At 43.2% G+C, this 144,179-nt stretch overlaps 3 protein-coding genes and 1 long non-coding RNA gene across 12 annotated transcripts; 3 read left to right on the top strand and 1 right to left on the bottom strand.

The window, feature by feature from the left end:
• The first annotated feature begins 10,333 nt into the window (after positions 1–10,333).
• On the top strand, positions 10,334–35,293 carry LOC120407820 (transmembrane emp24 domain-containing protein 7). 5 transcript variants are annotated; one of them, XM_039543979.1, is made up of 5 exons: positions 10,334–10,534; positions 10,711–10,965; positions 14,705–14,950; positions 17,522–17,695; positions 35,176–35,293. In XM_039543979.1, exons 2-5 carry the CDS (start codon positions 10,771–10,773, stop codon positions 35,194–35,196), a joined length of 636 nt encoding a protein of 211 aa, XP_039399913.1. In that variant the 5' UTR covers positions 10,334–10,534; positions 10,711–10,770; the 3' UTR covers positions 35,197–35,293. The 5 variants fall into 5 exon arrangements, with proteins under 5 accessions (XP_039399913.1, XP_039399912.1, XP_039399908.1 ...); XM_039543978.1 differs by lacking the exon at positions 35,176–35,293 and adding an exon at positions 25,376–25,508; XM_039543974.1 differs by lacking the exon at positions 35,176–35,293 and adding an exon at positions 23,429–23,567.
• TICAM2 (toll like receptor adaptor molecule 2) lies at positions 35,212–36,598 on the top strand. Its single transcript, XM_039543980.1, has one exon. It carries the CDS (start codon positions 35,235–35,237, stop codon positions 35,886–35,888), a length of 654 nt encoding a protein of 217 aa, XP_039399914.1. The 5' UTR covers positions 35,212–35,234; the 3' UTR covers positions 35,889–36,598.
• Positions 36,599–59,917: 23,319 nt separating this feature from the next.
• On the top strand, positions 59,918–88,580 carry FEM1C (fem-1 homolog C). Of its 2 annotated transcripts, none has more exons than XM_039544569.1 (3): positions 59,918–60,151; positions 61,029–61,677; positions 82,533–88,580. In XM_039544569.1, exons 2-3 carry the CDS (start codon positions 61,134–61,136, stop codon positions 83,840–83,842), a joined length of 1,854 nt encoding a protein of 617 aa, XP_039400503.1. In that variant the 5' UTR covers positions 59,918–60,151; positions 61,029–61,133; the 3' UTR covers positions 83,843–88,580. The 2 variants fall into 2 exon arrangements, with proteins under 2 accessions (XP_039400503.1, XP_039400504.1); XM_039544570.1 differs by having other exon boundaries at positions 59,918–60,211.
• On the bottom strand, positions 71,852–138,624 carry LOC120408057. 4 transcript variants are annotated; one of them, XR_005600393.1, is made up of 7 exons: positions 138,509–138,624; positions 110,578–110,781; positions 104,665–104,811; positions 89,356–89,469; positions 78,901–79,017; positions 72,382–72,493; positions 71,852–71,950 (listed from the first exon to the last, which is right to left on the bottom strand). It is a non-coding gene; the product is annotated as an uncharacterized LOC120408057 (long non-coding RNA). The 4 variants fall into 4 exon arrangements; XR_005600396.1 differs by lacking the exons at positions 78,901–79,017; positions 89,356–89,469; XR_005600395.1 differs by lacking the exons at positions 71,852–71,950; positions 78,901–79,017 and having other exon boundaries at positions 72,301–72,493.
• Between the last annotated feature and the right edge of the window lie 5,555 nt (positions 138,625–144,179).

The raw sequence follows: 144,179 nt of genomic DNA, 5'->3' as shown, positions 1-144,179 counted from the left end.
CACACCTCAACTGCTAGAACAGGGCCTCATCCTCCCTGATTGATCTAACCTCGTTATCTCTAGCTTGCTTCTTGCTTGCTTATATTTACCTGCCCCTGGAAATTTCCACTCTTGCATCCAACGAAGTGGGCATTCACCCACGAAAGCTCATGCTGCAAAACGTCTGTTAGTCTATAAGGTGCCACAGGATTCTTTGCTGCTTTTACAGAACCAGACTAACATGGCTACCTCTCTGATACTATTCAAGATCACTGGTATCGTAGTAGTCTACTCCCATCTACTATTTACTCTGATTCTGGGTAATAACATAGGCAATCTTATTATTTTACTTAACACATATTGTATTAGTGTCCAAAGACCCAAACAGGATCAGGGCCCCACTGTACTAAGCACTGTGCAAACACATACCACTGTTTGGCACAACCACAATTTCTTTAAGATCCCTTTTGATTTTAATGTGGAGTCTGAAATTGGTCAGGGCTCTAACATAGCTAGCATATTTCTCACCTTATTGTACCTGCTCTTATAATTCTGTGGTCTTTCCCACTCCCATGCTTTTAAGCACCAAAGGATCACGGTCACATGAGAGTCTTCCGGGTCAGGAGTTTTGTGGGACTAGGGTTTTCAATCAGCTAACACCACTGTTAAGCTTTTGTGACTCTATTTGAAGTTTTTATATTTTATTTTCTCCATGATACTGGTGTGCACTATCTCCATCCATTTATTAGAATTAGTCACCAGCTATCATCCAAGTTCAGAGTAACTTTCATCAGACCCTACCTTAGCCTGCTAGGGGTGTTTGCTTCAGCAACTGATCTGATTCTTTTTAAAAGCTTGCCTTTCCCATCAACATACCCTTTGAAGTCCTCTCATTCAAGGGTTGGAAGGAAAAAAAGTGTCTACCATTTCGAGAGGAAGGGGACAACTGAAGGGGTCCATACATTGTCCTCTAATTGATACCATACAGTTCCTAAAATGCACATGTGTGAATATATATCACACTCTCCAAAGCAGTAAGATAATTTCACATGACACTGCTCCATACATATCTGTCCCAACTCTCCTCAGTGATTAGTCTCTGTCCACCTGATGATGACTTCACAGCTGGAAGAGAGTGTCCCAGTCCAGGTAGAGAGACTTCTGGTTGCAGAGCTCATGCTAGCTAAAAATAGCTGTGTGGATGTTGCAGCATTAATGGAGCACTAACCATCTTAGCTCAAGTCCATCCTACTCCTTGGGTCTGAGTTTGGGTGACTAGCCCAATTCTCTATCGGTACAGCAATGTCCACACAGCTATTGTTAGTGTGCAAACGAAAGCCCTGCTAGCACAAGTTTATCTACCTGGACTGGGAAACACTCCCTGCTGCAATGTAGCCATATCCTTAGTGTCCAGATCTAAACTCAGAGAATATACGTGCTTGTTTGAGATCCAGAGCTCAAGTGAAGTCCTGATTTCATGTGTTTACCTCAGAAGGGAGGTGAGTAAGGCGGGGCATGACAAATGAGTACAAAATCATGAGCCACATAGAAGTTCCCAATTTACCTTCTCTATTCACCCTTTTCATAATACAGTAACAAGGAGACATCAAATGGAAATGAAAGATAGCAAATTCAAAGCAATAAATTAAAGTATTCTTTCGCAGTGCACAATTAGCATATAGAATTCATAGCCATAGGATAACGTTGAGGACAAGAACTAAGCAGAGTTCAAAAAAGATTGGACATTCATAGGGATAGTAAAAAGATCCAGTGTTATCATAGGAAATATTGAAAAAATAAATAAGAGTTCTGTAAGGAAGATAAACCCTCAAGCTTCAGGGAATAACCTAAGCTCACACCACTAGGGGTTAGGAGGAAACATTCTTTGTGTACAGTTTATCATATAACTGCCTAATGCAGAGTACCTTCCACTGCTTTCTGGAGCAGCTGGTGCTGGCCACTATCAGTGACAGGATGCTAGATTAGACAGACTACTGGTCTGATCCAATATGGCATTTCCTATAAACCAGTTACCTGGAAAGGAAACGTGTACTGAAAATCACATTTATCTTCTTAGAGATGTCCTCATTCCAGGTTCTGCACCCAGGTGAATCCCTCCTACACCATGGGACAGGTAGTCCTGCATCATCTCCACACAATCCCTTAGAAGCCTGAAAGCTAAGGGTCTCATTCTGGGAGCTTTAGGAAGTAGATCTATGTTTCCTAAGATTAGGAATGTGGGTGTTCTCTGTATCGTTTTTAATATTGTAATATTACACTACCGTTCAATGGAAAAAACACATCTGAGCATAAAAAGAGTTTATGTAGTTTGAACATAAAGGGGGAAAGGAACTCAAAAACTGTTCTAATTAAATAGCTCCCCCTAGTGTGTTTAAGAAATTATGGTAGGTAGCAAAAAAAGCAACAACAACAACAGTAACAAAACCTAATCAGCAGTGGGTTCCTACATATATGTCTGCACATGTGCTCAGTTGGAGATATGTGAATTTGGCAGGGTTGCAGTGGATTTAATACACCTGCAATGAACCCTGCAACTTAGTTTGTGCCACCGGGACTGGAAGACAACCAAACTCTGCAGATTCCCTTTGCCTCAACCAATGAGCACTAGAACCTTCACTTCTTATTTTAAATGTTATCAGGAGTGGGAGGCTATCCTGGCCTTTGTTGGGGCCCGGTGGAAGCAGTGCAGTTTGTTGGCTTCCTAGAGGTGAATAACTCATTCCAGGGTCACTGAACTTTAGAAAAGAATGAGACTTGAGGTTAGTAAATGCATTGAACCTTAAACAGAGGTGGTTTTAAAGTTTGGTAGTTTTTCCTCTACACTATGACTTAGCACAAATCACAATGGTAATAAATACAAGAGTGTTTTACAGGTGCCAGGGATGCTCAGGGTCAGTTCTTCAAGTATGAGGGGCAATGTGCTATTGACAGCCCTTTTAATTTTACAAAACCTTACCAAAGTGAAAGAAAGAAAGACATTATTTATATCAAGGTCTGATTATTAATTTCAAATCTGCTAGCCAAGATTTTGATGGGTATTGTGATAGAGCCAGGCCAGTTGTGAACAGCAGAGTAGTAGAAGGGAGATATACTGGCCACTGGATAAGCAGTTTTCTGTTTCCTGAGTGACCAGAGCAGGGGCTGCTCCAGGCTAATGAGAACACCTGACTCCAATTAACCTGCTAAGAGTCACGTGAGGCTGTTAAGCACCTGACTCTAATTAAAGCCTCTCTGATGCTATAAAAGGGCTCACTCCAGTCAGGCCAAAGAGAGCCAGGGAGCCAGAGGAGAGGAAGTGTGTGCGAGGAACTGGGAGCAAGAGGCATGCAAGAAGCTGAGAGTGAGTAGGTATACTGCTGGAGGACTGAGAAGTACAAGGGCTATCAGACGTCAGGAGGAAGGTCTGGTGGTGAGGACAAGGAAGGTGTTGGGAGGAGGCCATGGGGAAGTAGCCCAGGGAGTTGTAGCTGTTGCGCAACTGTACCAGGAGGCACTCTAGACAGCTGCAGTCCATAGGGCCCTGGGCTGGAACCTGGAGTAGAGGGTGGGCCCGGGTTGCCTCCAAACCTCCCAACTCCTGATCAAACACAGGAGGAATTGACCTGGACTGTGGATTCTACCAGAGGGGAAGGTCTCTGGGCTGTTTCCTGACCCATAGGGTAAATCTGTGAGGCAAGCAAATCCACCAATAAGCGCAGGACCCACCAAGGTAGAGGAGGAACTTTGTCACAGTATAGAAATGGTAACTGTACTTTGACATGCTTGTCAGAGTGGCAGTAGTCAACTCAAGCATGAAACTGTACATCTTGGTAGATTTCATGTATGCAAAGAATAGGCTTGATCATCTTAGCTGCACTCGTACAACTGCATTGGCAGGGAAACTGAATGATTTATCAGATTTTTTCTGCCGCCAAGTTCTATAAGCCTATGAAATCTTCAATGGCATATTTGCATGAGTAAGGACTGCAGGATCAAACTTACTGATGTCTTTCCATTTTAACACCCAAACAAAAGGAAACCTTGCTTCAGTCCTAAGCTCTCATTCTGATCTCACTGACTCTGGTTAAACTGGGACCAACTCCACGCAAGTCAAAGGAATTGTTATTGGTATAAAACTGTATCTAAAATCAAACCCAAGTCCATAGTCTCTAGGTATCATCAAAGTTTGCTTCTGCTAATTGTTTCAAAGCAACAGATTTGAAGCTTGACTCAGCTACTACATAGACTGAGAGCAAGATAAAAAGGAACATGTACACCTGATTTTCTTCTTCCTTCTAGCTTTCTTCAGTTTTTCTCTCCACTTTCCATTCCTTCAACTTTATATGTCCGACCCCTCAGGGAATGAACTGCCTGTGCTGCCAAAGTTTGTCAGAATTCCTAGACAGAACATGTTCTAATAATAGAATCATAGAATATTAGGGTTGGAAGAGACCTCAGGAGGTCATCTAGTCCAATCCCCTGCTCAAAGCTGGAACAACACCAACTAAATTATCCCAGCCAAGGCTTTGTCAAGCCGGGCCTTAAAAACCTCTAAGGACAGAGATTCCACGACCTCCCTAGGTAACCCATTCCAGTGCTTCACTAACCTTCTAGTGAAATAGTATTTCCTAATATCCAATCTAGACCTCCCTCACTGCAACTTGAGACCATTGCTTCTTGTTCTGTCATCTACCACCACTGAGAACAGACGAGCTCCATCCTCTTTGGAACCCCCCTTCAGGTAGTTGAAGGCTGCTATCAAATCTCCCCTCACTCTTCTGCAGACTAAATAACCCCAGTTTCCTCAGCCTCTCCTCGTAAGTCATGTGCCCCAGCCCCCTAGCCATTTTTGTTGCCCTCTGCTGGACTCTCTCCAATTTATCCACATCCCTTTTGTAGCAGGGGGGTCCAAAACTGGACACAATACTCCAGGTGTGGCCTCACCAGTGCCGAATAAAGGGGATAATCACTTCCCTCAATCTGCTGGCAATGCTTCTACTAATACAGCCCAATATGCCATTGGCCTTCTTGGCAACAAGAGCACACTTCTTACTCATATCCAGCTTCTCATCCACTGTAATCCCCAGGTCCTTTTCTGCAGAACAGCTGCTTAGCCAGTCAGTCCCCAGCCTGTAGTGGTGCATGGGATTCTTCCTTCCTAAGTGCAGGACTCTGCACTTATCCTTGTTGAACTTGTCAGATTTCTTTTGGCCCAATCCTCCAATTTGTCTTGGTTACTCTGGACCCTATCCCTAACCTCCAGTGTATCTACCTCTCCCCCCAGTTTAGTGTCATCTGTGAACTTGCTGAGGGTGCAATCCATCCCATCATCCAGATCATTAATAAATGTTGAACAAAACCGGCCTCAGGACTGACCCCTGGGGCACTCTGCCTGATACCAACTGCCAACTAGACATCGAGCCTTTGATCACTACCCATTGAGCCCAACAATCTAGCCAGCTTTCTATCCACCTTATAGACCATTTATCCAAATCATACTTTTTTTAACTTGCTGGAAAGAATACTGTGGGAGACCATATCAAAAGCTTTGCTAGTCAAGATATATCACATCCACCACTTTCTCAATATCCACAGAGCCAGTTATCTCATCATAGAAGGCAATTAGGTTAGTCAGGCATGACTTGCCCTTGGTGAATCCATGTTGATTGTTCCTGATCAACTTCCTCTCCTCCAAATGCTTCAGAATCAATTCCTTGAGGACCTGCTCCATGATTTTGCTGGGGACTGAAGTGAGGCTATAGTTCCACGGGTTCTATTTCTTCCCTTTTAAAAATATGGGCACTATATTTGCCTTTTTCCAATTGTCCGGGACCTCCCCCAATCACCACGAATTTTCAAAGAGAATGGCCAATGGCTCTGCAATCACATCAGCAACTCCCTCAGCACCCTTGGATGCATTAGATCTGGACCCATGGATTTGTGCACATCCAGCTTTTCTAAATAATCCTTAACCTATTCTTTCACCACTGAGGGCTGCTCACCTCCTCCCCATACTGTGTTGCCCAGTGCAGCAGTCTGGGAGCTGACCTTGTCTGTGAAGACCGAGGCAAAAAAGCATTGAGTATTTCAGTTTTTTTCACATCATCTATCACTATGTTACCTCCGCCATTCAGTACACTTTCAGCACTTTCCCTGGCCTCGTTGTTGCTAACATACCTGTAGAAATCCTTCTTGTTACCCTTCACATCCCTTGCTATCTGTAGCTCCAATTGTGCCTTGGCCTTCCTGATTACACCCCTGCATGCTCGAGCAATATTTTTAAACTCCTCCCTAGTCATCTGTCCAAATCCATTTATCACTGTGCAAGAGAGGTTTGCTGTTTTGCGAAGGTAGTTTAATCCTCTTTGCAGCCCCTCACAATGTCACATATACATGTGCAAAAGTTGATGTCAAGCTAATATAACAGTACAATAGAGTCTTTTTCTACTCATTGACCGAGAGCCATATTCTTACTTCCAATGCAAGATGCACATCTCTGTTTAACTTGAAAATCAAGCACACTAACATACTTGTTGAAGTATGCAGCTGTGGTTGATGGGGCTTGGAAGTTAGAATCTGCCGTGAGAATGTTTCATGACATAAGAGAAAGAAACACACACACACACACAAACACCAAGCTGAAGAATCGAGCCTGTCATTTTCTGGGGCAGGGGTGGCCAACCTGAGCCTGAGAAGGAGCCAGAATTTACCAATGTACATTGCCAAAGAGCCACAGTAATATGTCAGCAGCCCCTCAGCAGCTCTGTGCCCCCCGCTGCCAGTGCCTCCCGCCCACTGGCAGTCCCACCAATCAGCGCTTCCCCCTCTTTCCCCGCACTTCCCGATCAGCTGTTTTGTGGCGTACAGGAGGCTGGGGGGGCGGGAGAGGGAGGAGCGAGGACATAGCAGGCTCAGGGAGAGGGTGGAGTGGGGGCAGGGCCTGTGACAGAGCCAGAGGTTGAGCAGTGAGCACGCCCCGGCACATTGGGAAGTTGGTGCCTATAGCTCCAGCCCTGGAGTCGGTGCCTATACAAGGAGCTGCATATTAACTTCTGAAGAGCCACATGTGGCTCCGGAGCCACAGGTTGGCCACCCCTATTCTGGGAGATAGGTTGACTGCCTGGTAAAAAATGCAAAGGCCTCACAGTATTCTGCCTCTGCAGTATACTGACCTTGGTTTTGAGAATATCACTCACTATTTGCAAAGTAAGCTACACTACAAGAGAAGCATGTACAATGTTATTTTTTGTTAAATACACAGTGGTTACAGATGACATGGAGGTAGAGCAAAAGGAGACAGAACAAATCTGATAATAGTTGCTGTTGCATTAAACTAGAGGGTATGTGCTCTGTACTTATTTTTCATTATCCTCCTCTGTGAGTATTATCAGTGACTAAGTGGATCATTAAAGGGGAAAGTATCACAAGGAAAACGACAGTGAAACAATGCATGGAAAAGCATGTGTAATGTTTTTTTAACAGGAGAAGTGTCAGAACTGTTGAGCTTCCAAGAAAGCTGGGTTATAAAGCCCTGCCTGCTAGGAGCTTGGGAGGATAGGAATAGTTTTTTGAGATGAAACCTGAAGCATTTATTCTTGTCTCCTTTACAGAAGGTGGGACTGCTGTTCTTAAGTCAGGTTGGGATATCGGATATATTTTTCCTTGATTGGAATAAGAAAGGGAGCCTTTCAATCTGGGTGGCATAGGAAGGGAAAAGAAAGAGACAACGGGGAAAGAGAGGACAGAGTAGGATGTATAGGCCACGAGAACAGTATTTTTATTTATTTATCTGTAAGCATGTCTGAGGACAGCAACTGCGCAGCAAGAGAATATACACTGGGGAGAGAACACTACAGATCTTGGAAGCACTTAACAAAAATCAGCAAAGAGACAATAACTTGCAAAATGCTTTATTATATAAAAAAGGAAAACAATATTTTAATATCTCCTGAGTACGAATGACTTCCATCCAGCTCCATTTTCCTGCAGTCCCAGCACTCTATAATCAGCAAAGGGACAACCCCAGCAATAGTACAGTTTAGCATTTTGAGATATTTATTTACTTTCTTTTCTAGGGAGTCAGTGTTTATATAAGTAACCTATGTCTGGTTTCGTAGCACTGAAGCTAAGCTGGGTAGTATTAGCAGTACGTCCCTCCACTGGGTTCTGAGGGGTCTGTAAGCAGTGTCTTTTTTATATTATCAGTAAACATAGCATGTGGTTGCAACAGAACAGTCAGCTTACGAAGGTTTGTGCCTGCAGAATTTGCAATACACTTGCTTCAGCCTTAACAGATTGAGTTCCATGGCAGAGAAAAATCTAAATACATTTAACATTTACTTTATATGGGATTGAGTGTAAAAATGGAATGGCAAATCTTCAGTGGGAATAAGGAGAGATGGATAAAATTAATAATGTTTTGGGTTTCTATGTCTCTGAATAAAAGGAAAGACTTCAGGATAGGAATTTAGAAAAAACAATGAAGTAGAAAATCATCATCATCTCTCTCTCTCTCCATATATAACAAATAGGAACAAGGTAATACCCCTCTAGCAGGACTCAGTGTTCTATTATTAAGCGACAAAGAGTCCTGTGGCACTTTATAAACTGACAGATGTATTGGAGCATAAGCTTTTGTGGGTGCATGCTGCATCTCACGAAGTGGGTATTCACCCACGAAAGCTCATGCTCCAATACATCTGTTAGTCAGACACGTTGGGCAGGCCATGTTGTAAGGATGCCAGACTACCGCATCCCCAAACAGCTCTTCTATGGTGAGCTGTCTCAAGGAAAGCGATCGCACGGGGGACAAAACAAGCAATACAAAGACATGCTGAAAGCCTCTCTTAAGTCCCTGGATATCGACATCACCTCCTGGGAAACCTTGGTACAAGATCGATCGACATGGCGTACGCTGATCCACCAAGGCTGCCAGACATCTGAAGCCAGAAGGATAACCATAGCACAAGAGAAGCGAGCGCTTCGTAAAGCTAGAGCTGCAAATGCTGTAACAGTGGTGTCCATGCATGTCTGCCCGACATGTGGCAGAACATTCCGTGCCCGTATTGGCCTTGCCAGCCATCTGCGGACGCACTGTGGACAGCTTACAACCTGCTAGATGTCAAGGTCTTCTTCGAAAAACGATGGACGAACATCATCATCATAGTCTACAAGGTGCCACAGGACTCTTCGTCGCTTTGTACAGATCCAGACTAACACGGCTACCCCTCTGATACTGTTCTATTAGTGTAAAGTCTGACAGAACTCAACCAGATCAGCAGTGTGTATATAGCTAGACTAGGCCTTGCATATATGTGTAGATTTTGTAAATTAACCATGATTATTTAGGACCCAAATGTGCCTATGTGGTTTCTTCATATTATTTTTGTTGTGCAAAGAACAGAAGACCCAACTGTGACGGGTTGGATACCTTGGGAAGCCACCTGATGTGCTGAGATACCTGTTCTGCCAGCATGGCCCCCTTTAACTTGTCTTGCTGAGCCAGGCTCTTAAAACCTCCTCTAATATAGACACAGGCAGAGCCACACACAGCTGGAGATCAGCTCTGGGAAGACTCAGACTTGCTCCAGCACTCAGATGTCCACTTCTCTTGGAGCGCAGACCCACAATACATTATGAAACTCACCCCCTCCCTCAGTGTGGGGAGAGGTGTGCACACTTCTTGCCCCCCCCCCACTTAGAAATTACAGAAACTGGGTTTAATCATAAACAAAACACATTTTATTAACGATAAAAGGCAGCTTTTAAGTGGTAAAAGGGGCGTCTTCTTTTATCTCTTAGCTTCTTTCACCTTCTGGTCTTATTACCCATCACTGTGTCACCTGACACTAAAGTGACAGGGGGCCAATTTGAATGACAGATGCTGCCAGCCGCAGAACGAGATAGCTGGACGCGAACGAGCTCATAGTGGAGAATGTAAAGTCCTGATTAGTGAACAGTTGGCATTTACACCGTGCAACTGCAACGCGACCTGCTGTGACTGGGATGAAAGCAAAACAAGCTGCAGGCGGGGTTGGGGCACAGGCTGAATTGCGGGAGGAAGAGGGACCAGCGTTTCAGGCGACAGCTCAGCACATTATCACCAGAGCTGCTGCCAGCAGCACCCCCGCGGGGCCAGACACCTCGCTGCAGCTGCGGGCTGTCCCGCCCCCTCACCTTTCCCCCCGCCCCATTGTCCTTCGCCGCCCCGCCCGCTGTCCTCTCCGGCCCCATTGTCCTTCGCCGCCCCGCCCGCTGTCCTCTCCGGCCCCATTGTCCTTCGCCGCCCCGCCCGCTGTCCTCTCCTGCCCCATTGTCCTCTTCTGCCCCGCCCATTGTCCTCTCCTGCCCCATTGTCCTCTCCTGCCCCGCCCATTGTCCTTCGCCGCCCCGCCCTCTTCTCCGCAAACACCACGTCGACAAAACCAGGGGAAGCACTTCCGGTTCGGGGGCGCGCGACCTGCGTAGCTACTTCCGGGTTCCCAGTTCGTTCGCTCCTCTCGCCACGCTGCACAGACACCGGCTGCCGCCGACTACTACATCCGGGCCTCTCGCAGTGAGTCCCCCGCCCTGCGCCCCCCGCCCCGGGGCGCTGTCTAGCTCGCGGGCCCCTGGTCACGGTGCCGGGCTGGGCGCTAGGCCTGCTCGGTGCGGCCTCCGCGGCTCCCCTTCCTCGCCCAGCGAGAGCCGCTCCCGGACCTGCTCCGACTCATTCTCCCCTTTGCCCCTTAGCTGCTGCTGCCGCCGCCGCCGCTGTCGGGTGCTGAGACCCCTCCGCGCTCCACCGGGGAGATGCTGCTGCGGGGCTTGCTGGGCCCTGGTGCCGCGGCCTGGTCCGCGATCTCGGGGTTGCGGGGGCTGGTGCTGCTGCTGTGCCTGGGGGGCGCCGTGCGGGCCTCCGAGATCACGTTCGAGCTGCCCGACAACGCCAAGCAGTGCTTCTACGAGGAGATCGCGCAGGGCACCAAGTGCACCCTGGAGTTCCAGGTAATCACCCGCCCGCCCGGGCCGCGCCCCAGCAGCGCCAAGCGGTGCTTCGAGGGGGGAGATACGCAGCTCCCGCCTCATCCATCACCCCTCCCATCCATCGTCAAGACAGAGCTACCCCCAGCTTGATAATAGTGTTTCCCTGAGCAGATTGCACAGGGGATCAGGTGCCCCCTGGAGTTTTGGGTATTTGTTCTGTTTCCTCTAGCCAGTTAGAGATGCTTAAAACAGCCACCCCAATACACTGTAACCTAGCCAACATTGTTCATAATTCTAGCTCAGCAATAAGTAATGCTCTTATAAAGTGATCTTGTAGGGCACCAAGTACACCTTACTATTCCAGATAACACCGTCCTTAAACCAGCTTAATATATACCCGTTTGCCCACACAACCAGCCAACTAGTATCCCATTTCCCTATAAAGACAGCTGTTCTACTGAGTTAACCCATAGCACCCTTCACCACACACCTGTTGGGCTCGTCTTCACTTTCCCTGACTTCCCTTTCACTGTGTGCAGCTGGTTGATATTTCTAACTCCTGAAATAAACAAGGCTGTCCCTGAATTTCATTGTGATTCTGAGTTCAAACCCTAAATCTTACTTCACTATTAGGTTTTGAATGATTAAGTATTAATCAGTTGTGATTCTAGAATATTATTGACTAATAACATGTATGCAAGGCTGTGCAATTGTTATGTGGGAGGCAAAGATGTAGAAGTGCTATGTTCTTGATCTACAGTAAAATCATGAGTTAGTTGTAAGCTTCTTGGAAAACTTCCCAAAATTGATCCATTGTATGTATTTATGTGTACCTCACCTATGTGTATCTGAAACTCACATTAGCCTTGTAAAATGGGCACTTTGCCAAAATGTTGTTGCTATAACAAGATATTCCTTGATCTTTTTAGGGATTATACTACTTGGAGCTTTATTCATTTAATTGTTGAGACTGTTTGCCAGCCTAATAAAAGTGAATCACTGATAACTGTACAACATTTCACTTGTGAAAGGCACTTAACTTTCTTGTTTTATCTTGTGTTTTGAGACTTGTTGGGGAAGGTAAATTGTGGAATTAGATTGCTACACTTAATATACTTGACACTGGAAGAATTATGTCTTTATTGGTAACGTGTATTTCACCATACACATCCAACCTGACAAAATACTTCTGTTGATAATAGAAATTTACACATAGGCAAAGTAAGAAAAATGCTGCTTGAGAACTTGAGTCCCACCTCAATGTGTATAAAACATGTAATAAGTGCTTTATACAGCACTTATTTACAGCTCTGAGAAAACAGCCAGCTCTGATGTTCACAAAGTTGAAGCTAAACAAAATTATGTATAATTTATAAAGCTTTAACTTTTTTTTTTAATCTCATGGTCTACTGTCATCCACATAATTTTCCAAAACTCTGAAAGTTTAAATCAGTAAAAATAGAAAAAAATGCTTAAAAATAAACATTGATATTATCCATCAAAATTATATATAAAAAGGTGAATTCTGCCAAGCCTAAATAGAATACATCATAAATAATTATGAATTAATGCAGTTGCTTTTCAGTGTTTAACATGTGCCCATGCTATTTGGAGGAATTGTACATTGGTGAATTCTGCCCCAAATGTCTTTGAGCTTGTTCTGCATCCATAGAAAAGTCACTCTGGTGGTTTTCTATTTCTATCCGTTTTGTCTTTCAAATCTAGCATTAAAACAAGTTCTAATCATCTGATACTTAACCAAATTAGTTGTAGCTCTTTGGTAGTAATTGTAGTTAAAGATTGCTGATCTAACATGCAATTTCTGAGGCTGCTTGTATCTAAAGAAACTAAAAGATTTCTTTGAATACTGACACTGAAATATTTCTGTCATCTGTGTTTTGTTCAGAAGAATTTTCCACAAAAACTGGGCTTCTTCTTTCCGCTATCTGAGCTATTTTAATTTGTATGAGTAGAAGTCTGTCCTTAAACATTTATCTTTAATTTGTTTAAATGTAATATCTTTGGGACAAACCTTTCAAACTTATGCACCCATTAGTATCTGAATTATGAAGTTGGAGATAAGACCTGTTGGGGCTAATCTGTCTGCTTGAGGGAGGCAACAGTATTCCTAAGTCTGCATTAAAATCCCCTAAAATCCCCTAAATGCAACTGCAACAAAGTTTTTTCTATAAAAGGTTTGATTTCAGCACATCATCTGACTTATTTCCACTGAAATTTAGAAACTAGGTTTACTATGAAGACTGTCTATAAAACCTATAAAGAATTCTTAAATGCATAGTGTCTGTATCATAAGGATACAGTTTTTTTTATTTAAACCTAGTACAACGGAGTCGCATCTTAGGTTAGGTTCTAAAGTCAGCATGTAAGGCGAAAATCGTGTTTAGTCAAAATTACTCTTGTAAATCCCTTAATCGCCCATAAAGTACAGTACTGTATACTCAGAGGTGAAAGTAAGTCAGTACGGCGCCCTGGGCCCTTTAAATCGCCACCAGAGCCCTGGGGTAGCAGCGGCAGGGCTCCAGTGGTGATTTAAAGGGCCCGGGGCTGTGGGAGCCCCGGGCCTTTTAAATCTTCACCAGAGCCCTGCATCTGCTACCCCGGTGCTCTGGCAGCGGGACTTGGGAGGCAATTTCAAGGGCCTGGGGCTCCAGCCGCTGCAGGGAGCCCTGGGCCCTTTAAATCACCAGCTCAGGGAAGCCGGTCCAGTGTACCGGCTTACTTTCACCTCTGGCAGCATCTTTAAACACTAGAATCTCACTCAGTGTGGCAAGATGCTCACACTATGAGAGGCATGCAGGAACTGAGACGGACTGAGAGAACAGCAGATTCACGTCTCTCATCTCCACGCTCACTCTGGGGCATACGCTCATTGACTGGAATGGTAGGCGGAGTTGTTGGGTTGTTGTTTTTTTTTGCTGAGCCCGTATAGTTGAATTTGCATAAGTTAAATGCGTATATGATGCAACTCCACTGTATGCTTTTCTCTCATTTCCAAAACTATGCTGATAAAGGTTTGTGTGTAATAAATTTTTTAAAAAAGGGGGAGGGGGGGCATATCCAGTCCCCATTCTTGTGCCACTCTGCAGCACAAAGCAGGAAGAAAGCTGGCTTAACATGTCTGTGTGCAACACCCTTCCAGTCATGTCAGAAGCAGGTGTAGGCTGGGACATTGTTACATTCTGGCAATTCCAACCTGCTGGAACAGCTCCAGTCTGTTTAATACTGTATTGGTTTTTCTGGACTTGAAAAGTGGGCCTAAAATACAGTAAATCTTACTGTTCTAACACAGTATTACTTTTATTTTATTGTCGTCTTGTCAGGTTCTTCTACTGTACCTATCATTAAAGTATCTGAGAAACTTAAATAAAATAACTTAATTGAAACGAAACTTTCTTTCATGTATTTGTATACATTAATATGTTTGAAAAAACTTATCAATCTTCTACAACTGAATGGATGTACAGTATTTTATTCTGAGTTATTCTTGTTTTGTTAGTGTGTAAAATCCAAGTTCATTGCTGTAGGCCAAGATAAATTGATACTCTTGAATTGAACAACTTCACTGGTGAACTCTGGTTTATTACAGCTCTCTGTATCTTCTCTATTCTTGGTTTAGTGAATTAGTTAAATTAAATAAAATACATCGGATCAAATGACTTGTAGAGGTGCTTAGATAACTGTAATACTAAGACTAACTTTCTACTCTGTTAAAGTGCCAATAATCTTTCACACTCCACAGGTGATCACTGGAGGGCATTATGATGTTGATTGTCGGCTGGAAGATCCTGATGGCATTGTGTTGTACAAAGAGATGAAAAAACAATATGATAGCTTTACCTTCACTGCATCTAGGAATGGAACATACAAATTCTGCTTCAGCAATGAATTTTCTACTTTCACGCACAAAACTGTGTACTTCGACTTCCAGGTTGGAGAAGATCCACCTCTGTTTCCTAGTGAGAACAGAGTCACTGCACTTACCCAGGTAAAGGGCTGATTTAAAGTGACTTGATAGCCAAACAAAAAATGGAGCAGATGACGCTTGGATTTTCAAAGGAGCCTAAGGGGGTTAGGTACCTACATCGCATTGAAAGTCAATAAAACTGGGCATCTAACTTCCTCAGACTTCTTTGAGTTAACTAGGGAGCTCTGTTAAATCAGAGACTTAGTTGTTAGCAATGAACTTTTGTCTACGTAAAGTTTGGATGTAAAACTGAGCTTGTGCAAACTGGAGTAGCAGTCATTAATCATGGAAGTAGAACTAAGATTTAGGGATTTACCTCCCAGTTAGCAAAGAGCAAAGTCATTCACAACAGGACATTGTTTAAGGAAATTATTAGGATGAGAAGATGTTGGAGGAATACTACGTTGCCGGGTCAGGGAGGAATTCAACAGCAGACATAGTTTCTAGACATTGTTCTGGAAGGAAGTGGCAGGTAGGCAAGGAAGCCTCTTCCACTATTTTTGTGCCTCTTTCTTATAGGCTGTGGGTCAAAGTAGAGTTTAATTGGACCTTACTGTCATACTAAATTTTGTACAATCTACTGTTTTGGCAACAGTGGTACGTGCATCTGTCTGTAGCCACAAGAGGTCCCAGTCTTGGCATTTGTGGAGACGAATGGGATTGCTGGAAAGAAATGTAGTGTGGATGAATAAAATGCACTTGAAAGGTTACAGAGTAAATATATTTAAATTCCCAGTATTTTAGTAATGGCAACTCATCTTTTTATACCATCATGGTAAAATATTGAGATTTTATACTAAAAGCTAATCTGCTTTCCCTCGACGATACTAACTGTGTAACTAAAAATAGTTACTAATAGTTACTAATACGATAAGACTAATAGTTCTCTGAATTGTTTATATCACAGAGAGGTATATTTTCTTAAGGAAGCTGCATTTCAGTGCTGTGACTTCACTCCTGTCTGAAAGTTGAAGTGTTGGTGCTTTGAACTTTTTGAACAGTTTGTTTCTAAATTCTACCTTTCTGTAGAAACATCAAGTAGTGTAAAAAAATAAAAATAAAAGGGCTTTTACATTTCATGCCTCTTTTTAAGGAAAGTAAAACTGAATAAGATAATTAGGAAATGCTCAATTTAATATTTAGATTAGAAATCTGTCCAGTAAGTCAAAATTATGAGAAGCAAAGAAAACTAGCAAAATAAATTGAAAATAAAACATGTTTCACGTCTAGTTGGTTAATGTTATAGATGTTTAGGTTTTTTTTATTTATGTATAGTAGGGCAAGAAAACTGCTTTCCCACAAAAAAGGTTTCAGCTATGTGAAGTTTTATTCTTAAACCTTAGGTCTTATTTTTGTTTTTTACATGTCTTTCTGTTAGCCTCACTTCGTTTTTCCTAAACAGAAACCCATTTAAATGTGTTCAGTACATTACCCACAGATACCTTGTGTGCTGCCAGTCGGCAGCAAACTCACTCCAAAACTGCTATTTAGGTGAGTTTGCTCACCATTTCAGCACTTTGGAACCAAGGATATAAACACCATCCCCTAGCTATCTTTCTGCTGGCCTGAGTGGACCCAAAGATCTCTCTCTTCCAGTGCATTTCACAATCTTTGCTGTTGTCAAATGAATGTAGGAACTTGAAGACTCCTGAGTTCAATTCCAGGTTTTGTAGGGGAGCTTGCTCTAATAATTAGAGCTGTCTGTCTCTCTGTCCCCCTTCTGCTCCTATCTACCCTGCCTCTTTCTGGTTCTTGTCCTCTACCCTATCTCTCTATTTTTCCCTACTCTCTGGATCCTGCAACTCCCTCTCTTCCTGACCCATCTAATGCAGCTATTCTCTCTTTCTCTCCTCATCCCTGTGCATTCCAGTGTGGTTGCTTCCTCAGTGTTGCCTGAGCACCAGCAGTGGGAGTATTGAGAACACTTGGTTCTTGTCCTGCTCCGTAGTGTCCCTTTGCTGCCGGAAGGAGCAACTACAGGGGACGTCCAGTTCAGTGCAGGCAGACTCTTCAGAGAATTTAGGGAACTGAGCATGTATAAATTGTGACTTTTCTAAGTGCACAGCCAACTTAGACAGATTTTCACAGGAATGGTAAAAGACATATCCCTGACACCCAGATGGCCCCTGTCATATATTAAGTCCCTGCTTCAAAGGCTCGAGGGTTTCTCAACAAATCATTGAAATATATATATTTTTTAAATATGGGCAAAACAATGTATGTTTCCCTAATCTTGTTCTCTGAAGTGGCTGACCATTTTAGCTGAAACAAAACAAAAAACCTGAGGCAGACACTTGTCATAGAACATTTCAGCCCAAACAGTTAGTTTGGCCAAGTTCTAAGTAACTGAAAATAGGGCCATATAATGGGAAATGTGAGGCAACTTTAATGATATATTATGTGGTTGAGAGGGAAAATATTTAGTATATTGGTTAATGTGGGTTAGATGTGACAGAGCTTAAAAGCATATTAGTTGAGAGAATAAACATACTCGCATCTAAAATTACAGAAGTCCTGGCCATATATGCTCAGATACAGCACAAAGAATTCTTCCAATGCTTTTCTAATTCAGAAATATTTTTTTTTGTCTAGATGGAGTCTGCTTGTGTTTCAATTCATGAAGCTTTGAAGTCTGTTATCGATTATCAGACTCATTTCCGCTTGAGAGAAGCACAAGGTCGCAGCAGAGCAGAGGATCTAAACACCAGAGTAGCCTATTGGTCAATAGGGGAAGCCATCATTCTTCTAGTAGTTAGTATTGGGCAGGTATTTCTCCTCAAAAGCTTCTTCTCTGATAAAAGAACCACCACAACCCGTGTTGGATCATAACCAGTAGTGAAATGATGCTTCAGATCCACTGTACACTGTTCATCTGTAAACTTACTGTTTTCCAATTAATTGTAGATACAAAAGAACTAAAGATGGGCAACAGTTTTAATACCTTTTTACCCCTTCCCATTCATTAAAAATTACAAAAAGTGGTCAAAGTGAACGGGACAGCTTTTTATTTGAAATATTTGGAAAAGTTGAGAACTTACTATTTTTTTATGTTTTTGTTAAGCATCCAGCAGTGATCTGTTTTTCCTTTATTTGTATTCATTGATTAATCTGTGGTATGCTTTGAAAAAAACCCAAATAGTTGAGATGGAAGACAGTACATGTGAAAAATTGATATTTTAGCTTTTCAGGCTGAAGGTGTTGGATTAAAACCAAAAGCAAATGTGATGAACTGTAGTCACAAAGCATTGAACTGCATTGTTTTGATTTGCTCTGAAAAATCCAATTCATACATCTTTCTTTGCTATAAAACTTGCAAGTTAACACTACATCATGGCACAAATACTGTTCTTCTATAGAATGGTAAGTCTCCACTTTTCACACTTAAGTTTTATTTTTAAACAAGTTTGTTTAAAAAAAGACATTCTTCCTATATTAAAATATAATGAATTTGTTTTACAATTTTTTTTTATTGAACAAATTGTAAACTGAGACTACTCAGGAAACCAATTTTCTATACTCTATAAAAATCAAAATTTCCAAGGCTTGCTTTTTTTTTTTTTTTTTTTTTATGCAATAAAATAGGGAGAATCCTGTAACTTTGTCACTGAAGTTGTGTAGTCTCTGTAGTCATGTATGCTGCTGTGGCTCTTCAAAATTAGGACAACAGTGGTAAACTGGCTTGTTAGGTAGCCCAGCACTGATACGGGACATGGTTGTATGACATCTGTGTGAGGCACATACAAAGCTTTCTAGTAAATCATTATCAAGTCCAATTTGTTATTTATACTGCATTGTATCTCCAAGGTTGTGATGCATTGGTACATTGTTGCCTTGTGCATCTAACTGCCACTTCTGGTTTGCTAGTGGTCATGCAATGTTTTAAAAGTTTCAGGGTGTCTTTTGGTAGGTTTGCAGTCTACATTGTTATCATTGCTCATGTCTTTAATAGATGCTGTATTGTGTACTCTGAAAAGTCTTGTTTTATTAGAACGTGGAAGTTGGCAAACATACATAAATTGTTTGAACTAAGGTATTCAAAATAAGATTAAAAGCTAGTACAGATGAGTTGAGAATTGGTAAGATTACCGTAGTCCTTCCCAAGTGCACAGGAGAAACAACAACTAACCTAAAGACACAAGAAAATGTAGAGTTTTTCACTGATTTTCCTCTTAATTCAAAAGAGGTTGTTAACTTAAATTGTTAAGCTAGCATGCAGTAAAAGGACTGTAATTCTGATTTGTTGCCAGTGTTGATCAGATATTTTCAACTCTGGAGAAACTAAAAAGTTTGTATATATATATATATATATATAAGAGTCATACTTGGGCACATGGCAAAAAATTCAGGGCCATCAACTTAAAACAATTTAAATTTCAGTGGTTGTAATAAAAGGAGGTTCTAGATTTATTCTTACTGTGAATAAATCAATTACCTGTAGTCTGGGACATCCAAGAAAAATTTGAGAATTCCTATTTTAGCGGTCACTGAGGTTGGTAGGTGATAAACAGGATCTTAGTTTAAGGAATCTAGTTGATATTCTCAGACCTTGTTTTTAATTTTTTTAAAGCACCTACAACTTCCTTTATTTGGAGGGGTAAAAACAATGCCAGTGCTGGTTACAACTTTGCAAAAATAAACTAGTGCACAGACTCTTTTTTTCCTGACTGCCACAAGCCTGTGCCTGCATGTGATACTCTTCCCTGATTGTGCTTGGCTGCTTTATTCTTGTGTGGCAACAAGCTGATCTTCTGCAGGATACTTACAAACTTAATTACATGCCATAATAAAGCAAATGGGTTCAGTTAAGGCAAGTGTTGCATGTTTGCCATTATAACCATTTGATGAAAATGTGATCTAATTTTGGCAGTGTCCCACTGTAATCTTCTGAAGCTTGAACTATCACTTGTAAGTAGATCAGTTAATGAGTAGCTTTAATTGCAATGAAAACATTTGTTTTAAAGATGTGAATTTTTTTTACATTAGTTGCTTCATGTTACTGTCAAAATTGCTAAATGGTGTAGGCCAAATATTGGTTTATATCCTCGCAGATTCTCTCTCTCCCCCTCTCTCTTTCTTTTGTCTTTTTATTTTTTCCCGTTTGAATGTGTAAAGTGGAACTGTTTAGCTCAGTATACCTTCCACTGCAGAGGTCTTGTGGAATTGACTGTTAAATTGAAGTTGGGTATTCAAACCAATCCTCCTGTATCTTAAAAATAGCCTTTATTTTTCTGTTCTAAAAACATGGCACAAAACCACACGTTTAAACATAGCTGTATATATTTTTTAGAATAAGTGACTGAATAAAATTAATAGGCTATAATAGACACATGCTAACAAATCAACAGTGGGTAAAAAAAACATTTTAAGGTGTGTGACAATTAAAGCTTCATCCTTTTTATATTAAGGACATGGTTCAAATAAGAGGTGTATGGTACACAGCTAAATCACCCAGTGTTTGATAAAATACAATTTTATTATGTACTGCAAAAGACACCAGTTTTTTACTATTCTTTGGATGTTTATGTTTACGGAACCTCTTCTTTTTTGTGTGGCCTGAAATGTCAATTCCTGTTTTAGTTTGAAAACATTTGTTAGTTTGAATAAGACAAAAGGCAGACCCTGTGAATATTGTATGGGAAAATAAAAATTAATATATGAACATGGTCTGAATGGATTTTTATTTTGAGACTGGATGGGAAAGAAAGAAAGAAAAAAGTGAGATTGAGCCAGCTAACCTATATTTTAGAATAAGTATTTTTAAAGTATTTATCCATTCATTAATTTATTAGATGCCACTTGATTGCTCATTATCCACATTTCTTTAAATTTGAGATTGGATTACTGCAAGGCACTCCATATGAGGCTATACTTTAAGGCCATTTAGAGACTTGAGTTAGTGCAATATGGTTGCTTTCTTGTTAAGTAATGCATCATGAGTGCACTGCACCAGGGCTTTGTAACCTGCACCTATTGGATTGAGTGGAGTTTAAGGTGTAATTTTGGTTTACAAAGAGACTGCCCTTTTTGTGATACTGCTACAAGTATGAGGTTTAGAGAATAGTATAGTTATCTAAATGTAATTAAATATATAACTAGATAATCTGTAGATATCAAATGGAATCTAGGGGTTATAGTGGGTCACAAATTGAATGAGATAACAATGTGATGCTGTTACGAAACGTGTTAAAACTTCCCAGAATGACAGGAGTCTTATATAAGGAAATGGGAGGTAATTTTTAGAAAATGACCCACGAAGAAAGTCTAGAGAAGGGAAGGCTGAGAGGGAACAACAGTCTTTAAAATATATAACAGGTTGTTATAAAGAGGATGGCAATCAGTTATTCATCTTCACCAAGGGTAGGACAAGAAGTAAAGGACTTAGTTTGCAGAAAGGGGGAAATTTAGGTTACATATATATATATTTTTAAATTAACTATAAGGATAGTTAAGCACTGGAACAGGTTACCTAGGGAGGTTGTGAGTCACCATCATTGGTGGTTTTTAAGAACCAGATAGACAAACATCTGTCAGGAATGGTCTAGGTCAGTGGTTCTCAAACTTTCATACTGGTAACCCCTTTCACATAGCAAGCCTCTGAGTGCGACCCCCCCCCCTTATAAATTAAAAACACTTTAAAATATATTTAACACCTATTATAAATGCTGGAGGCAAAGCAGGGTTTGGGGTGGAGGCTGACAGCTTGTGACCACCCATGTAATAACCTTGTGACCCCCCTGAGGGGTCCTGACCCCCAGTTTGAGAACCCCTGGTCTAGGTACACACAATCCTGTCTCAGTGGAGCCATGGGGAAAGAAAGGACTAACTAGGTGACTCTCTAGGTCCCTACCAGCCCTACATATCTGAGTCTAAGGCTTTGTCTACCCTGGAACCTGAATGACACAAATTTTGTCGTTCAGGAGTGTGAAAAAAACACCTCTGAATAACACGTTTTGCTGACAAAGCGCCGGTGTGAACAGAGCTCTTCTGCTGACAAAACTGCTGCTCATTGGGAGTGAAAGGTTGTTTTTTTTGTTGGTGGGAGAGCTCTCTCCTGCTTACAAACAGCGGCTATACCGTGCGCCTTTTAGTGGCATGGCTGTAGCGGCACAGCTGTGTCGCTAAAAGTTGCGTAGGGTAGACATAGCCTAAAGCTGTAGGGTAAGAATTCTTACAAATTTGCTTTTCTTATACAGTACATGGAGTTCTGGTTATTATACTAGACTGCTGCTGAGAAGAGTAACGGCAAGGATAAATATTTAGTAAATGAAACAAATCAAAAATACTTTGAAAACTATTCTATTCAGCATTTTATGTTACCAGTCCCCTTGGTACGTGGGCACCTTCCAGAATTGTGTTTAAAAATAAATAATTTATGCCCTTCCATTTCTTCCTCTTCCCCATCTATATAGTATTCTTTATTAGTTTTTATACTATGCTCATTACCACCATATCCCTTTAGGAGTTTGTTACATATTTTTGTCCCGCAAGTAATTAGTTGAAATGCTTTTAGGGAAAAGCAAGATTCAAGAGGTGGTTTGTGGTCCTCCTTTGTTCATGGAATGAATTCCACAGACTCAACCCAGCTGTCAAGAAAGTTGTTTCCTGTATACCTAAGTGTTGGCTTTGAGATAGGACCAATGGAATCATCTAAGGAGACGGGTTGGTGGTAGGGTGAGGTAGCCCTTTGGTCCCTGTCTGTCTGAGGTTGTTGAAGAACCGAGACATTAAACTTAACCTGATGTTGAATAAGGGAGTCATTACAATAGTAGCATATATGAGTAGTATATCTTTGGTGTTGTATGGTGCTGAAAGTGTGAAGCTGCTCTTTTCCTGCACCAGTCTTTTCAGAACCAGTGCTTCAGTCCAAGGCGCTGCAGTAATTCCATCTGGAGGGGGTATCTGTGATCAGTCAGGTGGTTGTTGGAAAGGATGGGCTGAAATCTAACTAACTGATGCTATGACTCAGTCAGAAATCTAAGACAGACTGCCTGGATAATTTGGAGAGAGCAGGGTAGTAGCCATCTCTTCACTATTTCATTATGCCTACCAGTTAACTAGCTTTTTTAACTAGCAGTTTGCTTAGAAATGGGGGATTTGACACTAGGTGATAGCTAGCAAATTCCAGTGTAACCAGTGAAGCGTTGGCTAGGATTGGCCAGTTCAGAGTGCTCAGTAACAAGGAATGCTGAATTCCTTTTCTGAAGGTGGGGTTCACTTAGAGAAGGAGGTCCTATTCATTCTTGACTCCCTGAATTTCGCCTGCCATTTTGGTGCCCATTCCTTGGTAACTCTTTACAGTCAGCTTTGGACTTACAAATTATTCAAGATAGTTATCATCTGCAAACACTGCCACCTCACTGTTTATTCCTTTTTCTAGATCATTTATGAAGATGTTGAACAGCACTGATCCCAGTACAGATCCTTGGGGGACAATTTACCTCTCTCCATTCTGAAAACTGACCATTTATTCCTATCCTTTGTTTCTTATCTTTTAACCAGTTACTGATCCAGGAGACCTTCCTTCTTATCCCACAATTTCTTACTTGCTTAAGAGCCTTGGTGAGGGATCTTGTCAAAGGCTTTCTGGAAGTCCAAGTTCACTACCAAAGGTCCATCTAGCCCAGTATCTTGTCTTCCAACAGTGGCCAATGCCAGATGCCTCAGAAGGAATGAAAAGAACAGGTAATCATCAAGTGATCCATCCCCTGTCTCCCATTCCCAGCTTCTGGCAAACAGAGACTAGGGATACCATCCCTGCCCATCCTGGCTGATAGCCATTGATGGACCTTTCCTCCATGAACTTATCTGGTTCTTTACTGAACCCTGTTATAGTCTTGGCCTTCACATGATCACACTGTATCAATTTGATCACCCTTGTCCATATAGTTATTGACCCCCTCAGAGAATTCTAATAGATTGGTGAGGCATGATTTCCCTTTACAAAACCCATGTTGACTCTTCCCCAACAAATCGTGTTCATCTATGGGTCTGGTAATTCTGTTCTTGATGATAGTTTCAACAAATTTGCCTGATACTAGTTAGGTGACATTGTAAACAAGAAGTGGGCAGCATTATCTCCTGCAAATGTAAACAAACTTTTGTCTGAGCGATTGGCTGAACAAGAAGTAGGACTGAGTGGTCCTGTAGGCTCTAAAGTTTTACACTGTTTTATTTTTGGATGCAGTTATTTTTTGTAGATAATTCTACATTTGTAAGTTCAACTTTCATGCTAAAGAGATTGCAGTACAGTACTTGTACTAAGTGTATTGAAAATTACTATTTTTACAGTGCAAATATTTATAATAAAAATTGTATTCTGTGTTGTAATTGAAATCAATCAATTTGAAAATGTGGAATACATCAACAATATTTATATAAATGGTATTCTAGTATTGTTTAACAGCATGATTAATCACGATTAATTTTATCGCTTGACAGCCCTAATTTAATTACATTATGGTTGCTATTACTGAGTGGTTCAGCAATAATTCACCTCTTGAACCAGATCCTGTGTTCCACTTTGGACTAAATCAAGAACTGCCTCTCTCCTAAAGGATTCCAGGACTAGCTGCTGTAGCTGAGACTAGGCCATGTAATTCACACTTGGAGGGAGGCCTCATTTCTTGGAGGATAGAATTAGGGAGGCAAACAGATTAGGCTGAAAACAGAACATTTGTGCTAAATAAGGAAAGTAAATGTCAGTAGGCTAAAAAGACCAAATGTCTGAGCCAGCTAAGATAAAAGGGAGAGCATCCAGTTTACTATTTACTCGCAATGGACAAATTTAAGTTAGGAATGTAGATAAGAGGTAAAGAGTGAATTGAGCATGGAAAGAGCATGCTGCCCAGGGATTAGTTCCTACAAAGTAACCATGCCAATCCAAAAATATGATGCAATATGTAGTAAATGTAATGTGTAAATACATATAATGGAAGAGGTTTGCTGTGTAACTTTGGATGTGTGGTATGTCCCATACCCACCCCCTATGCTTGAGTCTGCTCAAGTGTAGCTTTGCTGTCTGCCAAATAAAAGAACCTGAGTGACTAAATGTGCAGTCTGAGTTTTTTGGATCCCAGAACTGAACAAGGTGTTCTAGATAAGCTGAATGGAAAACATCTCAGAGGGAATCCCAACAGTTGCTCCAAGAAGCATATTCATGGTGTCGAGAAATTTTCTCTCTGCATCCTGTCCAGAGGTGGCTTGTTCCCAGAAAATATGGGAATAGTTGAAACCCCCCCATTATTATTATTGGGTTTTCTATTTTTTTGTAGCCTCTAATTTCCCTGAGCATTTCATAGTCTGTTGTCATCCAGGGCAGGTGGTCAGTAGTATGTTCCTACTTTTATTATTATTCAAGCATGGCATTTCTACCCATGGAGATGCCATGGTACTGTTTGATTCATTTAGGATTTTTACTTACTTGTTTTATGCTTTTTTTCCACATAGAGTGCCACTCCTCCACCAGTATAACACTATGGGCCACAGAGCTTGGGTAGAGGAACTGCCTAACAATGAATATGGAGAGGCAGGCACCCAAGAATACAATCCACAAAGCTAACATGCTAAAAGGAGAGCTGCCTACATTTGCCCATGGGAGGTGCTGATGATACAGCTGTGTCCTAAGTCCTGCCACTCTCTGAGATAAGTGCCTTGATCTGCTAGAGATCCATCAACTTGGGGAGAAGGTATTTGGAGAGGCCTGGTACCCACTGGGTGAGTACTCTAACCACTAGACTCTAGAATAATTCTTTGCCCCATTAATATTTAACTTGATCTGAGAGAGGCTACATCCCCATTCAAATGCCTTTTCATTGGGCAAAGGGGGTCTTGAACTAGGGGGCTCCTATAGTCTGGGCAAGTACTCTAGCCACAAGGCTAACTGGGATAGTCATCTCCTCCCATGAGTCCTGGCTGTGCTGTGTAAAATTTAGGTGAAGAGTCCAATCTGGTAATATGCTCAGAGGTGGCCTATGGAATTGGGCCTTCCCATATGATTTATGGGGCCGAATGCTTCTTTCTCAGTTTGTGAATTGCTCTGGGGTTTAGCTGGAGATAGGCATCTGAACGGCTTAAGTGAGGCAGCAGTATGCAGTCCTCAGGCAAGAGACAGGTACCCAGCCACCTCAGGTGAGGCTGCAAAGTGCATGCTCAGAGGCAAAACCATAGGGGCTGAGTGACTTTAGGAGCCCACAGGACGGTGCAGCAGCCGAGCAGGAGTTTTGTGGGTCAGTGGTGCCTGAAAATGGAACAACGCCTAAGTAGCTTTTTGGAGCCTACTGTATAACCACTGCCACTCAGCCCAGCAGTTCATTTAGCCCAGTGCGCTCTCATTCGGTTATAGGGGTGGCCAGGGCTGGATGCTACAGAAGAAGGTGAAAACCCCTGCAATGGGAATTGATGCAATAACATGCTCTACGACGAAAGCTTCTGAATGCCTCCAAAGGTTGGCTAATGCCTTGAAGGAGGAAGCGCAAAGGGGGGTGAGGCGATATCTGTTACTGGCTCGGCTAGGGTTGGTGAAAGAGACACACCGAGATCTTCTGCGGGTTTGTCGCTTTTCCAAACTGGGCGGGGGGGGGGCACTTTTTAATCTCTCGCGTTACCAGGGGATGTTCTTGTGCGCGCCTATGTTCTAGCCGCTTTTCAATGCGCCGTTTATGAAACACAGAGAACGGAGGCGGGGGCCTGGCTCCCATGGTGCCCGCCACGTGGCGCCCGCACCGGGTTATGCGGCCCTCGGGGCTCAGCCAGCCCGGGCTGAGGCGGGCGGCTGCTCCCGGCAGCGCTCGGCGTGACGGGGCGGGGTCCTGCCAGTCACACGCGGCTGTTGTTTCCCGGAGCTGATGGGGAAAGAGGTAGCCGAGCCGAGCCCCGCCCCGGCCCCTCGCCAGCCACCGCGTCCGCCTGCGGGGAAGGACGAGCGGCCTCAGCCCGGTAAGTGACTCCGGCGGGGCGACCCAGACTCTACCCGCGGCGCTTCCTTTCCCGGGGGGAGACCCGCCGAGAGCCTGGGCCCGGCCGCTTCCCCTGAGCTACAGCCCCACGCGCCGCCCCGGCCAGACCCTGCGCGGCTCCCTCCCTGTCCCGGCCCCGGCCCCGGCCCCCGCCGCTTCCCCCGGCCCCGCCCGCACCGGCTGCCCTGCGGCTCCCTCCTTCCCTCGGCTCTCTGCGCTCAGACGCGAGCCGGCCCCTAGAGCCCCAGCCCAGCGAGACCGGTCTCAGCCCAGCCTTCTCCCGCGCCGCGGACAGCCCCGCTGCCCCCTCACTACTATGGAGGCAAAGCACAAGAGGCTTCACTAACTTGCTCTGTTTCGCGCCCAGAAACAGATCTGTCTGGGGGGAGGAATCCTGGCACAGATCGGCCCCGAGGCTCTGCCAATTCTGCCAGTATAATCCCGGGCGGGGGCTGCCGTTCTGCTGGAAGCAGGGGGCAGGGGCGAGGAGAAGAGAGTAGCCGGCTGGCTAAGGGGTGCACTGATGGAAAAACAACGCTCAACTGCCCTCCCCGGGACGGCAATTTAAAGGTGTTTTCTCCAGCTCAATCGTTGAGGATGGCAGGTGGCAGAAGCACTGCCTGCCCTCACTCTTGGTGACTGCTCCCCGGGGGGAACAGAGGTGTAAAATACATCTCCCTGTACTAGCTTGGTGGGGGAATCTAGGTCGAAAAGTATTAAAACATTTATTAACACCTGAGATCAAACGCGAGTCCAGGTGCAATGGGCATAAGCAGTGCTGCAAATAAGCCGGTATGGTCAGGAAAATAAGACATCTATACCAGCAGGCCATACCGGAATGACACATTCGGTATCTGCTGAGCACCGCAGGGCCCTCCCGGGAATCTCAGCGGCGAAAGGAGCAGAACGCGCTGGGCAGCCTCACACAGACAGTGCCTCCGGCGCAGCTGGACCATCCCCAGCCCTGTCCCCTCCCGCAGGCTGTACAGACCCCAGACAGGAGATGTAGCTGTGTGGAGGGGCTGGGGGGCGGTACAGCTGCACCGGAGGCGCTGCTGGCGTGGGGCCGCTGGCCAGCCTCACCTTCTGTTCCTTTCGCTGATGTGGTTCCCGGGAGATCCCTGCGGCCAGGGCCGGCTCTAGGAAGTGCGGGGCCCAATTCAAACAGTTTCAATGGGGCCCCGGCAGGGATGACTTTAAAAAAAAAACACGTGGGGCTTGTGCTCACCGGGCGGTGCTCTGAGTCTTCGGCGGCACTTCGGCGGTGGGTCCTTCACTCGCTCCAGGTCTTCGGCGGCACTGAAGAACCCGCCAACGAAGACCTGGAGCGAGCGAAGGACCCGCCGCCGAAGACCTGAAGCACCGCCAGGTGAGTAAAAGTTAAAAAGGCACCTCTAGCCAGGGAAGGGATTCTCACTGGGTGCAGCGCCCTCTTAGGCGCAGGGCCCGATTCGGGGGAATTGGTGGAATTGACCTAAAGCCAGCCCTGCCTGCGGCTCAGCAGACACAGATTTATATCTGCGGATATGTGACAGTCAGGAAAGGTGACTTGTGGTAGGGGCACAAAGGGTCATGTGACCCTTCCCAGGTTTAAGTGCCCCCACCAGCCCGGGAGGGAGAGGAAGGGACGGGGCCGTTTCTCTTCCAGCCACACTGCCTGGGAGAGCCCTGCACTCTCCCAGGCAGCTGCTGTGCTGCACCGGGCAGCATTCGGGAGTGGCTGTGGGGCCTGGCTGCCGGGAAGAGCAGCCGAACACCTGCGGGAGCTGGCACAGATCCCCTGGGGTGGCTCTAGGCATTTTGCCGCCCCAAGCACAGCAGGCAGGTTGCCTTTGGTGGGTTGCCTGCCCGCCTGCGGGAGGTCCGCTGAAGCCACGGGACCAGCGGACCCTCCGCAGGCAGGCCGCCAAAGGTACCCTGCCCGCCGCCCTCGCAGAGACCGGCAGAACGCCCCCAGCGGCTTGCCGCCCCAAGCACGCGTTTGGCATGCTGGTGCCTGGAGCCGCCCCTGCAGATCCCACTCCCCAAGTTAATGTGGGATGGGGAGAGTGCAGGGGTCCCAGGCTGGGGCGGGGCAGGGAGGAGTCATGTGGGGAGGTCACGTGCCCCCCCCTTTAGCTGGTGCCCCCCTTTATGTCCCTCCTATGAGTCGCCATACCGGTAAGAGTTAAAATCTGCGTGTACCACTGTGTCTAAGAGGTGTAATGCCCTTGGTCAAAGCTGAAGAATATTGCAAATTTAAATTTATGGCAGCTTGCTGGTGTGGCCATGCAGGTGTCTGCTTAGGTTCTGCAAATTATGCTTAAAATTAAATATTAAGACATTCATATAAAATTTTGTTTAAAAACATGATTGAATCTCCATTTTGACAACATAAGAACTTACTAGTTTTTATTAGTGCTTGTTTGAAAACTTAAAGGGACACTGTCAACTTAAAATGTAGTCAGTTCCAAAAATGAGTTAAAAGTAGTTTCAAGCAGTACAGACATCCCTGAGTCCCTTGCTTGTTTTGGAAGGTTTACAATTAAAATTTTGTATTTAAATTTTTTCCTTTCCTATTTTGATGTGAGAGAGATTCACAGAAACAAAAGACAGAAATTGACTATAGAGGGAAAACATTGGGACCCAGGGGTTACTTTGAGCATTTGACAGTCTTTTGTAATTTAACTAAAGTATTTTTTCTCTCCCAAAAATCTATCAGTTATAGCTCTTTTGGTGTTACTTGTAACAATAGTAGGTACAGTTTTTCAAATCGAAGTGTGATTTTTAAGTTTACTCTGAGGAATGTAACGACCGTGAAAGCAGAGGTAGCACCATTCTGTAGAATCAAGCTAGAAGCTAGAGCATAGTCTCCTTATCTCCAGTCTACAACATTAAAAACCTCTCCTCTGGGAAAGGAGGGACTTGGGAGTGAGAGAGGAATTCTTGGGGAGAAAACATCTAGAAACAGCTTTCTCAGGAAGGAGCTCAGAGTAGAGTAAGGCTTGGAAGGATTAGATTTTTGTTGGTAGATGTCAGTAAACACTGATTTCACCATACACTCAAAAACTGATGAAAATACATTTTTATTTATAACTGAAATTTACAGATAGGCAAAATCAGGAAAATACTCCATGAGAACTTGATTAGATTAAAAAATCCAGTGATTTAGACTTTTAAATTAGGATTGTCACAAATGGATTAGTGAATGAATTCAAACAGGTATGACATAAAAATGGGTATGATTTACTTTGTATTATTTGACATGATGCTGACAGTTTGTGTTATAACAGTTTGTAAAGCTTTAACTATTTGAATCTCACTGTCTACTGTCATTAACTAAATATCTGATCCCTGTAATTTCCTTAAACTGTGAAAAGTTAAATAAACATTTAAAAATGCTTAAAAATAAACATTAATATTATCTATTGACATTATGAAAATATTCTGTCAAGTCTAGCTATAGTTAATTTTTATTGAAACAAAAGGAAACCCTGAAAGGGAGTTTGTTCTGGCCACTCAACCCAGTGCGTGAGAGTTGTGGTGAGAGTGGAATGATTCTTTTAATCTATTAAAATAATTAACAAATTATTAATCAGCATTAAAAACTAAATATTGATATCTGGTGAAATTCAGAGAAGATACGCACAAATCCTTCTGAGCCTAGATATATTATGTAATATGTAACTTGGTTTTTTCCGCTTCCAAATAATGACCACAAATAAAACTGTTTAGAAAGTAGTAATGGGATGAATTGTCCTAACCGCTTACTGAAAGAAAATTATAAGCATGCAACACTTTATGTTCGGGGCTTAGATACCACAATAAGCATGTTAAAAAGATTTCATACAGCAAAGACAAATTTCATTTTACACTGAGATGGTTGCTCCATGTTGCCTGTTGTTAAGACATGTAATGCATAGTGAGCCTAGGAACCTGAGATTTGCAAAATCTTGGTTTACTGTGAGTTTTGTGACCAACCAACAGCACTATTGAGTCAGGCTCAAACCCAGCATTTTCTAAACTCCACTTGCAAACTGGGCTGTGGAAAATTCAGGACTCCATTGTCAATGGAAATAAAACAATACTCCAGTATATTTAAACCTGATTTCCATTCAGAAGGGCAGATGCAAACACAGTTGATTCACATCCCTTTAAGGACTTTACAATTTCAAATGGTTGAAATAACCTCCGTCCCTGCAACATATAAATATTCATTAGATAAAATGGTATTTGGGAGGCAGCTCTGGTGGATATTGAAGCTCAGTAACGTTGTTCCCTAGATTCTGCAGGGCTGCATTCTGTCACGCCTCCTGGGCAATGTATATATTTGGTTTCTGTAGGAACTAATAAGCAGGGCCGGCTCCAGGCACCAGCTTATCAAGCAGGTGCTTGGGGCGACCACTCCGGAGAGGGGCGGCAGGTCCAGGTATTCGGCGGCAATTCGGCGGAGGGTCCCTCACTCCCGGTCGGAGTGAAGGACCTCCCGCTGAATTGCCGCAGATCGCGATCGCGGGTTTTTTTGTTTGTTTTTTTTGCGTGTGCGCTGCTTGGGGCAGCAAAACCCCTGGAGCCGGCCCTGCTAATAAGATTGTTTGGCTGCTGGATGATATGGAATAGGTAGTTTTTCTCCATTAATGAGTTTATTAGCTCTAAGAAGTTCACAATAGAGTGCTTTGGGATCCCCATTTGCTGTTGCATTCTATGGGGGCATTGGTATTCCAAAGACTTATTTTTATCTACATCTGGAAAAGAATTTGTGACTGCAAAATTTCTGATGTAAACCTTGCCTTTGTGAGAGAGAATGATGATGTACTCTCATTCAATCTAGGGCTCCCCCTTAATATGATGCAGAAGCTACAACTAGTGCAGATTATGGTTGCTTGCCTTCTTGATGGTAGCAGTAGCAAGGAGAATATTACGCTACTCCTCTGAATAATGTATTGGTTTCCTAGTTATTTCTAGACACAATTCAAGGTGTTGGCATTAGTATATCTATTGTTTAGGTAAAGTTTTTATGAAGCATCTAGCACTATCCTGTTTAAGTGATGCACAAAATATAAAGAGTGCAAATCAAATAATGAAAAGGAGTTTTTTCTGCAAGGTCCTTCAGCTTGTATTTTTGTTTGTAGGATTTTATGTATTTACTTGTAAGAGCATGAATTATGGGGGAAGACTTTATCAAAGTGGCGTATTTTACATTTTCATCTGAACACCATCAGGTTTGGGTTCCAGTAATTTAGGAATTATTTCTTCCTTCCTCTATGCTCCTTTCCTTGCAACCCTCCTCACGCCCCCAAAAAATAACTAAACCAATCACACATCCCATCCCAATGATGCATACATAGCCACCTTTGGGCATGGATATCTGTTACTGAAAAAAGTATGACAGTGTGGTGTAAACCTAAAATGCTTCTCCATTCTGAGGTTAAAAAGATAAAATGTTATTCTGGCAAAAGTTAAATTACAGAAATTGGGGCCAAACTGGCACTGTGTGCTTACTTTAAAAGTTTTAATTTTATGACAAAAATCATTTGGGAGAATAATAAATTGCATAGATACATTCTCCGTGAAGAAATGCTCATTATTGGGCTCTGCCAACAAAAATATGTATTCACCAAGGAGTGACTACTAATAATCTGATCATGTTATGAGAATCTGGACAAAATCATCCTCTCGTCAAGGGATACTGCTGGCGGAGACTCAGCCCTACCTCTTCCCACTCTTGCTCTCAAAGCTCAGTGGAGCACTGCCCTGTGCAGAATTCCAGGAGAGTAGTTTCCTTCTGGTCAAGGGAAGGAGAAAATACCCAGAGCTGTGGCCTCACATCATCTGGACCTGATTCTGTTAATACCAACGTAAATCAAGAGAAAGTCCACTGAGATCAGTGGAATTATACCACTGTAAAAACAGAATCAGGCCCTCTGTGTCTTAGGAGACGATCTGCTGGAGCTCATACTCCTCTGCTCATTGAAATGGAATGGATCATTTTGGCCATGTATTCTACAAAACATCTTGACATACATTTAATATAAAGGATGATGTATATGCTGATGCTCTGTTGTAAGTATGTGTCACAAGGTGGTGCTGTTCCAGCTAAAATAAAATCTGTTCCAATATTGCAAAGAAAAGAAACCGAATATAAGCACTTAAAAAAAAATAATACAGCAGGTATGGGCAATGCACGATCAAACTGCTTTTAATTTAGGTACTTCCATGGTGGATCGGCCAAAATACTGGTTTAACTTTTTTTCTTATACTGTATTTGTTTGCAAAATTTGTACAATTTTCAAGCAACTTTTCAAAACAACTGCTTTACTCAGCACTGAGCAATGTTAACAAGGCTGTATGTGTGCTGTAGAGGACAAATAAATTGTTAAGGCAACAAAAGCTGGGTTAAAACTTCTAGGGCACGTTAATAAACAGGAATAAATATCCTTTGAAATGACAGTTTAAGAACATTTTTCATTAATTTGAAGTCAGTGGGGCTATTCACATGGGTAAAAGTTTATAGGATTGGAGCCACATGGTCCTTGGTGAAATGATCCATTTCACAATATTATTTTCTAAAAAGCAAACATAAGATGACAATATAGCTAATCTATTTAATTTAAGGTAGTGTTGTATTATTGCAGAAATGTGTGTGCTTTATGATGCTTTTGTCAATACAGGCATTCACTTATCAAAATAAATAGGGAAGTATTTTAATCAATAGATACACAAACTAGTAGTCCACCTTGGATTAATTTAATTTCATTAAAATCCCAGAAAAGGTATCAAGGTTTTTAGATACTAATCTACATGTAAAGAGAAAAGTTTCAGAACTATTTAATAATTGCCATATACTCCTTAATTTTCATTAGTGCTATACTATTACAGATAATAATCACTTTACATGCACAGATTTCTTGATCCCCTTCAGTGTCATTCTGCTAGGGCTCTGTCAAAGCAGTCACTGTATCGTTCGTAGAACATCATGACTTGTGTCACTAAAGTAATATGGATGTCCCTTTATTGGAGCACACAGAAATTGAATCACACTTCTTATGTTCCAAATGAATAGCTAACGCTTTGTACAACACTTTAACTAAAAATGTTCTGCATAGTAGTATCTGTTTTTTTTATTATTTATTCATATGCGTCAATGATGAAAACTTAATCTTTTTTAGAAGTACAAAAAGGTTACCAGTTCCCCTTTGCTTTCATTGTGCCAGTTCATAGATGTTAGAAATGGGGAAGATCTACTAAATTAAATAGTAAAATGCTAGCCCAATACAGGATTGATCCCAAACAATTCATAGTGCTTTATCTAATTCAGTTTTAAAGTGAGACTAGCAAAGAGTCCACAACCACTTCCTTGCAGAGACTATTTCATAAATTATTAGTTTTCACAACCTGAAGGGTTTTTTTTTCTGATATCCAGCCTAAATTGTTTTGTTCTTAATTTCATTTAATCACTGGGCATCATACCTCTTTTACCCATTCTAAACAATTCCACTCCCTCCTTGTTTTTTACACTCATCATATGTTTATAAATTGTGTTATGATGTCGTCTCCTTCATTTATTGTCTCACCAGTCTATGCATACTTGCATCTTTCCTCCTAAGTCACTTCTTCTAGTTCTTTAAACATTTTTATAGCTCTTCTACAAGGCCATTTGTATAATATAATTATGTGGCTATGTGGGTCTAATTCAATTTCCATTGAAATCTATTGGAAGCTTTTCTATGACTTCTGTGGGAAGGGAATCAGACCCTAAATCTCCATTTGCGTTGCATGAATCTACAGAAATAGAACTTTGTGGGAATATTTTTGGAATTTCAATAAAATTGAAGGTTATCAAATGGCTTTATAATCAACTAACCATTGTCACATATAATTCCTGGTTTTCTGCAGAATTCAGTGCATTTATGGGGGGACCCTTGTTGCATAATTTAGATCTAATGTACTGTATAATGCATGGGCTCTTGCATGAATTTACTCCAATTTGCTGACATCTTTAAGGTGAACACAGTATTCAAGATGTAATCTTAGCTGAGGTGTATATAGTATAGTTGTACAGTTAACTCCCTGTTCCATGACATGCTCCTACTGTAGCCTAAAATCACTTTTTTCTTTGCTGAAATATCGTATGGCTCGCTCATGTAATTTATTGTCCACTTTTGCCACCAGGTCCCTTTCAGCATTTTTGCTGTCTTTCATTAAGATGTATAATAGCCCAATTCAGACTGTTCAGGTTATTTCTAGATTGCTATGAATGCCTTTTTTTGGGTTGTCATAAGATTCAACAACTTTTTACTTTTTGTTTTTTAGAATGAAATGAGTAGATGTTAACCACGTGAACACATCTTCTGACATGTACATTTATCATAATGGGAAACACTAACTCCAAAAGAAATCCTCCCCCTCTACCAAACAACACAGAAAAGGGTACCAATGTGATTGCAGGCCAGAGAGACTTCAAGCAAAAACATGAATTGTGTGGCCTGTCTCTTGACATAGAAGGGATCTCTACAAAAGTTTCAGAAATTCACAGCAGTGATGAGGATCCTGAGGATGTGTTTTACAAGTTTGTGATTCTGCATGCTCAGAATGATGCAGCTGAAGCCAGCCGACTCCAGCATCTGCTACAAAATAATTTTTGTATTAAACCTGGAATAATCTTTGCTGAAATGCCTAGTGGTAGACATTTCTTACAAAACTTAAATGATGCTGTGAATAGGTCAGCATGGACTATTATTCTCTTGACAGAACATTTCTTGAGTGAGGCTTGGTGTGAGTTCCAGTCTTATGCCTCCCTGATGAACGCTCTTAACAAACAGCATAAATATAACTCTGTTATACCACTGAGGCCACTGAATAATCCACTTCCAAGGGAGAAGACTCCTTGTGTCCTGCAAGCCATTAATGCACTGGAAGAAGATAGTCCTGGCTTTGCTAAACAAGTGGAGAAGATTTTCCAGGAGTCAAAATACAGGCAACAGCAAGCAATATGGAAAAAAGAAAGAACAAATGAGACACACTAGAGCTATTGGAATGATGAAAGACATGCATAAAGACAGTTAAATCGATTAATTAAATTGAAGAAGGTAAATCAGTTGTCCTACTCATCTCAAGTAAGAGAGAGAAACCTTCTTTTGAGAAACTAACCCACAGAAAAGATGGTGGTAAGAGTTTCCCATAAAGGCATTATTGTTATTACTTAACATCTGTATGTTTTCACCAGTATTATCAAGATGTGGCGAATCATCACCTTGACCTCTTTATTTATTATATGCCACTTTCCCCTACTCATTTCGGTTTGTCTGGCTTCTCTTTATGTTCTGCTCTACAGTGCAGATACCGTGTCTTCCTTAAAGTTTGTACAGCTCCTCACATGTTGTAACTGCTACTGGAAACAAATAATAAATAGGGTAGTACTAATAGTGGCTGCTACTCCAACAGAAGCTATACAGGATAACATCCTGTAAGGAAGACTATTATATTAATAACAATCTTTATATCAGAAATATAAATATGTTAGAAATACTTACCAGTGTTACAAAACCAAGGAAATACATTCAGTACCCTACAAAATATATGCTGCTATTTTAGGAAATAAGACTCTCAAAATATTTGTGCTTTACTTTTGTCATGTTTGCAATTGTTAAAAAGCATATATTTTCTAATGATGCATCTTGACCAAATGGGTAGGTGCATTTTAAAAATTAAAATAAACACACTCAATTTCTTTTGACTAACCTTGTTTTTTGTTCAAGTCTTAAAGAAAAAACTGGCAAAGTGATGCATAGAGAGATGGAACTTGGGAGACTGTGTGAAGATCTTAGAGATAAGATGTACCTAAAGAATTGCTCTCTGTAGCTCAAAAGTTTTTCTGTTGATGAAAGAGACATTAGCTAAAAGATATTACGTCACCCACCTGGTCTCTCTAAGGCCTGGTCTACACTAGGACTTTAATTCGAATTTAGCAGCGTTAATTCGATTTAACCGTGCAACCGTCCACACCAGGATGCTAATTAGTTCGACCTAGAGGGCTCTTTAGTTCGAATTCGGTACTCCACCCCGACGAGGGGAGTAGCGCTAAATTCGACATGGCTATGTCGAATTAGGCTAGGTGTGGATGCAAATCGAACTTAGTAGCTCCGGGAGCTATCCCAAAGTGCACCACTGTGTTGACGCTCTGGACAGCAGTCCGAGCTCAGATGTTCTGATCAGCCATACAGGAAAAGCCCCGGGAAAATTTGAATTCCTTTTCCTGTCTGTAAAAGCAACAAAGAATCCTGTGGCACCTGATAGACTAACAGACGTTTTGCAGCATGAGCTTTCGTGGGTGAATACCCACTTCTTCGGATGCAAGTGATGCAAGTCTTGCATCCGAAGAAGTGGGTATTCACCCATGAAAGCTCATGCTGCAAAACGTCTGTTAATCTATAGGTGCCACAGGATTCTTTGTTGCTTTTACAGATCCAGACTAACACGGCTACCCCTCTAATACTTTTCCTGTCTGGCCAGTTTGAATCTCAATTCCTGGTTGGACATCATGGCGAGCTCAGCAGCACTGGCAGTGATGCAGAGCTCTCCAGCAGAGGAGTCCATGCAATCTCAGAGTAGAAAGAGGGCCCCAGCATGGACTGACCGGGAAGTCTTGGATCTGATCGCTGTGTGGGGCGATGAGTCTATGCTTTCAGAGCTGCGCTCCAAAAAACGGAATGCAAAGACCTACGAGAAGGTCTCCAAAGCCATGGCACTCAGAGGATACAGCCGGGATGCAACGCAGTGCCGCGTGAAAATCAAGGACCTGAGACAAGGCTACCAAAAAATCAAAGCGGCAAATGGACGCTCCGGAGCCCAGCCCCAGACATGCCGCTTCTACGAGGCACTGCATGCCATTCTCGGTGGGTCTGCCACCACTGCCCCACCAGTGACCGTGGACTCTGAGGATGGGATAGTGTCGACGGGCAGTTCCTCGGCGATGTTCACGGATGGGGAAGATGAGGAAGGGTTTGTGGAGGACGAGGCAGGCGACAGCGCTTACAATACTGCTTTCCCCGACAGCCAGGATCTCTTCATCACCCTCACAGAGATCCCCTACCAACCCTCCCCGGCCGTTAACCCGGACTCTGAATCAGGGGAAGGATCAGTCGGTAAGTGCTATAAACATGTAAACATTTATTTTTTAAAAAACAGGAATAAAAACTATATGAAAAGAAGGTCAATGCATATAGGGATCGAACAGAAATCCTCTTGGGACAGTTCCACGAAGCTCTCGTAGAGGTACTCGAAAAGCCTCTGCAGGAGGTTCCTGGGGAGAGGTGCCTTATTGGGTGCTCCGTGGAAGCACACTCTTCCGCGCCAGGCCATCCTGAGGTATAGTGGGAGCATTGCCTCGACCAGCATGGCAGCATAGGGCCCTGGTCTGTGCAGGGATTCACGCAGCATGCGCTCTCTGTTTCTCCTGGTGACCCGCCTCAGGGTGATCTCGCTCGGCGACTGCTGCATCTAATTAGGGGAATTACTTTAATGTTACTATTGTGAATGCTTGACTTTTCCTTTGCATAACAATGACCGTCGTTTAACAGCCACGTGTTGGAGGCTGCAGAGGAAAAGCATACAGGGATCTTTCCCAGGGACAGCCGCGAGGGGCTGGAACAGGGTCAGACTTTATGCTTTCCAGATTGCCTGCAGCAGGAGGGCACTGCTATCCATTAACTGTTAAGCAGCCTAAAGTTTACGGCTTACCAGGCCTGGCTGCTACACGGATTCTGCTGTCCTGCTCCACTTGTCCGATCTCCAGTGCAAGACCCCAGGCAATGAAAGCGAATGCCGAAAATTCGAACTTGTACTGAGAGCACATGAGATTAGGTGCTCTGTATGGTCTTGTTCACAGAAACTGAGTAGACTGTGTTCACTGTTCGCAAACATGTATCTTTGCAAGGAAATCACTTCCTTTTTCCCATCACACAGCTGCGGCTCTTTCCCGAACTGCCCCGGCATCCCCCTCACAGAGGCTGGTGCAGATTAGGCGGCGAAAGAAAAAGACTTGGGACGAGATGTTCGCTGAACTGATGGCCTGCTCCAGAGCCGAGGCGGCCCAGCAGAGCCAGTGGAGGGAGACCCTCTCTCAGCAGCAGCGCTCACACAGCAAACGGGAGGACAGGTGGCGGCAGGAAGACCAGCAGGCGACTCAAACGCTGCTTGGACTAATGAGGGAGCAAACGGACACGTTCCGGCGCCTTGTGGATGTTCTACAGGACCGCAGGCAGGAGCAGAGACCCCCCCTCAACTGTATCTGCAACCGCCCTCCCCCGCCACAAAGTCCTGTCCCCCCTTCACCCAAAATCACAAGAAGGAGGGGTGCTAGGGGCCGTGAAAACTGTCACTCCACCCCAGCAGAGCGCTCATGTACCAAACAGCTCTCATTCCCTAAAGTATGAGAATTGCTTCCCTTTCTGGCTCACCCGATCCCAAATCCCAGTTTCATCCCCCAACTGTGTAGTTGAGTATTAAAAATAGTTTGCTGTTCATTACTGTTTCCGTCATGTTTCTTTGCAGAAGACTTTGTGTGAAGGGGGGGGAGGGGTTTGTTAATTGCATAGGACAGCCACCATTACCAGGGTACAGACATGGGGGCAGGATCAACAGCAGGTCACACACAGAGTGCAGTCACTAGGCACCCGGGTCACTCTGCGAGGTGTCTGCTGCCCCAGGTCAGTCTGGGAGGTGTATGTTGCCCCAGGGTCCGAGCGCCTGGCATCCACAAATGGCAAGGCAGGCTGCCCTTACCATGCCCTTCCACCCTAGCCATGAACCTCTCCGATGCCCTGAGCCCCAGCCAGAGCCATCATCCCCCCACACCTACTCACCCTTCCCACACACCCTCACCCCTTCCTGCAAACCCACCCCTTCCTGCACACCCTCCTGTAACCGTCCTCCCCCCAGAGACCGCTGTAGGAGCAGGAGCCTGTCAGTCCTCGAGTGTAGAAGCGGTCTGTACATCACTGCACACCGTACCCACCACAGTCTGCGTCCCTGTTTGAACCCTTGAACACAAATTCGTTAGTAAAGAAAACTTTGTTAATTAAAAATGTTCCAATAACTTTATTTTTAAACGTCTGTTGGAAGGGGGGAAACCTGGTGAACGGGGTATGTAACCGCTGAAAAAAGTCAATAGTAACTGAAACAGGGGCAGGTTCAGCTTCTCTGTAAAGAGACTGGACAGTCATAGGTTACCCTGCTCTCTGAGGAACCTAGCTTTCAAAGCCTCCCGGATGCACAGCGCTTCCTGCTGGGCTCTTCTAATCGCACGGGTGTCTGGCTGAGCGTAATCAGCAGCCAGGCGATTTGCCTCAACCTCCCATCCCGCCATAAAGGTCTCCCCCTTGCTCTCACAGAGATTGTGGAGCACACAGCAAGCTGCAATAACAATGGGGATATTGGTTTCGCTGAGATCCGAGCGAGTCAGTAAGCTCCTCCATCTCCCCTTGAGACGTCCGAAAGCACACTCCACCACCATTCTGCACTTGCTCAGCCGGTAGTTGAAGAGCTCCTTGTCACTGTCCAGGGCGCCTGTATAGGGCTTCATGAGCCAGGGCATTAGCGGGTAGGCTGGGTCCCCGAGGATCACTGTAGGCATCTCCACATCCCCAACAGTTATTTTGTGGTCCGGGAAGAAACTACCTTCCTGCAGGCGTCTAAACAGACCAGAGTTCCTGAAAACACGCGCGTCATGAACCTTGCCCGGCCACCCGTAGATGTTGGTAAACGTCCCTATGGTCCACCAGTGCTTGCAGCACCATTGAAAAGTAGCCCTTTCGGTTAATATACTGGCTGGCCTGGTGGGCCGGTCCCAGGATAGGGATGTGAGTGCCATCTATAGCCCCACCGCAGTTTGGGAATCCCATCGCGGCGAAGCCATCTATGACAACCTGGACGTTTCCCAGGGTCACTACCTTTGAGAGCAGTAGGTCAACGATTGCGTGGGCTACTTGCATCACAGCAACCCCCATGGTAGATTTGCCCACGCCAACGTGGTTCGCTACTGACCGGTAGCTGTCTGGCGTGGCAAGTTTCCAGAGGGCTATGGCCACTCGCTTCTGCACAGTCAGGGCTGCTCGCATCCGGGTGTCCTGGCGCTTCAGGGCAGGGGCCAGCAAGTCACACAGTTCAAGGAAAGTGCCCTTACGCATCCTGAAGTTTCGCAGCCACTGTGATTCATCCCAGACCTGCAGCACTATGCGGTCCCACCAGTCCGTGCTTGTTTCCCGGGCCCAGAATCGCCGTTCCAGAGCATGAACGTGACCCATTGCCACCATGATCTCCGCGGCGTGGGATCCCGTGTTTTGTGAGAGGTCTGTGCCACTCTGACACTTCATGTCCTCACCGCGCTGCCAGAGCCTCCTCGCCCGATTTCTCAGCAGCTGACTGTGGAAGAGGTGGACGATAAGGTGCGAGGAGTTGATAACGGCCATAAGTGCAGCGATGATCGCAGCGGGCTCCATGCTCGCAGTGCTGTGGCGTCCGCGCTGTCACTGACCAGAAAAGTGCAGTAACAGATTTCCCGCCGGCGCTTTCAGGGAGAGAGGGCGGGAGTGACGGTTGAATGACGACAGTTACCCAAAACCACCCTCGACACATTTTTCCCCCAGCAGGCATTGGGGGCTCTACCCAGCATTCCAATGGGAAGCAGGGACTGCGGGAACTGTGGGATAGCTGCCCAGAATGCACCGCTTCCAATGTCGACGCTTGCCCCGTTAGTGTGGACTCACAAAGTCGAATTAGTGTCCTTAGTGTGGATACACAAATTCGAATTCATAAGGTCGAATCCACAAATTCAACCTAAGTTAAATCGAACTACTCTTGTACTGTAGACATACCCTTATAGATAAGAATCATGCATTCATGTTGGAAAAGAAGAAAGGGAGAAATTTTAGAAGTTAAATCATTTTGAGTTATTTAAGTTTAAAACACTTCCAGTATCCCAGTTCTTAGGCATATTTTCCCAGATTTATTAAAATAGATTTACACTAGTATGTGTTTTTCCTTTACATGATAGGATTAATGCCCATGATTCAATTGTTTAAGTCAGATTTAAGTGCACTTGTGTAATGTTGATAGGGAGTGAAGGAAGTATTAATCCAGTAGTAAAGTCTTTGCTGTTTCTAATGATAGGGGAAGAATGACATTTGGGTATTTTAATATTTTTTAATACCCATTTCTGTGTCAGTTTCATTCTCTGAAATCACTTGTTCTGTGCAAGTGGTGACTGTGAACTTCTGATCAAAATCACTTGTCCCTTGCTGAGGAGAAAAAACAGTAGGATTTGATTCTTGGCACAATATCTGTCCAATAGCGGTTGGATGTTAGGAGATCCTGTGTTCTAATCGTGGCTGTGCCACTCGCTGACTTGCTGCGTGACTTCAGAGAAGCAATTTCTCCTGCTGCCTCAGTTTCCTTCTCTGTAAAATGAGACTAATACTTTCTGACAAAGGTGTTATGAGAATTAGTTACGTCTGTACAGTGCTTTGAACATTATATATATAAAAAATATAAAAAAATGCTATGCACCATCAGGCCACATCGGCCTATCGTGTGATAAAACCAAAGAGAGGTGAAATTGGGGAGGAGCTCTCCATATGCACTCCCTCACGTCGCTCCCTTGCAACATCATCTTGCTGAGAAGGGGATTTGCCCCTATGGGGAGAAGGAAGTATATGCACTCTAAACCCATCAGATCCCCATAGGGCCCTCTGTCTCTACACCGCCTGTAGCTCTGGTGGCCCCATTAGCTACTTTCATGCTTCCCTGATCTTTGCCACAGACAGACCAAGTGCACCTATATTAAAGCAGCCTTTGGGTTGCTCTAAAATACAGCTAATACAGTAACCTTCAGGGGATGTTATGGCAGCTACGACTCACCAAGACAATGGGAAGCTCTGGCCCATGCATCCTACACCAACCAACTAGCAGGCTGTGATGTAGGAGCTGCTACAGTGTTTTTTTAGCGCACTAGCTTTGTGCTGCTTTGCACCAATAGAGTTATGCAAGGTCCCCCTAGTAAAGCTGAGGATCTGGGCCTATTTATTCATTATGTGATATTTATGATGTCAGGGACTCCGACAACAGGGTGAAACTTCTTATTGGCTATGAATCTCTCGTCATTTATATTGTGTACCAAAACAAATACCTGCTGGGAGACCCCCGCTGACTGACCAGGTACTAAAGCTGTATGGAGGCTGATAGTCAGCTTTGCTGAACACTTCGAAATGACTAAATATCAATTGTCTAAGGTTGAAATGTGGTCAGTCAGGCCTCTCTGAGGTCTCCAGAAGAAGTCTTGCTCCAGTCCCCTTGGGATTTTCCTAGCCGCTGAAGAACTCCTGAAATTCCTTAGTGACCTAGGACAGTGTCCAACGCAGACAATGTTGACTACAACTGCTCAGCAACAACTAGAGCAGCTGGCAGCATCAGATAGACAGCTGAGTGGAGAGTGTGTAAAGACTGGGTTTAGGATTATAAAACAAAACTGGGATCAGCATGAACAGAACCCTGTTCTGTTGCCTTACAGTGCAGGGTACAAGTCTTATCTACTTTCCTTAAAGGATTGGATGGATCAAGGGAGGAGGATTTTAATTGTGAAGGGTTGGTAGAGCTCTTCTGTGTACACTGATCCATTTGATTTAATTACTGTCTGGTTTTTATTAAGGTTTTTTAATTTTTTACTTTTCAATAGAAAAATTACAATAGACAAATAATTTTGGGTTTTTTTCTTTTCTAAAATTAAAGTTACCATCTGTAATGTACAGCATACCATTAAAATATATATATGCAACAACCTTAATATTAAACTGTGAAATCAAATGATTTAATGCTTTGCAATTTATGGGAGGAAACACACACAAGGCAGGAAGGAAAGTATGAAAGCGGGGAAAAGAAGGTGCAGGAAGGGGAAGGAGGTCTGGACTGGCCCCTGCGCCTTGGAGTTCCTTAGTCAAATGTTTCTAAATGGAGCTCAGATTTCTTTAAACTCAGGTAGTTGGTCCCTGTGGAGAAAGTAATCCTTTGGCTGCTAGGTCAAAGAAGTCAGAACATTATTGTGCCATGATTTATTTTCATCTGTAAAATCATTCGCTTTGTGGCTGCTCTCAGAAACCATGAACATTATGCTGGAGAGAGGCCCAAATTCAAGGGTAAATAGTGTAACGTAGTTCTGGGCTGATGTTTGATTGCTAAAGTCCAAAATTATTTTAATTCTAGTGTCAACTTCTTTCTGCATGTTTAACCAGAAGACATTCCCACAACACGTGGTACTGTCTTGTGTTTTTAAAAGAATGTAAAGAAAACTAGATAGTGACCCTAAATAAAAATGATCCTCTCGCTACCTCTGCAAGCTTCCATGGGACAACTTGTACCCTGCCATTCCATGCCCTACCAAATTTGTGGAGACTCCTAAATCCTGCAGTTCCTCTGTAGCCCAAAGGGAGCGTGTAGCTGATCACAATCTGCCATCTTACCAGGTTCTACTCAGGCCTTGTCTACACTACACAGTTTTGTCGACAAAAGTCAGCTTTCATCGACAAAACAGTGGAGATGTACGCACTGAAATGCTCATCTGACCATGTAACTCCCCACTATGACGACAAAATAAAACCACCTTGACGAGAAGCACAGATCTTTTTGCAATGTAGTTTGAGCGACGCAGCAATAGTGTAGACACTATGCTTGTTTATGTCACCCTAATTGGCCTTCAGAAGGTGTCCCACAATGCCCATCATGACCTCTCTGGTCAGCAGCTTGAACTCTGCTGCCCTGCATGCACCTCTCCCCCGTTTAAAGGCCCATGAATTTTTGAAATTCCTCTTTCCATTTGCTCGGCATGGACTGTTCACACAACATCTTCCCAGCTGATCCTGCTGGCTTTCCACAACAGACGCACTCCCTCATGGAGTACACCAGAGCTGTTGGATCTGCTGGGTCTGTGGGAAGAGGAGGCTGTGCAGTTGCAGCTTTGCTCAAGCCATAGGAACTTTGATATCTACGGGCAGATTGCTTGTGGCATGTAGGAGAAGAGACATGAGAGGGACACGCAGCAGTGCCATGCTAAGATCAAGGAGCTGAGGTGGGCGTACCAGAAGGCAAGGGTCATCAACCATTCTTCTGGTGCAGTACTAAAGATATGCTGCTTCTATGAGGAGCTGCACACCATCCTGGGCAGTGACCTCACTGCCACCATCAGAAGCCCCATGGATACTTCAGGGGACTGGAGGCAACAACCAGTGGAGTCAACCCTGAGGACAAAATGGTAGACGAAGTGGAGGAGGAAGTGGGACCTGCGACAGGGTCGTCTCGTGGCGTGGCAAGCCAGTGCCTTTTTTTGACTCTGGAGGGGTCTAGCCAATCCCAGCATTCCAGGCAAGCTCTGGTAAGCATGCATTTTGCTTTGATATTGCACAGTGATACAAGATTGAGGTCTCATTTACTTTGTTATATGGTAGAAGAGGGATAAAGGATAGAAATTAATAGAGCCTATGCAGCGGGGGCTTGGCAGAAAAGTTTGTTAATGTACACAGGAATGTCCTGGGAGTCCTCCATAGAGATCTCTAGGAAACTCCCATGTAGGTACTCTGTAATCCTCTGCTAAAGGTTGCTTTGCAAAGCTGCCTTGTTTCTCTCCCTGATGTAGGAAACTTTGCCACGCCAACTGGAAATGATTTCTGCAGGGACCAAAGCGACACAGAGGTGAGCAGCATATGGACCTGGTCTGAAGCCACATGCATGCAGGAGATGCACCCTTGCATCCGGGGTTACCGTCAAGAGTGAGATACCTGGTTTGATAACCCCAGCCTGTGGAAAAGGGTGCAGATATTCAGAATACTCTCCCTAGGTGCGTGTAGTGAGCCTCTTTGCCAACCACTCAGACTCTTTGTCCCTTCTTGCCCATTCCTGCTTCCCAATCCTCCCCTCACCCTACTTTATTTGGGACTCTTGCTGATCTGTGTGCTAGCCAAGGGACAATGAGAAAGAGGTGTATGTGACTTTGATGATTCATGGCTTTGAGTGTATTCAATACTGTCTCTGTTCATTCTTTCTTTGGCTTCTGCAAATGTGCCCTTGAGGACCAATTCCTATATACTGGCAGAGTGCCTCCGTCAGACAAGGCGGCAAACCAGGAGGAGTGAGGATGATATGTTTAGAGAAGTGCTGCAGTCAACAGATCCAGCACATAGTGAAACAAGAGTGTGGAGGGAGACAGTTAATGAAAAACTCAGGCTGGATAGCCTGGAAAGGAGACTAGGCAGGAGCAGATGGTAAAGCTACTCAGATGCTCAAATCCCTCATAGTGCTGCAGTCTGAGCACATCCATGCATGACTCCCCCTGCAGCCAATACATAACGTTGTTCCATGCCCTCCTCAAACTCACCCAACACCTTCCTCGCATGTTCCCATTCTGTCACTGTATCCCTTGCACTCCACCCCTAGAGACTGGTTTCATGATGAAAACTGGAGTTACACACAGCTGTGAGATCCTTAACGGAGAGACTGTTCGTCATTGCCATGTCCCCTGTTTTGCCAAAAAAAAAAAAAAAGTGTTTTATCCTTTAAATAAAAATGTATCTTTATTTGTTTAATGCACACAGTAGTTGCTGATAAAATTCAAGCACAGTGGCTATAGGCAGGAACATTTGCTTACTACAATTAAAGCTCAGGAAGCAAGCAAGCATTACAGGGTTCATTCAAGGTGGCAAGTAAATATTGCCTGGCTGAATGCATCACATAAAGACACCCTACTGGGAATCATTGTCAAAATGCTCCTTCAAAGCCTCCCTGATTCAAATAGCCTAACGCTGAGCCCCTCTAATTGCCCTGGTATCTGGCTGTTCTGAAGCAGCAGCCAGCCACTCCACCACTGCGGAAACTTTTCCCCTTTGCTTCACAAATGTTATGCAGACGCACTCCACCAACACAAGGAGCGTTGTGTGGACATGCACAACCGATGTTATTAACACCACATATGATCGTCGAAGTAACTTAAGTTGACTTAACTCTGTAGTGTAGACAAGGTCTTAGGCTTTGTCTACACTGCCAACTGAACGACAAAACTTTTGTCATTCAAAGGTGCTTTAAAAAGCCCCCCAGAAAGACAAAAGTTTTGCCGCAGCAAGTGGCAATGCAAATGGCTTATTGTCAGCAGGAGCACTCTCCTGTTGACAACTCTAACCCCGCTCGTAGGGGGTGGAAGTAACAGCGTTTACACTGCCTGACTTTTAGCGACACAGCCATGTCACTAAAAGCTGTGTAGTGTAGCTAAAGTCTCTGTGTGGTATCCAGCTGATGACTGCCTGACAATTAAGTAATGTAGTTGTAGCCGTATCAGTCCCTGGATATTAGACAGACAAGGTGGGTGAAGTAATGCCTTTTATTGGACCAACTTCTGTTGGTGAGAGAATGTCTTTTGATTGCAGAGGTGGTAACGGGCCACTCGACCTTGAATGGTCCCTTAAAATATGTACTAACTACTTATGCAAAACAATCGGTTCCACCTTGCATTTAGTTGTGATGCTGGAGACCTTTTCCAGACCTGAAGAAGAGCTCTGTGTGGCTCAAAAGCTTTTCTCTCACTAACAGAAGTTGGTCCAATAGAAGATAATACTTCACCCACCTTGTCCCTGACAATTAAGTGAATGTCTGGCTGGGAGTTAGTGTTACTGACTTCAGCAAAATCAAATTTCTGTTGTCTGTCGTAAGCTGAAATTCTGTCATGATTCCTGTTCAGCGCCACTTTCGGTCAGACACGTTCTAATGCCAGCACAATGCTATAAGATGCTCAGATACCCTAGTGCTGTGTGTGGTATTAAAAAGGTACATAGAGATTTTTATGGCAGGGAGATGAAAGTAGTATCTGTATGAAGACAAGCCCAACAAAGACTCACATTATCCAAGTATAATTATATTGTATGTATAATTATATATTTTGATTGACTATACTACAGATTATAAGTGATGCATTTTAATTTTCCTAAAGGCCGAACAAAGTACTAAGGCTATAATTAACATGACTAAGCTACTTAGCTGGTTGTTTCTTTTTAAAAAATGTACCCATTACAAAACTTCTGGGAGCATGTAGAAAATACCTATCAACCAAACAAACAAATGGCATAACCTGAACTGTCCTCATTACTATCTCACCCCAGCCCCCATCCATCACTAAGACAAAAGGCAGAGTAAATACATACGCCTTCCATTGTTCCCTGAATATCAACAGACTCTAGCTCTGTGGGACCAAGAAAGGAAACAAATTCCAGAGCCAAGGGCTCTCCACTGAGAATGCATTTCAGCACTGCCACTAGTCCCTAAGAACTCAACTCAGCCTGTTAGGAGCACCTCATCTGACATAGATTGTCAGGATGATACATAAGGAAAGAGGCAATCTCTGAATAGCCAACAGTCAAAGGATTTATAGACATAAAATGAGAGCCCATGTAATCTATGGCGCTAATAAGCTCCCTACAGGTAGCACTACAAAGCAAGCAAACAGCTGCAGTCTGCTGTAACTAAAGCTTCTGAGGGGTCTTTGTGAGTTCATTATAGTAATCCAATTTGGAGAGCACAGAGTAGGCATTCACATACTACATCACCTACATAACCTAGATAAAGGGAGAAGTTGACTAAATAACTAGTGCAAGGCCTAAATAAGAGTAAAAGTTGTAACTCCTTAGTCAAATGCAGCTAGCAAAAGGAATTTATGGACACCACTGCCACCCAAGAATGCTAGAGAAGATAGAAATCCAGGAGGATTTCCCAGATTACAACTCTCTTTGACAAAGGATAGGCACAGTTCCTCAATAGGCAGTTAAGTCAGAATGAGAATAACATCAGTGTCTCTGATGATTGCTACTGCTGGAGAAGAAACTGGGCCAACCTGCCTCAGGCACCCAGATAAGTGAGACAGAGGGGAGGGATAGAAACTGGGAGAGAGAGGAATGGTACAAACAGGATGTTGCAAGTCCTCTCTATAGTCATTCCTTCACTCATTCCAGATGGCCTGTTGGGCTTTTTACGAACTGATGCCAGCACAACTTCCTCTTTGGGTAGAAGATCCAACTCTCATTCTCCCTGCTCTATAGCAGTATATTCGGCCTCAGAGGACCAACCAGAACATCAGTATTTGGATCACATGACACCTACAAACACGGGTTGCTGATGCTTCTCAAGCCAGAATGCAGCTATGCTTCTGAACATGGCTACCCTATCTACCCCTACTCTGTTTCTCTAGGGCAGGGGTTCTCAATTTTTTTGCTGGGACCTCCTCTGAAAATATTTCAGGCTGTGATGACCCCCACCCCTCAAAAATTCCGTGCCATGCTACCCTTACTTCTATGCAGCTGCTGGTGCTGCTTTCTGAGCTCTCCGGCCACCCAGCTCTGAAGGCAGCACCACCATCAGCAGCAGTGCAAAAGTAAGGTTGGCAATACCATACCATCTCACCACCCACCCACCCACCACAATAGTCTTGCAACCCCCTTCTGGGTCAGAACCCCCATTTTGAGAAACGCTGCTTTAGAGACAGGTTTAAGTCAACACACAGAGCAGATTAACAGGCAAGTTTTTATTAATAATTTAACAGGAAGCTACTCCCAGACAGGTCCATGGGCTAACTGGTCACATGCTCACCTACAGCTAGCTACTCCCAGATGACTCAAAACAGGAAATATGAGCAGAAAACTAAACAGTAAACAGAAATGAGCCAAAACAGCCCATTGCATGTGAGCTCTGAACACACTGCATTTCCATATATAATACTACCCACCTTGGAGCACGCACACAACCGACTGCTGTGAATTTTGATTTTTCGCTAGGAATATGAGAGACACTAGTAAGTATGACAGTTTGAGAGGTCATGACTAGTATAAATTACTCAGCACATGTACTTTTGCAAACTTCCAATGACAGTTCCAGCTGCAGATGTCTAATATATAAAGACACTTATAGAAATCTGCATCTGAAGCCAAGGACTGAAATACTGTCACAATGTTCTCAGTCAGCTATTAGCGTCTACAGGAACTGCAGTGTTTCAATCCAGATCGTTGCCTAGCAGTTGTATTCTGTTTTCTTTGCTCACTGTGTTCATACTATTTGGTTCTTATGCTAAACGGAACATTTCTTTGATATTGCCCTCCTCCCCCAGCTTTTTTTTTTTCTTCTACTGATGTTTATTTCAGGAAAATTAAACTAAAACAGAATAACTCTGCATGGGTGCTAGCTTTCAACCACAATGTACCTTATGGAGCCTTTAAAGCTCTTTACCAGTTTACTGTGCTCCCTAAATAATCAGCTATGTAATTACTTTCTGCAATGCCCAGGGGGTTAGGTGTGTATACTCACATGCATCACGACTAGTCTGGTAGATTCTATTGTAAGTGAAATGTCTGTTCTGTATTTAGAAAGCAGGAGGTATTGGGTGTGGTTCTTTACCCACTATGAAAATCTTATATTTAACATGAAGATTTAATGCCTAGAGCTTTGTATATCTATATTTACATTATGGGGTATATCCCTTCACTGTGCTGGGGAGCAAGGAGAGGAGAAGGTATAGGAGGGTGTTGCATATGAAGTAAGGGGTGGGAGACAGAGGGAATCTGACCTGATGTACAAGACTGCTCAGACAGCTTTACTTCTGTAATGCACCAAGGACCATGCCGCAGTCAGTAGGAGAGCCTTTTGAAGGTAAAAGGGTGTGGCTAGGATGCATACACAGCAGAAAATTAGTCAAACAAGCAGTGGTGCTGGAACAATTTATATAGTGAGGTGCCAAAAGCCATTGAACCAAACTGTATATAATGGAAACCACTTCAAGCCAGGGGGTACAGCAGCACCCTAGTTCCTGTACCTATGCAAACAACTTCCGTGGTTCCTCATTAGAGAAGCAGCAACACACGCCGAACAAGCCAGTTTGGTAGTCCATAAACATTCCTGCCTTACTATTCCTGCCTCTTGTGCTTGATGTGGCAAGCAACACGAAAATATCGTGCTGTGCTGCTGTCTGCCTCCAATAAGGGCACTATTTTATTTTTAAAAATTACTTTTTCAATATTAAAAGTTTGCTGCATTCAAACTGCAAGTTGAGCTGCTAGACATATACTACAGTTGAGATTTTCATAGCAATCTAGGGCAGCATTTCCCAAAGAATGGGACTGCAAAGGAGTAGTTGAGGGGGCACTGAAAATGTATAAATTAAGATTAATAGGCCTTTTACATCACATGTTTAGGGTTACTAGGTGAGGGGACGTGGAGAATTGCTTTAATTTTATCATAGTGGGGGGCTCAGCTTTCAAAACACTGACAAGTCCTGGTCTAGAGAAGCCATTAATTTTACTGGCAGATACGTGTCTAAATTCCTTGCTTTGAAAATCTCATCTTGAATAATTACTCCTGAAAAAAAATACTGATCTTATGCAGTTTGACTACAGACCATCAGAATAGTAAGCAGAAATGTAGATTAATTAGACAATTTCAACACTCTGGAGTTTCCCTTTCAGAGTATCAATGTACCTGCCCTATTTGTACCTTCAGCCCTGGTCTACAGTACGAGTTTAGGTCGAATTTAGCAGCATTAGATCAATTTAATCCTGCACCCGTCCACACAACGAAGCCATTTTTATCGACTTAAAGGGCTCTTAAAATTGATTTCTATACTCCTCCCCGACGAGGAGATTAGCGCTGAAATCGACCCTGCTGGCTCAAATTTGGGGTAGTGTGGATGCAATTCGACGGCATTGGCCTCCGGGAGCTATCCCAGAGTGCTCCATTGTGACCGCTCTGGACAGCACTCTCAACTCAGGTGCACTGGCCAGGTAGACAGGAAAAGCCCCGCGAACTTTTGAATTTCATTTCCTGTTTGGCCAGTGTGACGAACTGATCAGCACAGGTGACCATGGAGTTCCAGAATCACAAAAGAGCTCCAGCATGGACCGAATGGGAGGTACTGGATCTGATCGCTGTATGGGGAGACCAATCCGTGCTATCTGAACTCCGTTCCAAAAGACGAAATGCCGGAATATTTGAAAAAATCTCCAAGGGCTTGAAGGACAGAGGTTATAACAGGGACCTGCATCAGTGTCGTGTGAAAATTAAGGCGCTCAGGCAAGCCTACCAAAGAACCAGAGAGGCAAACGGTTGCTCCGGCTCAGAGCCCCAGACATGCCGCTTCTATGACGAGCTGAATGTCATTCTAGGGGGTGCTCCTACAAATACCCCACCCCTGTGCTTCCCTCCTCCCCACCCCTCTCAGGCTACCTTGGCAGTTATCTCCCCATTTGTGTGATGAATTAATAAAGAATGCATGAATTTGAAACAACAATGATTTTATTGCCTCTGGAAGTGGAGATCAAAAGGGGGAGGGCAGGGCAGTTGGCTTACAGGAAAGTAGAGTGAACCAAGTGAGAGGGTTTTCATCAAGGAGACACAAACAGAACTTTCAGACCGTAGCCTGGCCAGTCATGAAACTGGTTTTCAAATCTTCTCTGATGCGCAGCGTGCTCTGCTGTGCTCTTCTAACCATCCTGGTGTCTGGCTGCGTGTAATCAGTGGCCAGGCGATTTGCCTCAACCTTCCACCCCACCATAAATGTCTTCCCCCTTACTCTCACAGAGATTGTTGAGCACACAGCAAGCAGCAATAACAATGGGAATATTGGTTAGGCTGAGGTCTAACCGAGTCAGTAAACTGAACCAGCTAGCTTTTAAACGTCCAAAGGCACATTCTATCACCATTATGCACTTGCTCAGCCTATAGTTGAACTGCTCCTTACTACTGTCCAGGCTTCATGAGCCATGGGAGCAAGGGTAGGCTGCGGTAGATGCGACTGAGTGGTGCTGCCGACTGGGAGAGCAGCCTGAGCTGGCATGATATTCCAGGCAAGACTGAATCTCCATTAGATGAAACTTAAAGAAGAGAATGACCTGGAGTCATACCCATTTTTGTCCAGGCTCCCCTGACTGACCTCACCGAGGCTGGCCAGGAGCACCCATGTCTGCCCAGGCGCCCCCGACCAACCTAACCAAGGTTGGCAAGGAGTACCCACGGGATGACAACGATGGTTAGCAGTCGTATTGCACCGTCTGCCATCGGCAAGGCAAGGGGATGCTGCTGTGTAGCACTGCAGTACCGCGTCTAGGGTGACCAGATGAGAGGAAGAAAATATTGGGACGCATTGGGGGGCCGCCCAGCAGAGCAAAAAAACCCAAAAAAACGGAGTGTGAAATATCGGGACAAATTGCCGGGACAGTCCCGATTTTATCGGGACATCTGGTCACCCTAACCGCGTCTGCCAGCAGCATCCAGGAGACGTACGGCAACAGTGAGCTGAGCAGGTTCTGTGCTTGCTGTGGTATGTCGTCTGCATGGGTAACCCAGGAAAAAAGGCGAGAAACTATTTTTTGCTGTTGCTTTTACGGAGGGATGGGGGGCCTGACGACATGTACCCAGAACCACCCACAACAATGTTTTTGCCCCATCAGGCATTGGGAGCTCAACCCAGAATTCCAATGGGCGTCGGAGACTGCGGGAACTGTGGGATAGCTACCACAGTGCAACGCTCAGGAAGTCAACGCAAGCCTCGGTACTGTGGACGCACACCGCCGACCTAATGCGCTTAATGGGGACACAATTGACTGTATCAAATCAATTTCTAAAAAATTGACTTCTGTTAAATCGACCTAATTTCATAGTGTAGACATACCCTCACAGAAACATCCATTTCATGTGGAGCAGCATCAATTTCACATGGTATACTTGAACAACCCAACAATGTGTATTACACAAGGCTTCTGCTACTAAACAAGTGTATGCCTTTTGGGGAAGTTCATCATCACTCCCATAACTGCATTGGTTGTTGGGGCACCATCACTGATGATCAATCAACCAATTGACTCCACCCCTGATGAGTGTGTGTCAGTGCTTGGGTTTCTGCGAAGTCCATTCCTGTCTACTCTTTTATGTTGTCAATCCATCTCTTCTTCTAGCTACCTCTTCTTCTCTTCCCCTGTACTGTCCCTTGGAGGATGATCTTGAATAGGCCAGATAATCTTGTTACATGGCCGTACCGCTTCAGCTTGCACTTCTTGTTCATGGTGGTCAGGAGGTCTTCATATGACCCAGCTCATTGGGTGATAATGTTGCGGACCTCTTCATTAGTGACGTGGTCAACGTAGGAGATGCCCAGGATTTTACAGAAGTATCTCATCTCTACTACCTGTATTTTCCATTTGAATTCTGTCGTAAGGGTCCATGTCTCGCATGCATATAGAAAAATGGAGCTGACTAGTGCGTGCAGCAATTTCAGTCTGGATTCCAGGGATATGTTCTTGTTCCTCCAAATTGGCTTTAGCTTTGCCACTGTTGCTATTGTTTGTGCAGTTCTTGCCAGAATTTCTGCCTTTGATCCTTCATCAGTGATGATTGCCCCCAAATACTTGAACTGTTTCACTGTCTCCAGCTCTTGTCCACCGATAATGATATGTGAGCTGATCCCGTCACATTTGTTTGTCATCAGGTTGGTTTTCTCCGCACTGATTTCCATGCCATATTTTGTGGAGGTTTCATCCAATTATTTCACAAGGTTGGCAAGTTCATCTTTGCTATCTGCCAAGCCGTCAATGTAATCAGCAAACCGAAGATTTGAGATTGTTCGCTCCCCAGTGCTGCCTGTGCATATGTGATCTTCTAGGGCATCAGTCATTATGCACTCCAAGTAGATGTTGAACAGTGCGGGCAAAAGAAGGCAGCCTTGCCGGACTCCAACAGTGGTGTGAAACCACTCTCCTATTGTGCCATTGACGAGAACTGCACTGCTGGCCTTGGCATACAGTTGTTTAAAGGTATGAATAAGCTTACGACCAACACTGTACATCTTCATGGTTGCCAAGAGAGTTTTGTGCCATATTCTGTCAAAGGCCTTCTTGAAATCAACAAAGACGTGGTAGATGTCCTGCTGGTGTTGTAAGTACTTCTCACATAGAACACGAAGGTTGAAAATCTATTCTATTCCTCTATTCTGTTATACTTCTTCTAGCACGAAAGCCAGCCTGTTCTTCAGCAATGATATTCTCCACTTGTGGCTTCAATCTGTTCAATAAGACTTTCAACAAAATTATGGTCTGGTAATTTTGACACAATTGCAGGTCGCCTTTCTTTGGCAGAGTGATGATTAGTAACTGTGTCCACATGGAGGGCCACTCAACTGTCTGCCAGATCTTGTTGCAGATCTTGGTGAGTACATCTATTACTATTTCTCCTCCGAATTTAATCAGTTCGGCTGGGATGTTGTCAATACCTGTAGCCTTTCTGTTCTTGAGTGATTTCACAGCTGTCTCCACTTCTTCATACAGTATTGGAAAATCATTCTCTGTTTAATCTGGGCTGTCTAGGACACTAGGATCTCCATTTGTCTGGTGGTTGCATAGATCAGAGCAGTAGTATGTACACCTATTGATGATGTCCCTTTCTTCTTTAAGACTGTTCCCTTCCTTGTCTTGAATTGCGTTAGCTTTGGTCTATCTTTCCTTCGTTGGATCTTTTACAACGTGGAAGTCTTGTTTGCTATTTTAATTATTGATACACTCTAAGGTGCCACAGGACTCTTTGTTGCTTCTTCAATTTTAGAGCATTGTTTTTCGATCCGTATCTCCTTGGCCATTTTCATTCCTTTCTTGATCTTTCTGCCCATCACTCTGTATTTATCAGATTGTTCAGTGCTGTTCTTGTCTCTCTTGAGTTCTCTTCTAATGTCACAAATTTGTAGCGTTTCATTTGTGACCCAAGATTTTGTCGTCTTATGGTGTTTCCCAAGAATGTCCATTGCTGCCTCATCAGGGCCGGTGCTACCATTTAGGCGGACTAGGCGGTTGCCTGGGGTGCCAAAAAGCGGCGCCCCCCAAAAAATTTTTAAGTGTTTGAGCGGCCGCTGCCCTAGGAAGGAGAGGGAGTCTGAGCTGCCGCTGACAGCTCAGGGGTTCTCCTGGGTCAGCGCGCCGCAGCCGGCAGCCCGGGGATTCCCTTGGGTCAACCAGCCGGCAGCCCGGGGGTTCCCCTGGGTCAGCGCGCCGCAGCCGGCAGCCTGGGGGTTCCCCTGGGTCAACGCGCTGGCAGCCGGCAGCCTGGGGGTTCCCCTGGGTCAACGCGCTGGCAGCCGGCAGCCTGGGGGTTCCCCTGGGTCAACGCGCCGGCAGCCCGGGGGTTCCCCTGGGTCAGCGTGCTGCCGCCGGCAGCCCAGGGGTTCCACCGCGCAGTCACTGCTTCGCTTCTCCCGCCTCCCAGGCTTGCGGCACCAATCAGCTGTTTGGCGCCAAGCCTGGGAGGAGAATTAGAGCAGGACAGCATGCTCGGAGAGGACACGGAGCAGAGGTGAGCTAGGGTGGGGAGGTACCGCAGGGCTCCCCAGGCCAGGGGTTGGGGAGCTGCCGCGGGGGGGGGGTGTGCGCCTCAGGGTGTGGGGGGAAGCTGCTGCAGGGCTGGGGGAGGTGCAAGGTGGAAGTTTCGCCTAGGGCGCAAAACTTCCTTGCACTGGCCCTGTGTCTCATTCATTACAGCATTGAAATTATTGGTCATTGTTTCTAAGTTAATCATACTTATCTGTAAAACTAGTATAATGTGTAAAATTGTAGCATTAAACAAACAGATTGTATGTTTTCTTCCAACCTCCCTATCCCCCATCCTCTGCCCCCCTTTAAATACAAAGTACAACAGCATGAAATCAGACAGCAAAATATTATTATAACTTCCAAGCAGGCAGGAAGAAAGTGGTCAAAGACAGCCAGTGAAGAATTTCCCTTATGCAGAGGATCTCTCAGCTAGTATAAAACTAGCAGAGAGGGCTCCACTGTCTCCTGTGTTATTTGTGCCCCCACCCCTAGGGACAACTGTTTAATAATATAGGTGGTATAAAAACATATAGCTTCTTTTACATTTCACGTGTGCCCAAACCTAACAGTGTTTGCATTTTTTGATCTGCTTTGAAAATTACTTCAAGCACAAAAAGATAAGAGAATAGAGGATTCTGCTTGCTGTAGCTAGGACATATCCAGCATCTACTTCAGGTGGTGGTGGCACAAAATGTATAGTCTGTAATTTACCTGTGGTTTTCATAGGTGAGTGTGTTAATTAGTGAAGTTAGAAGCTATGGTCGCTTGATATGGAACTAACTCTCTTAGTCTCCTGAGACAAGAAGAATTGCTTCACCCAGGTCTCTATGTCTCTTGGGCTCTGATTAGCACCCGCTAGGACTGAAGAAATGGCAGCAAATAAGAAAGGATATTAAATTACAGTTTCTGCCCCCCGCCATCACAATCCCTCTCCCAAACAGTTTTCAAAAATATACTCTTGAAGAACTCTCCCACTGATTCATGTATCTCAGAGTCTGGCACCTCATTAGTTGTAGTGCTATGGCTTAAGTTTTTGTTCTTACATTATTATTATTTCTGGGGAAACAAACAAACAAACAATCAAAAAATAAAAAAAAAAACCTCCACCTTCTTTAAGCTGGAATTAAGGTTATAGGTACAAACTTACTTCCAGCTGCTAACTCACATTTAAAGAAGCTAAAAATACATTAAGTATTTTTCTTTAATATTACTTTTCATGTAACCAATTGCTGTAGTTGCCACAGAGATAATATACAATCATAAATGGGAGATGAGATGTCTGGCAACTGAAAACAGAACAGTACATATCCGCAAGGCACGCTCCCTATTAATATGTGGAACATATTATCAGGGACCCCCTGATTTAGAGAATGAATAAATGCGAGACCAAGAATAACTCAGGGTGAGAAGGAACCCAGTGGCAGTGATAGAAATTATCACTTCACATGCTGTTAATAACACCTATCTACAGCCAGAATACTGAGAGCATGTCAGAGGAAAGAACACAACAGTGTGCCTCATCAGAATTTAAACTGAGGTCTTGAAGGGTGAAGTGGTAACCACGAAACTGTTTTTAGGAGGGCTTGAGGTACAATAGACTAATACATAGGTCTGAAGAACAGCAAAATACATTAGATACAGCAAAATGGCTTTGGGGGGATCCATTCTAGATCCTAGTGGATCCAGATCACAGTAACTTTAATACAATTTGGCATGATTACAGTCTCTGTTTTCTAGTAATAGAAGGCCAGGCATTGCCAGTTAGGTACACTCTCAACAGAATAGTGTGGAAGCTCAGGAATAGAATATCAGGGGATGATGCAGGTCAGGATTTAGCAGGATTGTCAGAAATATACCTACAGCCCTATAAATTCTTCACTTTCATGAGTACTACATTTATAAAGGTATTGAAAGAATTAAAAAAGATATATGGATGCCTAAGTATGGAAAGGAACTATGCATGGGAGAAAAGGATAGCAGAAGGGCTCCACACAGGTTGCCACTGCCATTTTATTTCTTTCATTCATTCATTCATCATCAAAGCCTGCACTCAGGATTTTTCAATTACTTTTCTAAAGTGTCAAGACAAATCCTTTATTTCCCTCAGAAATTTGCCACAACATTCCTCCAGTCTTATTTATACAATGACAATTTCTTACAATCCTGTGAAGCAATGCTGGATCTAGTACTTACCACCATTAATATTCCCTTGGACATCAACAGGACTACTTACAGCAGTGTACAATGGCCCAGTCCTACAATGAGTTTCATGCAAGCACAGAGGTCTTCCCAAGCAGGGCTCATTATTGGATCAGAGCCTCTGAGGAGTAGGAAGTGTGTGAAAGATTATGTCCTATGTTTTCCCCAGGTGATCATGTGGAATACTCTAAAAATTAGAAAGACAAGACCTATTAGGTTATCTTATCTCCCTGCCAGCATAGAATTGTTCCCTACAGCATATTCTTCGTATATCTAATCTACAATCTAGACTGTACAGTATACAGTCTAACTTTAAATGAATAAAGCTGTGGGTTTCCACAACCTACTAGGTGACTATTCCAATCCAAATCCAATCCTCATCACCAAAAGATCGTTGATATTAAGCATACATTTTCCTTTGCTTAATTTCATCCCATTACTGCTCATGAAAACCCCTGAACCATCTTAAATATTCCGTCCCTCCCTTTCAATACTTGTATGCAGTTCTATATTCCCCTTACCCCTACTTTAACAATTAACCAAGCTATAGATATTTACTTCTAATCTTTCCTCATACATTAATACAACCAGGCCTTTAATCATTTTAATTGCTCTTCTCTGAATTCCCTCCAATTTGTTTTAATCCTTCTAATTCTAAGGTTCACAGAAATGTAATCAGTATTCTAGGGATGGTCTCACCAGTGCTGTATACAAATGCAGTAACATCAGGCTGGTCTATGATATGTTGCCTTTTTTATTGTATTTTTTTTGCCACTATATTGGGCAGGAGGCAGGGGGGTGGGGTTTGGTGGGTCCCGCATGCCGGAGGGAGCCGTTGGGCTGGCCCTGTGCATGAAGGAGGCAGCAGGAGCTTCGGCCTGGTGCAGGGGCCTTGGGTCAGCCCTTTGCAGTGTCCCATTTTCCCTTTGGGGAAATATGGTGGCCCTAAACACGATGCTCTGCTCCTACATTTCTGTTGCCTCTGGTAGCGCTCAAAGCACTTTACAAAGGTGGGAAATCATTTTTCAGATCAGGGGAAACTGAGGCAGAGAGGTGCAGTGACTGGCTTAGGATGGACCATGGCCTTGCCAGACCCCTCTCGTCCCTACCACACAGTGGTGCTGGGACGATTTGTATAGTGAGGGTGCTGAAAGCCTTTGAATCAAACTGTAACCCCTGTATATGATGGTCACCACCTCAAGCGGGGGGGAGGGAGGGGATCCTGCAGCGCTCCCCTAGTTCTAGCACCTGCTAGCCCAGGCCAGCTTCTGTAGTGCAGGCGAGGAGGCAGCACGCGCGGCTCCCCTGGGTGCCCCCTAGCGAGCTGCGGCTGCAGGGAAACTTAAGCACCCTCCGCCCACAGCGGAGCAACTCCCCCTCTCTGCGCGCTCTCAGCCTAGCTTGAACCAGGCGAAGCCCCGCCCCCCACGCGGCAGTCCGCCGCTCTAAGTGGCTGACTGGGGGGCGGCCCCTTCCCCATTGGGGCTCCTGGCAGAGGACGCGTGACAGCTCGTTCGGCTGCGCCTGGGCGCTAGGCTGGGCGCTAGCCGAGGCTCGTTGCTGTGGGGACTCGCCTGTCATGGAGGAGCTGGATGGGGCGCGGGGCGCGGCGGAGGCTTCCCGGTGAAGGCGGCTCCGGGCAGAGGGAGCCGGCGGGGCGCCCGCGCCTGGGGAAGGTAGCTCGGAGCCTGTTCTGGGCGGGCGGGGTCCCTGGGCCCCAGCCGACAAGGAGGCAGGTCCGGCGGGGCTGGGAACCTGCCTGGGCAGGGGCGACGTGGGGCCAGGAGAGGGGCGGGGGGCGAGCGGCGAGCGGCCGGCGGGGCTGCCTCCCCCGGGCGGGTGCGGAGCCAAGGCCGGCCTCGTTCCCCTTGCCTGCCCCGCGGGCGGTGAGCCGGGAGCATCGGCTCGGTCGGGGGCTGCTTGGCGGAGGAGCCAGGCCAGAGAGAGCGGTCGGCGGCTCCCTGCCCGGGCTGGGTCCGGCACAAGTTGGTGGAGCTGTCGCGGCTCCTCATGCAGCCAGCGCAGAGCGGGGGCTTTCCTGCAACCCGTGTGAATGAGGCAGGGGGAGGATTAGCGCTCACTCCCGCCAGCCTCCCGGGAGGGGGCGCTCCCCAAAGCCCGGGGAAGCCCCCGAAGGTGGCACTTCCTTTCCTCTCGGGAGAATTGGTGCCGTGTATAGCACAGGCAGTGGGCGGTCAGTTTGAGTAAAGGCGTAGGAAAGTGTCATTGCATTTAGTGCGGTGGTTTTCACCCTTTTTTCATTTGCGGATTACTCAAAAATTTCGAATGGAGACATGGACCCCTTTGGGAATCTTAGTCTGGGGACCCCCAGGGGTCTGCGGACCACAGATTGGAAATCGCTGTTCGACCTCCTTTCTCGGCCCCCCTAGTCCACGGATTCCCCCCCCCTCCGGGTTTAAAACCACTGATTTTGTGTATTAAAGAGTCAAAAAATTTTTTTTTCAATTTTATTTTCTCTTGCAGGTTGCTGAGCACAGTCTGTGTAATTGTTAGGACCTAATTCAGTTAATCAATCTTCATGTTTGTTCACAGAGATAACACAGATCTAAGAAAAGGGTGTGGGTCTTCTGTTTGGACTCTGTAGTTCCAGTAGTCCCATTATCTGGTTCGCTGAAGGATAAAAGCGGCACAGACTAAATGGATCTAAAGACAGCAGTGTTCAATGCAGCTCGTGATGGCAAACTGCGGCTCCTTGCAAAGTTACTGGCAAACAAAACTAAAGAAGAGGTGGCCTTGTTGATGTCTGAAAAAACTAGTGGTGCTACACCACTTTTGATGGCAGCCCGTTATGGACACCTTGATATGGTGGAATACTTGCTGGAGCATTGCTGTGCTTCTATAGAAGTTGGTGGCTCAGTGAATTTTGATGGTGAGACCATCGAGGGGGCTCCTCCATTATGGGCAGCTTCTGCTGCTGGTCATTTGAAGGTAGTCCAATGTCTGTTAGATCATGGAGCATCTGTCAACAACACAACACTGACAAATTCAACCCCACTTAGGGCAGCCTGTTTTGATGGGCACCTGGAAATAGTAAAGTACCTTGTGGAGCATAAAGCTGATTTGGAAGTATCAAACCGACATGGGCATACATGCCTGATGATCTCATGTTACAAAGGACACAAAGAAATTGCTCAGTATTTGCTTGAAAAAGGCGCTGATGTTAATAGAAAAAGTGTTAAAGGTAAGATCAATATCCTATTTTTCTTGTAGCAAAGTTCCTGAGGCTATCTTCTTGTTACCTTTTTTCTTTTTTTGGTAGGAGACCACCGTCCAAAAATGTTCTTCTGACTTGATAATGTAAATTATTCAAAGTGCTATCAAGAAGTTGAAATTATAGTGTTGTGTTTATAGTTTGTATGTAGTTTTTTTCAGTTTGATCTTCCAGTGTACCTGCTGTTTCATTACTTTAAAAAAGTTACTAAATTTCATTCTAAATCAACAAGTTTAAAATTATAAACCCCAGTTTTTAAAAGGTTTTGTTACATAGATTCATACTCCTGGCTAAAGTGTGTAGGTAAAAAACTAATTGGTTTTTTGCTGAAAATGTAGTGGGTCATGTGATTATCTATTTTAAAAAGTTAACTTATATCATGCAAAAAATTTTCATTTGCAAAACAAATATACTGTGCATTGAATAAAATTCACTGGCCTGCACTGTTAAGATCAGAATAGGGAAATGGAGAAAGTCCTTTTCTGTATTTAAAATTTCCACCCAATTCTTGAATTCTTCAGTTGATCTATTAGCTACAGTAACTAAGAAATGAGAATTAGGGTGGAAAAATAAGGACCAATGCGAGTGTGATCATGCCAAAAAAGAGTTTCAGTAAACAGTGGTGCTGTTATCACAACAGATGTCTTTTTGCTTCTGTTTACAATGGTCCTAGCACTATTGTTCAAAGCAAAGACTTCTGCCTTTTTGCTATGATCATAGTTGCATGGACCTCTTGTTCTAACTGTGGGCATGTTGCTGCTTTTTAATTGCATCACCAGTGCACTTACTAATGTTGTATTGACTCACAAGGTGTATTGGTTAGTGCAGAGTACCACACATTTTTAACCCTGGAAAGATGGTCTGTGTTTGGACAATTGATTTCTGATACATGTCAAGGGTATTTCCCCTTAAAGCCTGTGTATGACATAGTACTTCTAATTCCTGTTTCTGGCTAATTTTATTGTTAACAATTTCCCAAACATGAAATATAATTTCTAGAATATAGTTTATTGTATGATGTCTTCATTTAAACAAGTACAAAGATTTGTTAGCAGAAAAAAAGATGAACGCCTAAATGACACTTTGACTGACTGAAACAAGGTGGATGAGGTAATATCTTTTATTGAACCAACTTCTGTTTGTGAGGGAGACAAGTTTTCGAGCTTCCCAGAGCTCTTCTTCAGATCTGGAGAAGGTAACCAGAGTGTGTCAGTGGCTTAACACATGTTGCAAGAAACCACTTCAAATTAAGTGGAAATTAACACCTCTGCTTGTCTGTTCTGCCAACAGTAGTTGATCCTCTAAAAGATATTACCTCACTACCTTGTGTGTCTCATATCCTGGGACCAGCATGGATACAACAGCACTGCAAATGTTCATTGGCTTAAAGACATACTGTACAAGTGAAAATATGTGTGGCGTAATATAAAGAAAGCTAAATGCTAATTGGTGGTAGAAATATGAGATACACAGCAGACAGAATGTAATACTTCTGCTTGTAAGAAGAATAAGTTAACGTCCAAGCCATAAAGCCACTCATGAGTCACTATGGACTTGTGTATTGTTCCAACTATATACTGGGGGTGATTACCAGACAGCTGCGTAAAGGTCTGATGCATCATAAAATCATTTATTTAAGCCATCCCTTTTTCTCTCTCTGCCAGTGGACTGTTAATAGTCTCAGACTTACTGATCCTTAATATCTCTTATACCAGTATGCAGATGTTATTTGTTCTTTGTTCTATTTAAACAACCATCATATAGACACCTACTTATAAGCATTTTTTATCTCTCTGGTCTCATCTCTATTATTTTCATTTCTCCTCTTCACTTTATTCAATTTCTGCATGACTCATGACTTAAGCACAACTGCACAAGTCTCACCCATTCAGCAACACCCAAGAGAGACAATATTTTGTGAACAGCAGAAGCACACTGCTGCTAAAGGCACTTGGTATCAAAACTATACACATCTCTATTATGCCAAGCATTCATCTTTCTTATAGTATTGTCACACAACCATAATCTAAAGATGAGAGCTTTTAAGGTGAGATTTTTGAAGTGCTACAGCATAGCTGATCCTTGTGTTATGAAAAAAGTGTGTCAGATTTGGATTTGTTACAGCCTAGTAAAGGCCATTACATTTTTTTTAAAGTGTGTGTGTGTGTGTGTAATATATGTATGTATATATAGTGGGGTTTTTTTTGTATGTAGTATGCCCTGCCTTTTCTTGCTCTTTGGAAATAGACTCTACCCCTTGCTGATGACATCAGATGGAGATTCCTCTCTCAGCTGTCTACACTGTTCAGTATGTCTGTTGTTGAAACAGTATTACTTTAACATGCATTAGGGAACTTTTAGCATGCAACAAAAGGGTCTACATGGGCCGTTTTTTGACCAAACTGTTGGAGAGCTTTAGAGTTCACACCCCTCTAGTGCTCAATACCATGCTGTGTAGATGAGTCCGCAGAGTTTTCTTGCTTCCTGGAATTCCTTATTCTGAGTAATGCTGGGGGAAAGAGAGAATCTGGCCAGGCATATCTTCAGTTCCTTCTCCCATTTTATAAGAGAGCGCCACCTTGATGGTGAGTAGAGAGGCCTCATAGTAGGAGGGTGGGAAAGAAAAGTCCAGGTTGCTGCTTTCTATGGACAAAGAAACCAGTTATTATAGATGTCCCTGTTGCTCTTCCTACAAATACTATGTTCTTTGGATATGTTAATATTTACTTGTCTCTGCTCACAGGAGGGAGATTTTAAGGGAGTGTACCTACTAGGGCCTTGTCTACATTACGGGGGGGGGGGGGGGGAGAATCGATATAATTTACGCAACTTCAGCTATGTGAATAACATAGCTGAAGTCGATGTACTTAGATCTACTTACTGTGGGGTCCACACTACGTGATGTTGATTGGAGACGCGCTCCCGTCGACTCCCCTTGTGCTTCTTGTTCCAGTGGAGTACAGGAGTCAATGGGAGAACGATCGGCAGTCAATTTAGCGGGTCTTCGCTAGACCCACTAAGTCAACTGTCGATGCATCGGTCACTGGGTGTCGAACCCCCAGTAAGTGTAGACAAGGCCTAAGTATTTAAGAAGTAGGTTCTCCCAATATTCTGTTACTACTGGTGTGCATGTGTTGACTCTTGCCCCTGCTTCCTGACCTGGCTGTTGGGGGAGCCTTCTAGTGTTTCCCTCTGCCTTACACCTGCTGAAGCTTTTCTATTTAATTATTTGTACAGCACTTTGAAAATGTAAAGCTGTCTAAGGTTATGTCTACACTACTGCTGTAAGTCGACCTACGCTATGCAACTCCAGCTATGTGAATAACGTAGCTGGAGTCGCGGTACCTTAGGGCAAGTTACCATGGGGAGGTCGATGGGAGAAACTCTCCCCTCAACTTTCCTTACTCTTCTCATTGGAAGACAGAGTACAGGGATCGACTGGAGAGCGATCTGTTGTCAGTTTGGCAGGTCTTCACTAGACCCCCTAAATCGACTGCTGGTGAATTAATCTCAGAGCGTGGATCCTGGCTGTAGTGTAGATGTAGCGTAAGACTACTAAATATTATATCTTCATTAAACGGGGTACCTCTAGAAAGCTGCTGTCTTTCAGATATTTTCTTGAAAACAGGAAGGGGGGGGAGCATAAAGCTCCAAACAATTTATATATATAAATGTGTATTATAACGTACAGTAACTCCTCACTTAACGTTATGTGCCTGAAAAATGCAACTTTAAGAGAAATGATGTTAAGCGAATCCAATTTCCCCATAAGAATGAATGTAAATGAGGGGGTTAGGTTCCAGGGAAATTTTTTTTTTTTGGCCATACAGTACAGTACTATAGTTAGGAGGTGCCCCCGCCGTACCCCACACAGGCACAGCCCACTGGCACTGGAGACAATGAGGCAGGTAAGGAGGCTGACAGTGCTGTAGGCTAGAAGCATGTTTCGCAGCAGCAACAGCTTCCCCTACTCTGCAAGCACCAGGGGTGGGGGCTCAACCCTCGGCCCACCCACGCCCCCCTTCCGCCAAGCCCCCACCTTTAACCCATCTCTTCTTCCCCCCTCCTCCCCCTTTACTCCGCATGCTGCATCCTCGCTCCTCCCCCCACCCTCCCCTGCCTTCTGCCTGCGGCAATCAGCTGGCTTGCGGCATTCAGGAGGGAGGGGGGAGGAGTGAGGACATGGTGCGCAGGCTCCCCCTGCCTCCTGAACACCGCAAGCCCGCTGATTGCCACAGGCAGGAGGTGGGGGGGCTAGGAGGGGGAAGGCACTGATCCGCGGGGTCTGCCAGTGGGCAGGAGGCGCTGTGGGGGAAGAGCGTATGGAAGCTGATAGGGTGGCTGCCAGCTGTGGATAAAGCAGGCAGCCAAATGAAGCTATACTGAAGCATTGTACAACTTTAAATGGAGCATGTTCTGTAATTGAGCAGGGACGTAAGACTGAAACAACGTTAAGCGAGAGGACGTTAAGTGGGGAGTTACTGTACCATGCATGATTCTCCGTTTACCCCCAGATCCTCACTTCTGGAAAAATGACTACCCACTTTTTAGCGACGAGTATTTAGGGTTGGAAAAGATGGGGTGGGTTATGGGGTAGGTCCTTAGAGCTCCAAAAATCAGGATGACAAATTTCAATGAAAAGATAGATACTGAAGCAGTTAAAAATGATGGATTTCCCTGGAATGCGTGAGTTGTCTAGCAATAGCATTCTGGACTACTGAAGCTTAGAAAGTAGAGATTTGGGAACAGCATATGATGAAGTGCAGTAGTAAAGATAGTAAGTGATTAAGACAGGAGGATTTCAGCTGAGTCAAGATCAAGATAAGAGCAAATGATAACAGTGCCTCATAGGTGGTGATGGCAGTGGGAGAGAGGAAAAAGTTTAAAATGCACGACAGTGCTGTACTATGGAAGATGGCCTATAACTCTGAAATTTTCTGAGTATTGAATCATCTTGGTTCAAGGTGTATTCAACTTTCACTTTTTACCACCATTTTCCAGAATCCTCTTCTACAGTTTCCACGGATTCTTATGGAGGATAGAGGAAAGAGTTCAAATAGTCACAAAGGAACTTGTTTAGGTCACGCAAAAAGTATGGATGAGGGAAAAATGACAAATAGGACTTGAAAAACCTTTTTGCCCACTCAGTATTGTGTATGGATGAGGGAATATCTACAGTTTCTGTAGAACTGAAGTTTTAATTTGAAAAACAAAACTTCCAAATGTGAACCAATTCAGCATTGTCTTCCTAATGTTGTAGACTGTTCCAGCATAACTACTCTTGGCTTTAGCAGCAGCAGGTTGAAATTAACAATACTGTGGTAAGTTTCATAGAAGCTTCTGGACAGTAGAGGAACTGTCAAGAATCATGTTGCTTGGGTAATCGGTGACCAGATGTCCTGATTTTATAGGGGTAGTCCCAATTTTGGGGTCTTTGTTATACAGGCTTCTATTCTTTCCCCCTCCCCCCCCGGTCCCAATTTTTCACACTTGCTGTCTGGTCACCCTACTTGGGTAAGCTATGAGTAGTAGCTTTGGAGTTTTTCATGGTGAGGACCACAAAACCAGGCCCTAAGTGAAGGACAGATCTCTCAAGTGTACTGGATTTTTCAGGACTGTTCTGCAGTTTTGGATGAATTCAGCTGACTGTTTCCCCACTCCACTGGGAAGAGTGGCAGTGCTATGTACACACTGGGCAGCACTCCCTTCCCAGAGTCAGAAACAGGACTCAAGAATCTTGATCCAAGCATTTGCTATTGAATAGCTGTGTAACCCCCTGGCAAAATGTGTGCAGCATGCCTTTATAGTGGCTGATTAACTACAGGAGTAAACATTTTTTCTGTTTAAGTGGTAGTGGTCTGTGCTGATTTCTGAAGGCTGAGGATTCAAACCCTGTTGATGATCCATGTGGGTTCTTTTAAAAACACTGGTTTATTTAATTCTCACAGTAAGAAACCTTCTGTAAAATCTGTTTTTAATGTAAAAACCATTATAAGTGGTCAGTTATAACACAACACTCAACAAAACACAGGTGTTATATTTTGGTCATTTGTCATGTTACAGATTGACATCGTTAAAGGATGAGGGGTAGAGTAGTGGAAATTCCACCATCCCTTTTCATTGGCCAAGATATTGGGGTATAGTTGATGAACACTGTCTAACAGCCATGAGGCTCTGTATGGTGGTTAGGTTGGGAGGGAAAGAGAGCTGCTACTTCAAAGGATATGAAGATAGTCTGAGCGGAGTCCAGGAACAGCACTCTTGCATTTCTCAACAGCTAGGAGTAAGGAGTCTCTTTAACTAAGGCATTGCTTCCGGACCTTATTGACAGCCTTCCTTTCCCTGTCTCCTCTTTTCCTTCACACCCTTTAATCTCTGGTGAGTAGGTGTCTGGCAAATTTTTCCCTGCTTACCAGGAAGGAGTATAGAAGACAGGTGTAATGGGTCTGTCAGCATGAGATAGTTTTGGAGAAAATCATGTTTTGCAAGCTGTATATTCTCTTATGGCTGCGAATAAGACCTATAGCATAAGAACAGCCATACTAGGTCAGACCAAGTATGGTCCATCTAGCCCAGTATCCCATATTCCGACAATGGCCAATGCCAGGTGCCCCAGAGGGAATGAACAGAACAGGTAATCAAGTGATCTATTCCCTGTCGCCCATTCCCAGCTTCTGGCAAAATCCACAAGATGTCATTGATGTAAAATCCAATATAGCAACTCTCTAAATTAACAGAGAGCTGCAGACCTTGTTCAGTTTATTTTGTCATATGGATATGTATACAGACTTGACTCTATGGCTAAGTACGAAGACTATATTAAGGCTTTAACTTAGGTGGAGACTGAAAAGTGTTTAACATTCCCTAAGCTGGGGGTTAAAAAGCAAAATCGCTGCCTCTAAATACCTGTTAGCTCCAGAAATGAGGAAATAGGGTAGAGCCACTCTGGTCTCTTCAAAATCAGCATGTGGTGTATTGTATATTAAAAATAATTAACCTAATTGTAAACATCAAGAAGTCTGACAAGTTTGTTTCTCTTCTGGGTTTTCTATCTTGCCTGCTTGCCAAGCTTCATTTTGAAAAACAAGGCTCTGCTTCCTGGGAATAAAGGCCTTGCTCTAAATGTATTCTGTCTTTTTCCTGGATGTATTACATGACACGTTGCATTACATTTGTGAGGATATTTTGAGCATGAAGGCTATGTGAAACTAAAGTGTAGCAGGAATGCCTATTACCCAGCCCTATAAATTAAATAGTGAAAGAAGATGCAGTTAAAAGAAGGAAAATGTTTAGTTTGCAATGGAGTGGGGAGAATGTTGAAACTAAGTGATTCAAATACTTTTGTACTTTATTCATAAATGTTGAGACATCAATAATCTTGAAAATACAATTTAGAGAGAGCTGGATCTGTGAACAGAAAGTTCTTTGTTCCATAGCATTTATTTTCGTGGTCTGAGAAATTAGATTAAAACATAACCATGAAGATTTGTTGATATTAGTAACTTGTCTATTTTATTATCCCATTTGATTTTTAAGCTTATTCATGAGGGCACAGCTTTAGTTTTCTTCCTGCAATACCATACTATAAAAATTCTTAGTGGTTCAGTTGAGTATCTTCCAGATAAAGCCATAATCAATAACGAATGGGGGCACCAATTACTTTGATGGTTGCATTATTTTATTTGTTTTATAATTATAAAGCAGTAAGTGTAGGAGGAGAAGTACACATCAATAAAACAGAGGTCTAGATCCACAAAGGGACTTCAGCATTGTAACACCTAATTTTTAGGCCAGATCTGCATTAATAAGATAGGCTGGACTCAGTTGTGTTGCTCAGGACTATGAAAATCCACAACCCTGGACGATGTAGCTAAGATGAGTTAAACGCCCCCCTCCCCGCCCCCCCAGTGTAAACATTGTTGGGTTGATTGGAATAATTCTTGTGTTAACCTAGCTGCCACCTCTTGGGGAGGTGGATTAACTACAGTGATGGGAGAACCCTTCCCCTCGCTGTAGTAAGTGTCTACACTAAAGTATTACAGTGGCTCAATTGCAGCACTGTAGCTGCACTGGTGTAGCAGTTTAAATGTGGATATATTATGCGGCTGGGCATTTATGGCTATAATCCACAGATCCAGGTCAGGTGTTCAGGCTCACTATACAATGCTTGGGGAGAGTTAGGCAGCTGAGCTGGGGGTCACCTAGGATAGCCAATAGAATATGCAGAAGTGAGGAGCTTAGGTGCCTAATTCTGGGCTGCAGGGAGGCACCTCCCTCCGCTGGGATTCACAGCTGTGAATCCTTTCCTATGTTAGGGGCAGAAGATGGGTCAGTCCTCTCATGAAAAATGAAGGTGGTGTGTTTTTCTCCTTAGACACTATAGCAGGGGTGGCCAAACTCTGGCTCACGAGCTGCATGTGGCTCTTTTACGGTTAAAGTGTGGCTCACAGAGCCCCCCAGTATCTCCCCATTCTCCACCTACCAGACTGCGGGGAGGGTCGGGGTGGGGCTAGGGGCTTCTACCAGAGATGACTGGTGCCTGCTGTGAGTTGGGGGGGCACAATTTAAAGGTTCACTCCCCACAACAGCTTGAATCACACACACACAGGTACTCCCCCCTCCCCACCCTCTTATCGCAAGTGTCCCCTCCCTGCAGCTCCCAGGTGTTAGCTCCAGGTGGGTAGGTAGCGGCAAAAAGCCTGGAGCTGCAGGAAGGGGCCACTGCTTTAGCTCTGTAAGGAGAGGAAACGACAAAAGCTGCAGCTCCCAGCTGTTTGCTGCTGCCTCTCCCCATGGCTACAGCTCCCAGTTTTTCAGCTCCAACAGCTGCTTTGGAGGGAGGGGGTCTGGTGGCACCATGTGACTGAGTGGGGCCAGCAAACCCTGGAAAAAATTGGGGGGGGGGAGGGGAAGAGATCATGTGGGGTCAAGTGCCTTGCCCCATGCATCACCTCTGGCTTTTGCCCATCAGGGAGGGATTCTTGGGGCTTCAACCCTGCAGGGTGTGCCTGCTGGGACTCAAGGCATCAGCAGGAGGAGACTGAAGTCCCAAGCCCCAATAGGCAGCTCCTGTGTGGCTGAAGCCCTGGAAGGTATGCCCCAGCTCTCAAATTTCTGAAGATTGTTGTATGTGGCTCGAAGCGTCACTAAGTTTAGCCACCTCTTCACTAGCCTGGTGGTTTGGGCATTCACCCGGTATGTGTGAGACCCATGTTTCAGTCCCACTGCTTCAATTAATATTTACTTGTACAATTGGAAGAGTTTCCATAGGAGAGATTGGGAGACCGGCCCCAAAATATCCCACAGCCCAGTAGTTAGGACACTCTTCCTGAGAGGTGGGTTCAGATTCCTGTTCCATGTCAGCCAGAAGAGGTATTTGCTCCCACCTCCAGATGAGTCCCTAATCGCTGGGCTGTTTGAGTATAAGAGGAGCACCACCTCTGCCATCTATGGGGTTAGGCGCACTCTGAGAACACCTACTGGATTAACCCCCCAAACCCCCCGCAGGTGAGAGAAGTGGGAGAATGCCTAGATTGCAATTCCTCTGGAGTTCAGGTGTGAATTAGAGTGCCAAGCCACTTGGTGGCATTGGGACCTAGGCAGCTTTGTTCACTGGCAAAAATTTAGGTGTCATGGGACTTCGGCACATCCAGAATTAAGTGGCAGCTAAGAGAAGGTTTAGAGGATCTCAGTGGCACCTCAGTGTTGGATTTAGGTGCCTAAAGTCCCTTTGTGGCTCTACCCCTGAAGTTTATATACGTATCAATATGTTTATATAATCAGTCTTTTTAAAACTAAAGTAATACATTTACTAGATGACTTATTTCCTTTATGTGCTTTGCTTGAAATTAGTGCAATATAAACAATCTTTAAATCAAGAAGATCATTAATTTTATTGGGTCCTGAACCTGTGAAGATTTATGCACGTGCCTAACTTTACACATTTGAATAATTCTGTTGAACGCAATGTGACTTCAGCTGTGTGATGTTAAGCATCTGAACCAGGTATTTTCAGGAGTAGGGCCTTGCATGTGAAATGGTAAGAATGACTTAATTTTAATTTTCTAATATTGTTTTACTAATCCAGAAACATGATCAAGCTTTAACTAAATCTACTTAATACATTTACAAAATGTTCATTCAAGTCCAGCCAAATCACTGTCTGTGTTACTGCTTCTCTTCTTTTCCCTTCCCTGTCACAGGCAAATTATTTATTTTGGAATGATTTGCCTCTGATAGCGACCTGGATGTGGGGGAGAAAAATAGTTTCATTATAAATGTGAATCTCCAGATGGACTTTGGTAGCATTGGAGAGTTAAAGAATTAGTTACACTGAAATATGTAGCATTTGTGTAGTGCTTTTTCATTGTGTTGGCTGTTTTAAAGAGGGGCTCTAATATAACTCTAAAATGTAAAGGCCCAAAGCCAACTGAGATTTACTCTCTATTTGGGAGGACTAGGTGAGAGTTGAAATTCACTAGTATCTTAATTTTTTTTATTAGTGAAGGAAGTTGCTGACTTCTTTAGGGTGAAACGGTGGTGTGCAAATCGGCAACAGCTTTTTAATTTATTCCTATTTTTTAAAAAATACCAAAACCATGAATAACAATTTAATGTGTACGTGCATCCACTTCTCTAACTGATTAACAATTCTGGTTACATTCTGTTCCTTACGGTAGTTTGAGGAGAGCATTTATGCCCTTCAGAATGGTGCATGCTCATGTTCGTTGTCATACTGATCCACGTGGATATCCAGAATCTAGATGTGTGGTCAGATTCCATAACTCTAGGAAGGAAAAGGAGTTAGACATGGTTTAAGAAAACTGACTTGGAAAAGAGAAGACACTGATTTGAATAGAGATTTCACTTTGAGCCTTCTAAGGTGGTGATAGTATCATAATTAAATTTTTTTAGAAAGACTTTAAAATGTTTGACACCATTTCTTTAACATACATTAACAACTGTTGTATGTTGTTTCCCTTGGAAAAGTGGGGTATAGAAACTACATATCAAAAGAGAGGTGCTTCACATAGGCTTTTCCTGCTTTGCCAGCTATCTCCTCATTTGATCTAGCAGAGAGTTATAATTCTGAATTTGTTACAAATTATGTTTGTGGCAACAAACTAATGTCATGCTTAAGTATTAGAAGGGTAACCGTGTTAGTCTGGATCTGTAAAAGCAGCAAAGAGTCTTGTGGCACCTTATAGACTAACAGACGTTTTGGAGCATGAGCTTTCATGGGTGAATACCCGCTTCATCGGATGCATGCATCCAAAACGTCTGTTAGTCTATAAGGTGCCACAAGACTCTCTTTGCTGCTTTTAATGTCATGCTTGTGACTTAACTGCAGTCTCACACTGAAAGAATGCTTGCTTAAACATGCACCTGTAACAGGGACAGAGAATTATTAGCAATATAACTAACCTTTCGTATGAATATTTTTCTAAACAAACTGTCCTCTCCTCCACACTAATCCCTATACTCCTCAGGGTGAAAATTCTTCACAGATGCTAACCAGAGTAGTCTGCTAATTATCCACTTAGTGGCTGTTTGTCATATTGATATTTGAGCCACTTTATAGTCTTAATATTTAACATTTGTACTTTTTATTAATAGGTGTGTTTTTGTAATACTTTCAAAATTCTTTGGTAATGCACGGAATAGCCTTCTTAAGGATAGAACTAGTCCTTACAGCCACCACCCCATCCTTCAAATTCTCCCTCAAATTGACAATTGATGATTACTAGATAGATAACTGATAGACTTTGTTAGACTGTTGCCCCTTTTGACCTGAGCGGCTAATCAAGTTTGGGGCCCTGGAGATGTTCCAGTTGGAAGTAGAAATTGGTGATCAGGTATTTCTTTGATACAGTTTTATTTATTTACAAAGTCCTATGTTTTTGAATCCAGAAGGAACCAAGAACAAAAGGAGCAGTTTCTTTAGCCAACCCCAGACCCAAAAGTTCTCTGTCTTGCTTTTTTCCAGGGTCAGACTGTGCTTACTGGCCCCTGTGTCCTCCTAGGCTTTTTGTTTTCCCCTGCCTTTTCTTGCTGTTCTTGTCTGTGAGCAGCCTTAGTATCTGTGTGTTCTCTCACTCCCACACACACACCTACCCAAAACAGTACTCATCCCAAAAGCTCCTGGACAGGTTCACACACCCCTTTTGGTTTAGGCTTGACTTATATTTACAGTTACGTTAATTAAAGAGTGAGTTCATACTTCTCAACTTCAAAGAGGCTTTAACCCAACCCATAACGAGGTTTCACCAAGTTCACAATATATTATTTCTAAAATGTAGCCAAACCAAAGCCATCTCTCTGTGTATATATCTGGCCAATGTAAATGTGTATTCTTGTAACCTTTCCCCTAGCCTCTCCTTGTGTCCCTTCTGATTGTTCTGAACACTTGTTGCATTTCATCTTAATTTAGTTTAAAGTTTAGGGCTGGTCCACACTGAAAACTTACATCGGCATTGCTACATCTCTGAAAAATCCACACCCCTGAGGGATGTAGCTATGCTGACCTAACCCCAATGTAGACAGCACTAAGTCGATGGAAGAATTCTTCTGTTGACCTAGCTGTGGACTAACTATAGCAATGGGAGAACCCCTCCCGTTGCTCTAGTGAGTGTCTAAACCGAAGCACTATTGTGAGATGTGCTATTGAGCCCTGCAAACCCATGGATATCTGCGGGTATCCGCATCTATGGATTTTTTTGTGCACTATGGATCAGATGCAGATACAAATTTTGTGTCTGCGCAGGGCTCTACTGTGCTGTTCTAGTGTTTTAAGTGTAGATGTAGCCTTAGAGCAGGTGTGGGCAAACTTTTTGGCCCGAGGGCCACATCTGGGTATGGAAATTGTATGGTGAGCCATGAATGCTCACAAAATTGGGGTTGAGGAGTCGGGAGGGCTCTGGCTGGGAATGCGGGCTCTGGCTGGGAATGCAGGCTCTGGGGTTGGGCTAGAAATGAGGAGTGCAGGAGGGGGCTCTGGGCTGCAGAAGGAGGTTGGGGCATGGGAGGGGGTCGGGGTGCAGGCTCCAGGAGGCGCTTACCTCAAGCAGCTCTTGGAAGCAGTGGCACGTCCCTCCTCCCTCTCTGGCTCCTATGTGGAGGTGCGGCCAGGCAGCACCGCACGCTGCCCCATCCGCAGGGGCTGCCCCTGCAGTTCTCATTAGCCGCAGTTCCCAGCCAAAGAGGGTGGCACTTGTGATGAGGGCTGCGTGTGGAGCCCCCTGGTTATCCCTAAATGTAGGAGCCAGAGGGGGACATGCTGCTGTTTCTGGGAGGCTTGGCACGCATGCGTGGAGCGGTCTCCGACCCTGCTTCCTGGCTGGAGCATGGGAGCAGGGCAAGCCCCAGACCCCACTCCCCAGTGGGAGATCGAGGGCCAGATTAAACAGGCTGAAGGACTGGATGTAACCCACAGGCCATAGTTTGCCCACCCTGCCTTAGAGGCAGAGACTGTCTCTTACTGTGCTTATACTGTTCTCTGTACAGTTGGGTCCTGTAAATACTATTGTAATACAAATAATTAAAAAACAAAACCCAACTACTTCTGGTAGTTCCAGCCTGATAACTGGTAGAACAATGGTTTCTTTCAGCGTAGGTAAAAAGGAAAATTATCTGTTTGTAGATGGAAGACTAGTTTGAGAGGGCAGTGAGATTCTCTGTGGAATATTCTACTTTTTTCATGGTTCTCTGTGTGTCCATTTATGGTAAATTCATGAGATTGTAAAGATGTTTGATTTAGAGTTGAATCTATTCAGCTAGCTGCTAATTTTAGTTTTAAGTGTTTGGGGGTTTTGCAATGTGTCATGACAATGTATGTCCCTTGCAGTGTTGTAGCTGTGCTCCCGCCCCCTCTGTACTCGTGCCCCTGCCCCTCCACTTCCCTGCCCCCAGTCAAGCCAGAAGCTGGAGGGGGTCTGGAGAGCCTGGACCCCTCAACCTGCCTGCCCAAGAGCAGCCCCATTGTAAGACCCTGTTTTCAGTTACTTATAACTTAGCCATACTTTACCCATTCAGGCTGAGCATTCTATGCTGGGTGTCTACCTTGGGCAGAATTTTGTTTTGGAAAGTATCAGTGAAAACAGTTTAACCATTTTCAAGAAAGAGGTTAGGGAAAAATGTTATGTTGCCAATATTCAAAAGTTCTCACACTTGTTCTATTGAGAAGCTTTAGTGCTTCCATTCCTTGGAGGAGGGACTTGAAATCCTGGAGGAGGGAATCAACTTGGGGTTAGAGGTGCCTTTTGCTGTTCTTGTGAAAACTCACATGAATTTGGCTCAGTTGTAAGCCTCTGGAAAAACATTATCACATCTTCAGTAGATCTGTGTTAGAGGCTGGTAGCGAAATTCTCCCAAGTTTCTATCTACAGTGAGCATACCCCACTCCAGGGCTGAGCATGATTTTTCCTGGAGTTGTCCTCCCCACTGCCGGGGCCACAGTGGTCCTGGCCACTGGCATTGTGAGCAGTGAGACACTGTCACATGTGGTTTCAATTCTCCTCCAGCTGGTGCACAAACAGTTTGGAAGAAGAAGCAGCAGCCTCATTGAAATGCAGAGGAGCAGGAACAGGTTGAAGCAAGAGCAGAGATTAAAGAGGGAGCAGGCTCCGGAGATCAGGGCAGAAGGGTCTGTAACTCCTAGACATGCTTCCTTCTAGAACCAGAAATAGAACTTGGGATATCTGAGTACCTTTGTTCTGTGCTCTCTAACAAATACATGTAAAACCGATTGGCTAAAAGCATCCCATCCTTCCTCTAGTGGCTGGTCCACATAATGTTGAGTATCACTATGTTAGTCTGGTTCTGTAGAAGCAGCAAAGAATCCTGTGACACCTTATAGACTAACAGACATTTTGCAGCATGAGCTTTCGTGGGTGAATACCCACTTCTTCGGATGCAAGCAGTGGAAATTTCCAGGGGCAGGTGTGTATATATAAGCAAGCAAGAAGCAAGCTAGAGATAACGAGGTTAGATCAATCAGGGAGGATGATTGATCTAACCTCGTTATCTCTAGCTTGCTTCTTGCTTGCTTATATATACACACCTGCCCCTGGAAATTTCCACTGCTTGCATCCGAAGAAGTGGGTATTCACCCACGAAAGCTCATGCTGCAAAACGTCTGTTAGTCTATAAGGTGCCACAGGATTCTTTGCTGCTTCCACATAGTGTTGGTTACTCTATTAGCTCAAATGGTAGAGATCTGTGATTTGGATCTAATGTTCCCAACACTGCTGATGACCCATAGGGAAAGTGAGAATGGTTCTACATGATGACATTTGTTTTTTCAGTTTGCTTTTTAAAAAACCTGTGAAATTATAATTTAAAAAAGAAAGCTACAATAAACTGATGTTAAAATGGCAAAGTCAAGTACTCAGAAGTTAGGAAATGCCAGAATTAAAGTTACTTGTGCCACCTTAAATTGGCCTCCTTATGTATATGCATTAGGATGCAGTCTTTAATTATGTGATTATATACTATTTTTTCTAAATGCTTCTTGCCTCATTCAGTGCCCAAGTTGAATGGTAGTCACTGAATAGGTAGCTATTTAATATTTTTTTTACCCTTATTCATGCCTCTTAAGAATAGGTAGTGAAGAAGAGTGACTGGAGGGAGTCTACCCTGCTTGGTATTCTTGGTCATAAAAGGTATGGACTTAAGGTTCTCTTCCATACGATATCACTACCATGGCTGTGGTACTAATGGTGCAAGGAGGGATAGCTCAGTGGTTTGAGCATTGGCCTGCTAAACCCAGGGTTGTGAGTTCAGTCCTTGAGGGGGCCACTTAGGGATCTGGGGCAAAAATCAGTACTTGGTCCTGCTAGTGAAGGCAGGGGGCTGGACTCGATGACCTTTCGGGGTCCCTTCTAGTTCTGTGAGATAGATATATCTCCATATATAAAGGAAAGTTCTTCCTGCTAAGCATATAGCAGGCACCGCTGGAAACAAATACAAGGAAATACAAGAAACTATGCTGCCTGTGACAGAGTAGCCTGCCCCTTAAAGGCAGTAGTCCCTAGTGGTCAACCAGCCTCACCAGGAGGCATGGCTCGTTACAGATTTAAAATGTCCAAGATAAGGACCTTAGGGGGGTATGGATAGAGAGGAAGAGGTCCTGGGAATGAATGGTGCTTGGGAGGAAATCCCACCACTGTATCTTTAAGGGGCTTAGGGGAGGAACCTTGCAAAGACAGAGGGGCAAAGCTCCCCTCCTCACCCAGCCAATCTAGAATTATCTGGGAGATAGGGAGTAGTATATATGCTGCCTTTACTACCTCATAATAAGGCAGACACCAGCAGTAGAAGATGGGCCTGCTGATACCCTGAGGTAATTAGGGGGAAAGTGCCAGCTGGGGGAGGAACTGGCTAAGGCCCTCCAGAGCACTAAATTACAACCCAGATCCAGCAGAGCTGGAAATTTCTTGTTTAAAGAGTGGGATAATAAGTGGCTGAATTTCCTATCTCCAGGAAGAGGGCTGGGGTTCCTGCTGTAAGGAGAGAGACAAAGGCTGAATGGCAACTGAGGGGATTGGGAACAGAGTTCAGAGGGTGGGCTTCAGTGGATACCCTGAAAGCCAGAAGAACCTTTTGTTTATTTGAGACTTTTGTTATGATCTGTTTTCACAAGGTTTTATAATAAACCAGCCCAGGGAGGGTATTATTGAGTCAAGAGACCTTGAGATTGACTGACTGCGTTGTTGAGAGGGAGTACCTGAAATGCCACCCTTTGCCTAAGGGGGCACTGCAGGGAAGTCATGTCCTGGGACACTGCTGTCAAGTTGGCATGACTCCAGTGGGTTCCCTTCTGGTAAGGGACATACCTTGGTAGTAAACATAGTTATCCACATAAACTAAATAGCAAAAAGACAAGATATTCTCAAGAACGTTTGACATTGTTGACCTGTACAAGATGCCCTGGGGACAAAAGTAATTAAAATTGTCAAAGTGCAAGTGGAGTTGGGGGGGGGTGGTTTTGTTCCTCCTTGTGAAATAAAATTTGAAAATAGAACACAAGGTATTAAAGTCTTTTTTCATGTATGTGTGCAAATTACATAATACCAAATATATTTTTATACATAATAAAACCTACAACACTGTCCGTCCCCCCCCCCGCCTTTTTTTGGTCTCCATGTTTGTATACAATAGATGATCAGAAAGTAGGAGTTACTACAAAGCTAATACCTCAGTCCTGGTTTTAGTTTGTTATGCCCATATATTGTTCCGTTTTCTAGATATGTCTGGCACATCTTAGCGTTTCCCTTCAGTTGCAGTAAATAAATGCTTTGTAGTTCTAAGAGTCTAAAATGAAGGAAAAAGTTAACAAAAATTGTAAGGTAAATCGAATGTGTTTAGACTGATAGGACACAGTTACAGGAAATATCCTTGTCCCAAAATTCATGTGGATATTGCGAGACTGTCACTTTGATTTCAGTCCTATTTTGGGACAGTTAACTTGTTTGAAATATTATAGCAGAGCTTCCATCAGAAGGCACAGCCGAGAACCTGCCAAAAAGGAAAACGGGGAGGTGTGGAACAGTGGGAGAATGACACTTCCTTATAAACTATACAAGTAAAATCAGATTAAAATGAATAGATCGAGACCCCCCCAAGGGGAAAAACGCATTGTGAAGATGTGAATATTTGGTTGACAATGCAACCAAAATCAGTATTAAAGTTTGTTTATAACACTTTTTGAAAGACAGTTTACTGGACTAGACAAGTGTTGAAATGAAAGATTTTTTTTTCATAGTATTTTGTAAATGACAGTGTTTTCAGGTTCAGGCCTGTAAAGTATAGTACTTCTGCTGCTGGAGATCAATAGTGCCACTTTTGGTAGTAAGTAGTAAGCACAGTAGTAAGTGCTGACAAGACCAGGATCTAGGTTGGGTTTCCCCCCCCCCCCCATGAAAAGATTAACATTTTGATAAGCTTTATGGCCATTGCCAATTTCTAGTAGAATATTTATTTTCACAGGAGAGTCGTCTGTCTTTTTGGACTAAACCATTTACAAAGTGATCAGTAACATTTGAACATTTTCCATCCTTTTGTTTTACAGACTGTTTTGTATATGAGAGACAGTTTTATTATTTATATTCCCCACCCAACGTTCTGATCCTTCCTCCACTCCATTACTTGGTTCTCAAAATATTTTATTTTGTGCACCACCAAGAAAGGATCTGAAGACTGTAAGAGGTCCACAAAACATTACATTATTTTGTGAAGTGACATTTTATACTAAATTATGGATAATCCCAGTTGTTGTTTTGGTCTCATTGTCCTGTATTTCCTGTTAATTCCTAATGAAGTCTAAGGACATCCATCAAGGAGGAATCCTCTGGACCCATACATGGTTGCAGTAAGTAGAAGAGAGATGTCTGTTAGAATAAAAGCCCCATAATCCCATCTACTTTTGAGACCTGTCCCTGGAGTTTTGAAATCTCTGGCAAATTGGGTAGGCTGGTCGGGGACAAAAAAGAATTTTCCCTACACTCTCAAGGACAGTAGGGATGATGTGACTAAATTAATTTCATACAGTGATGAGAAGTCAGGTTAGGACACTGCAAATCTATCTTGATGAACTATAGTTCATTCAAGATTAACTGTAGATTAGAGAAGTCATGTAAAGGTATATAGATTCTGTAAATGACTATCTGAAACTATAGAGACAAGGTGGGTGAGGTAATATCTTTTATTGGACTAACTTCTGTTGGTGAGAGAAACCATAAAAAATATTACCTCACCCACCTTCTCTCTCTCTCTGATTCTGGGACCTATGCAGCTACAACACTGTCTATAACAATATTTGATACTATGTCATAAATAGGTGTAATTTGAAAATGTTTGTCTGCTGTGCTAAGGAAAAGGAGGGTCTATCAGAGAAATTGGTCACCAATTTCTCATTACTGGGATTGAGCTACAATCTAACGTAGAGTGTGGCCTGTGCTACAATGACAGCTGGCTGTAGTTCTAAGAGACTACACTAATTGAGCATAGCTGGAGCATAGCATATGCCAACTATGCCTGCTCCCGACCCTGACACACCACCTACATTTGGGTTGAATGTGAGTAGGTGGTGCAGGAGGCAGGTATATTGGCTTTGTATCAGCTTGGGACCTCCCCCACACCAGAGAATTTCCTAGCTGACCAGATTTAGAATCTTTGTGCTCTTGGGTGGCACAAAACCATTAGAATACAACTGAGCATCTGGCCCAGAGAATACATGAACAATATGGAGCAGGAGAACATGGTGAAGTGGCTGGTTGGCGCAACAATAATCTAAGCTGCTGGAGCTGTAATAGGAGGTTCCAGTGGAAAACTATCATTTCTTCTGTTGGGGAAAATGACTGACAATAAGATAATATACCTAATTTCTTGTGGAGTGACAGTTTTCCACCAAAAATATTGACCAGCTAGCAAGGAAATAATTCTAATAGGTTATATGATCCTCAATTGACTTCCAGTTAATTCTGATGCTGTAGGAAATGTACTGTTTGCTAGAATTTTCACTGCAATTGTAGCTGGATTTTTGTGTGAACTTTGATACTTCTCTAATTAGTGTCCTGTTAATGCAGTAGGAGTCCTGTGTTAAAATGGAACACATGCATGTACCAGATGAAGAGCTAAAGAACAGCTTGTGTTAAATTGTGGACTTTTAAAAGAAATCAGCTATGTTAGAGACATTGTGTGGTTATCTTTTTTTGCTGGTGAAATGTACATATTTAAACTAAGACATTCAGCTACAGTACTTCGGAGTGTATGGAAGATTTGGTGGACTGTAGCTTGTAATGTTTCCTTTCAGCTTTGCTGCAAACATGGCTTTTGGTGAAATGTCATTAATGCTTGCTGTCATTTTTCTGGATTCTTCCAACACACAGCATTAGAACACTTAGTACATTTTACAAGATATATTTGAAGTGTGGTACTGATGGGAAATAATCCATAGCTAAAAATGCATTCTTCAGGTGTGTTTTACAATTTCCACTCTTGTATATATGGCACCCATGATATCTTTCAAGAAACAATGTGCTAATTTTTTCTTCTATTAACTTATTCTTGGCTTTGGGAATCCTAACCAGAATAGCAGGGTGATAAAGCTTAGGACTTTAGGATAAAGACTAGATGGACAAAATGTTATATGCATTTTACTTCATCAACCCAGTGTCTGTAGAATAATTTAATCAAATACAAAGGCGAGAGAGTTTGAATTTATATAGGTTAGACAAATGAAATAGCCATATTTCCTAGATCATTTAAATGTTATGACAGCATCAAAAAGCCCCCGTTGGGACTGAGCCCCATTATACTAGTGTTGTACAAATACAGAAAGAAAAATCCCTGCCCTGAAAGGCTTACTATCTGAAGACCCAAATGAAAGGTAGGTACCGTGTGCAAGTAAATGAACCTGCTGAAGAGTTGTCATAAGTTTATATCTATTGGGTTTTTTTTTTTTAATTAGGTAGAGGAAAGAAGGAAGGATATATGAAAAGTCTGGAAGGATAGAGGTAGCATGTTTAGAGCTAATGTTTTATCCTTAAAAGCAAATACAAAATTACCACAGAATGGAGGATTCAGGATTTGTTTTGTTTTTGAAGTAATGAGACAAAAGTTTACTTGAAACATCTTTAATTTTATCAAGTAACTTTGCACTTGTATAGCTGCTTTGGTATTCTAATTAAGTCCTGCGTATTCCAGCTATTAACTTGCAGCTTCCCTGTTTTGACATTTATGCACTAAGTATTTCTCCTTTAGCTGTTAGTATAGCTCTATAAATTTACTGTGATTTTTGTGCAATTATGATTTTCTTTTCTTGTCAGGAAATACTGCATTACATGACTGTGCAGAATCTGGAAGCTTGGACATCATGAAGATGCTTCTTAAATACTGTGCAAAGATGGAAAAAGATGGCTATGGAATGACTCCCCTTCTGTCAGCCAGTGTGACAGGTCATACAAATATTGTGGACTTCCTGACACAGCATGTACAGACCAGTAAGGCAGAACGTATTAATGCTTTGGAGCTTTTAGGAGCAACATTTGTGGACAAAAAAAGAGATCTGCTTGGTGCTTTGAAATACTGGAAAAGAGCTATGGACATGAGGTACAGTGACAGGACTAATATCCTCAGCAAACCTGTGCCACAAACACTAATTATGGCTTATGACTATGCCAAGGAGGTGAATAGTGCAGAAGAGCTAGAAAATCTTATTGCAGACCCTGATGAGATGAGAATGCAAGCGCTGTTAATTAGAGAACGTATTCTTGGTCCTTCTCACCCAGATACATCTTATTATATTAGGTACAGAGGTGCCGTCTATGCAGACTCTGGAAATTTTAAACGATGCATCAACCTATGGAAATATGCGTTGGACATGCAGCAAAGCAATTTAGACCCCCTGAGCCCTATGACAGCCAGCAGTTTACTATCATTTGCGGAACTCTTTTCCTTCATGCTACAGGATAGGGCAAAAGGCCTCCTAGGCACCACTGTTACATTTGATGATCTTATGGGAATACTGTGCAAAAGTGTCCTCGAAATAGATCGGGCTATCAAACAAACTCAGTGTCCACCTGACCAAATACAGCTGAACAAAGCTCTTTCTATCATTTTGCATTTAATTTGCTTGCTGGAAAAAGTTCCTTGCAGTCCAGAACAAGACCATTTTAAAAAGCAGACTATTTACAGGTTTCTTAAACTGCAGCCTAGAGGAAAGAATAACTTCAGCCCACTTCATCTTGCTGTTGATAAGAATACTACATGTGTGGGTCGTTACCCTGTTTGCAAATTCCCCTCTCTACAAGTTACTGCTATACTGGTGGAATGTGGTGCTGATGTAAATGTCAGAGACTCTGATGATAACAGCCCCTTGCACATTGCTGCACTGAACAACCATCCAGACATCATGAATCTTCTTATCAAGTCAGGTTCACACTTTGACACCACAAACTTGCATAAACAAACTGCTAGTGACTTGCTGGATGAGAAGGAAATGGCAAAAAATTTGATCCAGCCCATAAATCATACTACATTGCAGTGTCTTGCTGCTCGTGTTATAGTGAATCATAGCATATGTTATAAAGGGCACGTCCCTGAAAAGCTAGAGAACTTTGTGTTGCTCCATAGATGATAGTGTGACAATTGTTGAAGCACGAGTTGGTGACGTTGCTTTCTAAAGCACTGTTGTGATACACCAGCGTTCATTTAGCTTGACCTATCGTGTTCTCATTGGCTAAAGAATCATTAGCATCAGATCTGCAGAATTGGCTACCCAGTATTTAATATGAATATGCCATATAATATATTTTGTGGATTATTTAGAAATGTAATGCCATATTTAGACTCTCTCTTAAAATTGTCTGCCAAAGGCTTGTCTACTCTGGTTTTATTTGCCTGTTGGGTGTTTGGGACTGAGATTAATATTTTTCACTGGTGTCTTTTTACTATTACTGGTATGTGGATTTTATACAGTTGGAAGGTCATCTTTTTTTGTTTTTGCTTGTGCATTTCTACTCAAATTCTGTTTTTTCTATGAACTCATTGCTAAACTGAACAAGTTGTATGGACTTGTTAACATTTGCAATTACCATAAGTGCTTTATCTTCTCTATGCACTGGCTTAAACATGACTGTTGTGTGTTAGCATATTTCTATGCAGCAGTTGGCCAACTTCAGCTCAAACAGCATTTTTTTTTGCAGTTTTATGGAGCTTTTTCTGAGAACACTTCCTTCACAGCATGACAATTTTTGGAGCTACGTGTCAATTGTCCAAACTTTTTGGGTTGACTTCTATTCTAGCTGTATCTGAGGTTGCTTTCTCTTAGTCCTCTGGAAATACGTGCTAAATTTGGGAGAAAAATCTATTCTTGTTGTCTTGGTAACCCAGTTGAAATTTAAGTCTAAGTCATTCTGATGCATCATGCAGCAAAGGGAAGAGTCTTTATCATGTACATCTGACTTTTTCCCTCTGCACTAATGTCTTGTTTGTGCTGATTGTGTGACTAGATGTAGAGAGTTTGCTCAAATTTTTAACCTCAAACTTAATAATACACTTGAATAAGAAATTGAATGTATGCAGTAGTCTGAAATTACAAATCAACTTCCTTACCTACAAAAGGAACTAAAGCATGTTGGTGGCATGATACTTGTCAAACCAGGTTTAGACATCTAGTATAATTATATTACCTTGGCAGAGAGCCACTCATAATGTATCAAAAATTCCATAGCAGTGTCCCTTTCCTTCATTTTAAATATACCCTTTTAGATAATTTGCATGCATTTTTCACTTCTCGTATTGTCAGCCATACTTTAAACACCAGAGGTTGTGGTGTGTACATAGCGTCTATTGAAAGTTACCTATTTTTATAATATTTGCACAACAGCTTAGCTATCTCAGCAGAAAGGGCTCTTTCAACTTGATTAGAAATCTGCAAGTGAAGATTCTAAATGAGTAAGATTCAGGTAATTAATATAATTCAGCACTTTATTGTTGATTCAGAGTAAAACTTATTCTGGCACATTAGCCCTACAAATGTTTTTAAAATGTTCTCAAGAGAAAAAATTATTTTGGGTTGAGTAGAGTACAACTTACTGCCAGTTCAATGGTCAAGCACAGTGGATGTCATTTGACTTGGCATTTCTTTTCAGTGATGGTCAGTAACCATACTTAATGGTTTTTTTTAACTCCAGAAATTCAGTGGGTTTATCTGGACTTTCATCAGATTATGAACTTGCAAAGATAATAGCAGAGGAATTTCAAAAGCCAAATTAATGAAATTTATGAAGGTGACTTGAACTTAGTGGTTATAGTTTTTTAATTTGATTTTATAATATTTTTGTCTTTGATTGTGAATTGCATTGGTGATGAGCATACCTTTTGACTGTGTGTAAAAAGGCAGTGCTTTCCTTACCTTTTGGCTGTTTAGGTATTCTCTCTCTCTTTCTCTTAGCTTGTGATGGAAAGTGAAGCGGAGTGGCTGAGTCACCTTCAAATCTTGATGACTTTTAAACAGCCAGCAGTCATGTCAGAAGCACTGTCGTTTATACATATTTCAAAGTTTGAAAACTGCATAAAATATATTGAAACAACTTTCTATCTTTTGTCCCATGGCACATTTGCATTGTTTGTATGAAAAGCAAAGTATGAGTTAACTTAATTTCACAAGGATACGAGTAAATTTCTATTCAATTATCTAAATTTCTTTGATTTATAATTATTAAAACACATGCTACACCAATTGTTGATCGTAAGAACAAGTTTCATTACTTCAGTTTCTTCTTTTCAACATTCTTCCTCTTTCGCTTACCATTCTGCAAGAAGATTTAATTAATAATCACCACCACACTGTAGGAATGAGCCACAATGTGTTTGGAGCTCCAACATAGATAGTAGAAAAAGGGATTCTAGAACATTTTTTTTTGTATTCTAGAATCTGTGCTGCTCTTCATTGTTAATAATTTAAATTTCTAACTTTAAATGGGATAATAGATAGCTATACTTATTTGGTTGGACAATTTTCTCCAAGAGTTTTACCTTTGAGAGTCCAGAACTGTGATTTTTAAAAACAACAGGAATACTGTGCTGCTACTCTGGTGCTAGCAAAATTTCTGAATTAAAAAACGTACCCATGAATTTTCTGGCTACAAAAACCTTAGGGAACAGATCACTTTCTTTAAATAGTGATCCAATGAAGATTGCCAAGTCTTAGTATGAAAGTTTATTCTACTGTTTGTTTTTAAAGAAATGTATGCAAATATCGTAAAGTATGGGAGGGACTAATCTCCTGTGCATGTTTTCCCTGTATACCTACCAATGTACCTCTATCCTGACCTACAGCACCTCTGTTGTTCTGAATTTTGCATTTGTAATGGGATGAGGCCACCTAATGAACTTTTATGATCTCCAGGTATTTAAACCTAGGCTTCCAGAAGGTAATGGCTGGCACATTTAAACCTGTCTGCCACTTAGCCGCCAACGTTCACATTACCTTTCTTAATTTTTATTTCACTTCCAAATTAAAGCAGTCCAGACTCCATTGGAAGGTAGTAAGTTAGGGTGCTGTGGGCTTTCATTGAGTTTGTAAATGAGGCTCTAAATTTAGCTGTCCACCACCTGAAACAAGGTTCTGATTACTTTTGTTCTTGGTCATGTTGCTCCTTTAATGCTGTGAATGGAGTTATCCTAGTACAACACAGGGATGCAAAAATGAAGCAGCACTGTTAGCTGAAACTGAAGCATGCTAAGGAACTAAAGGACCTTCAGAACATGATGAATTATTTTCTCTTCTCCTTTCTGTCATTATTTACTTAACACCCTCTTTCCCCTTCCCTCTGTTATCTTCCTGTTACATATTTCTGTAACTGGAATGTACAGTTCCAGAGGTACCAACCCAGTGCCACACATGTCAAGGACATTATATACAACCGTATGCATTTTTGGGGTACAACACATTTTTAAAGTATTTAAACAATCTACAGCATGTTCCTAAGAAGATGGAATACCGATACCGCTAAGAGGCCTGCTTGTTGAGAGATGTGAAGGTGGATTTTTTAATACATATATGCACGTGCGCACACACACTCAAAGGATTTTTTTTTTTTGTTCTTCATCCCACTCAGAGTTTTCATTGGAATACTTCAGCCAGGGAGATGAAAATTACAGTGGTATAAAATGAAACTTTCTTCTTCTCCCTCAGAATGTTACAGTAAAATTTATATTTCTCTCTGTTGCCATCCTAATAGCAAGTACTCTCCATATGTTTGTGCTATCTTTGGTGGTTCTGACTGCAGTAGTGCACAAAGTAAAGATACTTTTTAAAGTATGAGTGTGATGGTGTTTCAGCAAATGCAAAAGGTAGGCTTTCTGACATTCAAATTCTAATTTTAAGTCAATATCGTGTCTGTGAAAGGGGCTGAACTGAGAGCCATCTGTTATCTGCAGATTAAGTACAGCAGTACTAATGTAAGTTTTCCCTCTGTTCCAGCACTAAACATCCTTCCTGAACTGGAGGACCAAAATTTTTGAGGGAAAGGGTAATTTTTTAGTCTTCATCAGTACTCAATCCTTAGTGTCTCAGATAGCATTTTAAATGCTTTTGTTGTGATACAGACATCCATTCTCTAGCCACTTAAATGAGACAGTCAACTCATTTTAAAATGGGATGAACATAAATTATTTCCATTTTTTTTAAAAGCTATTTAAAAAAGGAATGGAATGTCCTGGCAGACTTTATACAAAAGGATAAAATCCTTATTGGGAAAAACATCTGATTTTCATATCAATTGCAAAGTAATAGTGGCTGTGTATGTGACTACTTTATGCTGCAAATTTCATTAAATGATATTTCAAATGGAAGGAGTAGAACGCTGACTAGATTATGTAATTTTGACAAGTGAATATGAAGACATTGTACTAATGTTGATCATCTTTACTGTAAAGTCAATTGACAGGGCATGGTAATTGGTATTACAAAGTAATTTTTTGGGAAAAGAGTTGATGGCAGTACATTTGAAATGAGGGGAAGAGATAATCTGATGTAGTTTGAAGGACACTATTTTATACTGTACAAATCCTTTGGCTTCTGTAAACGTGAAAATAACTGTTGTATGGATTTGGACCCTTCGCTGATGGCAAAGTGGAAAAGTGATTGTTTACCTGATTTTTAACTCATTTTGTATAAACGTCCCATCATGTCACAGACTTCCTATGCAGGGCTAGCTCAGTGTATTGAAATACTGCAATTTCTTTTTTACATGAAGTAATTAAGCTTTAATAGAAATGTAAAAAAGGGATAACAAACTTTTCTCTGCTCTTAATCTCTTTAGGCTCCAAAATGCAAATTAAATTAAAATTGTTTTGGAGAACAACTGGCTGAGTCTATATCTGTTTTCTTTAAGGGCTACTGTAGCATCTCTAAGAAAGAGGGCATTTTCTATCAAGGTAAGAATGGCTAAACGCTGATGCTACAGCTTTCGACATTTCCTCCTGCTGCTATTAATGACTGTATCCAAAAGGGAAATAAACATGACTGCTGTCTATAATGGAACTGTTTGAGTTCTAAATACAGGCATCGGGGGAAAAATTAACTTCAAGTTTCCAAAAGACATTGTAGCTGATGGAGAGAAAGTACACAAAAATAACAGACGGTTAATAGTGCCATTTTAAATATTAAATATTACATCTGCTTATGTTTACAGCATAACCAAACCAAATTAGCAGTTTTCAGAACAAACTTTAGGAAAACTCATAATCTGTCACCAAAAAGTTAGCAAAAAAGTGTGGGCTTTGAAGCCTTTTTCCTGAAGTTTACAGAGTGCTGGGAGTGGAGATGTATAGAGCCATGAGACAATCTTCTCTCATGAAGCGGGCTGCAGAATGCAAAGCTTTGAACCATGTTTTCATTGTTTGTTTATTTGGGATCTCTGGAGTTAGATTATTTTTGTAGTGCCCCAAAGAGTAGTAGGTACTGCTCAGTACTCACGTTTGCTCATTTAGATTTAGAAATGACACAGTGAGTCAGAGTAGCAAGCAATAGGGAGAGGATGAGGTAGACCAAGGAGTTGTACAGTGAGAATATGCAGTTACTCATATAAGCAGCTGCACATTTTAATGGTTCAAATATTCTCTCAAGTATATTTAACTCACTTTTTGGGGTAACATAGAAGAAAGGAGTTTTGTACTGTGTGAACCAGAAGTTCAGTAGAGTGACCAGGGCGTTGATGAGGCAAGATGTGGCTTCTCTTCAGTCAAATCCCATATCTAAGTTTGGAAGAAATAGCAATGGGAAAACGTGTGGACCAGCAGCATTATGGCTCTGCCTAATCTCGCACCCTAAATATAAACTGACATACAAACATAGATTTGTTTTTCTGTTGCTTGTTGTTGGTTGTCATTTCTTACCATTGGCACAACACGGTCTTTTTGTTATGCTTTCAGCCATGTTCAGTGCACCATTTATCTAACTCAAGTGCAATAAATATAAAATATAAAAATAAAAATATACTTTTTTGTCTGGTGAAAAAAAAATTCCCTGGAGAATGTATTAGATATACTGATCATGTTTATCCTGTGACGTCACTGAAAGACCAAGCTTCCTCAATCTAGAAATTTACTTCATTAATTTCATATGCATAGTCTCTTGAAAAAAACAGGAACAAGTATTAATTTTTTTGTTGTTTAGTTCTTATACTGTGCCTGTCACTGGTATCTAAGCACTGGGGCAGCAGCACTTTTACAGATCATTTTCCTCATGCTGTTGACTCCCAAGTTACTGTGCTCAACTATGTTCTATTTATGCCATGGAATGTAATTGGAAACATGAAATCTGCAGCAACACAAACTCTCCAGAACCACACAGAGGTTTATCTGTCTGTTTTCCTAAATAAGGTGAAAGAACAATGTATGTCAAGTTTGTCTGGAATTAATAGTTGCAGACAAGTTACAAAAGCCTGCTAATCAGGTTGGGGAGAAAAAGTTAATTCAGATTTAACTCTGTGAGCTCTGATACTGTTGACACTCAGGTTGATGACAACTTCAGTAGGAGTTAGGTTCAGGGAAACACTAATCAGATTTGTATGGAGTGATGCAAATAAAATGTCTGACCTACTCAAGAAGGACAACTCTTCCTTACTTTAACATGCTTAAAGTTGTTATAAAATGGGGCTTGGGAGAGGAAACTCTTCAGTGGCTGACAAAGGTTAAGACTTGGAAGGGTTATGGCTTTGAAAAAACACACTTGCTACCTACCATTCTGAAAACTAATCATACTAGTCAATGTGGAAAAATCCCTGTACCATCACACTCCATCCCAGTCCTTGGTCCAGAGTGTTCTCCTACCCCTTCAGAGAGCAATACTTCTACTCAGGGCTCAGCCCGCTTGCAGTATCCAAGAGCTGCAACCCGTGTTCCCTCTTAATTTACTTTTCTGTGTATGGAATGAATGAATCTCACTAAGGAAATTTTAAAATTGGGGAGCCCAGTTTCTCCTATACCTGATCCCTCCATCTCTGACCATCCCTCTCTGTTTCCTCCCCCAAGCTTTTCTGTGGCTTAATTCCCACTCTTCTCATTCTCTTCCATGCCACTTCTGTGCCCCTTCTGTCTTTAACGTTTCCCCCCTCTTCCTCTCTCCTTTCTGTCATCACACTTTTTTCACAGCTGCTGCCTGCTCTGGTTGATGTTGAAATGGGAATTGAGGGCATCAGCAGGATTGGGCCCTGGCTAAATCAAGCTGCTTGTACTTTTGCTCCTTACGAGTGTTAGAGGTTTTTTGTTTTAAAAACAAAACTGTATTGGGAAATGGGTGTGTCAGAAGAGACATGGGCTTCAATGTATTTTAAAAGTTTCACTAGTTTTGTCTATTCAGGAAGTTCCAGTTCCTTTATTTTGTGACCCTCTGTTGTTCTTTTGTACTGCAGAAGCATGTGATGATAAGAATGTGCCATTCATCTATCTACTTCTTTTAAAATTGTGTGTCTGCTACGTAAAAGTGGGGACCTTGTTAAAACCAACCTTTGCTGTGTATCACGCTTGACTTTGCGTTGCTATTGATAGGGAAAGTTTCAGCTGGTTGAGAGGTGTTTTCTAGTAGGCTCCAGAATAACGTGAAAGAATTGGTTCCAACTGGTGGATAGCAAAAAATCTCCAATAAAGACTATCTGCAAGTCAGTTTCAGAGGCTGAACCACACACCAACTTCTTTATTTATCAAAGAGAAGAGTGCCCTATTTCTAAAAAGTGAAAGTTTTTCTTAAATTGTGACACCAATCTAGATAACTGGGCATATTGCTCTAACCACAAGGGGCAAGGAGCAACCCAACATCCCAATGCAATTTCCTATCACTCCTTCACTTGAATCATGCTTCTTGCTTCACTTTCAGACATGAACAATATCAGGTGGATTTTTTTCTAGTAGCTGAAAACATCCATTAAGAAAGTCTTGTGTGACAAAGAGAGCGTGTGTTGCTCTTGCAGTGTTAGGCTCACTTATTGGCAACAGGGTTGTTTTATTTGTGGAGGAGCCTCTACATTAGAAAAGTGTCCCTACAGTATCAGGAGCAAGCAATGGTGTTATGTTATGTTTGTTGATATGTCATGGATACCTAGGTTTGAAAAGAACACATGAAATATTGTATTCCTAATGGTAGTATGTGTTTCTACAGTATAAAAGGAAGGTGAAAACAAGAATCTTTCTACCCTAGTGTTTTAGCACCAGTGGTTAGCCATTAGGAACTCTGAATGACATGGTGCTAAAAAACTCTTGAATCCTCTCTGCACTAGTACTCTAGAATGTTGCTGACTGTTACTGTAATCCTTGTAGTAAGTGTTCTTATACAGATCTCTGTGGACAAGGCCTTGCAGTACAAATTCTCTGCCTCAGTTTGTCTGCACAGTTATTCTAGGCTCTAACTTTTAGCCTTCTTTGGAAAGCCAAAGAGCAACTGAATGTTAACTTAGTTTGTGGTGAAAACAGCATTTGTAGGAATTCAGGAGGAATGTCCCTACAGCTAGGAACTGTAGGGTTATGTCTAAACTGCATGTGAGAGTGAGCCTCCCTCTGCGGCTCCACAGCCAGGCACTCGTGGGGCTTATGCTAGCACTCTAGAAGTAGCTGTTTGATTTCATGTTGTGGGTTGGGCTTTCAAACCCCACCCCCAAAAAAGGCTCAAGCCAGAGCTGTGGCCTGTTGCAGCTATTTTTAGAGCACCAGTGTGAGCCCTGCTAGCCTGAGTTTGGGGAGCTGGGCTGGGAGGCTTATTTCTGCCTGCAATGTAGGCATTCCATAGGCAATAGGGACCATTTCCTTATACTGTTTGTAAAAAATCTAATCTGCTGGAGCAAAATAAAAAATAGCTCTTTCTAAAATCCATTTTTCAATGCGTGTGGGAGGGAGATATTTCCTCTGCAGAAGGACCTTGTACCATTTGATGCTAGCTGGACAATTTTACAAGACTTTTTTTAAAACTCCTAGTACTCCCCCCATCTTTAACTATTCCTTGCCTCATTCCTTACACACACACTGTAGTCTGCTGAAAGATACTATAAAATGCTTGGATTTAGCACCAGCCATAAAAGTCTGTACCAAACAGTCTTTAATACCATTAGGAATCATTTCTTAAGAAGTTTCATGTTTAGTTTTCCTCGCGAGGGACCAGCACCTGTAGCTTGAGTTGTATAAATCACCAGGAAAATGGATTGTTTTATACATGGGTTATAAAGCATTTACGGTAACTTCGTGTTCACTTTTCATATGCCTTTAGTCTAAGAGTGGCCACAAGGTGACTTTTTTTAAAAAGGCTCACCACTCTGGATAGAAAGACCAAGGGCTGAGGAGAAGCAATGGTATCAAAACTGTGTCCTATTAGTTAACCTGCTTGCCCGTTATTGGCTGCATAGAAAGCCCAGATGTTCAGACAGGTGCATCCTCTTAAGTATAAATGGTTTACAAAGATTAACATTTTTAATAACATGACACTTAAAACTGCACATCTAAACACTATTTTGTCTAATGATAGGGGATACTCTTAGTTGTGAAGAAAGATGCTTAGGCCTATGTGACAGTACATAATGGAAACACAAAGTAACTTCAGCCTTTGCTCGACTGTGTTCATGATCTTACACACTGAAGGATTCTACAGTGCTTTACAAACTCAGCTGCAAAACTCCTGCATCTAGTTTGGTCATCACTACTGTGCAGGTATATCTGGTGTAAAACACAGCAGCTATTGTACAGAGCATAGCTATGGCTCTTTAACTGTTTAACTACATATACACAATGGAACAGCTTCAACAGGAGACGTTTCGAGAAACCTGCCCCATAATATCTTAGAGTCCAGGGGTTAGAGCTCCCTCCTGAGAGGAGACTCAAGTTCAAATCTCTACATCAGGCAAAGGGGCAATTAAAGCGGGGTCTCCCCCATCCTGAGTGAGTGTTCTAACCACTGGGCTAAAAGTTACAAATGAGGGGTGGGCTGTACTATCTCCTTCTTTTTCTCTGGTGTTTCTTGCAAAAACCAGCTTCAATGCCTAACTCCAGGAAAGGGTTCATGGCTGAGAATCCCAAGCAGTGATAGGTGCCTCCCTACAGCCCCGACTTAGTGCCTAGTTCTCGAGAGAGAAGGGTTTACATCACCCCCTTCTGCTCCTCAGCATTTCTCTGGCTAGTTCAAGTGGCTTCCTTCTCACCTTTTCTGAATCTCTTTGTCTCCATCAGGGCCGGCTCCAGGGTTTTTGCCGCCCCAAACGGCAGGGAGGGAAGAAGCCTCGATCGCGATTGGCGGCAGTTCCACCGTGCCGCTTTCTAATTCGGTGGCGGGTCCTTCCCTCCGAGAGGGACCGAGGGACTTGCTGCTGAAGAGCCCGACTGCCGCCCCTTCCCCTTGGCTGCCCCAAGTACCTGCTTGCTGAGCTGGTGCCTGGAGCCGGCCCTGGTCTCCATACCTTGTACAGGGTGCATAAGTACCTACCTCTCTCCATGCATTGTACAGGAAGCCTAGCTGCATAATGCTGGACTGTAGATTCCCCTGGGTGGCAAGACACCTAGAAGGTAGGCATTGCAGTGCCTAAGTCCCTTTGTGGATCTAGCCCTTTAGTTCTTGTACATAAATGAGGAACTACTCTTATGTGACCTTGTCTTTACATCATAATGGTCACATTTGTTGAAAAGTGGAAGTGTGGTTTGCTTAGTAAAATAGCTCACTTGCAAAATAGCACAACCGTTAGGGTATTTGCTTCATTTTCCATAGAAAGTGAGGTTAGTAATTTTTCTGTTTATCTCCAGTATCTGAGAAAGTTCAATACCTGTGAAATCTGCATGCTGCATAGTAGAAAGGATAGGTAGAATAGGTTTAGTGGGTATTTTTAATGTTTGATTACTACTATTAAATGTGGCAGTGGAGATATTTTAGGCTGGAGAATATTAGGTGGTGAGAGATGGTTCTTAAATAAATGGGGATTTTAATGGTGAAAACACACAAGTGCAGGAATTAATAGCCAGCAATTGAGAGAGCAGCTCACAGCGTTGGTACTTTTTCTCTTCTGCTTGCATCTTATCTTTTATTTAAAAGTAAATTAAAACTCTAACCTTTATGGTTGAGAAGATGACTTTAAAAAGTGAACTGGTGGCAAATCAATGCTGCCCTGGCTGCAGAGTGCCTGAAACAATATCTCTGAGAGGTGGGCTGTCTTCCAATCCTTTCAGTGGGAAAGTTAACTATGAAACCCAATCATGACTATTTATGTCAACACAGTTAACTATTTTGCCGCTGGCCAAAGCATCCAAGAGAGGAGAGGGAAGAGTAGAAAATTTGTGTAATCTATAGATTAGCTGCTTATAGGGGTGTCATAAGTGGGTAGGGCACAGGAGACTACCATCACTCCCCCCTCCACCCCCCACTTTCTGGCTTCTAATAATAACTCCTACAGAACATTATTTCTTCTTAAAAGAATCCTGATGTTGTGGATAGTTCTAAATTCCCAGGTGCTGAGGTGTTATCTCATAACTATAAATTCACTTCATACACATTCCCTCTTCCAAATTTCTATGGACCCTCTTATAACTTCCACACTTACTATGGATCAGATGAGTGGCAAGCACCTCCTCAAGCAGGGTACCTGTGCTGCTATCTGCTTTGCTATTGGAGAAATCATTGTTTCACTCGTAATAACAGAGGCCTGGTCTAAACTCGGGACTTACAGCGGGATAGCTATGTCTCTTGGGGTGTGAAAAATCCACCCCCCTGAGAGGCAGCTATACTGACCTAAACCCCAGTGCAGACTGTGCTAGGTCAACAGAAGAATTCTTCTACCCTAACAGAGTCTATACTGGGGTTAGGTTGACATAACTATGTCTCTGAATTTTTCACACCCCTGACTTTCTCACACCCTAAGTTTTAGGTGTAGACCAGGTCAAAGTTTATCTGCTATGTCCCAGGAATCTATCAATAGAAGGGGAGATGTAATATAACACCACAGCACAAGAAGCCCCCTTGAAGGAGCAGCAGCTGCTGTAGCAGCTTTCCTTAAAGCAAAACAAGGAACAAATAAAATATTAAAACTTACTGGGCCCAAGTCTTCTCTGCCTTGCCCCATTCCAGTCATTTACACCTATGCAAGAGGCTGTGATATGCTGCCAAATCAGTCTTAATGGTTTCCATCCATTTTTACATAGGTGCAGATGGGTATAGAAGCAATGTGGCCAGCCCCAATCATTCAACAATCACAAGTCAGGCTTCAAAAGATCATGAGATTGGCTTAAAAATTTTGAAATGTTTTAAAAATAATAAATGTTATGTTCAGTTTGTCTTCTAGTTCCTGAGATAGGGTGCTCTTCAGTCGTATTTTCAAGCTTTTCTACACAATCTGAGGGCTAGAACATTTCTGTTTTTAAGAAACAAAAGTTCAGTGAGTCTCACCTAATTGCTGGGCTTCAGGAGCTGAGAGTTTAAGAAAACCCCCAAATATGAAAATTGGTGTGATGGAATGCACCCTTGTATGCACACCTTATACACCAGTTGTGGGCCACCTGCAGCCCAAGGGCTGCGCGAGGCCTGCCAGAGTAATCCGCTGGCGGGCTGTGCCCAGGGGCGGCTCTACCTTTTTGGTCGCCCCAAACAGTCATGCGCGGGAGGCGCCCTGGAGCCGCGGGAGCAGCGGACCTCCCGCGGGCATGACTGCAGAGGGTCCGCTGGTCGCGTGGCTCGGCTGGACCTCCCGCGGCTGCGGACGGTTCGTAGGTCCGGCGGCTCCGCTTGAGCTGCCGCAGTCATGCCTGTGGGAGGTCCAGCCGAGCCGCGGGACGAGCGCCCCCTCCGCAGTCATGCCTGCGGCAGGTCCGGTCATCCCGGGGCTCCGGTGGACCTCCCGCAGGCATGACTGCGGCAGGTCCACCGGCCCAGCCTGCCGCGCCCCCGGGAAAGGGCCGCCCCACGCGCATGCTTGCCGCGCTGGGGTCTGGAGCCGGCCTTGGCTGTGCCACAGTTTGTTTGCATTGGTCGTCCACAGACACAGCTGCCCACAGCTCCCAGTGGCCACAGTTTGCTGTTCCTGGCCAATGGGAGCTATGAAAAGTGTGTGGGCCACAGTTTCCCACCACTGCTATACACCATTGTAATAATATTTGTACAAAATATGCCATGCAAGGTATCATTTGTAAACTAATAACTTGCTGGTCGTTTAATATCATGGTGAAATGTAGCAATGTTTTATGTAAGGTTATGAAGATAAGCTGAAATCATGAGTGAAGTGTGTTTAGCAGACAAGTCTGGGGATTGGGTAAACCTGTTTCTCAAAGATAAAGAATAAGCTGATGCCTCTGGCCAGGTGTCCTCAAAGCTGTTGGGCAATCACCTATCAAGTGGCCATTCTTTGGCAAGGAAGGGGGCAGGGACAAACAGATCTGCATCTTAGCAAACAAGAGCATGGAATCTTTCACCCCCAGACTCCTTGTTTCCATTCACATAGTGGGAATAAACTTTATCTAGGGGTAACCTCAGGAAACTATAAAAGTGAGGGGTAAAACCACCCAAAGTTCTCTCTCCCTATTCAGCTCTCTCTTTCACCTAAGAAAACGAGAGAGACAGCCACTGGACTTGGGGAGCAGATCCTGACCTGAAATTTGGTCAGCCCTGTTGCTGGGAGCATGTGGTAAGAATTTTATCTTGAGCCAAGTCTAGCTTGTTAAGTTTTAGTCCTTAAAAGTGTTTTGTCTTTATTTCTCTTGTACCCATTTCTGACTTTAATGCCTTGTACTTGTGCTCAAAACCTAACGCCTTGTAGTAAAATAAAATTTTCATTCTTTAACACTAATCCAGTGTTGTGAATTGTTTGGGTAACTCCATTCAAGGTACCAGACTGTTGTATGGTGATCCCCTTAGAGAGGCAAAAAACCTAGTATATCTAGACTGTCAAGGAGAGGGCTGCACAGTACAGAACACACCCTTTAGAGGGAAAATTCAGGACTGGGAGTGTGTTGGGGTCACCCTGCGAGTAGTAATCAAGGTTGCTAGAAATCAGAAGGTGGCTGTTGTTTGCTGACAGGCTGCTGGGGTCAGACTTGCTGGACCAGGGCCGTGGCTATACACAGACACTCAGGATGTGACCTGCATGCTGTTTGTGAGCAGTCCAGGTGGGAGCTACAGCAGCAAAGCATTGTGAGGCACCCAAAATTGCAGGGCAGGGGTGACACAACTTCTCACTGATTTGGATTTCATCCCAGAAAGTCATAGTTGGTTACGCTGCAGAAGGTGCAAAACTGGAGAATCAGACCCTTTAGGTGTAAATAGGAGTAAAGCTGAGCACAGCCTCAGAGTAGTCTCCTGAGTATTCCGTCTGGCAACTTGCCTTTCAGGCCACTTCGAGTGCACCCTGCTTTAAGATATGCCTCTTCCCCCCCCCTTTTTTTTTAACAAAAGAGTCATACCTACAAACCTTGTGTGTCCTTACACAGTTTACATTCTCCTAGATCCTTAATATACATCTTGTTGCATAGGACAATAAGTCCAGGGCTATAAGGGAGCTTCAGTGATTCTCCAAGTCCTTTTCACTACCCCCTCAGAGCTGTGTGCTTTCCTGCTTCTGGCTGGGAAGAAGCTAGTGGAATTGGAGGAGGGCTACGGCAGAGAGAAGAGGCAATTGTTCCAGTCATAATTTCCTTCCTCCTGAGCTTTCAAAAAGTACCGTCTTCAATCAACGGGATTAGGGTTGTGTGGGTCAGCAGAGATGGTGCCAACATATCAGCTGAAGTTCAGAGCACGCGCCCCTTGTGAGCTGACAAATACCCACACAGGCGTTAAGGGGGCTGGAAGAAGCATCAACTTTGCTCTGCACCTGCTCATACACATCGAACTCAGCGTGCAAGGGAGGAGCCACACAGGTGAGGTGGGGAGAACCAGTATCGCTGCCATGGGTGGGGCAAGGCAAGCCCTCACTAAAGAGCGGCACTTGCTGTGGAGAGCTGGTTTTTTTTTCTTTTCTTGCAGAGTCTAGTCAAGTCTGGTGGCCCATCCTTCCCAGGCTCTAGATGGTCAAACCTGTCACTTTTGTGTGGGTTTCGTTACAGGAAGGTAGGATATAGTCCCTAATATTTTTACATGTTCAGTCTGTGTCCATCCACAATGTGTTAAAATAGGCTTAACTCACTCTTAGAATTAGGAATGCAGTATAATGTTCTATGAAAAGGGAATCTTACCAGCTACTAGTATATAAAGTGATTTAATAGTACAAAGACAGTATCTATAGCAGCTTATAAAATGCTCAGATAAAATCCCCTTGTAGCTATGCATTTGCAGACACATGAATATTTTTCAAAAGATATTTGCAGCATTGCTATTGTCAAGCAAATTTGCACCATCTGATTTCTCTTTTGGATAGTCTCAGTACATTAAGCCAACTTTTGTTCTCTGCTATACTGGTGCAACTTCACTGACCTTGGCCTCTTGTCTTATATTTTCTAGTAGTCTGGTAACTAAGGGCCTCATTCTGCAAACCTTCCTCACAAGAATAGGTCTGTTGTCAATGACATCAAGGAGGCTGGAAATACTCACCTGAGTAATACCCAGTACGAATGAGGCTTTCAGAATCTGGCCTCGAGTTAATGGCTGTGGGTGCACATAGTACACAGCATATTTTGTAGCTGCAGATTCCTCATCAAACTTAAAATTATATGTATATTTTATGGAATCCTCCAAGTCTGCTGCTGGCTTTCATGGGTATTCTTGTTTTCTGCACATGGCTGCAAAATTCTGTGTGCGCGTTGTAAGAGTCAGACTGCGGTAGCGTAGTCTGTATGGTAATTTCTGCTTCCATCTTGACTAGTGTGGAATTCGTTGCTATGCTCTGGAGAGTAAGTTCTGGAAATGCATTATAAATTGTGTGTATGGTTTAAGCTGCTAGTTGCCTACTTACTTTGGTAAATTGATGTTAAGGTTTATTTGATGAGTCAAAACTGCAAGTGTCTTCACCCTAGAATTTTCTAATGAGTCTGATCTCATCTGAGCCTCTCATTTTTTCCCAACACTTCCTTGTCTCTCTAATCTCTCCTTGGCAGCTCCCCATATCTCAGATGCACTTCTACTTTCCTATTGCCTTTCTGATCTCATGCTCCTGCGCTTGGAAGCATCAAATATCTCAGATCTTTTCCTTGACTTGTTTGATTTACACCAAGCAGGTCGGTGTGTGTGTGTGTGTGTGTGTGTGTGTGTGGTTACACACACAAAATTAAGGTCAAGTACTCCAAAGTTAGGAAATGGGAGAATTAAGGCTGCCTGTGCAACTTTAATTCAGGCCCTGTGTGTGTGTATATTCAAGGCTGGCTCCAGCTTTTTGCCACCCCAAGCTGCGAAGAAAAAAAAAAAGATAAAGCCGCGATCGGCGGCACTTCGGCAGCAGCTCCACCGCACTGCTTCATTCTTCAGCGGCAATTTGACGGCTGGTCCTTCCCTCCGAGAGGGACTGAGGGACCCGCCGCCAAATTACCGCTGAAGACCCGGACGTGCCGCCCCTTTCCATTGGCCACCCCAAGCACCTGCTTCCTGTGCTGGTGCCTGGAGTCGGCCCTGGTATATTATGATACAGTCTTTAATTACATGATCACATACTATTTTTTCCACAGGACCCCTTCCTCATTCAATGCATAGGAGGGATAGTGCTCACCAAATGGGCAGTTGTTCAATATCCTCATTCAGTGTGTGACCCTGGACTTTATTTAACAAACCTACACTGACTACTACATTATTAATTTCCTCCTGGGTGGTTCTATGGTGCATTCATGAGATAATCTAAAACTCAGCTTCTCAAAGGCATTTAGGCACCTGACTCCCATTGATTTCAATTGGAGTTACCCTCCTTAAATACCTTTTGAGGGTCTAACCCTGATTGCTTCACAGATATTAATGAATTTATCTTCACAATGCCGTTGTGAGATGAGTGAGTATTATATCCCCATTTTACAGCGGAGGCACAGAGAGATTAAGACCAAAACTGTCAGAAGTTTCCACTAATTTTGGATGCGCACTATAGACCCTGCATTTGTGTGAGGACAAACACATGGTGAAATGTTTGGCTCATGGTGGCATTGACATTGGCTGGAATGGTTCATGTACTGCTTTTAGGCATCAACTATACCTTCATTCCACACTCCCTTATGTATGTCTTTTGACTCAGGTAGGCTTTTCTACCTTAGCTACATCATTAATACCTGTTCTGGTGCTCTATTGAACAGCGGTGTTCAGTACGAATAGGGCCTAAAGTGACATTACAACCCCTGTAGTAGAGCAATACAAAATAAACTCAGAAGCATGGAAAAATGATAGCACAGCTATACTAAGATCTGGAAAAAAGATGTCATTTTATTATCAGTTCTGTGTGTGATCCGTAATTACATAGTGTACGCTATACGACTGGTCCATCTGGCAATGCATGTATTGAAATGTGATTTGAGTAACTATAGTATGCTATGAGTCAGAGATGACTGTACATATGCTGCATGACAACCTTGTAAATGTTAAGTGATAACTTACTAGAGCATAATGCCGAGCCTGTCATTTCAGGTCAAAAATGTTAAACATTCACGCAACAGGTGCCACAGAAAAAACTAGATCCTTTGGGAAGAGAATACACTTTAAATAATCAAGTGACCACATTTGTTATGATTACTGGTTGCTGAGAGACCTACATTCTAGCTCTGCTATGAGAATATATAATCACAAAAATAGTTTTAGGTGTAGTCAAACTTTTGCAGCAAATCAAACTTACTCTTATTGTATATTAACTGATGCAGGTTCAACAACTTAATCAACAGGAAAATATTGTAGAGTAGTGGTCTATGATACTTCAGCCACACAAGTGATTTGAAGCCACCTGTTTTACTGTTGGATTTACCAGTAGGGTTAAAAACTTCATTCCCTTTATTTTTCTTTTGATGTATAGAATAAGGCTTAATTTTCCTAGATGTTACAGTAGTGTCTGGTATGCTACTGCAAGTGTAAGCTGTCTAAATGGTGATGTTATAAGACTCTGCGTTCAGAGGTATATAATTTGTCCTTAAAATTATTCTTAGTTGGAACACAGTGAGCTAGCTGTGGGGTTTAGTGCAAAAATTGGCAATAAAAACAATTTGGCTAAAGTTACAGGAGTTCCAAAATAGGGATATTAGTTTCAAAAGGGTGTGTGTGCCAGAGAGGAGTTATGCTTCTATACATATATACCTATGTATAGAACTATAGATATACAGTGATGGGGTCTAAATTAGCTGTTACCACTCAAGAAAGAGATCTTGGAGTCATTGTGGATAGTTCTCTGAAATCATCCACTCAACGTGCAGCAGCAGTCAAAAAAGTGAACCGAATGTTGGGAATCAAGAAAGGAATAGATAATGAGTCAGAAAATATCATATTGCCTCTATATAAATCCATGGTACACCCATGCCTTGAATACTGAGTGCAGATGTGGTTGCCCCATCTCAAAAAAGAGATCTTGGAATTGGAAAAGGTTCAGAAAAGGGCAACAAAAATTATTAGGGGTATAGAACGGCTTCTGTATGAGGAGAGATTAATAAGACTAGGACTTTTCAGCTTGGAAAAGAGGCGACTAAGGGGGGATATGATACAAGTCTCTATAAAATTTTGAGTGGTATAGAGAAAGTAAATAAAGTGTTATTTACTCCTCATAATACAAGAACAAGGGGCCATCAAATGAAATTAATAGATAGCAAGTTTAAAACAAACACAAGAAAGTATTTTTTGCACACAACGCACTGTCAGCCTCTGGAACTCCTTGCCAAAGGGTGTTGTGAGCAGGGGCGGCTCTAGGCACCAGCGCGCCAAGCAGGCGCTTGGGGCGGCCGTTTCCCTGGGGGGCGGCATTTGGCTCCGGTGGAGCTCCCGCCGGCATGCCTGCGGCAGGTCCACCGGAGCCCGGGAGGAGCGGACCTGCCGCAGGCAAGACTGCGGCGGGTCCCCTCTTCCCGCGGCTCCGGTTGAGCTCCCGCAGGCATGACTGCGGCAGGTCCGCTCGTCCCGGGCTCCGGTGGACCTGCCGCAGGCACGTCGGCAGGAGCTCAACCGGAGCCGTGGGAAGAGGGGACCCGCCGCGGGACCGGGGAAGGGCGGCGCAGCGCTCCGCGCTGCTTGGGGCAGCGTGATCTCTAGAGCCGCCCCTGGTTGTGAGGGCCAATACTGTAATGGGAGCTAGATAGATTCATGGAAGATAGGTCCATCAATGGCTATTAGCCAGGATGGGCAGGTCCATCAATGGCTATTAGCCAGGATGGGCAGGAATGGTGTCCCTAGCCTCTGTTTGCCAGAAGCTGGGATTGGGTGACAAGGCATGGATCACTTGATGATAACCTATCTGTTCATTCCCTTTGGGGCACCTGCCATTGGCCACTGTCAGAGAACAGGATACTGGGCTTGATGGACCTTTGGTCTGACCCAGTATGGCCGTTCTTATGTTTTTAACTAACTGCCCTTCAAATCCAGTATATATTGTACTCAACCTTCCCTGTCCCTGTGGAATTTGGTTTGAAGGAACAAACTGGGTAATTTATCATTAAGAATACTTTTTCTTCACTTTACTTAGTATTATCTGGGAACATCTACTCTGGGATTTTGAGAAGGATTTCAAAGTACCAACTAAGAGTCATTTCCTCCGACCCCCAAAGAAAGCTTCCCAGATTTTAGTGAGTTCAATGCATGCTGGAGCAGGTTTTCATGAGCGTAGTCATATGGATACTCGTACAGTGCAGACATGATCAATAAAGCCAATAGTTATGTATGTCACTATTGAATGTCAGTGCCACTTGAGATGCAAGAGCTCCATTTTACCCTGTATTTCTAGTGGCACCTTAGAGACTAACACATTTATTTGAGCATAAGCTTTCGTGAGCTACAGCCCACTTCATCAGATGCATAGAATGGAACATATAGTAAGAAGATAGATATAGATAATATACACACACATACAGAGAACATGAAAAGGTGGAAGTTGCCATATCTATGCAGATCTGTGCATCTGATGAAGTGGACTGTAGCTCCTCCAATTTTGGTGTCATCTTCAAACTTTATCAGTGATTTTATGTTTTCTTCCAGGTCATTAATAAAAATGTTAAATAGTGTAGGGCAAAGAACTGATCCCTGTGGGACCCCACTGGAAACACACCAGCGTGATGACGATTCCCCATTTACAAATACATTTTGAGATTTATCAGTTAGCTAGTTTTTAATCCATTCAATGTGTGCCATGTTCATTTTATATCACTCTAATTTTTTAATCAAAATATTGTGCAGTACCAAATCAAATGCCTTAGAGAAGTCTAAGTATATTACAGCAACACTATTTCTTTTCTCAACCAAACTTGTAATCTCATAAAAAAGGATACCAAGTTAGATTGGCATGATCTATTTTCCATAAACCTATGCTGATTTGCAATAATTACATTACCCCCCTTTAATTCTTTATTAACAGAGTCCCATAACAGCTGCTCTATTATCTTGCCTGGGATTGATGTCAGGCTGACAGGCCTATAATTACCTGGGTCACCCCATCCACCCTTTTTAAAAATTGGCACATTAGTTTTCTTCCTGTCTTCTGGAACTTGCCCAGTGCTCTAAAACTTATTGAAAATCAACATTAGCAGTCCATTAAGCTCCACAGTCAGCTATTTTAAAACAGATTTTAAAAATGTCTAACTTTAGTAGCTTCTGTTTAACATCCTCCAGAGATACTAGTGGAATGAAAAGAATGTTATCACCATATGATGAGACTGCATCATCTTATGGCTCACCTCCTCTCCCAGCAGTGTAGTTACTGTGGTGCTTATTTACATGAAATAGTGTTAGTAGGGTAGCATAAAGGAGACAAGGTTAAATTACACTTGTTTTATTGTAATGGCTACACCTGCTTGGTTATGTTGTCTGCCCCCTGCTGTGATAGTTATATTGATCTATATACTTATTCGTACCAAATCTCATGTTGTTTGCAGTTCCTTCTGGTCTAATCTCTCCAGGTCACTTTGCAGTTTGGTTTTGGCTTCCAGAATGTTGTCTGCTCTTCCAGTTTTGATGCTGTCTTCAAATTTGATCATAGTTGGATTCACACTAAGAAGCCCCTAATGAAACAAGGCACGAAGCCGGTGCAGTGTGTAGAGGTGCTTGTTTCTTTAATTTAGCTCATTAAACAAGCCTTTGGAAATCCTAAAAGCATCCTGGATGGGGCTACAACTACTGGAGTCATTACAGCCTGAACACTGACATATTTCATCAATGTGACAGAAGTAGCTCAATGAATAGCTTAGATATGCTCCCCAGACCCACAAGTGGTCAACAGACAATTGGAGAACTGCCCTACCATGTTATTTTGCTTTCTTAAATGGATGGAGAAATGTAGGTAAGGTTTAAAAAAAAAACCCTGCAAACCTGACCACGTAATACCTGCTACTGTCCTAGACTAAGGGCAAATTCTGCCTTCAAATTGGAGTCATGTCTCTGAGGGCTGAATTTAGGCCTTAGTGATTGAATATCACATATCCTCAAGCAGACTGTGGCATAAATATGGGGTGGGGGGCATTTTGCCTAGATATTAAGACAAACAATCATTAAAAGTCTGTGCTGTCTGAGTCAGACAATTATTTTTGAAAAGAGCTGGCTGCAGAGTTTTTCATGAGGGTCCAGACTCTATTAATAGAATTGTTGTATGGTTGTGTATGTCAGCCAGTAAATCAGGGTGGTGTATTAGAAAAGGAACACACTGTTTAAAAGAAACATCCTGTTTTATAAGAAACCCTTTCTTTTAAATCAATGTTAGGGTAGTGGGGGCTTGTATATATTAAATACACATTTTCTTCACAGAACTCTGTGCATGGAATCCCCTGGGGGAGGAAAAAAGGACATCAGTTTCCCAAGTCTATTTTTAGGACAAGGTTGGAATTTGTCTTAGTCACAGAGAGAATTTTTGATGTGGTATCTATTCAACAAGGGACAGCTTCTTTCAAGCTCCGCTTCCCATGGAAAACGTACAGCACGATCTGTATCGTGAACAGAATCTCCTAACGCTGTGAGGGAATTAATACTGTCTTGCCTTCTTGTTGACTGTGGGAGGGGTGTTGCTAGGAGACTGGATTCCTACTGTGCTCTGCAGAAAGTGGCTTATAATTTTAATGACAAACTGAGAATAAAACAAATGAATGCCATAAAAGCACTTTTCTTTCCAAAGGTAAAGATACCACTTCTTTAAATCATTCTGTGCCACTCTTCTGGCTATTTGAAATGAAATCACTTCCTTAAATGGAAATGTTTGTTTTCCAAACATATGAATGGAAACCTAGTTCCAGCATAGCTTACTCAGGAGCCAGTCTGAGGCGTGAGTGGCTGCTCACTAACCCAGTCTCTGACCAATGATCAGACCTCCTTCAGCTTCCTGCTGGCCCTCTGCACAATGTATTTGAAGTGGTTGGCTTTGGCAGTAGCCAGGGAAACAAAGACTCTTCACTCAGGACTCTGCCACTTAGTTACATGAGTGGAACTGGGTGGAAATGGTGCCTTCCTTCAAAACATCCCAATATTAGGGGCTTTGTCTTATATGTGCAACTATACCCACCCCCCTCACCAGAAAAATGTGTCCTCATTTTTCACATTTGCTATCTGGTCACCCTACTTCCTTGTTAAACTGAGTTCTGGTAACTCAATTGAAAGAGCATTGCTGAACAGTGTGAGAAGAAGTCCATATAGAGTAGGAAACAATCTTTAATAACTGGAAACAAATTGAGAAGTGACTAATTCTGGCTCTATGGATCACAATTTGAGAACTTCTGATTTAATATAACAGTAAATGCTGCTGTCATGAAATGTAAGCACACATTTATTGAAAATATCAACATTTACCATTGTATTTACATCAAGGAGGCACCATGGTCTAGCTAACTACACCAGATAGAAGCCAGGAACTCCTGAGTTCTAATCCCAGGTCTGACAATGGCTTATGCGGGGGCCTTGATTATGAGTGCCTCACTTTGAGTGCCCAGCTTGACATCTTAGGGTTGATTCTCAGAAGTGCTGAGCGCTCACAACTTCAGCTGAAGTCAACAGGAGCTGAAGGTACTTGAAGTGTCTCAGACTGGGCATCCAACAACTGGCATATTGGCCACTAATTTGAGGTTCTGAACATTTTGGCCTGAGTTAATATTTGCAAAATAAAATGGCTACATAAGCACTAGTACTATTAATAGCCACTCTGTTTACTCTTGATGTGTTTTCATATTTGCTTGTGTGTTAGTGTTGAGGGGTTAATATTCATCATGGTAACATATATTCTACATAAACACATATACAGTTGTCTGATATCAGTGTTACATAAAATTCTTGTCGATGTTAGCTGCTTATGGAAAAATAAAATAGTATCAAATAGATACATATGGTTTTTATGTTTAACATAACCTTTTTAGGGCATATTTGGACAGATTATGACGCTGGTTTAAATTGATTTAGCTTGGACAAAGCACTGATGGCCTCACAGGAAATGGGCAGATACATTTACTCTTATTCACTAGAAGTGTTTTGTTAAAAGATTTTAAAGGAAATAATGCTGGGAATCCGGGAAGTGATTGAGTTAAATGGACAGCCAGCAAAACATTTCCTTTAAAAAAAGAATCACCATTAGTGCAACATATAACATTGGTCCATACTACATGTTCTAACTGTAAAAATGAAAAAAAGTGTTGGCAATGTTTGGCAGTTTGGGGGAATATGTCTGTGTCCAGCTGCGAATTCATTTGGTATTATGAATGCTACTTGTACTTGGTAACTGTCATCATGGGGTAAGTCATCCATTTTGTAGCAGTAACTGGACACATAGGGAAGCTATGTCTCAAGAACTGTGACAAAGCAATCAAGGACCATCAGCACTGAATGGCCCTTCCCAGGTGAAACAGAGGGGTTGCTACTTGCAAGGCCTTTGCCTTTGAATGGACTATCTCGTCACAGAGACCTGCTGGGGAGACTGGAATCTTCTCCAGCCTTAGCAGGTGATTGGAAGACCTGCAGTTTCTTCAGCTGACCACTTGACTAAGTGAGGCAGAAGCTGTTGGAGAAGGTAGGCTTTTCCAACTTCCCAGAGGGGGCCATTATTTCATTGCCAGGACCAGAAAACCCAGATGGAGGAGTGGCAGCAGGAGGGACCTTACCTCCTTAAACAGAATTGCCAACCCTAAACATTGAAAAATCATACGTCAGGCACCCCAAAATCATGAAATTTAACAAAAAAAAAAAACCCTCATGATTTCTAAGCCAAAGAGCTTTGGATTTTTTTTTCTGGGGTTATAGCACTTGTGGGGCATAAGTCTCACATTTTCAAGCTTTTCTCCAAAATCATGATTGCTGGAAACTTTTTTTTTTTTTAAATGAAAGCTGAGTTTCTCACCTAATCACAGGATGCCAGGAGCTGGGACTTTCAGAAAAGCAATGAATACTGTGAGAGTTGACATCCCTGCTTAAAGGACTTGCACCAGGGATTCACAAAATAGGGTGAGATTAGAATGAAGGAGCTTACATTCAGGAGTTTGTTTTCCATACATCTGTACCTCTTGTGCATTTTTAAGAGTTGTGCGTGTTTTAAGAAATTTATTTGCTAAACCTGTGTGTTCTTGGTTTACTGCCTCCTGGCCCCTGAAGGGTGTAACTAGAGACACCCAAAGCTCCCACAGTGAGCTGGACTCTGGGGGGATGTTTCTAAGCAAGTAGGGAGCTTGGGAGGGTTGAAGCACTGGTTTCAGGGTCTAGGTAGCTGGACTGTGAGGCCCAATGGCCAAGTGGGATGTCAGACATAAGATCTGCCTCTGGGGAGTGACCCAGAGCTAGGGACAGCAAGAAGTCACTAACCAGACCCAGGGAGCCAGCAGAGCATAGGATTCAGTGGCTGGATCCTTTCACAACAAACTGGTGTCTCTTCAGATAGTGGAATTGGACCAGCTTGTGACAGATGTCATATAGAGAAAGGCGATATTGGATATAATAGTTGGAAGCACCAGAATATTTTTAAGTGTAATGCTATAACCAGAATCAGATAGAAATAAACTAATATCTTGGGCTAGAAATTGCTCTCTTATTGCATTGTATGCGGATATAATATACGGTGCGTATACACGCTTGAATGAAAATGAGACTCTGAAAGTACAATAGAAAGGAATATGTGTGTATTTTGGGAAAATCTTTCATTGTCAATTACAATTCCTCTGTTTATAGTTCTTTAATTTAGAGAGAATCTATAAAAAGGAAAATCCTCTATGGAACCAAATTAATCTTGTTACAGAAGCTTTCTAGGGAATTATTTTATTATCTTTGTTAATCTTTGGCTTAATCTGATAAAACATTGTAATGTAGAACCTTTCCTGGAGCACAACCAAACTACCTTAAACAAAGAAAGATGTAACAAACTCATTAGGGTTTTGTCATGGGGGCAGGGGTGCTGGAAGTAGGGGTGCTGGTGGCAGCACCACCGGCTTGAAATGGTTTCCAACACATACAGGGTTTATAGTTTTGTTCAATGGCCTTCAGCACCCTCACTATAAAAATTGTTCCACTGCCACTGTGTGGGGGATGGAACTTCACGCTTTGGTCTCAGGTATAAATTAGGGGTTTGGGTCTGTTTGACCAAGGGTATGTCTACACTGGAAACTTCAAAGCTCTGCTGCGGGAACGCTCCCATGGCAGCACTTTGAAATGCAGAGCTCTTGCAGTGCTCCTGGTAATCCACCTTCACGAGGGGATTAGCTCCGAGCTCTGGGAGTGCGGCTCCCAGAGCTCAGAGCCAGTCTACACTAGTGCTTTAAAGCACTCAGACTTGCTGTGCTCAGGGGGGTGATTTTTCACCCCCCTGAGCCAGCAAGTTAGAGCACTATAAAATCTAACTGTAGACAAGTCTCAAGAGAGAGATTTGCTCCAGTAGCAGTAGTCTTGGTTTTAGACTAAGGCCTGGTCTACTCTGCAAAATTACATCAGCATAGCTATGTCTCTCAGGAGTGTGAAAAATCCACACCCCTGAGAGATGTAGTTACGCCGACCTAACCCCTAGTGTGGACAGCACTAGGCAGATGGAAGAATTCCATCGATCTAGCTACTGCCTTTTGGAGAAGTAGATTACCTACAGCTGCAGTAAGTGTCTACGCTGAAGGGCTACAGCTGCAGCTGTGCTGCTGTAGTGTTTTAAGTGTACATGTAGACTAAGTGCAGAAATCACCTGAGTCATGAAAAGGGTTAAAATACGCGGTGACTTGTTAATACACTACTGCTGATTCTGAGTGCAGTCACCCTAATGTGAAATGGCTAGAGCAGCCTAGCTCACAACGCTAAAAAATATAGCAGTTTTGTAGATGACTTTTTTTTAAATGAACACATTCATATTTCAGTGAAGAGGGCATTTAATCAGCGCAGAAGAGTTTCTGTTTCAAAAAATCTGCTTGGTTTACAGTCAGCTAATCTCATATTTAAATTAACTAGTTCTGTGTTTACAGATGGTTCATTCCTTAAACTAAAAGGACTTCCAGGGCCATGTTATTTAGAGAATTGTTTTTCTGACCAAGTTGATATGTTTATATACAATATACCCCAGAAGATTTGAGAGCTGAGATTTTTCCAGTAAAGTGTATGTCTGTGCTGTACAAAGTGTTGAAGAGCTGGGTTGTTGGATTTTTTTTTTTTTTTTACTATTCTTAAGAGAACTGAGCTATAACATCTACTGTCAATAATTGGTAGAGGGGAAAATGCTGAAAGCAACACCAAATGCTAGATAAACAGAAGCTGCATCTACATTAGAGAAATGAACCAATTAAATAATATGGTGTAAGCACCACTGGTGTGCTATGTGTTAACACAAGCTGTGCTACCTTGGCTGTAACTTGCCCCATATCGTTACTTGCATGGTAGTCTGCTGTAGATGGTACACTGCCCTGCTTGTCCCAACACAACTCTCCGATGCAGTGACTTCTGGGAGATTTCAAAGGGCCTCTTGACAACTCAGTAGAATTGTGGCAGAAGTCCAACTCCCATAATTCCATATTCGTTTACAGGTTGTTGTAGCCCCGTTGGCCCTAGAATATTAGAAAGACAAGGTGGGTGAAGTAATATCTTTCATTGGACCAACTTCTGTTGATGAAACTTTGGAGCTTTCACAGAGCTCTTCTTCAGATCTGGGAAAGGTACTCAGAGTGTCACAGCTAAGTAAAAGGTGGAACAGATTGTTTAGCATCAAGAATTAACATGTTACAGGAGACCAAGGTGAAGTGGGTAGTTAATACCTCAAGTTCTAGGACAAAGGTGAGTTAATGGGTTACAAATTGTTCCAATGAGCCATAAATCCAGGGTCTTTATTAAGTGTATGATTTTTAGTGTCTAACAAAGTTATGAATTTAAGCGCCCAAGCTTGTCTCTTGTCTCTTTAATTCCATAGGAAACTGTCATAATTTTCCAGGAACTGGCACCATATCCAAGTTATCTCAGAATGGAGGCCAGGATGAACCCTCTGTTCTTGGTCCTTGCTCAGTAAGGAAGGTTTCTGGTGGAGCTTTTAAAAGTTGTCACAAGGAACTTAAGTGGCTGAGGTGAGATAGGGAAGAGTGTTCCTGCATTATCTGTGGAGAACCAATGACCAAGCACAGCAGCTGATGGAGTTCCAGTTTCTGGGAAGCCTGGCACAAATTAAGCACTGATAATACTTCCTTTTGTTTGTTTCATCTGTTCAGATGTTGAGTTCCTCAGGACAGGAACTGTGTCTTACTATGTGTTTGTACAGTGCCTAGTACAGTGAGCCAGGATCCCAGTAGGAGGTACAAGGTGCTACCATAATAAAATAACTAGTAGTAAACTAGTGCAGCTAAGTGATAGCTGCAGAAATATAAAGGGAGATTGGATCTCTACAAAAGGAGGACAGTAACTAAATTCAGAATGCCCTACTTAAACCATGAGTATGGAAAGGTCAGTTGCTTATGAAATTCAATGTAAAGAAGCGTAAGATCACGAGGGAAGAGATTTCAAAATTCTGTAGAGGGGCACCTTCAACTGTCATATTCTGCAGAGTACTGCTTAAGGGGGAAGTCAGAGTGGATGAAATGGTACATACACCATCTGTACAATATTTAGAATCCGCCCGTCACCTGCAAGACTCAGGAAGTGATTCGTTTCCCACAATGTACTCTGGGGTTCTTCTGAGTTGTTAGCCCAATGGGTGCTCTGCATCAGGATATGTGTGCGCCTGTCACTCTTGACTGGAGATTTGTTAGTGTCCACAAGTCCACTCCTGCACCCTATGTATCCCTGTGCTCTGGCATGAGGATATATATAGGGAGAGAGAGACCTGCTGCTGCACTGGTTCCTTCTCAACAGACTTTGGCTTGAGATGGAGCTTTGTGGTGTCCGCTTATTAGCATTGCAGCTTTCTTCAATTTTTTAAATTTATTTAATTATTTACTTTTTTGTATCATTTTATGTTGTTTCACACAAGGTTATGCTTCCAGGTGGTTTTCTCCTCCTTGCGGTCAAGGCCTCCTTTGCTGTTGGCCCTGGTTTGTTTGAAGCCTTTTCTGAGTGAGTTATGCCAAAGACCCCTGGTTTCAAACCCTGCCAGATCTGCCACATGTCATTTCCCCTTAGAGACTGGCATTCCAGTTGCCTCAGAGAGGTCCATGTCCGATCTAAGTACAAGAGCAGATAGACTAAAGCTCCTCCTCATGGAGTGGACCCTGAGACCTGTGGGATCCAAATCTCCCTTCTGTACATCGGCCTTAACCACTCAGGGCACTCAGGTGACTTCTGTGGCCTAGGTAAGCAGAGACCCTGGGGTAGATTTGGACACTTTGAAGTATTCAGAAAAATAAAACCCATTCCCTGGAGAGGGAACTCTAAAAGAATGGGTAAGTCACCTTTAAAGTCAGGGAACAAGGAGACTTTATGCCCTATGTGGGTACTGCTGAGATTTCTACTGGCTCTAATACCGAGATACTGGTACTTCCTAAAAAGACTTCCACCTCAACTCATAATGGGCAAGCAACCTTGCAAGGCACTGTCATCAGTACCAGAATCAGAGCCCTCCAAGCACCAGGACTCCTCCGGGAGGAAAGACTCTGAGAAATCATCCTTGACAAATGTTGTGGAACCATCTTTTTGGGGTCATGGCCACAAAGAATGTACAGACTGTTCATCCCATATTGTCTCCTGGTACCACTCAGTGTCATAGTAGAGCTCCACCCAGGTTCACTAGTGCTGACCAGATTCCTCTCCCATGTGGACCTCCAAGGCGTGGAGGAACCCCAATCTCTTCTTCTAAGGGGAACCAATAGAGAACGCAGGCTAGTACCCACACTCCCTCTGGGGCTGGAGTACCTATTGATAGAGCCCTGCAAATCTGTGGATATCTGCTTTATATCCATGGATATCCAGATGCAGATAGACCATATTTTTGGATCATGGATTGGATGCGGATACAAATTTTGTATCCATGCAGGACTCTACCTGTCCGTGCTAGTGCACCCCCATCCTAAGACTTAGCCTCCAGTACCAACTTGGTTGCCAGTCTCGCATTGACCGCTGGTACTGATAGCAGTAACTCCTCCATCTGATAGGAGAGATGACACCTCCTCGGATTTGGACATTTCTGTCCAGGAGTCCACCACCTACCTATTCCAATCTTCTTTGCCAGAGGTATTTCCTGAGGAGTAGATCCCCAGAACAAACCGATGTCCTCCACATCAGCTCTGGTAGGAACACCTTTGGGGTCCTGCTCCCATTCCCTACACTCCACCACAGTGGACTTTTTGGAATCTCATGGCCCCTTATGGTGACCAGTATTATAGTGTGCCCTCACCCACGATGATCTGTCCAGACTAACAAACAGTCACCAATACTGCAGGACCTTCTTGCCAGGAGGATACTTGTAGCAGGAGCTAGTGATTGAGGAGGACATGCCACCATCCAACATGTCTCCTCCTCACCTGACAAGCTGGTTATGCCCCCACCACCCTCCTGTGTGGATGATTTCAGGGCTCTTCAAAACCTGATGAAAAGAATAGCAGAATCTCAACAAATTCCGTTGGAGGAGATACAAGAAACTCAACACTCCTTTGTGGATATTCTGCATACCGCCCCTCAGGAAAATATTGCTTTTCCCATTAACAAAGCATTACTCTTACCAGCTCGTATGTTATGGTAGACACCAGCTATCATCTCCCCCATGTACAAGAGGGCTGACAAAAAGTATTATGTGCCGACTAAGGGTTTGGAGTATTTTTTTTCTTCCATCTCCAACCCTAACTCTTTATTAGTCAATGCTGTGTGAGACTGAAATAGACATTTTGACAGGTTGACTGCCTCCAATAAAAAGTGCTTGGAACTTTCTGATCACAAAAGCTGTTCCTTAACAGCTCTCCAATTTAGAGCTGTGAACTATCAGGCATTAATGGAAAAATATTACTTAAACAGTTCCAGTAAATTTTCACATTCTATTGCCATAGGACCAAAAAGAGCAGTTTCAACCACTATTTATGGAAGACCAGATGATTGCAAAATCTTTGTTATGGGCTTCTCTTGATATGGAGGACACAACCTTGTGTTCAGTGGCTACCACCATTGATATGTGTCAAGCCTCTTGGCTGCAGCGTCTCGCCTTCCCAGTGGGTGCAAAATACCAACGTAAGCTCTTTAGCAATGGCACAGATGATTCTCTTCATTCACTAAAAGACTCCAGGGTGACTGATTTCTCAGTGTATATGTGCACATACAACAAAGAGAAGATTCAGTAAATCACAGATGGCACAATGATCTCTCCCAGTCTGATACCAAACTTCCCTGAGAGCAACAGAACCACCCAGAAAAAGGTCCAGATTTCATAAAAAGGGGCCTTCATCTACAGTGACCATGCAACTGACAGCTGCCTATAAGTGACTGTTTTAACCCAATGGTTGAGGGTCACAGATCACTCCTTATTCTGGATCTCATGCTGCATGAAACTATGCTTCCTCCACCCTATGGAAACCTTCTCTCTCATTTCCTACCTGCCCAGGAGCTTATCACTTCAGACAAGTAGTTCCTAGAAGTGGTGACAACTGGATATTCCACCCAATTCAACTCCAGTTACTTCCCCAACACCGGTCCCTATCCAGAGGCCCTTCTCATGAGGGTCTCTTAAGGCAGGAGATTCAATCTATCCTGCTTGTGGGGGCAGTCAAACCCATTCCCCTGATTTCATAGGGAAATGTACTCCAGGTACTACTTGGTTTCTAAGAAAACAGGATGACTGAGACCAATCCTAGACCTGAGACTCTGAACACCTTTATACTTTTGCAGCATTTGAAGATGGTGGCCTCAGCAATGACAATTCCATACTTCGATCCTGGGTACTAGTTTGTCACGTCTTGACCTCCACTATGCATACTTTCATATACTTATGCATCCAGCTCTCTCTCTCTCTCTCTCCAAACGAGTGTCTCAATGCTCTCAACTGCTGGAAGAACACTATAAACTTTGTGTGGGAGTCTCCTTTTCATGTCTATCCTCAATGAGGATAATTGCCATGAATGCCTCACTGTTAGGTTGGGGTGCTCATCTCCAAGATGTCACACCCCAGACTTCCCTGAGAGTCGTCCTTCCACATCAACATTCTGGAACTCAGGCAGCTTGCCACATTTGTCATCACTTCCTACACATCAGGGGCCACTCAGCCACAGTAAATGCTAGACAACAGAGTGGCTAGGGACAAGCAGGATCCGAGTCTTTGTGCAGCATCGATAAAGCTATGGAATTGGTGCATCTCCCATGGCATAGACGTCTCAGCAGTGTGCCTTCTTGTCTTCCCCAACACAGGAATTGGGCACTATAATCCACCCCAACCTCTCATCGTCACAGTTCAGGTCCTGACTCCTAGATGGTTCTCAGGCAATTCTGCTCCCTTGAAGTTCGGATAGTGCTGCTGTAGCAGAAAACCTACCATGAGGAAAACTTTCCTGCAGAAGTGGAAGTGCTGCAGGCCTGGTGTGCCCCATAGTCCATATCTCCTTCTCAGACTCCTCTCATGAGCATACTCAATTATGCTGTATTTAAATATGTTGGTTTGTGACTGAGCTCCATTTAAGTTCGCCCGCTGCTGTTTCAGCCTTTTACACACTTGTCGGGGGGGAGGGGTTCAATTTTTGCCCACCCTACCATTAATAGATTCCTTAAGGGTTTGTGTGCATGTCTGTCCTGTGCCCAGCAGCTAATTCTGCCCTCCATGAACTCCAAATCAATCCTACTCCTACCCAGCACTGCCCACATCAGTTCAGCCTTCTACATCCCAATCAATTCTGCCCCTGCCCCAAGCTCACTTCTGTTCCTCCTGGGGTTCTTCACACCCTGTCCCCCAGGCCTGGGGGCCTGCAGTGAGGTCCCCTCTCCCTCTTCGCAGACTGGGGGAGCAGCTCCAGGAGCGCTTCAGCCCCTGCCCCACCTTCCCAGGCCAGTTGCTGCATGGGGGAAGGGGAAGGAGCCAAGGCATCATCCTGTTGCAGTTGCTCACCAGGGAGAGTAGGGGGAGTGGAGCCATCCTGAGCTGCTGCGCTCTTTGCTCCCTCCTCTTCCCTCTCCCCACCCCCCAGGGAGAAAGTGAGTGAAGGAGAGAGTGCATGGGTGGTAGGTATAATAGGCCAGGGGAGGCTCTGCCCCCTAGCGCAGCCACTGCTGTGGGTCCCCGGTTGCAGGTTTGGTGGGGGAAAATTTTGTTTTTTGTTATGCCCCATGCAGGTTCTGTGGTGGCTGAGGAGGCAGTATGTGCTATTCAGCTTCCTGGGTTGCTGACTCCAGGGAGATTACTAATGAACCTGGGATGCTGAATAAAACCTACCACCTCCTCTGCTGCCCCATAAGCTGCATGGGGCATAGCAAAAACTTAGGTTCTTCTTCTGGAAGAGAGAAGAAGAAAAGAGCTTTTGAATTTTGGCGGCAGCTTGGGGTCTGCAAAGGGGAGGAGCGGCTCTGGAGGCTCCTCCATATGGGGGCGGCCTCAGGGCTCTGGCTGTCCCACGGCTCCTCTGGCTGGGGGGCAGGAAGTCTTTGGGCTCCAGCCATGGGAGGGCAGGGGGGCTCAGGCCACGGGAGGAGGCAGAAGGGGCAGAGCTGGGGGCAGCCCATGAGAAAGAGGCTTCTGAAAGGGCTGAACTTGATGAGAAGTCTTGAGCTTCTCATGTCAGCATGAGATGAGCTCCAGCCCCCTCTGAAATTCCAACAGGAGAGTGGGCAATACTGAGTACCTAGGAGTCCTAGATCTGTGACCTTGATGTGTGATATTTCTCCCAAGCTGCACTGCCTGAGGCCCAGGATGGATGAGATTTGATCCTGCACCTATAACCACAAGTATCAGCTTTCCTATACATAACAACATCATGACATTAAAGGCTGGAATCTCATCTCTCTATAGGACTAGAAATCAAAGTTTTACCCCTTTAGGATGGGAGGATTCCCAAATCTGTTTTCAGAGTGGTAGCCGTGTTAGTCTGTATCAGCAAAAAGAACGAGGAGTACTTGTGGCACCTTAGAGACTAACCAATTGATTTGAGCATAAGCTTTCACTACTAGGCACAGACGGTGCAGTCCTGACATTTTGTGGCTAGAAAAGCTATTTTAGTTGCTGGTAGAGATCTTCTGAGCTCAAGACATCTGGACTCATGGTGACTAAGATACCTGGCTTTGTAAGCTGAGAGATTCAAGAAATTGTGTGTGTGTGAATGTAACGGGGTGCACTCACCTCTTGGGAGCACCACTTGGTCAAGTGTGCATGCCTTCAGTTTTTTCTCAATTTCCTCTGCTCCTGGTGCCCCTCGTCGGACGCTGTGCTCATCAGGTGGGTCTATGGTGACTCAGCCCTCTGGCCGAGTCACACTCTGTCCATGTGCAAAACAAACAAACCCCTTCTGGTGTACACAGTCCAAAATGTCCTCAATGTCCTGCAGCCCTCCCTGCGCTCAGTCTTCTCAAAGAGTCCAACAGGGCCCATCACAGTACCCTCACTTGGTCCGGCTAGTTTGCAAGGCTCCTACTTGAGCAGCGCCCAGAGGGTTTCTTCCCTGGGAACTCCTTATCTCTACTTAAGTCCTCAGTGACCCCAGGCTTCCTGCTGAGCCACCCTTCTTGGACTCAGTTTGCTGACCACAGCTCCCTGCTGAGTAGTCCCAGTAGTGCGGTGCCCTTCTCTGCGGTGCCACAGCTCTAATTCCCTTCCTTAGGGCACAGCCACTTCCCCCTAGTGGATGGGGGGGGCAGTCCCACCCTCTGGGTCCCAACCCAGGCACCCTTTAAGTATATTAGCCTTGTGCTGCATCCCTTTACTAATTGCCGCTCTACGTATCCCCAGGCCACTTCCCTGTAGCCCATCCTAGTTGAGTCTCGGCAACCAGCTAGAAGCTATTCTCTTGCTCCCTGCCAGTAACTGCTTACTTCAGCCACAGGAGCACGTCTTGCTCCCCCTGTCCCTGCCAGCAGACTGAACTCATGCGGGCCCTGCAGCTCCTTTTATAGGAGCCTGTTGGGTCCTGACTGGCTGCTCTCTGCAGCCCCTTTCCTGACTGGCTGCATCCCACACAGCCACTCTAAGCAGCTTGGAGGACCTCTCTACTGCCGTTTTCTGGGGTGGGGTATGGCAGGACCACAAGGCCTCCAGTAGGGGCCTCAGGGCTTAGTCCACCCCATCACAGTGTGTTTAAAGGGCTCTCTCTAAAACATTCCCAAAGTAGTTTTCTGTAACCTGTGTGGCATATAGAGACTATATCATGGTGTGTGTGTGTTTTTGGAGAGGGGGTGGTGTTTTACTATTTGGGATGGCCTGATTTTGCCGTGCGTGAGTAATGTGACAATCCCAAACTCATGCAAATAGAACCCATATACCACACTAATCCATAATGTATTGTTTGTGGAAGTATATGTATATCTAATGCTTGTTTCAAATGCAGACAGAAACAAACATCTCGTTTTGCTAGTCAAAGAAATTACTTTCATGATGAAGGGTTTGCAGGGTCAAAGTCGTAGTTCTGAACTGGGATATGGCACCAGCTTTGGCTATTGGCAAGTCAGAATTCATGATTTTCTAAAGTCCTTTTATAATCTCTGCTTTGCTGCCTCTGCGACCATTGGAAGGATATGCTGCAGACTACATTCTCATGCTATAGAATTCTACACTGCTTATAGCAATTACACTCTCTGTGTCGTGTGTTGAACAAAAACTTCAACTCTAAAAAGTGTGTGTTTTGCACTAATATACAACTGTTACTTGAGATGCAATGCATCGTGTAACTGGTTGGTTTCCTATCAGGTGCTGTGCAGATTGCTCTGGCAATAAAACAAAGAAATAATGGGGTGGATATTTTGTTCTTTAGTTCCCCATTATATTGGGTTGCTTCATGACTGAAATTTCTTTATTGTTGCTAAAGAAAAGTACCATTATGAATATCTTATTGATCAAAAAATGCCAGGTTATTGTTCATCATAAAAATTAAGTCCTCCCAAAGTAAGAATCTCTGTATTTGCATGTGTAAGGAAAGCTAATTTCTTGTAAATGCTCCTCTTAGGCTGTGGTTCTTGCTTAACATACTTTTGAAGGCATTAATTAAACAAAACAGATAAATCTGAGTTTCATTAGGCAGAGGGCTGTGTGTGTGTGATTGCATGCGTGCACTTGAAGATAAAAGATGTAATGAAATAACACAAAGATGGAGAAAATGATATGATCTGCACTACTAAGAAGCAGGATTGATATTGATTTTTCCATTTATGTTAATGAGCAGTGTGTGTCTGCAATTTTTGTCAAGTAAAAACTTGTACAACTAGGATTATTCTAGGAGACACAACCAAGAACTGTTCAGTAATAGAATTCCGTGTTCAAAACAATCCAGTGACACTGGTGATTTCCTGAGGTTGCTTACTATACTTATAGTAATAAATACAGCTATTAAAGAGCAATACCATATGACTTGACTGATTCTGAAATAAGAGTGAGGGCGCTGGAAATCTTAGTAGGTGGCTATAAGCTCTGAAACTTTCACTTGTAGAGCACCAGCTCCAATCTGCCCAAGGTCACTCGCGGTCAATGCTTTTTACCATTTGAAGGCTGTTTGGCCTCTGTGAGAGGAGTCCAGTCCCTAGTGAACCATCATGGTTGACTGATTTTTTTTTTCACTCCAACAATGTACTTGGGCTTCACATCATAAGCTACCTTGACATTGTGTTACTGAATGGGCCTGGGGTCTGAATGACACTCTCTCTCTGAGGTAGTCCCTTTAGCTTAGGGCTGCGGTACAAGTCGGGGACACTCTCATTGCGCTGACTATGTTGTACCTGTTCCATGGAAGAACAAAAGAGGTCTTCCGGGCTGTCAATCTGGCAGTTTTCCCATTTATATTTTCTGTGAATTTGCAAGTATTTACTGAGCAATGACCCTTAATCAACTGTTAGCTACAGAGGCAAATTCTTCCAGGTAAGGAAGTAACTGGGGAGATGCAACTAACCCCATAAAGCTGGAATGTGCTAGAATCCATTAACGATGTGTGAAGAAGACAATGTTCATTCTGTTCCCTTCCTGGGAGTTTGCCATGTTCTGCTCTGAGCTCTGTCACCAGCAGCTGACTGGTAGCAAGTGTTGTGCTCAGAAAAAGAGGGATAATGTGTTCAGTTCCTTTTCATTTATATTTTGAAGCTGGTTGTTTTGTGCTGATTCTTAAAGACTTGTATGTCTGGTCAAATGCTGAGGACTGACCATTTTATTTAGTAATCTTCTGGGGTTTCAAATCTTATTGGTACTGAACTACAGCTAAAACCAGTGCATAATTTGTGCCAGGGCTTTCCAGCACTGAGCCCCAGCACCTCTAGGCTTGCTGCATCAGTTATGAATGTAAACACATTGCTTGACCCCTGCACCTCTTTCATTACAAATTAAGCACTGACTAAAACATACTTTTTACTCCCATGTGGGAAACCTGAGTTCAGACCCAGGCCCGAACACTGTAAAGGGGATGGGCTGGGAGTGTGCCAACTTTCTGGAGGGAAAGGGATGAGTCTGACCATTGATTATCACAAGATGCAGTGATACTCAAAAGTCATGTTCGTATTCCTTTGCAGAAGAACAATATAGACCTCTCACTGTGGGAAAGAGATTGAGCCGGCACTTGGCTATTGTCTGCACTTGGGGGGTGGGGGCATGGGGGAGTGTATTGTGGGTTTTTCTGAATGTCCACAGTCAGGCAGTTTCTTTTTATTGCTTTAGAACATGTTCTGCATTAGGCCCTTGTCCTAGTGGGCAGGTGTCCAGCTCTCTCAAATCATCACAACAGTTGGCATGAATGAACCTTTTGGTTGACACTCAAGGACTAATAAACAGGGGGACTGAACTACACTCTCATCCTGGGAGGTGGGCCTTCCATGTCACTAGTGAGGCATGTTCCCAGGCCAGCATGGGGAAGTCTGGCCTGCCACTCCTCGTGCTTTCTTGAATAAACAGAGAACTCCAAGCTGCAGGGATGAGAATCTAACGCCTTTTGTAATTGCTATAGTAATTTAGAATTTAAAAATAGTACTGAGGCCAACAGAAATAACCCCTGGCTTCTCTTCTGTCACACGTGTTTGTTCATCTAAGCCAGTGGATGACAGGGTAGATTTGGTTATTCCAGTAAACGATGAAACCACCTGTAAGAATGCACTGATCACTAAGTTCCCAATGAAAGTGCCAGTCAAAGCCAAAGACAATTTGTTCCCTGGCCTGGAATTATAAATTATTTATACTTAAGGTTTCAAGCTGGAGATGCACCATAACTTGCTTTTCACATACTCTGCAGTGAACAGAGTAACAAAGGATTTTGTGTCTGTGTAGACGTGGTTCAAAGACATAACGGCAGTGCCTGGGATGTTTATTGGCATATAATCATGCAGATCTTGGTCTAATTCCCTTGCTTGCACTTTTCCTCTTGCTTGAAAAGCTGTGAATTCAAATTCACAGAGGGTCTGTGTTGGCTTTTGCAAGCCCAGAGCTTAGTGCAGTGCTCCTGGCAGTAGAAAGCCTGTCTACAGTGGAATTGTGTGGATGCCAGCTGCCTGTAACCTCCCCATGCAGGATGCATGGCTCTGGCAATAGGAGGTGGCAAAGCACTACAGATCAGGCTGTGCTTGTTCAGCACATCTATGCTGCTGCCTCCAGTGATGGGATTCTTTTGGAGCCCCTGGGAGCATAGGCGCTGACTCCGTGGGTGCTCCAGGGCTGGAGCACCCACAGGGAAAAATTGGTGGGTGCTCTGCACCCACAGGCAGCTCCATGCCCCCCAGCCCCAGCTTGCCTCCTCCTTCTCCCCTGAGCGCGCTGCTGTGTCCTGCTTCTCCCATCTCCCTCCTAGAACTACCAGCTGTTTTGCGTGGCAAGTCTGGGAGGAAGGGGGAACACGGTGCACTTGAGGGAGGAGGTGGGGCTGGGACGGTGGCTCGGGGAAGGGTCCAATAGGGATATGGAGGGGCAGAGTTAGGGGGGGACTTTGGAGCAGGGGTGGAGACGGGACAAGGCCGGGGCTGGAGGCGTGAGCACCCACCAGTGCAGAAAAAAGTTGGCGGCTGTGCCTGGGAGAGATTAATGCTGCCCTCATCCTGGACAGAACCTTTAATGGAGAGCAGTGGTGGCCATTCTGCTCCTGTTGCAGCAGGGCTGAATCCTGTCTTGCAAATAGTTTTACACCCTTGTTGATGTGATGACCGTCATCTTGGCCAATGCACCAAGGGCTGCAGCTTGGATCTCTGGAGTGGAAAGCATGAGTTGCTACAGCTTGAGCTGTAAAACCAGCCTCTGTAGCTGAGGGAAGTAACAGACTCGCATTCCCTGTGGACTGGGCAATGAGGAGGACACATAACTAAGGTTGCCAGTTTTCTACTTGCACAAAACTGAACACTCTTGCCCTGCCCCTCCTCTGAGGCCCCACCCCTTCTCCAAAGCCCCACCCCTGCTCACTCCATCCCCCATCCCTCTGTCACTCTCTCCCCACCCTCACTCATTCTCTCATTTTCACTGGGCTGAATGAGAGAATGGCTGAGATGTGGGAGGGAGTGCAGGCTCTGGGGTGGGGCCAGAAATGAGGAGTTCAGGGTGTGAGGAGGGTTAGGGTGCAGGGGTGGTGATGGCTCAGGTTGGGGTTGCAGGCTCTGATGTGGGGGTGGGATGAGAGATTTGGGGTGCAGGAGGGGGCTCTGGGCTGAGGCAGTGGGTTGGGATATGGTAAGGGGTGAAGGCTCCAGCTGGGGGTGTGGTCTCTGGGATGGGGGTGGGATGAGAATTTTGGGGTGCAGGAGGGGGCTCTGGGCTGGGGGTGGAGCTCAGGGGTTCAGAGTATGGGAGGGGTCTCTGGGCTGAGACACGGGGTTAGGGTATGGGAGGTGGGATGGGCTCTGGGAATGGGGGTGTGGTGTGGGGCCAGAAATGAGGGGTTCAGGGTGTGAGGAGAGTTAGGGTGCAGGGGTGGTGATGGCTTAGGCTGGGGTTGCAGGCTCTCATGTGGGGCTGGGATGAGAGATTTGGGGTACAGGAGGGGGCTCCAGGCTGGGGCTGAGGGGTTCAGAAGGCAGGAGGGGGATCAGGACTAGATATAGGGATTTGGGTTTGGGGGGGTGAGACCTCCGGCTGGGGGTGCAGGCTCTTGGGTTTGGGATGCAGGATGGTGCTCTGGGCTGGGATGAAGGGATTGGGGCATGGGAGGGGGTCAGGGATGCAAGCTCCAGGCAGCACTTACCTCAGGCATCTCCCAGAAGCAGCAGTATGTCTCCCATCCAGCTCCTGCCCTGGGCAAAGGGGCAGCCATGGGGCTCTGCGCACTGCCCTGTCTACAGGTGCCACCCCCGCAGCTCCCATTGGCCGCAGTTCCCAGCCAATGGGAGCTGCGGAGCTGGTGCTTGGGGTGGGGGCAGCCTCCTGGCTGCTCCTACGCCTAGGAGCTGGAGAGGAGACATACTGGTGCTTGTGGGACCCATGCGGAGCCACAACAGGCAGAGAGCCTGCCTTAGCCCCGCTGTGCCATCGACCACAATGCTGACCGGAGCTGCCAGGGTCCCTTTTAGACCAGGTGTTCCTGTTGAAAATTGGACACCTAGTAACCCTACACATAACACGCACTGTGACCCTGATCAGGATAATTCCTGTGGGCAGAGGAAGCTCATCCTAAGCATTTACAGCCCTAAAAATAGAAGCTAAAATCCCAGCCAAGCCCTCACATACATGACAGCTTCCATCTTGGCCAGCACCTAAGATTAAACTGAGGACCTCCAGAGCTAATCACAGCCCTTTCTACAGCTTGAGCTAAAGACTCAGTCTCTGGAGCTGTAGCAGATTTACATCCCCAAAGGATGGATCTCAGAGGGGACACATAACTCCCTGATCAATAAGTTACACCGACCCTGAACTTCATTGGAGGAGTGGGAGGAGCTAGTGCACTGGTAGCAGGGGTGGCTCTAGACATTTCGCCACCCTAAGCACGGCGGCATGCCACGGCGGGCGCTCTGCCGGTCGCCGGTCCCGCGGCTGCGGTGGACCCTCCTGCAGGCGTGCCTGTGAAGGGTCCGCTGGTCCCGCGGCTCCACCAAAGGCGCAGGACCATCGGACCCTCCGCAGGCATGCCTGCAGGAGGTCCACCGAAGCTGCAGGACCAACGGACCCTCCACAGGCATGCCGCCGAAGGCAGCCTGCCTGCCGCCGTCCCGGTGACCAGCAGAGCGCCCCCCGCGGCATGCCGCCCCAAGCACGCGCTTGGCGTGCTGGGGCCTGGAGCCGCCCCTGATTGGTAGAGGTGCTGTCCTTCAAATGATACATGAAACTGAGGTCTTTGGCGTCTCTCTGGCTAGAATGTAAAGATACATTGTGAAAAGTAGGGGATGGCCTCAGTGTCTCTTAAATAAATCAGGTTCTAATGTCCAAGGTCACGTGTGAGCAATTGCTGAGCATGTCACTGCTGTGTTTGCTTATGAAGTCTGCATTGCCAATATTCAACTCGCATTCCTTTGCCAACCACTTTGAAAGGAGGACTTTCAAAAAGTTTGTCAGTCACTATATGAAACAGAATTCTTTTCTACTCTCACACTGTAAACCTGATTCTGGACATAACAGAAAACTGTTTTCTGGATGAAAGTAATTTGGTTCTATGAAAATTTAATAGGTTTCTATATAAATTACTCAATCATATACCATTTGACAGAGGGTTTTTTTAACCAACCTATAGAATTCTGTAGCAGGGATATAATTCTCTATATTCTAAGAATTTTTGTATTCAAAATGATGATTTCTTTGAAAATGAAAAAATGCATATGTATCCAAAGGCCTGCATTTAAGAGTTTATTTAGCATCCGTGTAATTAGAGATTAAAAATACTTATTAGATCATTGAGTACATCATCCTAAATGGACAGGGTATAGTCCCAGTCATTAGCATGATATAGTGAAATTTAAGGCTACAAAATTCAGCTCTTGTGCAGGAGTGTTGGGAGCGCCAAATGCATTTCCATTCAAAGTTGTAAAGTGACAGCTGTGGTGAAGCTTGAATTTGTTATGCCTTGTCTTCCATGTACTACACCTTTAAATTTCTAGGAGTCTGCTGTCTGCAGCTTCAATCAGACATTTTGACAAGGCTGAGTTTTGTGCTGACAGTTTCAGAGGAGATACGCACAATATGCGTTTGCCTGGAGACTTTACTTTCTTATTTGTTTGTGCTCCTAACCTAGACACTTCATTTCTAACTGGAGGTATATGGTTGCTTTACATATGTAAAAACAACACCATTAATTAATCCCACAAGCTGTGCCTGCATATTACTCTTCTTGAGTTAGTAATTCCAGTTTTTTGTGAAATCCTTTAATAGGCATTTTATTTAAAATGTTGTGATGTCAAATAGAAAACAGTGGGGATTTAACTGGACACTTTGTTCCAACATCTTGAAATAATTTACCTAATAGCTTATGGTAATAAGATCCAACCAGTTTTTTCCACTATACAGGCTCTTATGCCAAAAGCTGATTTGTATAAACAATAATTACTAAGATTTCCTCACAGATCTTTTACGTCAGGAACAGGTGTGTACTGCATGATTTCATCTAAAGCCGCAATAAACAAGTATGAACACAGGGTGTGTTCAGATCATGTCAGGAAAAAAAATATAAGCATTTGTGCTGCTTTTTGTCATCATCAGCCTCGGTACTTGTTCTGACAACACAATTCTTCTCCCCTGTGGGTTTGACTGAAAACCCATCTGCTTTCACCATTGTTATCTCCAGGAGTGACATCTCCTTCCATTATTAATTCAATGTGATGGGTACTTGGGAATCAGCAGAAGGGAATGACAAAAGAGACGTGGTAACTGACAGGAATTGAGCTGCTCAAATTCCCCACTTTGGAGTGAGAGGCTTGAAGGTATAGAGTAAAGGATTGTGGTGGTGGAAGTTAAGACAGAGAATAAGGAAATTAGAGGAAGGATAAATATCAAAGGAGGTTGGGAGAAGTCAGGAAGAGAGGAACAGCACTTTTCAGTAGTTTAAACTTCAGTGGACTGTGAGGAGTCAATTCTCACCCAGTTGAGAGAGAATTTTCTTCACAGGGGTTTGTGTACAACTAACCACAGACAGCAGAGTGTGGGTTTCTCTGTCAACTGTCTCATCCCAACCAGAGATCCACACTCTCTAGCGAGGTAGTGACTCAGCTTAAATTAATTACTAATACTTTATGTAACTATTTTATGTCTTGCACACACTGTATGAGTGTTACTTCTCTCCGCACCTTTGTTCTAGTGATAAATTGGAGTATTAGCTCCTTTTTACAACTGGCAAAACTGAAGCAGAGTGATCTACTCAAGGAAGTATGTAGTTAAAAAAAACCTGCTGTGCCATTGAACTCCTGAAACCTGTTTATGCAGATGGAGTGGTCAATTGTGCAGAACGAGTTGCCAGACCTGGGCCCAAGTGCATTACTGAGCCCACCCAACCACTCTATTAAACTGCCTCATTCATCACATGGGGATGTGGGCACCAACATCTGGGGTCTCTTCACCCTCTCCGACCTCCTGTGCCAACACCGCCATGGCAAAGGACTCCATGTGTGTCAGGAGAAGGCTGGAGTGGACCCAGCCCACCCAGCAAACCAGATACCTTCCAGCTGCTGGGCTAAACAGAGGAGGACCACCCTTGACCTCTGGAGGGTAGCATGGACACACAAGGGGAGAGACACTCCTGATGCTGTGATCTGGGGAAGAAAGGTGGCCCAGGCCACTGCTGTGATTCTCTGGGAGGAGAGTGGGGCCCCCTGTTAATGCCACTCCAGGTGGGGGGAAAGGGGCCAGGGTATGAGAGAGGGGATACAGCATGGGTTTTTGAGCAGTGCCTACAGCACCCTATTGCCTGAATCTAGCTCATACATTTATTTGACTCTAGGTTCTATTTTTCTCCCAATAAACCCAATGTTGCATCACCAGCAGCACCTGCATCACAGCACATCCCTCCAGCTGAGGGAGCTGGCATTAATTTCCATAACCCCTAGTGAGCTGGAGGCTCTAGAAAGGAACATAAATGATGCCTTCCCCCTGAAGCAGAAAGTGTCATCACTGCTATACACCCAGCTCCTGCTGCTCCACAGAACAGAAGTTCCACTTTTACTTCCAAACTCGGGTTTGGTATATAGGTCTGGACAAAAGAAAATCTGATCTGAACCTTTGCCCAAATCTCAACCTGAATCTAAACAGAACTGAACTTTTAGAATTTGGAAAACTATAGTTAAATTCTACACATACACACCCATCCATCATCTTTTATTTTCATGCTTGAGATTATGAAACATGATGGCAGGATCTGTGATTACATAGAGGAATGCAGGACTTTTCTGTTGACTCACCTGTTAGCAGAAATTAGAACCCTGTAAAAGGCTGCTGAGTGAGCTCTGGTGGTTTATCATGGCCGATGTAAACTAAATCCATCAGAATACGAGAGAGGTTAGAGTTAAGAAACTAGAGGCAGTGATGGGGTGGTCCTGCAGAAGACTTAGTCTGGGGTTACATTTTGTTATCTGAGTAACCAGCAAAGCCAGATTTCAGGAACTGGGTAAAATTGACCTTATACACAGTGCATAGACTTTACTGGGAGCAAGATGGGCATATTAGAGATGCCAAAATATTTTGAGACAAGCTGTTCTCGTGCAATTTCTGGAAGCAAGAAGACTGGGAATATAACCCCTCCCAGACTGCTAAATATATGCCAAGTGTGCAGCTACACAGTGCTCCATAGACTGATGGTGCCCATCTTTGTATGCACTTGTCCTTCCCTACCTCAAAGATGAGCCCTTTGTATGACATTCAGCATAATAAGAAAGTCCCCAATAACCTGAGGCCTACACATTCTTGTGGTGTTAATCCTTCCCTTGCGAGCTGTTCCATCTGAGGAATCCTATCTACCTCTCCATATAACTTGGCTCAGATTTAAGCATAACTGATTCAGATGGTTGGCTGAAGAAGGTGGAATATGTATACTTTATTTTTTGGTTGAGGATAGAATATGAATTCCTGTTGGGTGCACCATAGGCCATATGTGTTGATGACTTTGTTACTTCCAATGGAGCTATCACATAGTCACAAGTTGCTAGTGACCTGTGCAAATCCCATTTTGCCTTCACTTGTATCTGTTTGGGGGAATTTTGTATACCTATAGATGACTAATATTAAGTTATGCACAAATGCATCTATAAAATGAAGAGGTTTAAGTAAATACAAGATTACTTGGTGGAGAAAGGTGGAGGTGGAGGAGAGCCAAAATGAGAGTTATTCTGAAAGTGGTACATCAATGTACATGGGGAAAAAATCCACACAGTAAGCAAACAACTTAATGAAAATGTGCATAAAGAGCAAATTAATTTTTATGCCAGAAATCAGTAAGTAGAAAAATAACCCTCAAATATATTAATGTTAGTGGAAAATTATTCAGCCTTATGTGGTCTTGTGTATTTAATATCTTTGATCAAATACTCAAAAGGGAGTAAAGGAGAGAGAAGAAAAACACTGGATGGCCATACACAGAGGCAGTCCTTGAATAGTTCAGCCCAACAGTTTTAAACCAGCACCCAGTATTCTCAGAACTCCCTACATAAATGCTTTTCGATCTGTAAGGTGCGCATTGCCATGGTGTCCATGAGCTGGTCCTACTGGCCCATGCCCTCATGGGACTGAGTGGTCCAACTAGCTTGGTAGAGCAGTTTGGAATATTGCTGCGCGAAGGACAGAAGTTCTGTTTTGCAAAGGATTTTGAATTTTGTCTTCACTCCAGCCCAGAGTTAAAAAACAAAACTTAAAAATTCTCCACAAAGGAAAATTTGGGTGGTGGTGGATAATAATTTCAGGTCTATTTAAATGTTTTACCTCTACAAAATCAAAATATTTTGTTTCAATTACTTTTCATTATAAAACATTTGAAACAAAAATTCACTTTAAAATGAAAAATCAAAATGTTTCATTCCAAAAATGTCAAAATGGAATGATTCAACATAGTTAGATTTTTTTTGTTCCAGCTTTCTTCTGAAACAAAATTCCAGCAAAATCAACCTGATGTTGTGAAGCCTTTCCATTCTGACATAACCTCATAAGAACGGCCATTCTGCGTCAGACCAAAGGTCCATCTAGCCCAGTATCCTGTCTTTCGACAGTGGCCAATGCCAGGCAACAGAGGGAATGAACAGAACAGGTAATCATCAAGTGATCCATCACCCATTCCCAGCTTCTTGCAAACAGAGGCTAGATACTCCATCCCTGCCTATCCTGGCTAATAGCCATTAATCTTCCATGAACTTATCTAGCTCTTTTGTGAACCCTTTTATAGTCTTGGCCTTCACAACATCCTCTGGCAAGGAGTTCCACGGGTTGACTGTGTGTTGTGTGGAAAAAATACTTCCTTTTGGTTGGTTTAAACCTGCTGCCTATTAATTTCATTTGATGACCCCTAGTTCTTGTGTTCTGAGGAGTAAATAAAACATCCTTATTTACTTTCTCCACACCTGTCATGATTTTATAAACCTCTATAATATCCCCGCTTAGCTGTCTCTTTTCCAAGCTGAAAAGTCCCAGTTTTATTAATCTCTCCTCATATGGCAGCCGTTCCATCCCCCTAATCATTTTTGTTGCCCTTTTCTGAACCTTTTCCAAGTCTAATATATCTTTTTTGAGATGTGGTGACCACATCTGCATGCAGTATTCAGGATGTGGGCGTACCATGGATTTACATAGAGGCAATATGATATTTTCTGTCCTATTATCTATCCTTTTCTTAGTGATTTCCAACATTCTGTTTGATTTTTTGACTGCTGCTGCACATTGAGTGGATGTTTTCAGAGAACTATCTACAATAACTCTTGAGTGGTAACAGCTAATTTAGACCCCATCATTTTATATGTACAGTTGGCATTATGTCTTCCAATGTGCATTACTTTGCATTTATCAACACTGAATTTCATCTGCCATTTTGATGCCCAGTCACCCAGTTTTGAGAAATCCTTCTGTAGCTCTTCTCAGTCTGCCTGGGACTTAACTATCTTGAGTAGTTTTGTATCATTTGCAAATTTTGCCACCTCACTGTTTACCCCTTTTCCAGATCATTTATGAATATGTTAAATAGGACTGGGCCCAGTACAGACCCCTGAGGGACACCACTATTTACGTCTCTCCATTCTGAAAACTGACCATTTATTCCTACCCTTTGTTTCCTATCTTTTAACCAGTTACCAATCCACAAGAGGACCTTCCCTCTTACCCCATGACAGCTTACTTTGCTTAAGAGCCTTTGACGAGGGACCTTGTCAAAGGCTTTCTGAAAATCTAAGTACTCTATATCCACTGGATCCCCCATGTCCACATGCTTGTTGACCTCCTCAAAGAATTCTAGTAGATTGGTGACATATGATTTCCCTTTACAAAAACATGTTGACTCTTCCCCAACCAATTATGTTCATCTATGTGTCTGACAATTTTGTTCTTTACTATAGTTTCAACCAGTTTACCCGGTACTGAAGTCGGGCTTACTGGCCTGTAATTGCTGGGGTCACCTCTGGAGCCCTTTTTTAAAAATTGTTGTCACATTAGCGATCCTCCAGTCATTTGGTACAGAAGCTGATTTAAATGATAGGTTACAGACTACAGTTGTTAGTCCTACAATTTCACATTTGAGTTCCTTCAGAACTCTTGGGTGAATACCGTCTGGTCCTGGTGACTTATTACTGTTTAATTTATCAATTTGTTTTAAAACTTCCTCTAATGACACCTCAGTGTGGGACGGTTCCTCAGATTTGTCACCTAAAAAGAATGGCTCAGGTTTGGGAATCTCCCTCACATCCTCAACCATGAAGACTGATGCAAAAAATTCATTTAGTTTCTCCGCAGTGGCTTTATCATCCTTGAGTGCTCCTTTAGCATCTCGATCATTCAGTGGCGCCACTGGTTGTTTAGCAGGCCTCCTGCTTTTGATGTACTTAACATTTTTTGCTATTACTTTTTGAGTCTTTGGCTAGCTGTTCTTCAAATTCTTTTTTGTCCTTCCTAATTATATTTTTACACTTAATTTGCCAGAGTTTATGCTCCTTTCTATTTTCCTCACTAGGCTTTAACTTCCACTTTTTAAAGAATGCCTTTTTGCCTCTTACTGCTTCTCTTATGCCTATTCCGACAGAATATGGCTTTTGTTGAAGTTTCTCCAAGCAGATCTAGCTTAGAGCTGGAGTGGGGGTGAGCAGACTCATTAAATTTTGGACTTTTCTGCAATCGCATGGCTTTTTGTGAGGTGATGAGTTGTCCCTGAACTAGTACCATGTGCGCTGATGAGTCATTCCTGTGCTAGGCTCCAGCCAATCCACAAGCCAGGACCTGGTCTGGTGATTCCCAAGGCAGGTATATAAGCTTTACAGGAGAAACAGCAGCTCTATCTTCCCAACCTCACTTCACGGCCTGGAACTCTGATAGTGGTGATAGACTCCACAGGCCTTAGCACGCTTCAGCCCTGCTCTGACTCTGGCCTTGTTCCCAGTCCTGTCCTTGCTTCAGCCTTACTCTTGCTTTGTTCTGAACCTGCTCTTGACTCCTGACTCTGCTTCCACCCTTTGGCTGCAGTTCCTGGCCTGGCTACCACCACACTGACCACTAGGTCTAACTGCCACTGTTCCAACCACTAGGCTTGACCCTCCATGTCTTGGTTTCTGACACTTTTGCAGGGGATCTAATCCTGTTTGAACTGGCCTTGAAAATCTGACCTCTTTCATAAATGTTTTGACCCTGTCACTATGCTTCAGAAATATACTCTTAACAACAAAGGATGCCATGGCAACAGCCCCTGCAATAACATAGTAGCAAGCCTTCAGTGTTCTTTTAACCCATAACTCCAATTGAAATATCTTCTGCATATCCCACACTACCTGGCTTCAGCCACCCTCTTCAGAACAATGGAAGCAGCTCCCTTCTGATTTATTTTTCTGGTTCAGTATGAGGCAGAGCTATTGAAAGCCAATTTAGGAAGCAATATTCTTAGTCCCAGCTGTCACAACCTATATTCCAGACTGTTTCTCTTCCCAGTTGTTCACATGATCTTTCTTTTCCTGTCACTTAATGAATAATTCTGTGATTTGTGTTTGTAACAAAGCTTTGGTCATAAACACTCTCATATACTGTCATTTTTCCTTTGCATGTTTTGTCACAGGAGAGTTGTCAATCTGAAATTTAAACAAGTTTCTGAATACACATTTTTAATCTAATAAATTAAGCACTCGCAATAGACTCATTATGCTCTCTTGAAGCAAGCGTTGACAATCTAGCTTAATGTCTATGATTTATTGTATTACAATAGCTAGAGGCCCAAATTGAGTTTGGGGCCCTATTGTGTTACATGCTGTATAAACACAGAGTAAGAGGCAGTGTCTGCCTAAAGGAATTTATTACCTAAATGGGCCAGATGGACAGACAGGGGAGAGAGAGGCAGGATTTTTCTGCCCTTCCACACTTTACAGGGAAACAATCCACACAGAAACTAAGTGATTTGCCCAGTGTCACAGTAATAATCTGTGGCATAGCTGAAACTGATATCCACAAGATTCTCTGCCCTGATATTGCAAACACACATGTGCATGAAAATTTGCAGAATTCAGGACTAAAAAGTCTCCATGGATAACTAAAGACACTCATCTGATCAATATCTTGCCACTGCAATCAGTTCATCTATGAAATTTTTCTAGGAAACTGTGGGCTTGCATCTTGTTTGTAATCAGGCATGAGTCAAAAGCACTGTTTGCTTGAGTGCTAAGTCACCTACAAGCTTCATGGCATCTGGTAAGTAAATGGAGAATTTGTATGTTCATTCGTTCCCATATGCCATGAAGTTTTTCAAGTGGCTATTAAGTGGTAGAAACAAAAGGATTACTGAGAAGATCTACAAATAATGGGCCGAATTAATCTCTCGTGTAATGCCATTGACTTTATTATAATTATACCATGGATTAATTTGGCCCAGTGTTTATGGAAAATATATAAGGGACTGTGCAAGAAGTTAGATGCAAATATAATGGTGATCTAAATTATAGTGTAAGTTACACATTGGTAGGTCAGTGCAAGCGAAAGGAACCTGCATCCATAAGGAAAGGAATGGCAGGATTGTAGCAGAAAAAGCAACAAAGAGCAGCTTGTAAAATCCAGCATATCTTCCTTCTACTTTCTGATTAGTTGCTTTTTCTGCTGCATCCCTGCCCTGCACTCCTTTGGTGTGCAAGCTCATATACTAAGGCATAATTTATAATTTCTCCTCACCTGTCAGTTAGACCCAATAAGTGAAGAAAAAAGTGTTTTTCCTAAAATGCTGAAATGAATATTTTCTATAAAACTCCTTGACATTAATCATTTTATTTAAAAAATAAAATAATATTAGAATCATAGGACTGGAAGGGACCTTGAGAAGTCATCTAATCCAGTCCCCTGCACTCATGGCAGGCCTAAAGGTATCATCTAGACCATCCCTGACAGATGTTTATCTAACTTGCTCTTTAAAATCTCCAGTGATGGAGGTTCTACAGCCTCTCTAGGCAATTTATTTCAGTGCTTAACCACCCTGACAGTTGGGAAGTTTTTGCTAAACTGCCCTTGCTGCAATTTATGCCCATTGTGTCTTGTCCTATCCTCAGAGGTTAAGGAGAACAATTCTTCTCCCTCCTCCTTGTAACATCCTTTTATGTATTTGAAAATTGTTATGTTCCCTCTGTCTTCTCTTCTCCAGACTAAACAAACCCAATTTTTTCAATCTTTCCTCATAGGTCATGTTTTCTAGAACCTCTAATCATTTTTGTTGCTCTTCTCTGGACTTTCTCCAATTTGTCCACATCTTTCCTGAAATGTGGCACCCAGAACTGGACACAATACTCCAGCTGAGGCCTAATCAGGACATAGTAGAGTGGAAGAATTACTTCTTGTGTCTTGCTGACAATACTCCTGCTAATACATCCTAGAATGAGGTTTGCTTTTTTCCAAGGGTTGACTCATATTTAGCTTGTGATCCACTATGAACGCCAGATCCCTTTCTGCAGTACTCCTTCCTAGGCAGTCATTTCCCATTTTGTATGTGTGCAACTGATTGTTCCTTCCTATGTGGACTACTTTGCATTTGACTTTATTGAATTTCATCCTATTTACTTCTAACTAGGGCTGTCTAGCGATTAAACAAATTAATCGTGATTAAACACACTGTTAAACAATAACAGAATACCATTTATTTCAAATTTTTCAAATGTTTTCTACATTTTTAAATATAGTGATTTCAATTACAACAAAGAATACAAAGTGTACAGTGCTCATGTTATATTTATTTTTGATTACCAGTATTTGCACTGTAAAAAACTAAAATAAATAGTATTTTTCAATTCACCTAATACAAGTACTGTAGTGCAATCTCTTTATCATGAAAGTTGAATTTACAAATGTAGAATTATGTACAAAAATCCCTGCATCCAAAAATAAAACAATGTAAAATTTTAGACCCAGCAAGTCCATTCAGTCCTACTTCTTGTTCAGCCAATCGCTCAGACAAACAAGGTTGTTTACATTTGCAGGAGATCATGTTGCCTGCTTCTTGTTTACAATGTCACCTGAAAGTGAGAACAGGCATTCGCATGGCACTGTTGTAGCCGGAGTCGCAAGATATTTACGTGCCAGATGCGCTAAAGATTCATATGTCCCTTCATGCTTCAACCACCATTCCAAGGGACATGCGTCCATGCTGATGATGGGTTTTGCTCAATAGCAATCCAAAGCAGTGCAGACTGACGCATGTTCATTTTCATTATCTGAGTCAGATGCCACCAGCAGAAGGTTGATTTTCTTTTTTGGTGGTTCAGGTTCTGTAGTTTCTGCATGGGAGTGTTGCTCTTTTAAGACTTCTGAAAGCATGCCCCTTTCTGATTTTGGAAGTCACTTCAGATTCTTAAACCTTGTGTCAAGTTCTGTAGCTATCTTCAGAAATCTCACCTTTTTTGCGTTTTGTGAAATCTGTTGGGTCATCATCCAAGACTACTATAACATGAAATATATAGCAGAATGTGGGTAAAACAGAACAGGGGACATACAATTCTCCCCCAAGGAGTTCAGTCACAAATTGAATTAACGTATTATTTTTTTAACGAGCGTCATCAGCATGGAAGGGGCATATGAATGTTTAGCATATCTGGCATGTAAATACCTTACAATACCAGCTACAAAAGTGCCATGCAAATGCCTGTTCTCACTTTCTGGTGACACTGTAAATAAGAAGAGGGCAGCATTATCTTCTGTAAATGTAAACAAACTTGTTTGTCTTAGTGATTGGCTGAACAAGAAATAGAACTGAGTGGACTTGTAGGCTCTGAAGTTTTACATTGTTTTGTTTTTGAGTACAGTTATGTAACAAAAAAAAATCTACATTTGTAAGTTGCACTTTCACAACAAAGAGATTTCACTACAGTACTTGCATGAGGTGAATTGAAAAATGCTATATATTCTGTTTATCATTTTAACAGTGCAAATATTTGTAATAAAGAATAACATACACTTTTTTATTTCAATTACAATACAGAATACATTATATATGAAAATGTAGAAAAATATCCAAAATATTTAATACATTTCAATTGGTATTCTATTGTTTAAACGTGCGATTAAAACTGTGATTAATCGCCATTTTTAAAATCGTGATTAATTATTTTTAGTTAATTGCGTGAGTTAACTGCGAATAATTGACAGCTCTACTTCAAATCATATCTTCAGTTTGTTCAGATCATTTTAATCCTATCCTCCAAAACACTTGCAACCCCTCCTAGCTTGGTATTGTCTCTAAACTTTGTAAGTGTACTCTCTGTGCCATTATCTAAATCATTGAGGAAGATATTGAACAGAACTGGACCCAGAACTGATCCCTGCAGGATCCCACTCAATATGCCCTTCCAGCTTGACTATGAACCACTGATAACTACTCTCTGGGAACAGTTTCCAACCAGTTCTGCACCCACCTTATAGTAGCTCCATCTAGGTTGTATTTCCCTAGTTTGTTTATGAGAAGGTCATGCGAGACAGTATCAAAAGCCTTACTAAAGTCAAGATATACCACATCTACCACTTCCCTTTCATCTATATGGCTTGTTACCCTGTCAAAGAAAGCAATAAAGTTGGTTTGATATGATTTGTTCTTGACAAATCCATGCTGACTGTTACTTATCACTTTATTATTTTCTAGGTGTTTGCAAATTGATTGCTTAATTATTTGCTCTATTATCTTTCTGGATACAGAAGTTAAGATGACTGGTCTGTAATTCCACAGGTTGTCCTTATTTCCTGTTATATAGATTGGCACTACAGTTGCTTTTTTCCAGTTCTCTGGAATCTCACTCGTCTTCTATGACTTTTGAAGATGATTGCTAATGGCTCAGATATCTCCTCAGTCAGCTCCTTAAGTATTCTAGGATGTATTTCAGCAGGGCCTGGTGAATTGAAGACATCTAATTTGTCTAAGTAACTTTAACTTGTTCTTTACTGATTTTAGCCTCTGAGCCTACCTTATTTTCACTGGCATTCACTATATTGGACATACTAGCCTTTTTGGAGAAAACTGAAGCAAAAAAGTCATTTGGCACTTCTGCCATTTCCACATTTTCTGCTATTTTTTTTCCCCCTCACTCAGTAATGGGCCTACCCTGTCCTTGGTCTTCCTATTGCTTCTAATGCAAGGATTTGTAGGGATGCTTTCATGTCACCCTTTATGTCTATAGCCAGTTTAATCTCACTTTGTGCCTTGGCCTTTCTACTTTAGTCCCTAGATACTTTTGTTGTTTATATTCATCCTTTGTAATTTGACCTAGTTTCCACTTTTTATAGGACTCTTTTTTGAGTGTCAGATCATTGAACTCTCTTTAACTGTTTTTCCCCTTAGACTTGCTTCCCATGGGATCTTACCTACTAACTCCCTGAGTTTGCTAAAGTCTGCCTGCTTGAAATCCATTATCTTTACTGTGCTGTTTTCCCTCCTACCATTCCTTAGAATCATGAACTCTATCATTTCATGACCTCTTTCACCTATGCTGCCTTCCACTTTCAAATTCTCAGCCAGTTCCTCTCTATTTGTCAAAACCAAATCTAGAAGAGCCTCGCTCCCAGTATCTTTCTCCACTATATGAACTAAAAAATTGTCTCCAATACATTTCAAGAACTTGTTGGATAATCTGTGCCCTGCTGTATTATTTTCCCAATAGACGTCTGGGTAGTTGAAGTCCCCCATCACTATCACCCACCTTGCTTTAATAAATTGGCTCTTTTAATGTTGCAGTCAGAAAGGATGAGTGGCATGTTGCATTTAATGCATTGCTTTTTAAAATTAAGACTTTCCCATCAGCGTCATCTTACTGGTTTCATTGAGTGATAGCAAAAAACAAAACAGTTTTGCTAAGTTGCGACACAGTACTGGGTTGCGGAATGTAAGGCTCTGGGTCACGGCGGCTCTGGTCAGCACCGCTGATCGGGCTGTTAAAAGTCCTGTCGGTGGTGCTGCGCAGTTAAGGCAGGCTAGTCTCTACCATGCTGCACCTCGGAACCAGCCAGCAGCAGGTCTGGCTCCTAGGCAGGTGGGGCCATGGGGCTCCGTGTGCTGCCTCCGCCCCGAGCACCGGCTCCACACTCGCATTGGCTAGTGGGAGCTGGGGGGGGAGCTGTGCCTGCGGGCGAGAGCTGTGCGGAGCCGCTTGTGCACATCTTCCTAGGAACCAGACCTGCTGTTGGCCCCTTCCAGGGCGCAGCATAGTCCGCAGTGCCAGGACACGCAGGGAGCCTGCCTTAGCACCCCTGCCCCGTGCCGCTGACCAGGAGCCGCCTGAGATAAGCCTGCGCCCCAACCCCGGGCCCCAATCTCCTGCCCCAGCTCTGAGCCCTCTCCCAACCTGGAGCCCCTTCCCGCACCCCCATCCCAGAGCCCTGAGCCCTTGCCAAACCTGGACCCCCATCCTGCACCCCAAACCTCTCATTCCTGGCCCCACCCCACTGCCCTCAACCCTGCACCCCCAGCCCTTAACCCTTCCTACACCCCAAACCCTTCATCCCCGGCTCCGTTGGGTCATGGGCATCAACAATTTTCTCTTCAACTGGGTTGCCAGAAAAAACATTTTAAACCCACTGTTCTAGACCACTATTTTACTTTTGTGAGTCACATTTTACTCCGGATTTTCATATTCTATATGTTCAATGCTGTTACATAAACTATACATTTTAATATCATTTTAAAATACCTTGTGCCTGGTCCTGTAAAGAGAACTATATGGATGGAGATTGTGTCTCTGGAGAGCCCTACTGACTTCAGTGGGGTTTCTTGTGGGTGCAGGGATCTAATCTCATTGCAAGATTGCGGACTTTTCCTTTACAGAAAATTCCATTCAGCATGTGTGCTGTTTGTTGTGTAATGATGATGTGTGCTGTCTGATGGGTAATATCTGTATTAAAAACACTGACATGGTATTTTTGTCCTGTGTTTTTTTTTCTCAAAGATTTTGGGGAGGGGGGAATGGAATGTTAAATTTGCTGGGACTAACACTGTCTATGTGTTGTTCTGCTTTCATATATTTCTTAATTTGTCCTTCCTCTGCCTTTTCTTAAGCCCTTGTCTTCTCTCCCTCTTTAATACCCACAAAAAGAGATGGGCTGTCAAGCCAGTGAAGTGTATGCCGTGACTAGCTAGGTCAGCTGCTAAGTGACAGAGCGGTGACTCCCTACTCTTCCCAGACAAAATCTGGGGGAGGAACTAAAAGTTGCAGGTCCTGTAAATTACAGTAGCTGATGTGTGTGTGGCATGTATATGTCTTTGGTAATTGCCTAGTATATATCAGGTACCCTTAAAATATCTGTCTCATACCCAGCATTCATGGGTAACACAAGACAATGCAAGCTACTCAATGGGATTTATTGCTGTTGTGATCACTGAAGAGCAGTTTGGTTTTCAGCTAATGGATGGTGTGGACTTCTGTTGCCGTAAACATGTGGCTCCTTCATGAGTACACAGCACTAATTGGTTGGTTGATTCTGTGCTTCGCCTACCCTTAGAAACAGGAGAGTTCACATGGTTCTGTATCCCTGAGTTTTGTTGTGGGTGTAAGACTGTGAATTGTATAAAATCACCAATATCACATGAATGGCAAAACCAGAATGCAGTCCATCTTCACTGGAAACTGGGCTCAGATTTGCTTGAGAGGTTCATGAACCTTGATGAACCCATGAACCAACCTTTTCTGAACTAGATAAATTCATGGAGGATAGGTCCATCAATGGCTATTAGCCAGGATGGGCAGGGATGGTGTCCCTAGCCTCTGTTTGCCAGAAGCTAGCAATGAGCGACAGGGGGTGGATCACTTGATGATTACCTGTTCTGTTCATTCCCTCTGGGGCACCTGGCATTTGCCATGGTTGGAAGACAGGCTACTGGGCTAGATGGATCTTTGGTCTGACCCAGTATGGCCGTTCTTATATCTGAGTTTCCAGTTTTGAATTAAACCAGAAATCAGATGAGATTCTGTTTTGTGTTTTTCCTTGTGATCAATTCATGCAGCTCTGGTCAGGAGCTGATTCAGCTGAGGCAGTTCAAAATTAGGCCTGGGTAAACTGGCTTTGAAAAAAACTGAAAACTCTCTTGAATGGCAACACAAATCTTCAATTTCCAGTAACTTTTAGATTCAGAAAAGATTTAGATGAGCAACCTCTGTTCCCCTTGACCTTCCAAATTCTGGAGATTAGGGGATTTGGCAATGGTTTTGACATTGCCTCAGACCAGAGATAATCTTGGCATATGTAAGAACTGATATCAGCCTCTGACCAAAGCCAGTCCTAATGGCCATTCCAAAGGTGGGAGAATTTGGGAGGATCAGGGAAAAGGAGCTGAGAGATCAGGAGACTGGAAGTCTGGTGACAGACAAAGGAAGAATGATCTGGTTGGGAAGGCAGAATGTAAAGAAGGGCGAGGAAGGACAGGGAGAACTTGAGAAGTTTGGATGAGTATTAACATAGGGGAAGATTGTGATATCTTTACTCACAGTGAGAAACTTACTCCTTAAAGGCCTCCTAATTGATTTGTGGAGTCAGGTGCTGCTCATTGTGGATTAAAAGGTATCATAGCATAGCCCAGGGGTAGGCAACCTATGGCATGCGTGCTGAAGGCGGCACTTAAGCTGATTTTCAGTGGCACTCACACTGCCCGGGTCCTGGCCACCGGTCCGGGAGCTCTGCATTTTTATTTAATTTTAAATGAAGCTTCTTAAACATTTTAAAAACCTTATTTACTTTGTATACAACAATAGTTTAGTTATATATTATAGACTTATAGAAAGAGACCTTCTAAAAACATTAAAATGTATTACTGGCACGTGAAACCTTAAATTAGAGTGAATAAATGAAGACTTGGCACACCACTTCTGAAAGGTTGCTGACCCCTGACATAGCCTTTAATGGGGATTATGGCCCTGATCTAGCAGAACATGTAACCAAGTCAATGGGACTACTCAGGTGCTTCAAGATAAGCACGTGCTTATGTGTTTTGCTGGATAAGGGACTAGCTGAGTTGGGGTTTGTTTTGTTTTTTTGAGGTATTCTCGTTAAAACTAGTCCTATCTCCTGTTTAAAGTAACTGATTTAGTTGGGGATTGGTCCTGCTTTGAGCAGGGGGTTGGACTAGCTGACCTCCTGAGGTCCCTTCCAACCCTGATATTCTACAGTTCTATGATTTTCCTTTACTATAATATTGTGTAGACTAGGAAATCAGCATTGTGACTCTGCCTTTAGATGCTGACCAGAAGACAATCAGAGCATAATTATTCATAGACATTATTTATACCTTGAGATAAACTGATGCAAAATGCAGAGGAGTTGAAAATTACATCTTTCACAAATTTTTGTATAGTTCTTATGACCCACAATGACACATTGAGCCTTCATTTTAGTGTAGAGAAAAACAAAAAAGAACAAAAATAAAGTCTCTGGGAGACAGACAGTATCTTCCCTATGAACAAAATGGCTGTTGAGCAAAAGACACAGAGAGAAATCTTAGAAATGTAAAGGTGCAGCACACTGACAACCAAAAAGTCTAATTTTTAGTAAAACCTTTTATTTTGTTGTTATTAACAAAAATGAACTGAAAAAATGTAATCTTTCAAATTATACAGCTATGTATCCTTATTAAAGTTAACCTAATAACCACATGTTAAAATCTTGTTCATAACAATTTCCCCACATCTCACCTTCTAATTCCACTTTATTTAACCTTAAAAAAAAAATGCTGGGTCTCAGGCCTCTAGCCAGTGACAACATAAATACTAATTTAGAAGACCTGGTCTATAGTCTGCAGGACAAATATAGTCTGCAGTCTCCAAATATAAAGTTATTCCAACTTCCACATATGAGATTGTTGTGGTGTTTAGATGTTGCTTGTGATTATTAGAACTGGGAGCACTGGCTGTTGGGAGTCTGAAAGGACAGGAAACGGGAAGAAGGGGTGAGGAGTTGAGGAGGCAGAGCGAGAGTTACAGAAGGTGCAGCAGCAGCTTGGTAAAGAGGTTTCCACTTTAAAAATAAAGTCCTGTTGAAGTTTGTTAGTACCTTGCCTGGTTGAAACTGTCTAGATTTTTTTTCTATTATGTTTCCTCTATAAATCATGCAGCTGCTGTATATGTCCCTTCCTATGAGAATCATTTGCCCTGTTCCATTTCTTCTTGTTCTCCTATATTTGTTACCTTTAAAGTACTTACTTGTACTTGGTCAACCTTATATCATTATCTGCATGTTTATTTTGTTCAAATTCCAAAAATGGTAACCATACTTTGTAAAATCTGCTTGATCCTAATATAAGGCTCTGTCATTGTTTTCCTTTAAAATGATTTTTCATCCCTCATTTTTCCATGCCACTAATGTTCGGGGAGCAGTCCTATTCCAAACCAAGCTATCACTCATCTAGCTGCTAGTAGGAAATGTGTTATCAATGCGTCCTTCACTAAGTCAGTGACCACCTGGAAACTGTAACCTAAGAGGAGAATCATGTGTTCTGTGGGGAACCTATTTCAGTTGTTTTGGAAATTCTATTTATCTTCATCCAAAATTCTATAATCTTAAGAATTCCCACCAAATATGCAGAAAGGCCTCTATTCTTCCACATTCTCTCTGGCATTTGACTCCCTATTTTATATATATTTCCTTAGCTGAAATGAACTGATTTGCCTCTGATAACGTATTTGATAGTAATTTTCTTTAATGGTTTTGGCCCTCCTGCAGATGTATTCTCCTTGTTCTGAAGTTATATCTGTTTTTAAGCATCATTGTTTTTACGACTACATACACTACAGGACTCAGTTAATTTTTGATGCCAAAATGTCAACGTTTCTAGAAGCTGAAAGTGGTGATTTTGTTTTCCTGCTTTGCTAAGACTGAAGCCACAGGGATAAAGGAGTCATGGTTCTTTACCCTAGCACCAAGGGATTACTGACATATACCACTCTGAGTCATGTTTCTGGCTGAGATTCTTTTAAGCTAGACTGATGTGAAAGTGCCAATGAAGGCTATATAGTAGAAAATCCCATACTCTTCAGTTTTTGTTGTAAGCCAAAGTTACTTTATTTTATCTCTTTCATGTAGTTCAGCTTTGCTGCAATATAGTCACAATATTTAATGAAGAGTCAACTAAGAGAACAAAGAAAAGGTCACAGCAGAGAAAAGAAAATGATCTCAACTCCTAAGAACCCAACTATTAACTCTTCTTCTGACAGCTTTAAACAGCATCAATGCCGAGTATGCAGGAATTTATTATTTCAAAAAGGGTGACTAATTGAATTAACCAAATATCAGAATTGCAAATTCATTGGATTAATTTTATTTCTGTGTGGCCTATTTAACAAAACAATTACAGCATAAATACACCTCAAAGGTAATTCTCGATCTTTCACTGAAAGACTTTTTTAATATGAGCTCTGGGTCTAATAGAGAGAGAGAAAATGTCTTCATAATTAATGGGCCCTAATGGTACAAACTTTAAAACTGCAGTATCAAAAGCCCTTCTCCCTTCAAGGCTACTCAAATGCAACAATCTCTAAAACTCTATTTTGATTTGCATGTTTTCACAGGCAATGCTTTCTATTAGCCAAATGGGATACAGAAGTCAGTTTCTGCTTCAGGGGTTAGCAGTTGGGACATCCCGGTTTCAAGTTCCAAGAATCATCTCGCAAAGTGTGGCTCTGATGTTTTGCTCATATGAGCCTGACTGATTCCAAAGCATTCTCACAACAGGCTCTGGGTGCTGGCACGATATTGCCAACATGTGCCATATTGGGAATACTGTCACGTGGGAAAACCCTGACTCCCAATTCTTGGCATCAGCAAAGGTTAGTGTTTCTTTGATGTTAACCTATTTGTACAAATAGCTGGGTTGGCTACATCAGATGACATGTTGCTTTTCTGATGCATTATTCTTCTAGAAGACACATGCTTAAGTTGTACCTTTCTGTGCACTGCACTTCGTTTGGGGTCTTTTTTTAAGGGAAAGGGAAACTGAATATGGGGGCCTTTGGCTTTTGTTTGTTTCCTTTCTGAATTTTAGTGCTTGCTGAAGATACCCAGTTAATAGAACTACAAATGAAATCCCTCAATTCAGGGACAGCATGAACTGCAAGCAGTATAATTTTCTCAACAATGGCATGCAAGTGAGCCCAACTGTGGCATGTATAGGAGTTCTCTAGGCAGGTCTCCAAAATTGCCACATAATTGCAGATTATATTTGAATTGCCAAGTAAACCTTGAATCTAAGTTTTCCCTTGGAAGCAAATGGAGGTTGTGTCTAGACTAGAATGAAATGAGTATTGTTATAATGTGCTAAACAGGTTTTGAAAGTCTAGTGTAGACAAGGCAGGCTACCTTTAACAAGTGCTAAACTGG

Source organism: Mauremys reevesii, linkage group 6 (assembly GCF_016161935.1).
Source record: "Mauremys reevesii isolate NIE-2019 linkage group 6, ASM1616193v1, whole genome shotgun sequence".
Taxonomy (NCBI): domain Eukaryota; kingdom Metazoa; phylum Chordata; order Testudines; family Geoemydidae; genus Mauremys; species Mauremys reevesii.
The sequence above is the reverse complement of the archived record's forward strand: the minus strand, read 5'-3'. Positions and strand labels throughout refer to the sequence as shown.

What these genes read in the sequence shown, in the direction of transcription:
- LOC120407820 (XM_039543974.1), top strand. Translation starts at nt 10,771, where the DNA reads ATGCTGCTGCGGGGCTTGCTGGGCCCTGGTGCCGCGGCCTGGTCCGCG. An exon ending in AGTGCACCCTGGAGTTCCAG is followed by an intron (nt 10,966 to 14,704) that starts GTAATCACCCGC and finishes CACACTCCACAG; the next exon opens with GTGATCACTGGAGGGCATTA. An exon ending in TAGTAGTTAGTATTGGGCAG is followed by an intron (nt 17,696 to 23,428) that starts GTATTTCTCCTC and finishes TCTTTTAACCAG; the next exon opens with TTACTGATCCAGGAGACCTT.
- TICAM2 (XM_039543980.1), top strand. Translation starts at nt 35,235, where the DNA reads ATGGGAAACACTAACTCCAAAAGAAATCCTCCCCCTCTACCAAACAAC.
- FEM1C (XM_039544569.1), top strand. Translation starts at nt 61,134, where the DNA reads ATGGATCTAAAGACAGCAGTGTTCAATGCAGCTCGTGATGGCAAACTG. An exon ending in TAATAGAAAAAGTGTTAAAG is followed by an intron (nt 61,678 to 82,532) that starts GTAAGATCAATA and finishes TTTTCTTGTCAG; the next exon opens with GAAATACTGCATTACATGAC.